The sequence below is a fragment of the Nicotiana tomentosiformis genome, chromosome 2 (genome assembly GCF_000390325.3).
Source record: "Nicotiana tomentosiformis chromosome 2, ASM39032v3, whole genome shotgun sequence".
Classification (NCBI taxonomy): Eukaryota; Viridiplantae; Streptophyta; class Magnoliopsida; order Solanales; family Solanaceae; genus Nicotiana; species Nicotiana tomentosiformis.
The window spans coordinates 98,818,012-98,962,190 of record NC_090813.1 but is presented as its reverse complement, the minus strand read 5'-3'; the positions used below and the strand labels follow the sequence as shown (position 1 = coordinate 98,962,190).

General features: G+C 39.0%; 6 protein-coding genes and 2 pseudogenes across 9 annotated transcripts; 3 read left to right on the top strand and 5 right to left on the bottom strand.

Annotated features, from left to right (window-relative positions):
• Positions 1–14,578: 14,578 nt before the first annotated feature.
• On the bottom strand, positions 14,579–15,340 carry LOC138905309 (uncharacterized). Its single transcript, XM_070193820.1, has one exon. It carries the CDS (start codon positions 15,338–15,340, stop codon positions 14,579–14,581), a length of 762 nt encoding a protein of 253 aa, XP_070049921.1.
• Positions 15,341–56,081: 40,741 nt separating this feature from the next.
• On the top strand, positions 56,082–56,573 carry LOC138905308 (uncharacterized). The gene has a single exon (XM_070193819.1). It carries the CDS (start codon positions 56,082–56,084, stop codon positions 56,571–56,573), a length of 492 nt encoding a protein of 163 aa, XP_070049920.1.
• A 24,287-nt stretch (positions 56,574–80,860) lies between these two features.
• Positions 80,861–100,471, top strand: LOC104113550 (uncharacterized; annotated as a pseudogene).
• On the bottom strand, positions 100,372–105,268 carry LOC138891358 (uncharacterized; annotated as a pseudogene).
• An 11,182-nt stretch (positions 105,269–116,450) lies between these two features.
• On the bottom strand, positions 116,451–116,816 carry LOC138905307 (secreted RxLR effector protein 161-like). Its single transcript, XM_070193818.1, has one exon. The coding sequence runs from the start codon at positions 116,814–116,816 to the stop codon at positions 116,451–116,453; it is 366 nt and encodes a 121-aa protein (XP_070049919.1).
• Positions 116,817–120,369: 3,553 nt separating this feature from the next.
• On the bottom strand, positions 120,370–120,744 carry LOC138905306 (uncharacterized). Its single transcript, XM_070193817.1, has one exon. The coding sequence runs from the start codon at positions 120,742–120,744 to the stop codon at positions 120,370–120,372; it is 375 nt and encodes a 124-aa protein (XP_070049918.1).
• Positions 120,745–124,424: 3,680 nt separating this feature from the next.
• LOC104118384 (transcription factor GTE8-like) lies at positions 124,425–135,272 on the top strand. Of its 3 annotated transcripts, none has more exons than XM_009629611.4 (11): positions 124,425–124,608; positions 130,333–131,621; positions 131,727–131,775; positions 131,875–132,006; positions 133,143–133,210; positions 133,328–133,391; positions 134,020–134,100; positions 134,185–134,297; positions 134,389–134,455; positions 134,548–134,678; positions 134,776–135,272. In XM_009629611.4, exons 2-11 carry the CDS (start codon positions 130,425–130,427, stop codon positions 135,049–135,051), a joined length of 2,178 nt encoding a protein of 725 aa, XP_009627906.1. In that variant the 5' UTR covers positions 124,425–124,608; positions 130,333–130,424; the 3' UTR covers positions 135,052–135,272. The 3 variants fall into 3 exon arrangements, with proteins under 3 accessions (XP_009627906.1, XP_018633843.1, XP_009627907.1); XM_009629612.4 differs by having other exon boundaries at positions 124,474–124,608; positions 130,370–131,621; XM_018778327.3 differs by lacking the exon at positions 134,020–134,100.
• Positions 135,273–136,415: 1,143 nt separating this feature from the next.
• Positions 136,416–140,125, bottom strand: LOC104118385 (lysine histidine transporter 1-like). Of its 2 annotated transcripts, none has more exons than XM_009629615.4 (8): positions 139,927–140,125; positions 139,212–139,369; positions 138,700–139,086; positions 137,615–138,008; positions 137,300–137,405; positions 137,102–137,193; positions 136,817–136,885; positions 136,416–136,721 (listed from the first exon to the last, which is right to left on the bottom strand). In XM_009629615.4, exons 1-8 carry the CDS (start codon positions 139,948–139,950, stop codon positions 136,623–136,625), a joined length of 1,329 nt encoding a protein of 442 aa, XP_009627910.1. In that variant the 5' UTR covers positions 139,951–140,125; the 3' UTR covers positions 136,416–136,622. The 2 variants fall into 2 exon arrangements, with proteins under 2 accessions (XP_009627910.1, XP_009627908.1); XM_009629613.4 differs by having other exon boundaries at positions 139,924–140,122.
• Positions 140,126–144,179: the final 4,054 nt, after the last annotated feature.

Genomic DNA, 144,179 nt, shown 5'->3' with positions numbered 1-144,179 from the left:
GTAATTTAACAATAAAAATATATTAATATCTTAGTAAAAATGTTACAAATCAATAGACGCAAAAATAATGAATAACACTTACCCATCACCCTCAGGGACTAAGATGATCCTGCCATATCGATCATAATGCACTACCTCGTCATCACCATCCGAAGCATGTGTATCAGAGGCATGTGAAGACGGTGTAGGCGGGTCAGAGCTACTGCCTCGCAGGCGAAGGTCTGCAATAGATAGAGTTGATGATGAAGATGGTTGCGATCCCTGTGAGTGCGACATAGCTGGATGCGACCCAAGTGGATGTGATACCGATGGCTGTGACCCGAGTGGCTGTGACATGGATGGATGCGATCCATGTGGCTGTGATATGTAGGGATGTGATCCATGTGGATGTGATGTAGATGGTTGTGAGGCAGCTGGATTGTATGTCAGACGTATAGTCCTATGGCCCTGTGATGGAAGACTGGGTGTCTGAATGAAGGTATACAGCTCGTGATGCTGTGGCAGCTCAGTATAGCCGTGTGGTGGAGGATAAGACATAGGCATCTCTGAAAAGGGTGGACAAGAGGGAGTATTATTTTTTACCCTCTTCTTTCCCTTCTTACCCTTTTCTCGACCCTGAGAACTAGTAGGGTCATTGTTACCTTGACCCTTGCCTACCATCTGCATAATATAATACACATTTAGATTGAAACATATAAGAAACTAGCTATAAAACGAGAGTGCTTTAAAAAACTAACTTTTTAATCCTCATCGACGTATTGTTCCTCGTCCGAGAATTCTTCGTCCTCACTTGTTTGAGCTTCATCAGTTGATTCTTCGTCCTCATTTTCTATAATTGTTACTTCTTTTATATCAACTTCTTCCAATATGCGTTCAGTATGTTCCAAATCATTTTCTAACTGATCGTCCACTATTTGGTGAACATTGGAGATATCATTTTGATATGCAACATCTAACACATTCTCGACTTCCACCCTACCTACAGGCTTAGTTTTTATTACAACCCGCCAATCGAACTTATTCCGCCGCAATGGATAAGGAGCATAATACACTTGCCTAACGTTATGTGCAATTATGAAAGGATCATAGCGATCATACTCCCTCGTATGATTAACCTCAATTATGTTGTATTGGTTGTGTACTCTTGTACCTCTTGTTGGATTTGGGTCAAACCACTTGCATCTAAAGAGTATTAATTTCTTATATGGCCAACCTGTATATTCTAGTTGTAATATTTCTTTGACCATACCATAATAATCGATATCTCCAACTTGGTTGCCATCACCACCTTGAACCCACACCCCGCTGTTGTTGCTATTTTTATTTTTAGAGCAATCCTCTGTATGAAACTTATAACCATTCACTACGTACTTAGAGGTGGAGAATCATATTCCACTTTATTCATTTTGAATGCATTTTTCATCCTTCTAAACTCATGATCATCAGGCAAGAATTGACGGTGACAATCAAACCATGATTGCTTTCGGCCATGTTTCAAAGTGAACGCTTTACTATTTTCCATGCAGTAAGGATAAGCTAGCTTCCCAGCAGTCATCTACCCAGACAACATTCCATACGCAGGAAAATCATTAATAGTCCACATTAAATTAGCACGTAAATTGAAATTCTGCTTGGTTGATATGTCATATGTTTCAACACCATCATACCATAATTATTTTAGCTCATCAATCAAAGGTTGCAAATATACATCAATCAAACTTTTCGGATTATGTGGACTGGGGATAATACAATTTAAGAATATATATGGACTAGTCATACACAACTCAGGTGGTAGATTATAAGGTGTAAGAAAGACAGGCCAACATGAATATGGTGTCGCAGATATAGAAAAAGGCGTGAAGCCATCCTCACACAGACCTAACCGAATGTTCCTTGGTTCACTAGCAAAATCTGGATATGTCCTGTCAAAGTGCTTCCAAGCTTCTCCATCTGAAAGATGACACATAACACCAGGTGGTCTTCTATTTTTAAAGTGCCATCTCATATGAGGAGCAGAACTCATCGACGCATATAACCTCTTTAACCTAGGTATAAGAGGTTAATAATTCATCGCCTTGACAACGACCATATTCCCACTGGAAAGCCTCTTGAAACGAGGCTTTTCGCAAAATTTACAACTGTCTAAAGTTGCATCATCTTTATAATATAACATGAAACCATTTTCACAACAATCAATTCTCATTGACGAAAGTCCTAACTTAGAAACCAATCTCTTTGCCTTATAGAAATCACCAGGTAAGTTGATATTAGGATCAACTAGTTCACTCATAAGGTCAATGAAAGAGTCCATAGCTGCTTGAAAAATATTCCAATTAGATTTGATACTTAGTAATCTAACTGCAACAGACAGCTCAGAGTGCGGACTTCCTTCACGTAGTGGACAACTAGCTTCCTCTAACTGTTCATAAAAATATTTTGCGTCATCATTAGGAGTTTGTTCAACATTTTCATTGGGCTCACCCCCGAAGTGCATCCCAAAAGCATCCGCAACCATATCCTGAATTCTAGAATCAAGATTTGTATTCTCCACCGACCTACTACTTTTACCAACAACCATGTTATAAAATATCCCATGGCTATCATCGATCTCTCCATGATTAGTCCACACAAAGTAATTCTCTATAAACCCCTTCCTATAAAGATGAAGCTTAACTTTCTCCGATTTTTTAAACTTCATACAATCGCACCTGGCACAAGGGCACCTAATTACTCCTTCACTTTGGTATGGTGGAAGTGACATTGCATGTCTAATAAAGTCATCAACCCCTTCTACAAAATTCTCCCGCAATCCCCGCCGATTAGGATAATTTCTATTGTACATCCAAGTACGATGTTCCATCTATACAAATAAAATAAGAACAAATTAATTTATTCTATAATTATAAATTAATTATATCTTTTTAGTTAATTCAAGATAATTATTTTTTTCTAATTACACCAATTTATATCCTAAAAGTTCAATTCATATCCAAAAGGTCCAATTCATATCCTAAAAGTTCAATTCACAAGAACAAATCCTAAAAACTAAAATTTCAATTCATATCCTACGAGTTTAAACATAAACTAACTAAACTAAAGAAATTCAACCCATACCCTAAAAGTTCGATTCACAAGAACAAATTAATTTATTCTATAATTATAAATTAATTATATCTTTTTTAGTTAATTCAAGATAATTATTTTTTCCTAATTACACCAATTTATATCCTAAAAGTTCAATTCATATCCAAAAGGTCCAATTCATATCTTAAAAGTTCAATTCATATCCTAAAAGTTCAATTCACAAGAACAAATCCTAAAAACTAAAATTTCAATTCATATCCTATGAGTTTAAACATAAACTAACTAAACTAAAGAAATTCAACCCATACCCTAAAAGTTTGATTCACAAGAACAAATTAATTTATTCTACAATTATAAATTAATTATATCTTTTTAGTTAATTCAAGATAATTATTTTTTTCTAATTACACCAATTTATATCCTAAAAGTTCAATTCATATCCAAAAGGTCCAATTCATATCTTAAAAGTTCAATTCATATCCTAAAAGTTCAATTCACAAGAACAAATCCTAAAAACTAAAATTTCAATTCATATCCTACGAGTTTAAACATAAACTAACTAAACTAAAGAAATTCAACTCATACCCTAAAAGTTTGATTCATAACTAATTGACTAATTAACAAAACTAATTAGTTAATAAAACTAATTAACAAAACTAAAAACAAGACCTAAACCCTAATCCTCAATAAAATACAATGTTCAAATAATTGAAACACTAATCAATTGAAACTAATTCATAACTAATTAACAAAACCTAGAAATAATAAATAAATGGGTTGTAATTCAAACCTAGAATTTTTAGGAGATGGAGAAGGAGAGGGGCGGCAGTGGCAGTGGCAGCGGCGACGGCGACGGCGACGGCGACGGCGAGGGCTGGGCGGTAGCAACGCGGGGTGGGGAATGAGATTTATGTGAGGGAAATAGAGAAGGAGAGGGGAAGGTTTTGAGTGAGGAAAATAGAGAAGAGAGGGAAAAATAAGAGAGAAATGGGGGTTTTTCCCGTTTTTCAATTCTCTGATTTCAGAATTACCGACCAAAGTTGGTCGGTAATTTTGGTCGGTACATTAAGTGTTGACCGTTTGACCAAAAACCGACCAACTTTGGTCGGTTTTGTTTTTTTTAAAAATTAAATTCTTTTTTTTGTGTGTTTTTTTCTTAAAATATTATAAACTATAAAAAAAATATTATAAACTACAAGCATTTATTTTATTTAACTATACAATTATTATAAATAATTATAAACTATAAGCATAATCTTTATAAATAATTATATTAACTATTTAATTTTAATAAATTATAATAGCATCTATCTAAGTAAATTTTCTAAGTTATAATTAAGTATGTGAGTAATTTCTCTCACACACACATACACTATATTGTAATTGATGCTAATAACTTCTTTTTTTATTTGTTCATCACTAATAATGCATGACATAGATTAATCGATATATAGGTCGAGACGTTTTGATGAATCATCGATTAATATTCATCGATACATCTAAGTAAGTTATAAGTCGATGAATCAATTTACAAATAGATATATTTGATGATAAAGTATATATACTAATTAGTATCTTCCCAAGTCTATCCCTAAAAGAACCCGACCCTGTGGTCCTAGCGCTTCGTGTTCTTATATATATATACACACACACAAACACACTTCACTGTAATACTTTAACTATATATATAGCTTGTTATAGTATATGTTAGTGTGTATATATATAGCTTGTTAAAGTTTGACCATGTTTGACCTATTAATTTAACTCGTTTACTTAATACTAATAGCTTCTTTCGTTTATTTAATTTGTGATCCATATATATATATATATATATATATATATATATATATATATATATATATATATATATATATATATATATATATATATATGTCAAAGATGTTTAGTATTAATTCTTTTATTTTTCATTCATTCATCACTAATAATGCATGGCATAGCTAGATTGATCGATATAAGTCGAGACGTTTTGTTTTTACTATTAGTCGATATAGGTCAAACGTTTTATTTTTAATATTCATCGATGCATCTAAGTAAGTTATAAGTCGATGAATCAATTTACAAATAGCATGTTATATATAGTATATGTTAGTGTATTCATTATTTGTATTACAAAAGTGTTAACGAATTACATTTATATTATTTAGATTTAGATAGTAAATATTAAAGTAATTCGAAAGTTTGATCAATGTTGACGTAATAACCGACCAACTTTGGTCGGTTATTTTACAGAAAATAACAATTACCGACCAAAGTTAGTCGGTAAATGCTTCCCCTACATTAACCGACCAACGTTGGTCGGTAATTTTAAATATAAATTCTTAAATATTATAAAATATTTTAAATAATAAAATAATTATTAAAATTTAAAAAACTGAATTCAGATTACCGACCAACGTTGGTCGGTAATCCAATTTTTTTTTGTCTAACCAGCTGGGTCAATTCGTTGACCAATTTACCGACCAACGTTGGTCGGTATTTAGTTTAAAAAAAATGTAAATTTTTTTTTCCCTATTTTTCGTCCAACCTGGACGGTTTTTAGACTGACTAACGTTGGTCGGAAATAATTGATCGATTTTTAGCAGATTTTTAGCAGTGATTAATCTCTTCTTAGGACTTTGCACTTACTCTAAAGAGGAAATTTCCTATTTACTGTGGAAATGTAAGCTGCACAGCTCCTTTCTCGAAAAGAATGGGCATTATTCTCCAACTTGCCTTGTAGTTTGTTCAAAAACCATCTTGCTAACGTTTTGGTAAAAGAAAACCAGCGAGTAAAGCACATCCATGATATTATTGAATAATTATATATCACATGGAAAACATTGATTTCTAGACTATTGAATAGAGTATCATTTTTTCTGCATTTAATTTGTTTCTCCCTTACCCTTTATGTCTAAGGATAACAGTTAACTTATTCATTTTAATTAGTGGAGCTAGGATTGAAATAATTGGACAAGCTAGCTAGATGGCAACTAAAAATAGATTATATTTGCTGACTGATCTGTTGTAATTTTTCAAAGTCCATGTTTAACTAGAGACTATAACATTGCTATACTGACTTATAGCGTGTTTGGCCAAGCTTCAAAAATTAGTTTATTTTGAAAAAGTTTTTTTCAAAAGCGTTTTTCTCAAAAGTACTTTTGATGAAAAGCAGTTTGTGTTTGACTAATTAATTTGAAAAGCACTTCTGAACAATAATTAGTGTTTGACCAAGCTTTTAAAAACTTCTTCTAAGTGTATTTTTCTCAAAAGTATTTTTCAAAAATTGCTTTTGAAGAGAAACTATTTTTTTCTGCTTTTCCAAAAACTGCATCTGCTTTCCCCTCAAAAACACTTTTTTTTCTTTCAAAAACTTGGCCAAACACTTCAACTTTTTTTAAAAAATATTTTTTTTGAAGAAAAAAAAATAGTTATAGGATTGTAGAAGCTTGACCAAACAGGCTATTAGACACCTAGAACCTGCGTAAGAGGAGCTAATAAAGTGAGCTTTGTCTATATAAGCGTTTGTACCTCATTATTTTCAGAACTTAACTCATTCTTACGCTAAAGTTGCGAACTATTTTTTGTCATATTAATGTTATCTTACTTTAACAGTAAAGTTATACAATTTTTATCGTATAACAGTAATTGTACTTCACCTATTACTTACTTTTTTGTCTTGACGACATGAATTTAGTGTTATAATAAATAAAGTTTGTGATGTTATTGTTATAGGTGGTAAAATTTTATTACTTGCTGTTATAATAGATAAAATTATGTGTCTTTACTGTTTTCGGGAATAAAGTTCAATTATGAAATATGAATTAGCATAAAATGTTTTACCGAAGAAGTTTTTCATTCCTAATGGGTATGCCTCTTATCCTGACATCAGTGTTTCGTTATACTATAGTACTACGGATAAGAACAGATAACACATTCAGCAGATTTCATGAATCTTATAAGTAGATCTTCTTTTGCTTGATAAGCTTAAACAATGATAGTGTTTGTCCAATAAATATAGATCTTTGATTAAATTAAAAAAAATCATATAACGAGAGGTTAAACCTAGTTAATGATAATAACTTCAGATCTATAATCGATTAATATGAATAACGTAGAGCAACATTGAAAGGAGATTAAATGCAACATGTATTTAATGTTTCAAAATCATTAATGAAGAAGAATATCAAATAATAAATAACAATAAATGACATTAAAGTAAATATGGAACACGATTCACCCAATATTGAATGAGGTGGATGATTCCTTCTTATGACAATGATGAATGATAGACAAATACTAGATTATTGGGGCCCTTCTCGGATCTGATGAAAAAAGTGTGGAATAATAGACAATCGAATCTTTTTGGAAAGATAGTATTTGTATTCTATCCAGAGAGAAAGTCTGCTTTTCAAATAATATTCTTATCAGAGAATATTACTCCATCCGTCTCAAATTAGATGAGGTACTTTCCTTTTTAGTCTGTTCCAAAATAAATAACACATTTCTAAATTTGGAAATAACTCAACTTTAAACCCTTCATTTTTACCCACTTTACTCTTAATGAGAAGCATTTATAACCACACAAATATCATGACCCCATAAAGCTTTTACCCCTTAAACTTTTAAGACTACAAATTTCAAAAATCTTCTTTATTTTCTTATACTCCGTGCCGAGTCAAACTACCTCATCTAAATTGAAACGAAAGGAGTACATGCCTTCCACCTTATCCCACTTTCTATTTATAGGGACATGCCCCCAATTAACCCTAAAAGTACAAGTATAGAGAATATCCAACGGAATATTCTCTTTAAGATCATGCTACTAAACTAGCCGTTACTGCCTCCTTTGGTACTCGACCTCGGCCATGATTGGCTGCTCGACGGTGAGTCTAATTATTTACTAGTCGACCTCGGCCAAATTACTTTTGGTAATACCACTTCGTGTCGAATATCCTTAGGCAGATTTTGACCCATAGAGTTAGTCCCTCCACTTATCGAGGCCGTCTTTCAGACGACCTCGATGAGCGGACTTCGCTAGTCGTAGTTCAGAGATTTAGGCGAGCAGGTCGAGTAGTAACGCTCTTGGCGAGATGGTAATGTGGCGCTTCGTGAGCCATAACCTACCGTTACGTCAATTCAGAATGACGTCATGACATCATGCGTCATTATTACACGTTTTCCTGATGTATTGCGTCGTTTCCCATGCCTCTGCCGTTTCAATATTCGTGCTAGGCATCGAAAATTTGTATTCTCGATTATGCCTGATCCTTTGTTTTCAAATATTGAATCTCTATCTCTTTCTTTCTTTCTTTCTTTCTTTTTCTTTTAGTGTTCTTGCTTTCGTTACCTTCACCTTTGCATCCCTGTTTTCTCCGATTTTGATAACTTCTGTTACTCATACCTCCTTTATGCTTGCATCTTCTTCATATATAAACGACTAAAGATGGTTAATACATCTTCTAATTCTGGGGGGATATCTGACCCAGCTCCATTGGCAGTGAGCATGCCTTCTCATGACGATGGGGCTGCCATTGTTGCAAAAGACGAAAGCTTCCCTACGGTAGAGGAAATAATTCCTCGCAACGAGAAGGCTAGGTCGGGCTTCTCAAAGCGGCTCGAGGAGGACCCTAAGGCCGTGAAATCTGAGATGGATGCGGTTGCCCTTGCTGACTTCAGGGCTAAGTTCAAAATTCCGGTCCATATCGACCTGGTCCCGGCCGATCGTGATGTGGTGCAGATTCACCGCCGTGGATATTGCGCATTCTACGCATATCCGTTCTACGTGGGCTATATTTTTTCTCTTCCCTCATTGGCGGAGGAATTCTTCCGCTATTACGGCATCTGCCTGACCCATCTTTCTCCTTACATCTACAAACTCATCCTTATGCTGACAAAGTACGCGGAATTGGCCGGCCGCGGAATTTCTATTCGCCACCTGATGCATCTCTTTGCGCCCAGTTTTCATAGGGGGACGATGTTACACCTTCGTCACCGTAGAAGTAAGAGCCTGGTAGTGAAGATGAATGTTAAAGCAAATCGTCGGTTCTGGCTAAATTTCATCTACGTCAAGACCGAGGACGTAGTGACAAATGCCAATGGATTTCCTAAGGCATGAAATTATGCTCGTAAGTATCTATACTAAGTTTTTATTTTGCTTATTTTGGCTGTAGCGTAATCTTTCCATTTTTTCTTTATTCAGCTGAGGCCGAGGCCCCTCAATTGGTTGCAGATATTCATGACTGGGTTTTCCAGGTCTTGCCCCATACGGTGGGGATCCGTGAATGGTCGGCCTTCCACAAGAAGTTTAGGCCCAAGCCCCCAACGATCGGTGAGTTGTTTGCTTTAAGTTTTTATTGCTGCGGCCTTCTGCTTCTTATCGTATTGTGGGGGTTGACTTCTTAACCTTCTTTTTGTTGTTAGGCCGGAGAGCTTCGAGGAGGTCGAGGGCTCTTACTCCTACGTTCCGCCAAATAAGTACTACGACGGGATCTGCCCTTACTGCGACTGCGGACAAGCCTACCCAGCCGACCACTTTTGCTCGACCTCCAGTATTAACTAGATCTAGCCGATCGTCGGCGGCCTCAGCAGTAGAGACTTCGGTCTTTCTCGTGCTGCACTTAATAGATGAATCATCGCCGAGTGAGGGAGATCTGATTCCTCGCAAAAGGAGGTCGGTAGATATGGGTGATGGAACCATCCGAGCAGTGGATTCTTCGAGGGATGATCATGAGCCGACCACTGCCATGTTGGAAAACGATGTTGTCCCTCCGTCTGAAGTCCCGCTATCACCGGTGGCCGTGGAAGGCGTGACTTTGCCTGAGGCTGGGGTCGGAGTTGGCGGGTCATCGACGGAAGTCTCGGGCACTGTATTGAGAGAGGAGCCATCGTCTTCGAGGCCAGTCGACATTCCCACCATGTCTACTCATGAGAGAGGCGAAGGAGCTACTGAGGGCCGCTATGAGACAGGGTCCGATCTAGATCCTGACGAGGTCCGGATGCTGAGCGAGGGGTTTACTCGCATTGAGGTTAGGTTAGTTGGGTCTTCGAGGACCATCTTGGTTCCTATGGATCGGGACTTACTGGTAAATACAGAAGATGTAGTCCCCTCCTTAAGTCCCTTTTGCTCTGAAATGGAGGGCAGGACCCTTGAGACGTTGGACGATGCCGCCATGTCATCGGGCATAGCCGGCCTCGCCCTTGGTATAAGTTTTCCGACCTTTCTAATTTCCGTGCCTTACATTCTACTCTTTGACTTTAACTGATTTTCTTCTTTTCCTTCTTTCTTTTCAGATCATTATTTTGGAGATTGAGAGTGCTCTCCAAGAAGAGAGGCGCAAGACCATTTTTAATAAGACGAAGAGGAAGTACCTTGAATACCGCACCAAGTACCGCGACATCTGTAAGCTGTTCGGTGAGAACCGAAACTTCCAAGCCATCAGGGACGAGCTAAAGCAGAAAGATGACGAGCTGATGAGGGTCATCGGCAAGTGCAGCGTCCTCGAAGCGGCGTTGAGGGACAAATAGAGGAGCTCGAAGTGAGCAAGGGAATTGAGGCACAATGTGCGGACCTTCAGGCCCAAGTGGTGTCTCTGCGTGCTGAACTCGAGCAATGTTTGGTCAGCGCCGATGCTTTGAATAGCGAGGTTGCCGAGAAGACGACGAATTTGGAGAAGGCCGAGTTGGCGGCTTCGACAAAAGTGGAGGCTTTGGAGGATGCAATCCGTGTCCTCCGATCTAAGCGGGCAAACGATTTGGAGATGGCCAGACTCAGAGAAGAGCGAATATGGGGGTTAGAGAAAGAGGTCTCGATCCTTGGTGACCAAATCGTCGCTCTCGAGGCCGAGAAGACGCAATTGTTGTCCCAACCGTCCTCTCACACTTATGCTTATCCTGATGTTTCGCGGGATTTATATGAGAAGTGGATCTATGCCGAGGCCCAACTAGATATATTCAGAGATTTGATGACGGCGGGGAGAGTTCCTGAGGCTGATTTTGAGAATGCCCGTACTAAGGCACGTGCAGCTCGGATCGCCTGCGGCTATGACCCTGCTACACTGGGGCCCGGCAATGGCGAGGAAGACTTGGATGGGATTGAGCAGGACGCCTGGTACGAGGATGAATATCCTAATGGCGATGGCGCTGCTGGATCTGGTGGCAAGTAATTATTCGTTTGCTTTGTAACTTTTGTGCATACTTTTGTGGGCGCCTGTTTAGCCCTTGTAAAGAATATTTTTGAAGTATGAAATGCTATTTTCGCTGCTCGTTTATGATTCTTTTCTCTGTTTGGTCTTGTATGCTTCTTTTCTTTGTTTTATCATTTGGTCGGCTTAATCATAAGAATTTTGGTTTTGGTCATGGCCGAGGCCGGTAGGTGTTGATTTGAACAAGGTCGAATGTGAGTCAATTCGAGCGAGTTCGAATATTAGTTAATCCGAACGAGGTCGAATATGTTAATTCGAGCGAGGTCGAATATTAGTTAATTCGAGCGAGGTCGAATGTGAGTTAATTCGAGCGAGGTCGAATGTCACTTTAGTTAATTCGAATGAGGTTGAATGTGAGTTAATTCGAGCGAGGTCGAATGTCACTTTAGTTAATTCGAGCTAGGTCAAATGTGAGTTAATTAGAGCGAGGTCGAATGTTATTTATTCGACTGTGGTCGTGGGCCGAGTGGATACTGAGGCAATGATGTTCTGGAAACATAAGCGAACCTACATTTGTGCTTTGCTCATACTTGGAGAAATTTTCATATTTTTTAGGCTGGCATTCCAGTCCCGATCTATCTAGTCCCTTCATTGGGCAACCTAGAGATATGTCGAGAGGTTGGGCGATGAATTGACTGTCCCGTGCCTTTTCCATCTGTACTTCGGCTTGGAGTGTCCCCCTTATCGCCTCGTCAAAAAACCTCCTTGAGAAAACCCAATTGGGATAAAACTCAAGCGAGGGAAAATGAGTATGACTTGGAGGACGCTTGTTCTTAAAAGTTGAAGTACTTAAGGTGGGCGACGTTCCAGTTGTTCGGTAGCAGTTTTCTTTCCATTGTTTCTAGTTGAAATGACCCTTTGTTTTCTGCTGTTGTGATTTTGTATGGGCCGTCCCAATTCGTTCCCAGTTTGCCCTCTCGCGGGTCTTTGCTTGCTTGTGTTTTGGCCTTGAGCACGTAATCCCCGACTTTGAGTGGTCTGACCTTGACCTTTTTTCATAGTAAGCCAGTAGTAACCTGCCCGTATAAGGTATCTGACCAGCATTCGGTTGCCGGAATGAGCCCCGCAATGGCTTTCGTGGACTTCCTCTAGGACGCGCCGCGTTTGATTTGGGCCCAAGCATTTCGCTAGGGGCCGCCGTACATCCTTTTGTATAGATCATTGTGAATGATGTTGTACCTGGCCGCTTGCATCCAAAGTTTCTTGGCTTCCTTTTTATCATATGGGAGTACGCCATCCTGCAAGTATGTAATGATACGGTTGCTCCAGTCCCAAGTTAGATTTATAGTCCTTACCTCAATTTGATCTATCGACGAGTGGAGTAGGGTAACCACGTTTCCTTTGCCGGTTATACTTTTGGTGGCTGCCGTTAATTTGGCGAGGCCATCGGCTTCAGTGTTTTGTGCCCGAGGGATTTGGTCGAGCTTGCATTCATCAAACTCGGGTAGTAATTTGCAAATTTCGGCTTGGTATTTTTGCAACCTTTGCTCTTTGATCTGGAAAGTCCTTGTGACTTAGTTGACGACGAGCTGCGAGTCGCAGCATAGGATGACCCGCCTCGCTCTGTACTTGAGTGCTAGCCTTAATCCTGCAATCACGGCCTCATACTCGGCCTCATTGTTAGTCATATACAGGCACCTTATGGACTGGCAAATTACTTCGCCTATCAGGACCTCGAGCACGAGTCCCAGTCCGGACCCTGACGCATTGGAAGCGCCGTCGGTATACAAAATCTATTGATCTTGTGTTTGCGGAGAAGCATGGGCGGCTTCTTTTTCGACTTCAGGCATTATTTTTGTGCTGAAGTCGGCGAGGACTTGTGATTTTATTGCCATCCGTGGTTGATACGTTATATCATGCTCCTTAATTCTATGGCCCACTTAGATAACCTTCCCGATAGCTAGGGCTTATGCAAAATACTTCTCAAGGGGAAAGTCGTGACTACCAAGATGGGGTGACCTTGGAAGTAGGGTCTAAGCTTTCGTGAAGCTACAACCAAGGCTAGTGCCTGTTTTTCAAGGTGAGGGTACCGCGTCTCGGCGTAGATTAAGGTTTTGCTAATGTAATAGATGGGAGATTGCGTACCTTTGTCTTCTTGGACCAGGATTGCACTCACCGCTACTTCGGATACGGCGAGGTAGACGAGGGGACGTTCCCCAAGATCTGCTTTGGCAAGCAATGGTGGTGATGATAGATAAGCCTTTAACTCCTTCAGGGCTTGAACGTACTCGAAAGTCCATAGGAGACCGTTGTCCTTTTTGAGTACGCCGAAAAACTTATGACACCTGTCAGACGATCGCGAGATGAATCTCGACTAGGCGATGCGACCGGTCAACTTCTGAACCTATTTTTACGCTGAACGCACACTTTTCGGGGTTTAGTTTTATCCCATATCGCCTGAGTATGTCGAAGGCCTCTTTCAGGTGGTCGATGTGATCTTCTTTCTTCTGGACTTGACCAACATATCCTCTATGTAGACCTCCATGGTTTTTCCGAGTTGGTCTTTGAACATTCTTTTCTCTAACCGTTGGTCCCCACAATTTTCAGTCTGAAAGGCATCACACTGTAGCAATACGTTCCTTGGTGGGTGATGATGGTGGTCTTCTCCTGCTCCTCCTCTTCCAAGAGGATCTGGTTATAGCCCAAGTATGCATCTAAGAAGCTCAGCAGTTCATGCCCGGCTGTTGCGTCAATGAGCTGGTCGATATGGGGTAGCGGGAATGAGTCTTTTGGGCATGCTTTGTTCAAATTTGTAAAGTCTATGCACATCCGCCATTTTCTGTTCTTCTTTTTTACCATGACCACGTTGGCAACCCATTAGGGGTATTTTGATTCCTTGATGGAGTCGTTTTCCAGTAATTTTTCAACCTCCTCGCGGACTGCATCGTTTATTACGGAATTGAACTTCCGCCTAACTTTCCTTATCAGGGGTAGAATGGGTCGACATTCAACTTGTGTGTCGCGACCTCTTTCGGGACACCTGGCATGTCTGTATGGGAAAAGGCAAACAAGTCTGCGTTATTAGTTAAGAAATGATGAAATTTACCTGGTTCCTGAAGCTTGTGGCCGATGTAGGGTCTCTTGCTGTGGTCGTTATCATCAAGTTGGACGGGGTTGAGGTCTTCTACGGTTGATCCTGTGGCCTCTATTATTTTGGGGTCTTTGATGACGTCCTCTCTTTCATTACTGCTCGACCTCGACCCTGTTAATTGCTATGCCTCTTTTGCTTTGCCCTTCAATTTTTGGGTATATGTGCAATCCTGGGCGATGCGATAGCATTCTCGGGATGGGCGTTATTCTCCTCGTATGCTGAACACTTCCCATGGGGTGGGAAATTTGATAACTTGGTACAAGCTGGAGGGGATGGCCTTCATGGCGTGTATCCAGGGTCGGCCTATTATAGCGTTATATGCCGTGTCCTGGTCCATGATGTGGAATGTGGTTTCCAAAGTGACGCCGCCGTCGAGGACGGGGAGTGTGATTTCTCCGGATGTTCGTTCAACTGCATTGTTAAAACCGGTTAGCGTGATGCAGCGTGGCACTATCTTATCCTCGAGTTTCATTTGTGCAAGTACTCGAGGGTGGATAATGCACGCGCCGCTCCCATCGTCCACCATAATGCGCTTTACATCTGTATCTAATATTCGTAAAGTGATAACAAGAGCTTCATAGTGAGGGAAAACCAAACCGTGGGTATCTGACTTATTGAAGATGATACTTTCTTCGAATTCATCGTACCGTTCATGAGTGATCGACCGTTTGAGTTTGTGGGTCATGGTGAACTTTACGCTGTTGATCGATGCGTCATCGCTGCCTCCGATGATCATTTGGATGGTGTGAGATGGTGAAGGTGGTTTTGGCGGCCCCTGGTGTTGTTCACGTCCTCGGGAAAAGTTGGCCCTTCCTCGGTCGCTCAACTGCTCTTTCAAGTACCCTTGGTAAAGCATGTTCACGACCTCCTGCCTTAGAGCGATGCAGTCCTCGGTTTTATGACCTCGCTCTTGGTGGGATTCGTAGAGGGCATTTGACTTCCTGGTGCTTGGGTCGGACCTCATCGTTTTTGGACACTTCACTTTTGGGCCGAGTTTCTCCAATGTGTAGATTATTTCTCAAGGTGAGACACAAAAATTGTGAGCAGATAGTAAATGGGGCATACCTCTCTTGCTCCGGTGAGTCCCTGTCCTTGGACTAGATGGACCTTCTTCGTGACGGGAGGGGGGGAATGACGGCACCCCTAATATATGGTTGATGCCTTTCTCGGTTGGGTTGTGGAGCTGCTAGATCTCTTTTGGCATAGTTTCTTCGGTCTTTCCTGGATTCGACCTGTACTGAGGTCAACCGTTGGGTTGGCCCATTCAAGTCGTCTTCGTCAGCACGGACTTCGGCACAATAGGCATTGTGTATTACATCCCAAGTGGTTGGGGGATATGTCATAAGCTGACTCAATAACTTCTTGGTCACCCTCAAACCGTTTCTGTTCAGCCCATTTTGGAAAGCTGCTACAGCCATGCCTTCTGATACATTTGGTAAGGTCATCCTTACCCGGTTGAATCGAGCGAGAAAGTCCCTCAGTACCTCTCCGGGTGCTTGTTTGATGGCAAATATGCCGTTCACTCTTGCCTTCGGCCTTTTAGCTCCAGCATGGGCCGCTACAAACTTGTCGGCTATCTCTTCGAATGTTTCAATGGAGCGCGCGGGCAGCTGCGAATACTAAGCTAATGCGCATCCGGTGAGGGTTTCGCCAAACCTTTTCAACAAGATGGAGGATACTTTTTCTTTGGCGAGATCATTGCCCTTTACCGCAGTGACGTAGTGAGTCACATGATCTTCAGGGTTGATCGTACATCATATATTTTTAGATAAGGAGGCATTTTGAAGGTTTTGGGTATGGCATACGGGGCAACTTCATCACTGTAGGATTGTTCCACGAACCTACCAACATCTCTTTTTGGTAAGAGTTTTGGGGCACCCGGTATTTTGTCTACCCTTTCTTGATGCTCTTTCATTTAGTATTGAAGTATTTTGTTTTTATTTTCCATTTCTTCCATCTTTCTCAGAATGGCTGTGAGGGTGTTGTCACCTGCATTACTAATATTGTGAGTGATACCTGTTATTGGAGGGAGAGGGCCGTACTGCTCGGGCATTATTGGTGCAACGCAAGTCCTCGCATTTTCTCTGATTGCTTTTTGGGCGGGCTTGTCGAGGATGTTGGTCAGCGTGTTTGTCAGCCAAGCCTCAAGTAGTTTCTTCACTGCTGGTGGCGCCTCTTCCGTTATGGATGTGGAAACCCCTTTACCGTGGGACGTTGTGATACTACCATGAGGGAGGGGTGAGCCACTTCGTCTGGGAGAGGCATTTGGCGTTACATCTTCACCCTCCGTTTCAGAAACCTCGTTGATGGTGTTTAAGAGGTTGGTGGTGAGATCGGCTACTACCGTCATCCTTTCTTCTCTGTTACCTGCCATGTTAGATCTGTGTATACAAGAGAGTAGGGGTTTTTGCGTTTTTGTGTGTGTGCTAGTTATAGATCTAGAAGAAACTAAAATTTTAACTAGGAAATCCCCACAGACGGCGCCAAATTGTTTGCCCAAAAAATATAGATCTTTGATTAAACTAAAGAAATTTATATAATGAGAGGTTAAACCTAGTTAATGATAATAACTTCAGATCTATAATTAATTAATATGAATAACGTAGAGCAACGTTGAAAGGAGATTAAATACAACGCGTATTTAATGTTTCAAGATCATTAATGAAGGGGGATATCAAGCAATAAATAATAATAAATGACATTAAAGTAAATATGGAGAACGATTCACCCAATATTGAACGAGGTGGATGATTCCTCCTTCTGACAATGATGAATGATAGACAAATACTAGATTATTGAGGCCCTTCTCGGATCTGATGGAAAATGTGTGGAATAATAGACAATCGAATCTTTTTAGAAAGGTAGTGTTTGTATTCTATCTAGAGAGAAAGTCTGATTTTCAAAGAATGTTTTTATCAGAGAATATTACATGCCTTTCACCTTCTCCCACTTTTTATTTATAGGAACATGCCCGCAATTAAATTTAAAAGTACAAGTACAAAGAATATCCAACGAATTATTCTCTTAAAGATCTTGCTACTAAACTAGTCGTTACTGCCTCCTCTGATACTCGACCTCGATCATGATTGGCTGCTCGATGGTAAGTCCTATTGGTTACTAGTCAACCTCGACCAAATTACTTTTGATAATACCATTTCCTGTCGAATATCCTTAGGCAGAGTTTGACCCATACAAGTAGGCTGAATCATTCTGCACTCCAGAAAAGAGTAGCTAGCATTGGTTGATAAGACAAGGCTTAACTTTAAGACATATAGTCTACTGTATATACAGATTGAAATGCAACATCTAGAATCTTCTCCTCGTGGATTTCTTCATATCCATTGTTTCTTTCATTTTGTTTTCCTTAATTTTATATTCATAGTTCCTCTCATTTTCTTTTCCGTAATAATAGAATAAGTGTGAGTAGATGTGAATTGACAGATGAATAAGTGGTTTTAGTTTCTTGTGGTGATTTTCCTTTCGCTTGTAAATCTGGTTAGTCAAAATAAGCTGCAAATTCGGGCTGTGGGGGAATTAAAATCATAGTCTCTCCGCCAAGCTACATATTTTATGTATGTATTTTCTAAAATTAGTTTAATATTATCTGTTGGCCTCTCGAGGCCTTGATTGCGCCGCCTGATGGAGACTTGGAGTTGAAAAGAAGTTTTTTTTTTTTTTTTTTTCGTTTTGTTTATTTGCTTAAAGAAAAGAAGTTTCTTAACATAAAACTATATTAGGACTTTTCTTCTTTTGGATATTCCAGAAAGGAGAAAAAAAGAAGAAGAAAGAGTAACTCAAACTTATTGCTTCTAATGTGAGGATAATAGATAAATATTTATACACCTATTATAATAGAAATGATTAAAACCAAAATTGCAATCCACTTTAATTTATTACCTGATAATATTTTAATTTTCATTGAACATGAAAAGACACATGAAATTCGTAGAAGTTTATTGTCTAAGATCCAAACTCAAAACTCCTCCAGCCTAAATAAAATTATTGATCCTGAGTGTGAGGGGTTAAGCATTTAATTTTGTGTGCGAACTCGTACATTGATTTTCTAATTTTTGTGAATGAAAATGTAAAGTACTTAAATCGGAAAATGATTAAGAAACCGTGCATTGCTAAATTACTAATCTATGTCTAATCGAGAATTAGAGAAGAGATGGATTCATGCCCCGATATTGTCATTTAGAACTATGAGTTATGCTCAGAAATACTTGCCCTCACTGCTACTTCCACCTTCCATCTCTATTTTGCTCCAGTAATTCTGGAATCAAATGAATTTACTTTAGTGTCTAACTAGTACGTAGTAAATGTATTAACCTTTTCTATAGATTCACAAGAGCTTTGATATCTTCTTGTAGTACTATCTTTTATTTAAGACTAGGTTACAAAACGGGAACTAATATTATGTCTAAATTAAATCTCCTTAGCTCTTTATTCTTTTTTCTCTCTCTCTTATATATATATATATATATATATATATATATATATATATATATATATATATATATATATATATATTAAAAGCACGAATGCCCTTAACGAAATGCCGTTCGCATTTTTTACCCTTTAAACATCAACCTCACATTAGACAAAATAGTCATTTTATTTTCCTAATATTTAGGATTACGAAATCAACTAAATCTTATAATAAATCTTTCCTTATTTTAACTATGTAATATAATAAAAAAAAAGTATACCCCAATATTAATAGTACACGAAAATCACACATTTTCCATAAACAATTCTTATTGATCGAGCACTTTCCCTTTCTTTTAGGTTTAGGAGTCCCTTTTTACTTTCTCTTATTTTTACATAATTATATGTAGTTATACAAAATATTAGAAAGAAATTTAAAGATAAACATTATCTACAACTACTTGTCAAGAAAATAAGTTCTCAAAACTCGGTGACGTGCGGATTTCATATTCAATACTGGAAAGTATTCAAATTAACACAGCTAATCAATCTTTCGTAACCGCACTTATGTTGGATTTGTAATAACAATTAATATTTAAAATTTTATTATTTTCTTTTATTTATTTTTTAACTTTATTATGTGACACGAATTTTGGTGTTTATTATAAATACACCACTTTGACTTTTCTAGATCTTTGCACCTAAATAAAAAAAACCATACTCTAATATTTAGGACTAAACTTATATTTTAGAATTTCAATATAACTACAATTCCTTCAAACCCGCGTATGAAGGAAACTCTCTATTATATGTAATAATATATCAAAAACTTTGCTGCTTATCAAACAGAAAAAGAAAATAAAAAAGGAAACTTTGAACAATTTTCTCTTCTTTCCTACAATCAAACGGTAGAATATAAGTCCTAGGCTTCTAATTTTAGAAGCCTAAGCGGACTTGTATTCTACCGTTTGATTGTAGAAAAGAAAAGGAAAATGTTATATAAGGTTCCTTTATTAAGCATTCATCATTTTAGAAACTTATCTACACTATATTAAAAGTACGAAGGCCCTTAGCGAAATGTCGTTTGCCTTTTTTACCCTTTAAACATCAACCTCACATTAGACAAAATAGTCATTTTATTTTTCTAATATTTAAAATTTCGAAATCAACTAAATCTTATATTAAATCTTTTCTTATTTTAACTATGTAATATAATAAAAACAATATACCCCAATATTAATAGTACACGAAAATCACACATTTTCCATAAACAATTCTTATTGATCGAGCACTTTCCCTTTCTTTTAGGTTTAGGAGTCCTTTTTTTCTTTCTCTTATTTTTACATAATTATATGTAGTTATACAAAATATTAGAAGAAATTTAAAGATAAACATTAGCTACAACTACTTGTCAAGAAAATAAGTTCTCAGAACTCGGTGACGCGCAGATTTCATATTCAATACTGGAAAGTATTCAAATTAACATAGCTAATCAACCATTAACCTTTCGTAACCACACTTATGTTGGATTTGTAATAACAATTAATCTTTAAAATTTTATTATTCTCTTTTATTTATTTTTTAACTTTATTATGTGACGCGAGTTTTGGTGTTTATTATAAATACACCACTTTGACTTTTCTAGATCTTTGCACCTAAATAAAAAAACCATACTCTAATATTTAGGACTAAACTTATATTTTAAAATTTTAATATAACTACAATTCCTTCAAACCCGCGTATGAAGGAAACTGTCTAATATATGTAATAATATATCAAAAACTTTGTTGCTTATCAAACAGAAAAAGACAAAAAAAGGAAACTTTGAACAATTTTCTCTTCTTTCCCCCACACCCACAATCAAACGGTAGAATATAAGTCCTAGGCTTCTAATTTTAGAAGCTTAAATGGACTTGTATTCTACCGTTTGATTGTAGGAAAGAAAAGGAAAATGTTACATAAGGTTCCTTTATTAAGCATTTATCATTTTAGAAACTTATAATTTTAAAAACATGAAGGTGCTTAGTGAAATATTGTTCGCCTTTTTTACCCTTTAAAAATAGATTTTATACTAGATAAAATAATTATTTAATTATTTTTCTAATATTTAGGAGTTCAAAATCAACTAAATTTTTTTTTTTTTTAAAAATTCTTATTTAAACTACATAGAAGGTCCTAATATTTGGGAATTCAAATTCAATTAAAATTTACTTTACTTCAGTTCTTTTCTTAAATCAACATTATATCCTGCGGACTTTAAACATGCTTTTGGAGTTTAATGCGTATCCTTAGCCGCTGATGTATATAATTCTTAGTATCTTTTTCTTTTACAAATACTTTCAATAATTGATTACCTAAAAGACATCACCAATGCATGTTATTTTTTTTCCTTTTATTTTTAAAAAGTTTTGATTTAACTTTAGGTATAAATTTCTAGAAGTCAGAATTATTGTTAATGTTAATAATTTTAAAAATAAATTAATCTACATACATACTATGTAAAATTATAACTATAACTGATATTTAAACTTTAAATAAATTAATATACTTGGAACTTTTAAATAACTATAAATTTGAAAAATTATTTTAATGAACATGATTTTAAAATTGCAAAATTGTCAATGGCAGAGTTTATTCAGAATGAGATTAAGGTAATATTAACTTTTATTTGGTCTTTGATGAATATGTATAGAAGGAATTTAGATTTAGATCAATACGAATTCTAGCCAATATTTTTACATAAGAGGTTCACTATTGTATATATAATTTTGATGACCTTTAAACGAACAAATAAGAGTTTTATGTACTTAAGATACAAAGAACAAATTTCACATTCCAAAAACATACATATAAATATTTAAATTAAAAATAATTAATGCTAGACTAAACCCAAGAAAGGAAAAAAAGAAAAGAGCAAAACACTTTTTTAAACTTTTAATATCTTTTGTTATAAAGTAACTTAACCTCATTTTTCTACATAAAATATTTATATTAGAACTTGATAAATTAAATTTAGATTTTATTTTTGTATTGTCCAATAAAATAGAAAATTAATTTATTCCTTACACGATGATTATCATAAAGTTTTTATACTTTATTTATACCAACTGAAAGACTGTGTGCTTAGTTGCGTTGAAAAAACTTGTTTGTCTAAAATTAATAATTAATTAAGTAATAATTAGTTTATTATTTTATTGTATTATGATATTATGAATATAACATTAATAAAAGAGATGTTGCGTGAGATATAACAACATAACATATATCAATATAATAATTAATACAATCCCAAAACTCCAAATACCATATAACTAATTCAACTAAATTCATCATCTTTGTATATTTTGAAGATATTGAATTTAATTATTGTATTAATGTAATAACATTTATTGTAATCACTTGAACAAATATCGCATTTATTGTAACATCAATTGCTATTTTTCAATAATTTATTCTTTTTTACACATTTTATACTAATTGACGCGATGTATATATATTAAAAGTATGAAGGCCATTAGCGAAATGTCGTTCGTCTTTTTTACCCTTTAAGAATTAATTTTGCAGTAGACAAAATAGTCATTTAAATTATTTTTCTAATATTTTTGGGCTTGAAAATTAATTACTATATTTTATGTATTAAATCCTTCCTTATTTAAACTAGGTAAAAAAATCCTAATATTTAGGACTTTAAAATCAATTAAACTTTTACCTTATATCAATCACTTAAAAAAAAAACCCACCAACGTACCATACTTTTACCACGTTTTCTCCCCTATCCTTTCATTAACAAGAGATACATTACCTATTGTATATTTTTTTAATTCTAAGTACCAATAAAATACTACTACCAATGAATTAATATTTTCCTAGAATAGAACATTGGAACTTAAAACTAACGGTTTTTTGTCTCATTTATAAATAAACAAAAACTGCAGTCCTTGGAATATGTGTCAAGTACTATAAGAAATAATTTGTTGAATAGTCAATTAATTATTTTTTGATATTTAAAAGTTTAAATGAATTAAAATTTTACGCATTAAAATCTTCTCATTTGAATTATGAGAAAGTCCTACCATTTAAAATTTTAAAAATGTTAAGAGTTTACTTTATACAAATCTATGTTTAGGAGTTTAAAATTAATTAAAATTTACTTATTAATTTTTTTTCTTATTTAAATTATGTAGAAAGTCCAAAACCTTTAAAAATATTAAGAGTTTATTGTATGTAAATCTTACATTTAAAAATTTATACTATATTAAAAGTATAAAGGCACTTAGCGAACTGCGTTCGTCTTTTTTATCCTTTTAAAATTAGAGCTCATACTAGACAAAAAGTTATTTAATTATGTCCCTAAGATTTAGGATATTTAAATTAACTAAATTGTGTAAGAATTTAAAATCAACCATTATACGTTGATTTAATTGTCCAACAAAAATACATCCAAGTACCATATTCTATTTATCTATGCCATATAACCATATTCTATTTACCAACGCCATATCTTTTAAGACAAGATAATTGCTTTTGTTGCCTTTTAATTTTGATACAAAGTTGGAAAGGTTGTGAGTCTATATGAACGAATGTTATGTTATGTACCTTGGTTACAAAAAATAAATTTTATCACCATGTAAAAAATAGACATATAAATATCATAATAGACTTATCTAAGGAATCTTCGCTCGAATGGTTGCTGCATATCCCTTCATGGACTTCTCGCATAACATAGTTAGCTTCGGAAGCCCCCAAGCACCAGGCTAGTAGGCCTTGGAGAGATTTTCCGTACAATTGGCCTTTCTTGAAGCTATATCGCGCTGCTTTGGCGCGTAGCGCCCGTGACACTTTGGAGTCTTTGGGCAGCTTCCCGTGCTCGAGGTAATCGATGATTTCATTCCTCCAGCCTCAAACCAAATTAGTCGTATTTACCTCATAGTAGCTATTTGCATCCAGGACCGAGTTTATCAGCTGTACTACAGTCCTTCCGATACTTTTATTTCCGTTGAAGAACCGAGGTTAGCCAATGCGTCTGCTTCTGTATTTTCTTCCCTCGGGATATGAGTAATCGACAACTCCGAAATCGAGCCAACGGAGCCTGGACCTTTACCACCAGCCGTGAGTCATATTTGATTTCTATGACCTCGAAACCGAGTCCCCAAGCCAGTTCGAGCCCTGATAAAATCCCGATAGTTATTACCTCGGGCTACTTTTATCCAATTCGGGAGCGGGCGCCGGTTCCTATAATTGCTATACTACATGTTCCTTCCTTTTACTACTGGAGATCGAAATTGCATTCACCTCCTTTGCCGCCGGTTAGTCACCCCTTATCAATTTAACTCCTTCGGGTGTTGGAAACTTCAGCAATTGATGATATGTTGATGGTACAACTTTAATCTCGTGCAACCATGGTCTTCCCAGAATAATGTTATATTCCATGTCACCATCTACTACTTCAAAAAGAGTTGTTTCCATCACTCCATTGGCTTTCGTGGGTAATAAAATCTCTTCTAGGGTTGTCACGCTCGCAAGGTTGAATCCCTGCGAGGAGTTTTGTTGCTGGAATGATGCTTCCGGTGAGTTTAGCTTGCTCCAATACTCTCCATTGTATGACATTGGCCGAACTTCCTGGATCCACTAGAACATATTTAATTTTAAAATCTAGCACATTTAAAGAAATTATTAGTGCATCATTGTATGGTAGCAACAATCCATCTGCGTCCTCCTCCGTAAAAGTGATATCGTCTTTGGCGACTTCCCGGAGCCTTTTGCTATGGGCTATTGATACTTTCGTCTTTTTTGTTGCCGAACAGGTGACCCCATTGATCTCAATCCCCCACCTAAGATCATGTTGATCATCGGGGGGAGGGGGGATCTTCCCCTTCTTTCGAGGGTTCCGTGTTGTCCCGGTTGTGACCATAATTGTTCTTAGCCTAGTCACTCAAGAATACTCTAAGATGACTATTCTTTAACAATGTCGCCACTTCTTCTCGGAGATGTCGGCAGTCCCCAGTCCGGTATCCATTCGTCTCGTGGTATTCACACCACAAGTTTGGATCCTTTTGGCTGGGATAAAATCTCATCAACTCTGGAAACCGTACTTCTTTGATGTTTCTCATAGTTGATACAAATTCTACTACGTAGACATTAAAATTATATACTGATAGCCTGGGGTAGGAAGGATCCCGCATATCTGGCGCTTCCTTATGCTGCAACGATCTATTTTTCCGGCCGCGATCAGATTTTCTGTCGGTAGTGAATTTATCCGCTGACCGAAAACCTCTATTGCGGCCTTCTGTTCGTTCATAGGGCAAAAACCGACCCCTTGAAGATCATCTGTTTGTGTCAAAGTCGTCTTTTGATTTTTCTTTATTCTTTTTCCGTCCCTTTGCCGACGATGGGAAACTGACCTGATCGTCTTCGATTCGTATCTTTGACTCGTACCGATTGTGTACATCCACCCAAGTGGTTGCTTGGAACTCAAGCAAACTTTCCTTTAGTTTCCGGGAAGTATCTGAACTTCTTGGATCCAATCCCTTGGTGAATTCTTCAACCGCCCATTCGTTTGGAACAACCGGGAGTTACATCATTTCCTTCTTGAACCAGATAACGAATTCCCGCAGCAACTCGGATTCTCCTTGTGCAATTCAGAATATATCGGCCTTTCGGGCCTGCACCTTTTTGGCCCCGATATGAGCCTTAATAAAAGAATCTGCGAGCATCTCAAAGGAATCTATGGAATGCTTGGGTAACTGTGAGTACCATGTCAGGGCTTCCCTCGTGAGAGTCTCCAATTTTCTTCAGCAAAACAGATTCAATCTCGTGAGGAGCTAGATCATTCCCTTTTACCGCCATCGTATAGGTGGTAATATGCTCCTTAGGGTCTGAAGTTCCATCATACTTTGGCACGTCGGACATTTTAAACCGCTTCGGGATTAATTCTTATGCGGCGTGACTATCACGCACAAAGCACACCTCAAGACAAGGTATGAAACGGTCAATTGCAATTATAGTAACCCAACAAAGTGTTGGGGTCGAATCCACAGGGAGCTAAGATGGGGGTTAGGAGTATATATTCTAGTACGCGAATTTGAACTATCTCAATTTGCACTTTCAAAAAATAGTGTTGTTGCTATTTCTATTTTAAAACTAAAGATTGTAAAATAAAGAAGTAAGGCTAGAATAATTATTTTTGTTGTTTTTCAAGTTTGTAAAAAGCCTAGGGCTATGACCATTACCTAGGTGTTTGCCTAATGGGATAAAAACCTTAATGCTTGTTTTGTTGATTGGGGTGTATTATAGCTATCAACTCTCAATTACTCACTCAATACCTCTCGGCCAGAGAGTGGTTTTGCCCAATTTGGCTTTCTCAAACCCAAATGGGTATCACACAAAACGGTTGATAAAATCTCAAGTCGGGTTATTACTATCTCTAGGTTGAACCCTTTAATTGGGTTAATCAATCTCTCGATTGATCCAATTTCTTATTAACCAAGTTTTCCTAGACTAAGTCTCTCATTCTCAAGTAGAGATTAAGTCAAATAGGCATGAACTAATGTTTGCAACCATTAATTTCACAAATTAAAATATGAACAAGGCTAAATAATAAATACCCAATCATAAACAAGCACTAAATTAGATACCCATAAGGTTTACACATTAGGATTGGGTCACAACCCTAGTAAAAATCTAGCTACCCATGCTTGAAATTGAAGAAATAGAAGAAAAAAAACTAATTAAACTCATGTTGTAAAGTTAAAATGATAAAATCTATAGTAAAATACTCCAAAATATAGAAAACTTCCAAAATAGGCAAAGAAAAACGGCTACAGGACTTGCTGATGTCAAAACTTGCCTTTCAGAAGGTTCTGCGGCCGCACAATTCCATGTGCAGTCCGCAGGTTTCTTCATCTTGTCAGGAACGGGAAGTCTGCGGCCGCACAATTCTGAACTGCGGCCACAAGGCACTAATTCTGCGGTCCGCAGATTTTGTACTGCGGCCACAAGGCATTCTTTTGCGGCCGCAAAATTCTTATGCGGTCTATAATTCTCAGAGGCTCTGGACTTGGTCTTTTTGCACACTCTCTGATCTTCAACTTCTAGCTCATCTTTGCGGCCATACAATTCACGTGCGGTCCGCAATTTGTAGAATTCTCTGCTAAAGTATTCTTCTTGTCTTGCGGTTGTAGATGGTATTCTGTGGTCCGCAATTTCTTCTTCAGCTGCAGAATATCATCTGCGGACCACACTTTTATGTTTCTGTGCCTTTCACTGCCTTGTGCTTTGAAAACTCCTTTTTGAGTTGAATTTCATCTCGGGAGCTCAACTTCCATCATTCGTGTAATTTCACACAATTTGATTAGTATCAGGAATATAATTCCATGCTTTTAGACTAAAATGGAAGCTAGAAGGCGTTAATAAGCAGTCAAAATCCCCACTTTTCACCGCACTCGATTTGTATGGAAAGTGAGTATACTTCTTTGAGTCCGGTTCAGCACTGGTAGTGAGCCCGGGATTTGGTCCATGCGGGCGTTTACCTCTCTCATTGTTACACCCCATGTTTTCATACGTAAGAGTACGTCGTAAGTCAATTGATTTAAGCTCAGAAATGAGATCATCTTTGAAAAGTTGATAAAGTATGTTAATAATGTTACCGTGGAGTTTATAAATATTTAAGATCACGAATGCCATGTACCAAGAAGGTTGGAAGGCTTAGAAGTTAAACGAATTGAAGAAAACAAGTTTCGTCGAAAGTCGACAAGTTGGGAATGTTATAACATTTACTTTTGGGGTGAGACTAGGGTGCTTAACATTATAAGGAGATTATGTTATGAGTTATTTTAGTCGTATGATATTCGTGTGTTATGTTTTGAAGTCAAGCGAGTTGTGGAACAAAAGTTGGAAAAGGTCATCACAAGTTACATTCCTAAATGTGCTAAAACTTAGGTCAAATGTAGATATGCTTTTATCCCAATATACTTAGAATTATGGGGTGATATACCTACCAAATTGAATATCTACGATTATTGTTTCTAAATCATTTAACCATTCATTGATACAACATCGGAGTAGAGAGATATTCACATTTTTGCGAGACTGCGCAAGCAGCTCCCATGGGACCCACAAAGTCGGTATAAAACTCCAGCTTGTATTTAAGTCAATTCTAAATCGCTTTAACTCATTTTTCTCGTCCAAAACATTTCTTAAACCCTCCTAAATTCTCTCCAAGGGTTCCTCCATGATTCTAAGGTGAAAACCTAAGATAAAAACATGAATCTAATGCTAGAAACCCCGTGGTGCTTGCTAGATCGTAGTTCTTCATCTTGTGGCTGTTTTGGATGGTTCTTCAAAGTGAAGTAACCTCAGGTTTCATGTTGTTCTTTTTGATTAAGGTAATAATCATTCCCTCCTTCATATATATTAGATTTTTAAGTAGAACTACAAGTGTTTACACACCAACTTGAACACTAAAAGTTGATTTAAGAAGAGAATACAACACCTATAGTGTTGTGATGTCATTGAAGATAATTGTGGGCTGTGTTTGGCTGAAATTTAAGTTGTTGCTACAGTCTAAGTTGTGTATAAATGCCTACTATTTGTGCCTAATCTTGCTTTTATGTTGGTTAAGTTGTTAGAATGATAAACTATAAGATAATACTTGGATTAACTTGAGTTGTTGTTGTTATTCTTGATGGATTGATTTGAAAGTTGATCTTATGAACTTTAAGTGGCTGAAAATTATGGAAAATAAGTTGGCTATGATATTGTTAGTATGATTATGTTGGTTTACATGTTAATCTTGTTGAGAAAATTAGTAACTTGAAAAGAAAATGGCTATAAAGCACTTGGAAGTTGTCGACAATGATATTATCTTGTGTTGGTTCGGGTAACTTTAAAATTGATTACAAGGTCTGAAATCCTTTAAAGGGTATTAGTTATTATAATGAATATATTACTAAGTTCAATAATGATTGATAATGGGGTTGAAGGGTGCTAAAGGGATTCAATCCGAGGTTGCCGCTTGTCGTGATATGTTGATGACTTGTTAATGAAATAATTTGTACACTATTGTTGATGTTGTTCTTATTGTATTTCTCTGGTTCTTGTTGTTGGTATATGGTATTGGAGGAGGCCCTTGTTACGGGGAGATGCTGCCCAAATTTACATAAACGAGCTACTAGCTTAAGTTACGAACTTAGCCTTTACTCAGCACTGATTTTGAATCTCCTTATGCTATGGTAGACTGAGTTGCATTGTTTGAAGATTTGTTTGGAAGCTATTAAGGACTCAACGAGGTTTAGGTATATGAAGGCTAAACCTTTCCTTAATTTTGGCTTGATCCCGTAACTACATGTGTTTGATAACGAGATATAAAGATAAGTTCATATTCCTTGATTTATGTACATTGTCCTAGTCTAATAAGTTACAGCATTCTCCCTTACCAGGACTTTATATTCAGTTTAGTATTGTCTTCTTTCATCCAAGAGAGCAGAGAGTCTATATATATACAGTATTATAGTATTTTCACCAGTATCGAGCTATACTCGGTGGGAAGGTCCCTATTGGGCAACCTCTGATCAGATGGTAAGTTATATACTGAGCCTACTAGGGCCGAGTGCCTATGAGTGAGCCCAGAATGGCCGAGACACAGAGCCTAGTATGGCCGAGCGCATATGAGCGAGCCTACTATGGCAGAGCAGTTATACGTACCGAGCCTTATAGGGCCGGACATCTACGTTACTTACTATATTGAGAGAGTTGTGTCTATATCAGCAGGTAAGCATATCTTCAGATCATCTTTGACTCCTAGTTACTTTCAGTTATTATATTATCAATTCAGTTTCAGCTTTCAGTTATTCTATTGCCTTACATACTCGATACATTATTTCGTATTGACGTCCCCTTTGCTGGGGACACTGCATTTCATGCCTTCAGGTCCTGATAGTTAGCTAGATAGACCTTCCCAGTATACTGAGTCAAACATTAGCTTGGTTGGTAAGCTCCACTTCCTCAGAGTTACCAGGTCTAGACCTTGGAGTCAATTTTCTTATACAGGTTTGATGGGTAGGTCGAGGCCCTGTCCCGACCATGATATAGTTTTGTTATCTCTAGAGGCTCGTAGACGAGTCATGTATATTTTGTATTTTTGTATTGTGGCCTTGCTAGCCCTGTGTGCATGTTTAGTTTGGTATTGTTGGCTGTAGACGTCCATGGAGGCCTCGTCGGCCTGCACTAGTTATGTATATGAGCTTTTAGGTATGTTTACCCCTCAAATGAGAGAGTTTTTATTTTTAGATTATATAGAATATGACCTCATCAGCCTTGATTGGTATTGTCTGTTTGAAGGTAGGCCTCATCCGCCTAAGTTGAGGGTTACTCCTCCAAAGTTCACAGTTACAGAGTAGTACGCTTGGGGCGAGTATGGCACCGGGTGCCGGCCACGCCTCCCTAGGTTTGGGGCATGACAAACTTGGTATCAGAGCAGTTCTATCCTAAGGAGTCTACAAGCCATGTCTAGTAGAGCCTTGTTTATAGATGTGTTGTGCACCACATTATATAAACAGGAAGCTACAAGGCATTTAGGAGTCTGTTACCCTTCTTTCAAATCCAAATCGTGCTATAGAGTTGAGTCATAAGAGTTTGAGACAACACTTATGTTTGCTAATTATAGAGATGCTTGCAATTAGAAAATTTATAGCTAGCCAAAGGGCTAATACAGCAACAGGTAAGGGCACTAATAGAGAGAGAGTTATTGACGACGTGGCCCTATTAGATCGTGCATACTAGATGGTTCACTCTAGAATAGTACAGTCGGATATGAATACTAGAATGTTTAGAAAGTTGAGAAGATATGCACTGGCATCCTAGAAGGGATAACTATTTACCTTAGTATGGCTCATATCCCTAGTAAAGAGAGAATGTCACGCAACCCGATGAGCAAGTGGGATGGAGCAAGGGAGCTAAAAGTGAAAGAATATTTTGTTGAAATTTTAAGAATAAGGTAATAAACATATATATTAGTAGGAGAATAAGAAGAGAGTAAATGAAGCATTACGAGTAAGATGTGATAAAAGGCTGATAACGGCAAATCATAATATGATAGGATAACAAAGTCTATAGTCAAGTAAAGAAAAAGACAAGAGGTGACAGGTCTTGAGACTATAAAAGAGTATATGACATAAAGTTATATCTTTATTTTGAGAAATGAGTTGGCGACTCCAATGTAATTACCAGAAGGCTAAGTTAGACTCCCCCGAGTAATAAAAATCAGCATATGCTAGTAAACGCGATAAATCAAACATGAATTAGGGACCGAGGATTTGATAATAGTCAACATAATGAGAATTTTAGAGATCGTGTTCTGACAATAATAGAATGGACAACAAAACAATAACCTTTAAAGGTCATTCAGGAAGGCGCTTCCCTAAAACAAGCACTGTGAACATGGTTAAGCTTAAGGGGCTAAGTGTGCCAGTTCCACTAGGTGTCGCCCTCGTGTATAAGAAATTCAGTTATCCTTGGTACAAAAGGGTTACCGCACAAAGAGTAAGAGTCAGTAAAGACGTGAAAAGACGTTGAAGATGAAGAGGTAAAATATTTTTAGGTAAATCTTCATATCATTAAATGTTAGTACTCCCCTAAAGGGGGAAGATAGTGTGATATGATATTAAGTCAGAGTGGTTCAGGTAACTATGAAATAGTTAAGGAAGAATGCGGTAAAAAGGCGAAAGGAATGAGATTGCATTTATTCAGATCCTACACATTTGTTATGACTCCAGAACATTATGCAAGCACGATGCCGGGGAGAGGCAGTAAGGGTTCCTAGACAGGATGTTATTGATAAATAAGTGTGAATGGACCCTTGATACATAAGGAGCGAGGGGTAAGTTAAGTCAAAGGATAGAACCCAAGAGAAGTTACGCAGAATATAAATATGAGCATGGACTGGCGAGTACTTAGTAGTTGATTCAGGAAGAGCCTAGTTATGGCTAGACAAGAGGTCTCAGATAAACCAGTAGATCGTGCAAGATAAACGTAGTGAAACCCTGCACAGGAAATTCAGTCTCACATATATGACATCGTAATCCTTGAGAAACATTCAGACATGAGTTGGGTTAGTTAAAGGTACCGTATAAATGTTATAAAAATAAAAGAAAGTGCCACTGAAGAGCATTAAAAATTTAAGTTTAGAAGAAACCCTACGAGTACAAAGGCGCGGAGGTAAGTAAGGGCGCGGAGGTAAGTAACTAAGGATAATTATAGGCGATTAAGAACATCAAAAATTCCTTTGGGTTTATGATGTAATAAGATCACAACTTTACAAGAATCAATGGGTCCCCCCTAAGTACTACAACGAAAGACTAGCTGAGGAAATAAGGAAGAAGGCTTCAACCTAAGCATAATGACCTGAAGAAGAAATAATCTTGTAACAACAATCTCTCTACAACATTATATGCACTCCATAAGAAAGTGGCACCTATCGTGACAATGAACGGGAAGTAAAATCAAAAGTAGCATTAGAGATCATATGAGTTGCACGAAATTCTAATATATGTGGGCACTAAGGTAAGCCAAGTATTCATGCAACAAGTGGCAGAACGACTAGGAAAGGTAATTGCTTACTTTTAAAGAAAACTGAGAAGGCACGAAAGGAATTATTCGATCAATGAACCAGAGTTAGTTATGTCATAAACGCACTTAAGATTTCGGAGTGTTATCCATGCAGCATATATATTGACATTCCTATAGCTATGGGAGACTCCAGTATAAGTTAAAAGAAATAATTGAGTATACCTCACAGACAAAGACGGTAATTGTTAGAAGATTATATTATGGATGTTCCATACGGTCCATGAAAGGCGAAAGTAATGACTAATACCCTGAGCCGCAGATCGGAAGATAGCTTAAGCCTACTTAAAGGCTGAGAGAGAAGAGGAAACTAAAGAGTTACATCAGCTAAGTGAATCGGGAGTTTTATTGTTAGACCTAGACAATTATAGAAATCGTGATTCAAAACACTGCAGAATCTCTTAATATCAGAGGTACAAGAGAGATAGTACAACATCCATATTCTATAACGGCTCTACGATAAAGCCAGTTAGAAAAGTACCAGCCTCATAAGGAGTAAGTACGAAGCTCCCACCGGATTGTGTATGCACTAGAGGTGCAAGTATTATAGTAGAGCTTCAAGTTGTGGACGTGAATTCCACCTATGTGGAAGGGTGGTTATGAAAGAGATAGAGATATGATGTGAGATTTAATGGTAAGTAAGGTAAAAGTGAAGAAGATACGAGATACTCAAGTGCAGAAGGTTGTGAATAGTCCATACTTCAGGTAGAGTGCTAGAAGCACTGTGATTCAATATCCAAAAATGATACTGGTGTCATCAGTAGCATATCTTCCAGCCTATGATTTCAAGGTACAGAGAGGTGTAGTTAAGAGAGTAAAGAAGAGTTAGAGACGATGTGATGTCTCGCTTGAGGTTCCAGAATAACATAAGGAAATTTATGGTGCTAGCAAGTTAAAGGAAGGTTGCGAGTAGTATAAATAGATATGTGTAGTTTGCAAGATAAATTATGGTAGAGAGACAAGGTTTTAGGTAGATAGGAGTAAGAATAAGAAAAAGTGAGTGAGGAGATGACGAGAATATGTAAGTCCTCAGGATTAACCCATCAAACAAGAGAGTGGATGGTTTCCGTAAGTGATAAAAAGCTCAGTATAGCCTAAATGAACTCAGAGGAGTTTGAGACTAGGAGCATTTAGAAGAGATGAAATGTTGCCCTAGTGGTAGAATAAGGGTGTGATTGCAATAGATAAGAGGATAACGTTCAGGCCTTTGATTGGGTTATGATTCAAATAAAAGGATTTTATAAATTGTACAGGATTAAAATACCCCCATAAGGTGAATCACATTGGGATGCTATGAAATACGGTTATTTAAGTGTAGTATTTCCATAAGTGGATCAGGCAAATAACTCCAGATGTTTCCCGATGAAACATGAGCCCTAGTGATAATATATTACATAAGAGGTTTCAAGTTATCAGTGGTAGATTATAGATCAACATTAAGGAGAATCAACAATAGATGGATAAAAGTTCCAAAGTATGAGATGAGATTAGGCTGTAATTCTTAAGATGAACAGTAAGGAGGAAGTATTAAGGGACTTAGATTTATACATATAAGATAAGCAGCGGGAGAGTAACCTGGAGTTAGGTAGCATGCCTTGGTAATAATAAATAAAAGTAAGTGTTATGGTATAGTATAAGATACCGAGATATAGTAAAGCCATAAACATATCTAATTGAGGCTATAAAATAAGATATAGCAATAGTCGTAAATTCGACAAGTGCCGAGCGAAGAACTTTATTACACCTATAGATGCCTAGAAGGACATATTGTCATAGTTTTGTATATGTTCACAAAGTGAGGCCTAGAGATTGGCTAAAAGCCGGAGGAAAAAGGAGAGAAGAGTCACATAGGTGCACATATAAGTTCAGAGTCGTACAGGCTACATGGCATAAGGTAGAAACAGTTACGATATTGGAAGAATTCCAACCACAAGTTGTGGTGTGAGAGAGAGGCCTAGAGGAGGGGGGGGGGGAAGGGGGAATGCACTGACCTTTGGATTTATTCACAAAATAGTTGCCTAGATAGAAAGGACAGCAGTAAAGTATTTGTAAAAGCTATAGGTTATGAGACTGATTAGTTCATCAGTCAACATTCGAGGATGAATGTTCTAAAAGGGGGAATGATGTTACACCCCATGTTTTCGTACATAAGAGTCGTCGTAAGTCAATTGATGTAAGCTCAGAAATGAAATCATCTTTGAAAATTTTATAAAGTATGTTAATCATGTTACCGTGGAGGTTACAAATATTTAAGATCACGAATGCCATGTACCAAGAGGGTTGGAAGGCTTAGAAGCTAAACGAATTGAAGAAAATAAGTTTCGTCAAAAGTCGACATGTTGGGAATGTTATAACATGTACTTCTGGGGTGAGACTAGGCTGCTTAACATTATAAGGAGATTATGTTATGAGTTATTTTAGTCGTATGATAGTCGTGTGTTATGTTTTGAAGTCAAGCGAGTTGTGGAACAAAAGTTGGAAAAGGTCATCACAAGTTACATTCCTAAATGTGCTAAAACTTAGGTCAAATGTAGATATGCTTTTATCCCAATATACTTAGAATTATGGGATTATCTACCTACAAAATTAAAGATCTACGATTCTTGTTTCTAACTCATTTAACCGTTCGTTGATACAACATAGGAGTAGAGAGATATTCGCATTTTTGCGAGACTGCGCAAGCAGCTCCCATGGGACCCACAAAAGTCAATTCTAAATCGTTTTAACTCATTTTTCTCGTCCAAAATAGTTCCTAAACCCTTCCAAAAATCTCTCCAAGGGTTCCTCCATGATTCTAAGGTTAAAACCTAAGATAAAAATGCTAGAAACCTCGTGGTGCTTGCTAGATCGTAGTTCTTCATTTTGTGGCTGTTTCAGATGGTTCTTCAAAGTGAAGTAACCTCAGGTTTCGTGTTGTTCTTGTTTATTAAGGTAATAATCAGTCTCTCTTTCATATATATTATATTTTTAAGGCGAACTACAAGTGTTTACACATCAACTTGAACACCAAAAGTTGATTCAAGAACATAATACAACACCTATAGTATTGTGGTGTCATTGAAGATAATTGTGGGCTGTGTTTGGCTAAAATTTCAAATTGTTGCTACTGTCTAAGATGATTATAACAGCCTACTAATTGTGCTTAAGCTTGCTTTTATGTTGGTTAAGTTGTTAGGATGATAGACTACAAGATAATACTTGGATTAGCTTGAGATGTTGTTGTTCTTGATGGATTGATTTGAAAGTTGCTCTTATGAACTTTAAGTGGCTAGAAATTATGGAAAATAGGTTGGCTATGATATTGTTAGTATGATTATGTTGGTTTACATGTCAATCTTGTTGAGGAAATTGGTAACAAGAAAAAGAAATGGCTATAAAGCACTTGGAAGTTGTCGACGATGATATTATCTTGTGTTGGGCTATTTCGGGTAATTTTAAAATTGAGTACAAGGTTTGAAATCCTTTAAAGGGTATTTGTTATTATACTAAATATATTACTAAGTTCAAGAATGAATGATAATGGGGTTGAAGGGTGCTAAATGGATTCAATCCGAGCTTGTCGCTCGTCGTGATATGTTGATGACTTGTTAATGAAATTTTTATACCCTATTATTGATGTTCTTCTTATTATAGGTATATGTTATTAGAGGAGGTCCTTGTTACAGGGGAGATGCTGCCCAAATTTACATAAATGAGATACTAGCTTAAGTTACGAACTTAGCCTTTACTCAGCACTGATTTTGAATCTCCTTATGTTATGGTAGACTGAGTTGAGTTGTTTGAAGATTTGTTTGGAAGCATTTTTTCATTTTGGCATGATTCCGTAACTACATGTGTTTGATAACGAGACATAAAGAGAAGTTCATATTCTTTAATTTATGTACATTGTCCTAGTCTAATAAGTTACAGCATTCTCCCTTATCGGGACTTTATATTCAGTTTAGTATTGTCTTCTTTCAGCCAAGAGAGCAGAAAGTCTATATGTATATAGTATTACAGTGTTTTCACCACCATCGAGCTATAATCGGTGGGCAGGACCCTATTGGGCAATCTCTGATCAGATGGTAAGTTATATATCGATCCTACTATGACCAAGCGCCTATGAGCAAACCTAGAATGGCCAAGATACAGAGCCTAGTATGGCCGAGTGCCTATAAGCGAGCCTATTATAGTAGAGTAGTTATACTTACCGAGCCTTATAGGGCTGGACATCTACATTACTTACTATATTGAGAGAGTTGAGCCAGTATCAGATGGTAAGCGTATCTTCAGATCATCTTTGACTCCTAGTTACTTTCAGTTATTATTATCAGTTCAATTTCAGCTTTCAGTTATTCTGTTGCCTTACATACTCAGTACATTATTTTGTACTGACGTCCCTTTTACTAGGGATGATGCATGTTATGCTTGTAGGTCCTGATAGACAGCTGAATAGACCTTCCGAGTAGACAGAGTCAAATATCAGCTTGGTTGGTAACCTCCACTTCCTCGGAGTTACCAGGTCTAGACCTTGGAGTCCATTTTCTTATACAAGTTTTATAGGTAGGTCGAGACCCTGTCCCGACCATGATATAGTTTTTTTATCCCTAGAGGCTTGTAGACGAGTCCTGTATATTTTGTATGTTTATATTGTGGCCTTGCTAGCCCTGTGTACATGTTCAGTTTGGTATTTCTGGTTGTAGACGTTCATGACGGCCTCGTCGGCCTGCACAGTTATGTATATGAGCTTTTGGGTATGTTTACCCCTCAAATGAGAGAGTTGTTATTTTCAGATTATACAAAATGTGGCCTCATCGGCCTTAATTGGTATTGTCAGTTTGAAGGTAGGCCTAATCGGCCTAAGTTAAGGATTACCCCTCAAGAGTTCACAGTTACAGAGTGGTACGCTCAGGCCGAGTATGGCCCTGGTGCCAGCCACGCCTCCCTAGGTTTGGGGTGTGACACACGTAAACCATAAAAGTTCATTTTTGAAGGGTCGTTTTCGTTGTTGGGGCCGGATCCACTCCCCCAAGCTCTATCGGAACCAATCTCCCCCCTCGGGTTGTTGTTATTGACCCTCTCCGTTGTTTGATTTACGGGAGCGCCAGGAAGAACTAGATCTCGTCTATTCACGTTATTGGAATCCCCAGATAACGCCTGCTTTAACTCTGTCATAACCTTATCGTGCCGCGTGAGGTGGCCTAAAATAATCACTTGTTGCTCTTATAGGACCCTTACCGCATCAACAACATGTTCCTCTTCAGCATCATCGGGAGTTGTCTCCCGAACATGTTGAGGATATCGTCTGTCGTACACCAGTGTGGCATCGTTCCCCTCATTGAGGGTGTCACTGATTAAATACTCAAAATGAGGCTGGTCTCCTCAAACCTCGGGATTGTATGTGTTGTTAACACCTTTTTCTGCCATTTCTTATGATTTTTTGCTAAGATGAATAACCAAAAACATTAGTAAAAAAGGCAAGGATCAACTTAACTATACGGTTATCTAGGCCCCATAGTGGGTGCCAAGCTGTTTACCCGTAAAATGGTACAGTTGAATTTATGATTTCTAGACAAGTGAATTAATTTGATCCTGAAATAATAAGATAATTGAAGAAATATATAATACTTAGCCTTGATGCGAGACGAAATGACAGAAATAAAGATTCCGGTAGTGAAGCCTCCAGGCGCAACAGTAATAAGAACAATAATAAGAACAAAAAATAAAAAGATAAAATTGTGTAGAGCTTTGAATAGATTGTAGTATTAGTTTGCCAGAAAATTCATGTCCTTACAATGATAACAGAGTTCGCTATTTATAGCTACATCTAGGAAACGAGGTCCTAAGATTGTGCCCTTCTTTAATGTCAATTATAAGGGCCATTGATGAAGATGTAACGGTGAGCATAAATGCCAAATTCCTTGTAACGGGCAACGTACTTAATGTTGTGGAATATTCTTCATTAATGCCACCGGGCGGAGGGTATTTATTGCTTCTTTATGAATGTCATTCCTTCCGATATCGGATGAAATAATTGTCTTCGGTTCCATGTGTCATTCTTCCAAACGGCCACCTGGCATGACATATTTTACTCTATACAAGGCTCATGATGTAGTCTAGTACTCCTTCCGTTTCATTTAGTGTGTTTTAGTTTAATTGACCATATAAAGTTTAAGAATATAAGAAAAACTTTTAAATATTTTTCGGAAAATATTTTTCAATTTTTCCATGTTTGGTTGGCTTAAATGTTTTGGAAAATATTTTCCTCATGAACTTATTTTTCTTCAATTGGAGAAAAATATTTTTCTTATTAAAAGAAGGAAAAATATTTTCCAAAACTCTTTGTCAACTTTCCCTATTCCCATCCCCACCAACTCCCATCAACCCACCCCCACAATCCCCACCCACCCTACCCACCCCACACCCATACCCTATCTCGCGACCCCTTACTTTCCTTCTAAATAAAAATATTACTAAAAGTACTTTCTTTTCATGTTGTAAATAGAGTACTTTTTTTTCCATTTCAACAATGAGTATTTTCTTTTCATGATATAAAAAAGTATTATATTTTTGTTATCGAGCTCAAATTTCAATGTTGTTCTTGCGTGAAAAAGTAAAGTAGCACATTAGTTTCTTTAGGTTTGTATGAATTTTAAAAAGAATAATTAAATTTTTTAAGAAAATAGAGTCCAGAAGGGGGGAGGAGCAGAGGAAACATGAGGATTTTGGGGAAGGTGAGTTGAGGAGAGTAGCACAAAAAATTATTTTCCTAAAAAAAAATTAGGGTTTAGGGTTTAGGGTTTAGGCAATTTTTTTTACTAACCAACCAAACAAGGGAAAATAAGTTAATAAAGTCACTCATTTTCCATGAAAATATTTTCATGGAAAACAAAGTAAAGTAGCACATTAGATCCTTTGGGTTTGTGTGAATTTTAAAAAGAATAATTAAATTCTTGAAGAAAATAGAGTCTCGGATGGGGGAGGGGGGAGCAGAGGAAATATGAGGATTTTGAGGAATGTGAGTTGAGGAGAGTAGCACAAAAAATTATTTTCCTAAAAAAGTTTTATACTCTCTAACCAAACAATAAAAAATATTTTCCGAAATTTTTTTTTCCACTCACCAACAAAACAAGGGAAAATAAGTTGATAAAATCATTCATTTTTTGTGAAAATATTTTCCTTCGAACCAAACACGCCCTAAAAGAAGTCGAACATGTAGGAGAAGGAAACAGCACCATCTTTATTTTAGTTAAAACCAGAAGGAGAGAGAAATACAAATTTTCACCTGTGCGGTGCATCCATTCCACTATAGTAGACAGCTCTGTGAAACAAAACCAAAAGCATCGGAAATTTCTGAAGTCAGTAACATATGTTTGCAACATAAATTCAAACCGAAAATCCAACATCACTACTTTATATTTAAAACTCAAATTTTAAAGACGCATTAATGTTTCTTGAGTACTTTGAAAGAAAAATTGTGAGATAATAGAAAGAACTTACAAGTAACTGAAAAGCAATACTATACATATATACATTATATAAATTTTATTACTAAATGTTTAATTTATTTAATTAATTAGATGATCCATTCACATAGGAGATTTGATGATCAAAATGTTATAATTCGAATAATAGTGTTACAATTTAAGGAAAATGGAGACTGTATGAGTATGTTTTTTTTTTTTTTTGGTCATTATGGTAGGGTCAATCAGGTAACATTCCTCGTGATATTGGCATTACACGAGCCTAATTGGCCTAAGGCACGATCAAATCCAAGACATGCACGATTGTGTTCGTAAGGAGCATTTTTTCAGCAGATAGACTACTCAATGAATACCCAATTACTTATTATAGTAAAATATGTTCATATTTAATGATCGCATGAGAAAACGACACGTGGTACCGAATACATGAGATAGCCAAACCCTAAGGCAATGATTCCACTTGTCATCGGAGAGAATGATACTCATAAAGATAAAATAAATGTCGTCATCCGGTAGCATTCAATGAAGAATATTCTACAGCATTAAGTGCATGATCTGTTACAAAGAATATGACATTCACTGCCCACCGTTACACATCCTTCAATAGCCCTCATAATTGTCATTAAAGAGGAGTTTAATCCTAGGACCTTGTTCCCTAGGTGTAGCTATAAATAGTGAGCTCTATTATCGTTGTAATGAGACGAATTTTCTGACAAGCATATACTATACTTCATCAAAATCTCAAATAACATTTTACTTTCTTGCTTATTTGCACTGTTCTTATTGCTCCTGTTAGCTCTGCGCCCGGAACCAAGATATTTGTCGTTTATTCCAATTTTAAGGCTAAGTCTTATATTTCTGTCTTATTCATCTGTTATTTTGGAATCAAATTAATTCACTTGTCTATAAATCACGTATAAATTCAATTGTACCGTTTTAAGGGTAAATAGTTTGGCGCCCACCGTGGGGCATAGACAGTTGTGTAATTGAATTGATCCATGCATCTATTACTAACTTGATTGATTCTTTGTCCTTAGCAAAAGTTATTAAAAATGGCAGATAATGGTGTTAACAACACACACAATGTTGAGACCTAAGGAAATCAGCCTCAGCATGAAAATTCTATTAGTAAAACCCGCAAAGAAAAGGACGAGGCCATGCCGGTCCATGGCAGCCGATATCCGCGATATGTTCGGGACGCGACTCCTGATGATGCTGAAGAAGAGCACGTCGTCGAAGCAATCAGGGTCTTGCAGGAGAAACAGGAGGCCATTATAGGCCATCTCATAGGACAGGAGAAAGTCATACGGAGCTGAAGCAGGTGTTGTCGGGCACTTCCAACAACGTGAATGGACGAGGTCCAATTCTTCCTGGTACTCCCGCAAATCAAACAACGCAGAGGTTCGACAACAACGCCCCGAGGGGCAAGATCGGCTGTGATGGGGCGGGGGAGCGAATTCGGAAACAACAACAAGAGTGATCCCTTTAAAATCGAGCTCATGTGATTTATGAGGGAAGTAAATGCCGAATGGATCAAATCTCGGGCGCACCACCAGTGCTAAAAGGGTCGGACTCAAAGAAGTATACATAATTGCCGTACAAACTAAGCGCGGCACCAGAATTGATCCTGAAGTGGTTTAAAATGTCAGACGTCCCAAAGTATGATGTAACTTCAGATCCTCAAAAGCATATCAACACCTATACAATGGCGGTGAAAGGGAACGATTTAGCTCCCCACGAGATTGAGTCAGTTTTGCTGAAGAAATTCGGGGAGACTCTTGCGAAGGGAGCCCTGACATGTATTCGCTTTTGCCCGAGTATTCCATAGACTCCTTTAAGATGCTCGTGGATCTCTTCATCTAGTTTTTGTCCCAATTGGGTTTTTCTGGTAAGGTTTTTAACGAGACAGCAACAGAAAGCATACTACGAAGGAAGTTTCAGCAATAAGACCTTCAAATGACAAGGCACACAAGCAAAGTACCACTACTGTAATGACCCGATCAGTCGTTTTACTTTCTAGATCCATGTTCCCCTAAATAAGACTCTCCATATGTACTTTTACTATTTTATGACTTGCAGGGATGGTTAGTTCGGGATTTGGAAGGGTACCGGTTAAAATCGGAACACCTAGTTTCTTAAGGTTGGCAAAAAGGACTAAGTTTGAATTTGGTCAATATTTTGAGTAAACGACCTAGGAATCAGAATTTGACGGTTTCAATAGGTTCGTATGGTAATTTCGGACTTGGGCGTATGTTCGGATCAGGTTTTGGGTGACCCGGGAGCGTTTCAGCGCTTAATATCGAAAGTTGGCACATTGAAGGTTTTAAAGTTCTTTAAATTTGGTTTGAAGTAGGATTTGGTGTTATCAAGATCCAATTGGGATTCCGAGCCTGGAAATAGCTCTGTATGGTGACTTAAGACTTGCACATAAAATTTGGTATCATTCCGAGTAGTCTAAGTATGTTTCGGCGCATTCGGAGTAAATTGGAAGAACTTGAAGTTCATAAGTTGATTCGAATTGGTTTGGGGTGTGATTCTTAGTTTTGATATTGTTTTACGCATTCCAAGGGTTCGAGCGAGTTCGTTTTATGATTTCAAACTTGTTGGTATATTTGGGAAGGGCCCCGAGGGGGCTCGGGTGTTAATCAGACTAGGCATGAACCAAGTTTGGACTTAGGAGAAGCAGCTAAACCATCCAGCTTCTAGTGGAATCGCATATGCGGAGGGCCAGCCGCAGGTGCGAGCTCGCAGAAACCGCAGAAGAGGCGCAGTAGGAGCAGCCCAGGAACCGCAGATGCGGGTGAGTATGCGCACCTGCGAACGCGCAGGTGCGATAAAGGAAACCGCAGAAGTGGCCTAAGCCGCAGGTGCGGCACGAGCGTCGCAGGGGCAGACCCGCAGAAGCGGGCCAGTGGTCTGCAGAAGCAAATGTAGGCCAACTGGGCAAGGTCCGCATCTGCGATGACTTTTCCGCAGATGTGGAGCCGCAGAAGCGGCAACCCTCATCAGGTGCGAAAATCACTGAAGGCAGAATGGTCCATTTAATGCGGGACTTAGGCTATTTTGGCGCATTTTTATTCATCTCTTGGGCGATTTTAGAGCTCTTCATAGGGGGTTTTCATCTAGCACTTTGAGGTAAGTAATTTCTATACAATATGAGTTTAAACATAGATTATGGGTAGATGTTAAGATGTAAAATGGTGAAAATCATGGGTTTAGATGAAAAACCTAGATTTTGATAAAAATGAGATTTAACCACGAAAATGGTTATGGAATTGAGTGAAAATTATATATTTGAGTTCGTGAGTTTATGGGTAAAACCTTTCTTCAAATATTTCGGGAATCTGGGCACGTGGGCCCGGGGATAAATTTTAGGAATCCTTCAATTGGGGTTGGGTAACCACTCTAATAGTTAGAATATAAACTTTTGAACATGTATTAATTATTTTATATAACATTTGACTAGTTTCGAGTCGTTTGGCGCCGAGTTGAGGATTTAAAGCATATTTGTGGATTGGAAGTGGACTTAAGAATGAGGTAAGTCTCTTACCTAACCTTGTAAGAGGAAACTCATCCCCTTAGGTGTGTTTTGTTGTAAATTTCTTGTATGGGGAACTACGTACGCACTAGGTGACGAGAGTCCGTGCATAGCTATATTTCATGTGATGTCCGAGTAGTCTTAGGTTTACATCATGCTTTGTTGACACCGTTATTTGATTATGCATATTAATTGTCTTGAGGAGGTCATGGGCCATATGCTACTGTTCATGGATACTATGACTCAGGCTGGTTTATTTCCAGCTGACCCAGCCACATCTGAGGCGGGAGGGGCATCACAGACCCCTACTGCTCAGGCTCCTGGGCATGCAGCTGTGGTATATCAGACCCCGAGCGCACTACCCATGGGCGGGGCACAGCAAGTGGCATCAGCTATATCTGAGCCCAGACCAACTGCGACCGACGAGCCATAGAAGCTATTGGACAGATGGACTAGGCTACACCCCCCAGTCTTCGAAGGTGAGAGACATGAGGACCCCCAGGACTTCATTGATCAGTGCAAGGACATACTGCACAACATGAGTATATTAGAGTCCCACAGGGTGGAATTCACCATTTTCCAGCTGTAGGGCAGGGCCTGTAGATGGTAGAAGTCTTATCTTCTCTGCATACCAACAGGTTCTCCTCCCATGACTTGGGATAAGTTTACACGCCTTTTCTTGGATAGGTATATTCCATAGCCCGAGAGGTTGAGATGGGGACTTCTTACGAGCTAGTTGTAGAGATAGCTCGGACGATCGAGGGTGTCCATCATGGAGCCGAGAGCAGATGTCGCGGGACTAGCGGTTCCGTTATTCTAAAGGGTCCAGTGATGCTCCGTTTGGGCATAGAGGTTAGTTTGGGAGAGGTCAGCCTAGCAGGCCCATATATCCAGCATTGCTGCCTCCTCGGAGTGCTCCAAGGGGTTGTTACGAGTGTGGGGACCCTGTCCATATAAAAAAGTTTTTTCCCAGACTTCAGGGCAAGGCAGTACAACAGAGTTCTCAGCCTATGATTACAGCACCAGCAGCCAGACCAGCCATCCGGCCGCCCAGAGGCGAAGGGCAGGTGGGTAAGGGTCGACCTAGAGATGGAGGCCAGGCAGGTGGAGTCCAGCCAGGTGGTGCTCCAGCTAAATTCTATGCTTTTCTGGCCAGACCATATGCAGTGGCTTCAAATACCGTGATCACATATATTATTTCTGTCTGCGGTAGGGATGCTTCAGTATTATTTGATCCAGGGTCTACATATTTATATGTGTCATCTCTGTTTGCTCATTTCCCTAATGTTCCTCATGAGTCCTTGGGTACTTTTGTTTATATGTCCACTCAAGTGGGCAATTCTGTTGTTGTGGATTGGGCCTATCGGTTCTGCATTGTCATATTCTGTGGTTATGAGACTAGAGTGGATCTTATGCTGCTTGATATGACAGACGTTAAGGTCATCTTGGGCATGGACTAGTTGTTTTCATATCATGACATCCTTGATTACCATGCTAAGACTGTTACCTTGGCGATGCCAGAGTTGCCTAGATTGGAGTAGAAGGGTTCTCTATCAGCACACCTAGTCGGATCATCTCTTTTATGAAGGCTCGACATATAGTCGAGAAGGGTTATCTGGCTTATCTAACTTATGTTCGGGATACTACCGCAAAGACTCCGACGATTGATTCAGTACCCCTAGTCTGGGAGTTCTCCGATGTGTTTCCTTCTGATCTTCCAGGCATGCCACCGGATCATGATATCGATTTCTGCATTGATTTGGCTCCAGACACCCTGGCTATATATATCCCACCGTATTGTATGGCTCCGAAAGAGTTGAAGGAATAACTTGAGGAGTTGCTAGCAAAGGGGTTCATCAGGACGAATGTATTGCCTTGGGGTGCACCAGTGTTATTTGTGAAGAAGAAAGATGGGATTATGCGGATGTGCATTGATTACCGCCAGTTGAACAAAGTTACCATTAAGAACAAGTACCCGTTTCCGTGTATTGATGATTTGTTTGACCAGTTGCAGTGTGCCAGGGTGTTCTCTAAGATCGACTTGAGATCAGGGTACCATCAGTTGAAGATTCGGGATTTGGATGTTCCGAAGATTGCTTTCCAGACTAGATATGGCCATTATTAGTTTCTAGTGATGTACTTTGATTTGACTAACGCCCCAGCGGTGTTTATGCATTTGATGAACAGGGTGTTCATGCCATATATTTATTAGTTTGTCAGTGTCTTCATTGATGACATTTTGATCTACTCACGCCGCATGGAGGAGCACGAGCAGCATTTGAGAGTGGTGCTTCAGACCTTACGGGAACAAAAGTTATATGTTAAGTTCTCCAAGTGTGAGTTTTGGTTAGATTCTGTGGCATTCTTGGGAAATGTTGTATAAAGCGAGGTTATTAAGGTTGATCCCAAAACGATCGAGGCAGTTCAGAGTTGGCCTCGTCCCACCACAGTGACCGAGATCAGGAGCTTCTTGGGGTGAGCAGGTTATTATCGTTGGTTTGTGGAGGGCTTCTCATCTATTGCAGCACCTCTGACTAGATTGACCTAGAAGGGTGCTCCGCTCCGATGGTCCGACGATTGTGAGGCAAGTTTTTAAAGCTCAAGACCGCATTGACTTCAGCACCGGTGTTAGTGTTGCCTTCCGGTTTGGGAATGTATATTGTGTATTATGACGCTTCACGCGTTGGTTTGGGTTGTGTATTAATGCAGGAGGGGTGAGTTATTGCATATGCTTCACGTCAGCTGAAGCCCCACGAGAAGAATTACCTTGTACACGATTTGAAGTTGGCCGTGATTGGTCATGCTCTTAAGATCTAGAGGCATTATCTTTATGGGGTGTCCTGTGAGGTTTACACTGATCATCACAGCTTGCAGCATTTGTTCAAGCAAATGGATCTTAATTTGAGGCAGCGCAAGTGTCTTGAGTTACTAAAGGACTATAATATTACCATTCTTTATCATTCGGGCAAGGCGAATGTAGTTGTGGATGCCTTGAGCAGAAACGCAGAGAGTAAGGGTAGCTTGGAATTCATTTCAGCAGAGGAGAGGCCATTGGCTTTGGACATTCAGTCCTTGGCCAACAGACTTGTGAGGTTGTATATTTCAGAGCCCAGCCGAGTTCTTGCATGCGTCGTTGCCCAGTCTTCATTATTGTAGCATATCAAGTGTCGTCAGTTTGATGATCCGCACTTGTTAGTTCTTAGAGAGATGGTACTGCAGGGTGGTGCCAAAGAGGTTACTATCGGCGAGGATAGTGTTCTACGACTCCAGGGTCGTCTATGTGTTCCTAATGTTGATTGGCTGAGGGAAAAGATTCTAGAAGAGGCACACAGTTCTCGGTATTTTATTCATCTAGGTGCTACGAAGATGTATCGCGACCTAAGGCAACATTATTGGTGGCGGCGGATGAAGAAGGACATAGTTGAGTATGTCTCGGGGTGTCTAAATTGCCAACAGGTTAAGTATGAGCACCAGAGGCCAGGTGGTCTACTCCAGCATATGACTATACCTGAGTGAAAATGGGAGCGCATTACTATGGACTTCGTAGTTGGGTTGTCGCGGACCTTGCGGAAGTTTGATGCAGTTTAGGTCATTGTCGAGAGGTTGACCAAGTCATCACACTTCATTCCAGTTGTGACCACGTATACTTTAGAGAGGTTGGCCCAGAGTTATAATCAGGAGATAGTTCGGTTGCATGGTGTGCCTGTTTCCATCATATCAGATAGAGGCCCTCAGTTTACTTCGCATTTCTAGAGAGCAGTACGAAGTGAGTTGGGGACCAGGGTAGAGCTCAGCACAGCTTTTCATCCACAGACCAATGTGCAGTTAGAGCGGACCATTCAGATCTTGGAGGACATGCTCAAAGCATGTGTTATTGACTTTGGAGGGCAGTGGGATCGATTCTTGCTTTTGGCCGAGTTTTCTTACAACAATAGTTATCAGTCCAGCATCGAGATGGCTCCATTTGAGGCTTTATATGGTCGGCGATGTCGTTCACCCATCGGATGGTTTGAGCCCGGCGAGGCTAAGTTATATGGTACTAATTTGGTGAAGGATGCCTTGGAAAAGGTAAAGTTGATTTAGGAGCGACTTAGCACAGCACAGTCCAGACAGAAGAGTTACACAGATCAGAAGGCGCGTGATCTATCATTTATGGTGGGCGAGATAGTTCTCTTGAAAGTCTCACCGATGAAGTGGATCATGAGAATCGGGAAGAAGGGCAAGTTGAGCCTAAGGTTTATAGGCCCATTTGAGGTGTTGAGACAAGTTAGGGAGGTTGCTTATGAGCTTGCCCTGCCACCCAGTCTATCGGGGATTCATCCGATTTTCCACGTATCTATGCTCTGGAGGTATCATGACGAATGGTTGCATGTGTTATACTTCAGCACGGTTCAGCTAGATGAGAGCCTAGGTTATGAGGAGGAGCCAGTTGTCATTGTTAACAGGCAGGTTCGCCAGTTGAGGTCCAAGAAGATTTCTGCAATAAAGGTTCAGTGGAGGGACTAACCAGTCAAGGAGGCGACTTGGGAGGCCGAGGAGGACATGCGGAGCAGATATCCACACTTATTCAGCACTCCAAGTATGATTGTAGACCCATTCGAGGACGAACGTTTGTTTAAGAGGTGGAGAATATAACAACCCGACCGGTCGTTTTGCTTTCTAGATCCTCTTTCCCCTAAATAAGACTCCTCGTATGTGCTTTTACTGTTTTATGACTAGCGGGGATGGTTAGTTTAAGATTTGGAAGGGTTCGGGTTAAAATTGGAACACTTGGTTCCTTAAGGTAGGCAAAAAGGGCTAAGTTTGACTTTGATCAGCATTTTGAGTAAACGACCTCAGAATCGGGATTTCACGGTTCCAATAGGTTCGTATGGTGGTTTCAGACTTGGGCGTATGTTCATATCGGGGTTTGGATGAACCGGGAGCGTTTCGGTGCTTAATATCGAAAGTTGGCACATTGAAGGTTTTAAAGTTCTTTAAATTTGGTTTGAAATAGGATTTGGTGTTATCGAGGTCCAATTAGGATTCTGAGCCTGGGAATAGCTCCGTATGGCGATTTAAGACTTGCACACAAACTTTGGTGTCACTCTGAGTAGTTTAAGTATGTTTCGGCGCATTTAAAGTAAATTGGAAGAACTTGAAGTTCATAAGTTGATGCGAATTGGTTTGGGGTGAGATTCTTAGTTTTGATGTTTTTTTACACATTCCGAGGGTTCGAGCGAGTTTGTTTTATGATTTCAAACTTGTTGGTATGTTTGGGCGGTGCCTCGGGTGTTAATCGAACTAGGCACGGACCAAGTTTGGACTTAGGAGCAGCAGCTGAACCATCCAGTGGTCCGCAGAAGCGGATGTAGGACAACTGGGCAAGGGCCGCATCTACGATGACTTTTCCGCAGAAGCGGCTAACCCTCCGCAGGTGCGAAAATCGTTGAAGGCAGAATGGTCCATTTAATGCGGGACTTAGGCTATTTTGACTCATTTTCATTCATCCTTTGGGCGATTTTGGAGCTCTTGGAAGGGGGTTTTCACCTAGTCATTTGAGGTAAGTAATTTCTATACAATATGAGTTTAAAACATAGATTTTGGGTAGATGTTAACATGTAAAATGGTGAAAATCATGGGTTTATATGAAAAACCTAGGTTTTGATAAAATGGGATTTAACCACGAAAATGGTTATGGAATTAAGTGAAAATTATATATTTGGGTTCGTGAGTTTATGGGTAACAACTTTCTTCGAATATTTTCGGAATCCGGACACGTGGACCCGGGGATGAATTTTAGGAATCCTCTAATTGGGGTTGGGTAACCACTCTAATAGTTAGAATATGAACTTTTGAACATGTATTAATTACTTTATATAACATTTGACTAGTTTCGAGTAGTGTGGCATCGAGTTGAGGATTTAAAGCATATTTGTGGATCGGAAGTGGACTTGAGAACAAGGTAAGTCTCTTGCCTAACCTTGTAAGCGGGTAGTCTTAGGTTTACATCATGTTTTTTTGACACCGTTATTTGATTGTGCATATTAATTATCTTGAATAGAGCTGAGATTAAGGATTTTAAGATTTAAAGTTTTCAGTTGAGACTTCTTATTTTTTGGAAAGAATTGAAGAATTTTATAATAACTTTGAGAAATCTATGTTCACTCGCGTCGCAAGCATTTTCGTGAGCGAGGCAAATTTCACTATTCTCATGAGAGCGGGTTGTTCGCCTTGGCAGGTTAATAGATGCATCTATGATTCGTGTCATTCGACCCTCGGCAGTGCACACAGTTTATGTATATGTATTTTGGATCGGGTCGTACGACCTCGTCATAATTCGTGCGTAATAATACTTGAAGCCCAATTATTCTTGATATCGTTTTATTGGCTTGAGAGGTTAAATTGTTAAATGATGGAAATTGATTTGGGATATACTATCAGTGAAAGAATTGTTTATTTATTGCTTGTTATTGAGTTTTCATTATCATTTATATAGCCCATGCCTGTTTAGAATTTCGGTATTTTATTGTTAGCCCACAGTAAGTGTGGAAGTCGACCCCTCGTTACTAATTTTTTGAGGTTAGACTAGATACTTACTGGTACATGTAGTTTATGTACTCACGCTACACTTCTGCATTAACCGTGCAGGATCTGAGGCAGGTGCATCTGGTTATCATCCCGACATGCACTGCTGATACTTCGAGCCTTTGCTGTGAGCTGCCTTCCGAGCCCGTTCTGCAGCAACCGAAGTCTTTCTTTTGCTTTTACTTTCTGTCTACTTTATTTCACATAGTATTTTAGTATTTTTGTATATTCTACTAGTAGCGCATATACTTGTGACACCAGGTCTTGAAAATTATGCTAGTAAACACTTGATGATTTTTGATTATTTACTTCATCTCATTTGCTTTTAAAACTGTCTATTTCTCATGTTATTTAATTTTTCATTTTTTATTTATTCAATAACTAAAAATCAACTATTTATAAACTGTAAAAGAAACAATCACATGGTTAGTTCACTGTTGGCTTGCCTAACGATAACGTTGGGTGCCATCACGGCCTATAGGAGTGATTGGGTCATGACAACATGGTATTCGAGCATTAGGTTCACGTAGGTCTCACAAGTTATGAGCAGGCCTAATAGAGTCTTTCAGATCGGTGCAGAGATGTTCGTGCCTATCTTCGAGAGGCTATACGGTATTAGGAAACTACTCTTTCTTCATCTCCTATCATGCAGTTGATGTTATACTAAGAATCTTTCTCTTATTCTCTCACAGATGGTGAGAACGCACACAGCGGATATTCCAGACTAGGGAGGAGCTGCTCCCCCTATTGCTAGAGGCCGATGCAGAGGCCGAGGGAGGGCTCCCTCCCGTGGTAGAGGACGAGGACATCCCAGGGTTGCTCCAGCTATGCCACCAGCGGATCCAGTAGAGGATCCCATTATTGAGGAGCAAGGTGAGGTGCCTGCAGCAGAGCCAGCCCCGGTGGATTTTATGTCCGCACCGGGATTTCAAAAGGTCATGGGCCGTATGCTATGGTTCATGGATACTATGACTCAGGCTTGTTAATTTCCAGCAGACCCAGGCACATATCAGGCGGGAGGGGGAGCACAGACCCCTACTGCTCAGGCTCTTGGGCATGCAATTGTGGTATATCAGACCCCGGGCGCACTACCCGTGGGCGGGGCCCAGCCAGTAGCAGCAGCTATTCCTGAGCCCAAACCAGCTGCGTCCAGCGAGCCGCATAAGTGATGGTAGACTATAATTTCGTGTTTTAGTCGCTTATTAAACTCTAATTTACTACACTTTAATTGAGTTTGAGCTTTAATCGTTAGTATTTTGCACTGATTATGTGTTTTATGCCTTGTAGGAGTGATTCCGAGTGATGTAAATGTTACGGAATAAATTTGAGTTATTTTGAGCTTTAAAGTCTGAGTAAAATCCCAAGGGATTAAGCCGGGATCGTGTTCGGGGATCAAGGACCAAGTCAAGATGTCAAAATCAAAGCAAAATCCGTACTCTAAGAAATTTGCACTAATGCGACGCACTGTGCGATGCGCTAGTGCAAATTTTGGCTGCCCGTCAGAATTAGCTCTCTAAAGTTTCCCACTAACGCCCCGCCTGGTGCGTTTCCCCATGCAGCACGCCTGTACAAATTTTATAGAGTAATTGTCCTATTTCGCATAGGAAAAGGTATTTTCGTTTGGGCACGACCCTACTTATTATATATACATGAAAAAATATTATTTTTGGGACTTTGGACACATCTAAGACCTAAGAAAGCTAAGGAGGTGGGGGAGAAGCAAAAGCACAAAGATTTCATCATTCAATCCTCACTCAAGAAACGAGTTCGGATCATTTTATTTTTGCCACAACTTAAAGTGTGTGGTGGGGGATATTTGTATGTTGTATGTATGTTAATTCTAGTTTTTGTTTTTGTTAGTTGTAGTAGTAGAGAATTGTTTTTTGGAAAAAACATAAAAATTTGAAAATTTTTTGACTTTTCCCGACGATGGATATCATTCGACGGGTTTCTTGAGGGATTTAAGTCGAAGGAAAAAGACAAAAAGATTTTATTTTGTTAGGTAGTGTAACAATTCCCACTTGATTTTTCTTTGTGCCACGGTTCTTTTTCAAGGGTTTTGTTTGAACCGGGTGCAGTTAGTTTTTATTTTTGTTAGGTGTAGAAAACCTTGTGCTATAATTTGAATTGGAAGCAATATCTCTTAACTTTATTGTACCTTGAGAATAGTGAGTGCTTTAGCTGTGACGCTTAGGCTCAGTTTTTGACTCTTGTATAAGTACCTTAAACTTTATAATCTTGACTTTGCTTAACTGCTTTGACTAGAGTATCTTGATAGTCCGATCCTGAGTGAGTTATGTGCCATGTGTGTGTGAGGTTTAGTGTTATTCTGTGCATTGCGTTTGATGTCTAGAACTTGCCCCGTGTGTTTGCAAAGCGAAATAATAGTTGTATTCGGTCTTGGATATAATATAAGCGTTTCTTTGTTGAGCCAGTTATATGCTTTTACCCACCTAATTGAATATATCTTGGTTAACTACTTTGAGCATGTAATCCTGTTTTTTACCAACCATATTACAAGCCTTACCCATTTATTTGAATTGACCATCTTTTGAACCTTGTACCTCTTATGAGCACTTGAAATTATTATGAACTTTGTAAAAGTTGAAGTATGGGGTGGTTGGTTTGTCTTTTGAGTGGAACTAAGGAAATAAGGACAAAGGTGCACTGTATTGAAAAAAAAAAGTAAGAGCCACTTGAATTGAAAAAGAAAAAAAAAATAGTTGTACTGTTGTGAAAAATATTCTTTGACAAGTGGTAACCTTTGATGTAATTATACTTAAAGAAATAGGAGTTGATGTATATTGATGTGAAGGTCGAGTTATGATTTGACATAAGTGTGGGGTCTTGAATGTTAAATTATATGTATTAAGAGTGCTTAGGGTGGTGTAGTCACTCTTATATCTAAATGTATCCTACCTGTCCCGCAGCCTACATTACAACCAGTTAAAGTCCTACTTGATCCTTGACTGAATGAGCTCAGATTAGTAAAGTAGTACACTAGGGGCAAGTCTATGGTGCATCTTTTGTGGCATATGAATATTATTTTTAAGAGTGAGTGAATTCTTTCTATCTTGAGTTCCTAATTGTTCCTAACTTTTATTGTGTGTGGAACTACTATATATTGTTGTGTGAGGGCACTTGATTCACGAAGGAAAGGTAATGTCGTTGACCTCTGCATTAGAGTAAGTGAGCAGATTATAAAAAATACGTGGTCCTTGTGAGTCAAATCTTGAGGCAATGATGTTACACTATTGTGCTTAGTCTATTTTAAATATTCTTGGTGTAATGAGTTAGGAGAGTTGTTTAAAAAGGTCATGCCTTTATAAAGTATAGTTTGATTGCTCGAGGACGAGTAATGGTTTAAGTGTGGGGTGTTGATGGTATACTACAATCTTGTGTTTTAGTCGCTTATTTCACTCCAATTTACTGCACTTTAATTGAGTCTAAGCTTTAATCGCTAGTATTTTACACTAATTATGTATTTTATGCCTTATAGGAGTGATGAATTACTCCATATCTATGGAGTAGTTCTCTTAAGTGTTTGATGGATTTGGTGTTTTGATACTTGTTTGTGGATTATAACTCTAGTTTTATGTATTGAATCATTTTGGATGTTTTAATTGTTGCATCTATATTCATTAGTTCATGTAATCGAGAGAGGCATAACTTGTGATATTTTTGCATTCTATGTTGTTGGTTGAATTCATTAATTCTTCCAAGTAATCGGAAGAGGCTAGTTGAATTGTTGATTAAACCTAGATAGAGGGATATTCGAGAGAGGTTCTCCTAAAGACAAATCAACTACGAATTCTTGCATATCTTCACGTACTTAAAATTGGTTCATCTTGTGAGGTTGAGACTTAATCGAGAGAGGAGTTTCTACTAAACAATTGAACTAATAACCAAGTGAATTCGAGAGACTCACTTGAATATTAGAAGTGAATTATCTAGAGTTAATCCCCAAACATTTGTCTTGCACCTATCCTATCAACCCTATCTTCTCCCATTGATAACCTTATTTTCTCATTACTTGTGTCAATTGTCATTAGTCCATAGTTTAGACTCTTAGTTAATTTTAGTTTAATCACATAAATCTCAACTGTTGATCATCTTGGATAGGAATCAAGCTAGAAACTCCAAGAATGATGTTTAAATCCAATCCTTGTGGATACGATATTATATTACTATATTCGACTAGCGAGCATATTTAAGTGTGTGTGTTGTGCTCGTCAAATTTTGGCGCCGTTGCTGGGGATTGACAATCAATAGTGTTTGAAATAGTTTATAGTGCTAATTCAGGAATTTTTTTATTTTATTTTTCTCTTTTTACGTTTGGGTGTTCTTTGATTGTGCGCAGGCTACAGGTTTAGAGTGGTGCATGACTCGATCTTCCGGGAAGGAATTGCTACCATACGAACCAGAAATCGAGAAACAACTGGGACAGTTGAGGAAGGAAAGAAATCTCCCCGAGAATATAGGGAAGGTTGGGCAATCCTCAACCAAAGAAATTATGGTCGGAAATGATGATAATGTTGATTTGGCTGCAAGAGAGGTAGCCTAGCAAAGAGAAAACGTTGCACAGGATGCGGAGGAAGCAGCTATTAGAGATGCACATATTGCATATGAAGAAGAGAGGGCTCGGAGAATTGCTAAGAATCAGCCTTTGGTTCCAGACCAGTTCAGAAACATAGCTCCCGGTGCTGGGAGACCACTTGGCTATTATGCTAGATCGGTCTACAACCAAGGCTTATCAAGTGTGAGACGACCTCCAGTTGCAGCCAATAATTTCGAGTTAAAGAAAGGGTTACCCCAAACCCTCCAAAACAGTTGTGTCTTCCGAGGAAAGATGAACGAAGATCCAAACAATCATCCGATGGACTTCGAGGAGATTATGAACACCTTTCAATACAATGGTGTGTCATAAGATGCAGTTTATCTAAGGGTATTCCCCTTCACACTCAAAGATGATGCAAAGCACTGGCTTCGAAGTTTGCCCTAGGGATAAATTAGAACATGGGAGGAGACGACCAGAAAATTTCTTGCTAAATATTTCTCCTCAGCTAAGACTGGAAAGTTTAGAAGAGAAATCCATAACTTCTGCCAGAATGAGACTGAAACTGTGTTTGAAGCTTGGGAGAGGTTTAAGGAGATAGTGTGAATGTGTCAACATAGCGGAATTGAACTCTGGATGCAACTCCAGGACTTTTGGGATGGATTGACACCAGCCTCACGGAAAATATTGAGTAATGCAGCTGGAGGCCCGATAATGAAGAAGACACCAGAGGAGATAGTCACTATTCTTGATGAGTTATCTAAAGATGCAAATCAGTGGTCCTCTGAGAGTGCTGAAAGAAGAAGATCAACTGGTGTTCACCAAGTTGATGCTAGCACATCTGTACAGGTACAACTTGATGCCATGGCCAAAGAAATAAGGAAGCTGACCATAGCTTCGTTACAAAGTAAGCTTCATGCAGCATATGACATATGTGGAAGAGGACACCCTACTCATGAGTGTCAAGCCTCAATTGAGGAAGTTAATGTTGTGGGTAATTATAACTTCAATGCAATGGGTCAGAAGCACCCCGATTTTTCGTGGAGTTCACCTGGGGGTACAGCAAATGCATGGCAACAAAATAACTCCAGATTTCAAGGATAGGGAGCCCCAAGCTTCCAAAATCAACAGAGGTCGCAGTTTCAGCCTCAACAGCCAATTCAATCTGGGTTAGAGGATCTGATGAAGTCATTCATTGTCAAAACGGATGAGAGGCAAGATACTCATGGTGCAGCTATCAAAGAACTTGGGACAAGTTTGCGTTACTTAGAGAGACAAGTCGGACAAATTACAACTATATTGTCTGAGAGAATCCCAGGTACTCTGCCAGATAAGACTGAAAAGAATCCCAAAGAAACGGTAAATGGTGTGACCTTGAGAAGCGGACAAGTGTTGAAAGATCCCACTCCAATCCAACAAGAGGTGATACCTGAAAAAGAAGAAGAAGAAGAAGAAGAAAGGCAAGAAGGGAGTATAGAAAAGGAAGAGGGAGGAAACTTCGAGAAGGGAGGAATCTAATGAAGAGAGCAAGCACATGTATACTCTACCTTTTCCCCAAAAGCTCTATAGAGAAAAGCTGGACAAGCAGTTTGAGAAATTTCTAGATATGGTGAGACAGGTTAATGTAAATCTGCCATTCATAGAAGTTCTCTCCCAAATGCCAGCTTATGCCAAGTTCTTGAAGGAGATCCTTACAAAAAATAGGAAGATAGAGGAAACCTCAGTGGTCAAGCTCACAGAGCATTGCAGTGCAATATTGCAAAATAAACTCCCACAAAAGTATGGAGATTCAGGGAGTTTTACGATACCTTACTCTTTAGGCACTCTTAACTTTGATAAATCTGTATGTGATTATGCTGCCTCAATTAATCTAATGTTATTGTCTGTTTATAGAAAACTGGAGAATGAGATCAGAGAGATAAGGTGTGCACCAATATCCTTGCAGCTGGCAGATCAAACAACTATAATACCCGAAGGGATAGTGGAATATGTCTTAATTTGGGTGGATAAGTTGTATTTCCTGTAGATTTTATAGTGGTGAAGATGGAGGAGAATAAGGAGGCCACCTTAATCCTAGGAATACCATTCTTAGCAATGGGTAGAGCAATATTAGACATACATGATAGAAAACTCATGCTTAGAGTGGGTGATGAGACCATAACTTTCGAGATGAATGTAGAAACGGGGTTGAAAAAAGAGAAGTTAGATGCAAGTTTTGAGTGGAAAGTGCAGGGCATGAAAGAAAAGGTTGTTGTTAGTGAAAAAGATAAGTGTAGGGTGTACCCCAAGAAGGCTGAGAAGAAGTTGTCTGCGTGGATGTGTTCACTAGTTCGGGTGCGTGGAATGGAGCCGACTTTGATTCAGACCCCGACTAGAGATTCAAGGAAGTTTCCTCTACCTTATGCTTTTTAATTGTGTGTCATGGTAACATGCCACAACTTAAAGTGTGTGGTGGGGGATATTTGTATGTTGTATGTATGTTAATTCTAGTTTTTGTTTTTGTTAGTTGTAGTAGTAGAGAATTGTTTTTTTGGAAAAAACATAAAAATTTGAAAAAATTTCGACTTTTCCCGACGATGGATATCATTCGACGGGTTTATTGAGGGATTTAAGTTGAAGGAAAAAGACAAAGATTTTCTTTTGTTAGGTAGTGTAATAATTCTCCCTTGGTTTTTCTTTGTACTGCAATTCTTTTCCAAGGGTTTTGTTTGAACCGGGTGCAGTTAGTTTTTATTTTTGTTAGGTGTAGAAAATCTTGTGCTATGATTTAAATTGGAAGCAATATCTCTTAACTTTATTGTACCTTGAGAATAGTGAGTGCTTTAGATGTGATGCTTAGGCTCAATTTTTGACTCTTGTATAAGTACCTTAAACTATATAATCTTGACTTTGCTTAACTGTTTTGACTAGAGTGTCTTGATAGTCTGATCCTGAGTGAGTTATGTGCCATGTGTGTGAGAGGTTTAGTGTTATTCTGTGCATTGCATTTGATGTCTAGAACTTGCCCCGTGTGTTTGCAAAGCGAAATAATAGTTGTATTCGGTCTTGGAAGTAATATAGGCATTTCTTTATTGAGCCAGTTATATGCTTTTACCTACCTAATTGAATATATCTTGGTTAATTCCTTTGAGTCTGTAATCCTGTTTCTTTACCAACCACATTACAAGCCTTACCCATTTATTTGAATTGACCATCTTTTGAACCTTGTACCCCTTATGAGCACTTGAAATTATTATAAACTTTGTAAAAGTTGAAGTATGGTGTGGTTGGTTTGTCTTTTGAGTGGAACTAAGAAAATAAGGACAAAGGTGCACTGTATTGAAAAAAAAAGTAAGAGCCACTTGAATTGAAAAAGAAAAGAAAAAAAATAGTTGTACTGTTGTGAAAAATATTCTTTGATAAGTGGTAACCTTTGATGTAATTATGCTTAAAGAAATAAAAGTTGATATATATTGATGTGAAGGTCGAGTTATGATTTGACATAAGTGTGGGGTCTTGAATGTTAAATTATATGTATTAAGAGTGCTTAGGGTGGTGTAGTCACTCTTATATCTAAATGTATCCTACCTGTCCCGCAGCCTACATTACAACCAGTTAAAGTCCTACTTGATCCTTGACTGAATGAGCTCAGATTAGTAGAGTAGTACACTAGGGGCAAGTCTATGGTGCATCTTTTGTGGCATATGAATGTTGTTTCTAAGAGTGAGTAAATTCTTTCTATCTTGAGTTCCTAATTGTTCCTAACTTTTATTGTATATGGAACTACTCTATTTTGTTGTGTGAGGGCACTTGATTCACGAAGGAAAGGTAATGTCGTTGACCTCTGCGTTAGAGTAAGTGAGCGGATTATAAAAAATATGTGGTCCTTGTGAGTCAAATCTTGAGGCAAGGATGTTACACTATTGTGCTTAGTCTATTTTAAATATTCTTGGTGTAATGAGTTAGGAGAGTTGTTTAAAAAGGTCGTGTCTCTATAAAGTATAGTTTGATTGCTCGAGGACGAGCAATGGTTTAAGTGTGGGGTATTGATGGTAGACTACAATCTCGTATTTTAGTCGCTTATTGCACTCCAATTTACTGCACTTTAATTGAGTTTGAGCTTTAATCGCTAGTATTTTGCACTAATTATATATTTTATGCCTTATAGGAGTGATGAATTACTCCATATCTATGGAGTAGTTCTCTTAAGGGTTTGATGGATTTGGTGTTTTGATACTTGTTTGTGGATTATAACTCTAGTTTTATGTATTGAATCGTTTTGGATGTTTTAATCGTTGCATCTATATTCATTAGTTCATGTAATCGAGAGAGACATAACTTGTGAGATTTTTGCATTCTATGTTGTTGGTTGAATTCATTAATTCTTCTTAGTAATCGGAAGAGGCTAATTGAATTGATGATTAAACCTAGATAGGAGGATAATCGAGTGTCATGACCCAAACCGATGGGCCGCGACGGGCACCCGGTACCTTACTCAACCGAGTACCAACATAACATATCTTTCTTATTACATCATCATATACACGTGACATACGGGCCTAATAGGCCAACATGATCATTTATAAACTCAAAACATAGGCTGACAAGGCCGTACAATATTTCACGTACACGACATATGTCTACAAGCCTCTAAGAGTACATAAATATTATAAAGGTCGGGACAGAGCCCCGCCATACCAAATCATACACATCTAAATCATACTGGCCAAACAAGCAACTCCGGAGCAAATGGAGTGCACCAATATCTTCTGCTAAGCTAATCGCCTACTTGGAGGATTCTCAACCTGTCTATCGAGACCTGCGGACATGAAACGCAGCGTCCCCAGGCAAAAGGGACGTCAGTACAAATAATGTACCGAGTATGTAAGGAATGAGAATCAGTAAATAATAGACATGAGAGAAACATGGGGTAAAAGACTCGACATGTACGTCTGCATAGCTCTGTGAATCATTTCATCTATATAATGTCATGCATATGCGTATAAATGTCATAGCATGCATAGGTATATGTGTCCATAACATCATCAAGCCTCTTAGGGCTTCCCATCATATCATTTCGGCCACTGTGGGCAAATCATCAACATATACCAGCTGATCAGGTGGTGGTACATATATAACGCCATAACCTTTTCCCATATCATATATATATATATATATATATATATATATATATATATATATATATATATATATATATATATATATATATATATATATATATATATATATATATACCCATCATATCATTTCGGCCATTGTGGGCAAATCATCAACATATACCAGCTGATCAGGTGGTGGTACATATATAACGCCATAACCTTTTCCCATATGTGTGTGTATATATATATATATATATATATATATATGCATAAGAAATATATTAATTATATTTTCTCGGAATGTCATAAAAATAATATGCCTTAAGAAATACTTTAATAAGATTTTCTCGGAATGTCATAAAAATAATATGCTTGTCGGATAAATTTTATCAAATACGTATTTTTCTGAAACCCATGAACAGAAGATATAATAATAATTCACATGGGGAATCAAGAATATAGACACCCCTAATATTTCTATGAATAGAGTCGTTTATGGAAACTGTGCGTTTGCTCGTTTCTTTCAGTATCATTTGGGTCATGCCAAAAAGAAAGAAGGGATAGCCTTAACATACCTTTAAGGCCAACTTTCTACTTGTATCCATGAACAATCTCTTCCACGCCTCAATCATAATCACATAGCATGCCGGCTATTTTGGTAAAGCGTTGTAACAAAAGTTATTTAGAGGCTTTAGAGCATAGTGCTAGAACATTTTCAAAGGTGGTTAATATTATTTTGCTTTTTATGATGTAAGGTTATTGATAATTGAATGAATTATACTAATATTCTGGTAGTAGTATAGAAAATGAGATAGTTTTACTTGTTTTCAATTTCCATGATTACGTGTAACTCTTGTTGACACGTGTTATAATTTAGATCCATTATGTTGTCAAGCATCCACGTCCACCTATTTGTCAAGACCAATGAGTCACAATGACTTAACTCTTTACTGCCATGTTCTTGGCTTAATAATCTTATCCAATAGCATTCAAGACTTGCTTAGTCATTATTTAATCCTTACTTGCTGCCACGTTTTTGCCTCTTAGGCTTATCCAATCCAAGATCCTAATTAAGTATTCACTAATTATTAATCTCCCACTAAAATTAATAATTATCTGATTATCCATATAATTAAGAATTATCTCAAATTACATAAAATACTACTCACTTTTAATACACTTTATACACCTTACTATCATAGCCATATGGTACCTTGTATGGTACTAGTCCATAAATATCGGGTATTATCGCTCGGCCCGTATTTGATCCCAAATCGACAACCTTTAATGAAACTCATTTTCTTCTATTTGCTTACCTTCTCTCCTTTACGAATTTACTCACCATATGTTTGAAATAGCATAATACTTATAATCTCAAAAAAATCTCATCCCCGAACTTACGTCGATTAACTTACGATGAAACTTTGACACACGAAAATGCGGGATGTAATATCTCATTTTTGAGCTTCCATCAATTTACTTATGGCGTACTTTCACGTACGAAAATATGGGGTGTAACATCGAGAGAGGTTCTCCTAAAGACAAATCCACTACGAATTCATATATATCTTTACGTACTTAAAATTGGTTCATCTTGTGAGGTTGAGACTTAATCGAGAGAGGAGTTTCTACTAAACAATTGAACTAATAACCAAGATTCGATAGACTCACTTGAATATTAGAAGTGAATTATCTAGAGTTAAATCCCAAACATATGTCTTGCACCTATCCTCTAAACCCTATCTTCTCTTATTGATAACCTTCTTTGCTCATTACTTGTGTCAATTATCATTAGTCAATAGTTTAGACTCATAGTTAATTTTAGTTTAATCACATAAATCTCAACTGTTGATCATCTTGGATAACAATCAAGCTATAAACTACAAGAATGCTGTTTAAATCTATTCCTTGTGGATACAATATTATATTATACTATATTCGACTAGCGAGCATATTTAAGTGCGTGTTTTGCGCTCGTCAAGAAGCTATTGGACAGATGGACTAGGCTACACCCCCTAGTCTTCGGAGGTGAGCAAAATGAGGACCCACAGGACTTTATTGATCGGTACAGGGACAGACTGCACAACATGAGTATATTAGAGTCCCACAGGGTGGAATTCATTGCTTTCCAGCTGTAGGGCAGGGCCCGTAGATGGTAGAAGTCCTATATTCTCAGCAGACCAGCAGGTTCTCCTCCCATGACTTGGGATTAGTTTACATGCCTTTTATTGGATAGGTATATTCTACCATCTCAGAGGGAAGAGTTATGGTTTATGTTTGAGCAGCTCCACCAGGGTCAGATATTAGTGACCGACTATGAGGCGATATTCTCTGAATTGTCTCGCCATGCACTTATGATACTTCTTACTGATGAAGAGAGAGAGTGTGGAGGTTTTTTGCATGGTTGCACTCTAGTATCCATGCCGCCATGGCCCGAGAGGTTGAGATGGGGACTTCTTACGAGCTAGTTGTTGTAAGGCCCCGTAAAAGTTTTCTTATGATTTAAGATTTAAAATTGCGCCAACGGTATTTGGGAATAACGTATTTGAGTATTAAAGGAGACCTATGGGATATATCCACATCATGTTGAATTGATAATGTATGTTTAAGGTGTGTTGGAATATACTAAGGAGTTTTGGAATTGGCAAGAACTTATGTGGAACAAGTTGGACATATTAAGTGGAAAGGATGTTTCAATTAGCACAAGACCCAACTTCAAATGAATAGAATTCCCTCAATATAATGACTTAGGTGGTGATATACCTATCAAATTAAAACCATTTGAGTATAGTTTCCAACGCATCAAACTGTTCGTCATTTGGATATTGCTACAGAACGTTATGACCATTTTACTGGACCTGTATCATATGCACGCCAGATGCGCGTCCGCGCATATTTGAGAGTTTCTGCCTCAGGTGCGCGGCCACTTGCCCAGGTGCACGGCCTCGCACGTAGGAGCTCATTTAATACCCCCAAGGCCGGGTAAAGAGAAGGGTTAATTTATTTTTGAGCTAAAACCTGATATTTTTAGAGAGAAGTGAGAGTGTTCTAGAGAGAGAAAGAAGCTCAAGTGTCTTGCTCATCAAATCTTGCTCAAGCCTTGAACTCCAACAAGAAATCTCTCATGTTCTCCATCTAAGAGGTAAGGTTTCATACCCTAGTTTTCAATTTCGGATTTGGGTAGAAGATGATTGATTAGGAGTATAATTCTTGGGTGTAAGAGTATTATTTATATATGCTTGTACCAATAAGGTTTGTGGGAAGATTGTTGAGCTCAAATAAGTAAGGATTGGGTTGTGGAGTGAAAGAAATCTTGTAGAAGAACCTTGTAGTTAAATTTGCACACCTAGTGTTTGATAAAATGCTCAAATGAGCTGAGACCATGAATATATTCCTAACTATGGTTCAATTTTGTTATGTCTCAAAATAGATTGGGATTGCTAGAATTTTCGAAATGTTGTAGTAATTTAATGAAAGCTCAAAGCGAGGTATATTGGCTAAACTTCTTTCCTAGAATTGAATTCCATGATGCTCTTGTAAGTCCCGAGTTATTCTTTATAAATCAACTATTCCGAATAAGCTTTGTGTTGAAAGGTATATGTTCAAAATGTATTCCGAATACTCTTATTATATGATATTATCCTTCGAGAATGTGTTCAAAGCATGAGTTGGGTATAAAAATGTTATGACTCCAAGTAGTGTTTCAAGTGAAGGTTATTATGCCAAATTGTGTAAGAAGTCTCAATGTGCATAAGACTCTTAATTGCTCAAATGTGTACCTAAAGTGTTTATTGGAAATATCATATTGTTGATAACCTATGAAGATGGTTGGAAGTGAAATAAGTGAATTGGGGATATAAAGTGTGGCCAATGGTGCCAATGAAATGAGATGATGTGAGAAAGATAATGAAATGAGTTTCGATTCAACTATTCTAAAATTGACTTTGAAAATAGAATTACCTAAAAGCTTATGAACTCAAGTGATGCCCATATGTGGTTGTTTTAGATAATGCTATGTTTAGTGAGTATTTTCAATGTGTTTTGCATTCTTACATATTCGTGAATGGAAATTGTGTATTGTCCTTTTTGGGAAAAAGTATTTCAAGAATAAATGATGTGCTACTTGTTTATGATTTTAACTTGTGCTTCGATTGCCAATCATTTTACTCCATTTCCTCGAAAGAAATCCATAGTATTTAAAGTCTTCATTACTAATGAACCTAAAGTTGTGATTTCCGGAATGTTGTATATGTTGATATTTATGATGATGATCCATGAAAGGAAAGATATGAAAGTGTGAAATATGAAATACGGTCATTGTGCCATGAAATAAGAATCATATGATTGGCCAAGAGAGCCAATGAAATAATGATATTGTAAGTAGTTGACAGTAATTGTGAAGTGATAGTATGAACACGAAATGTGGTCGTTGCCTAAATGAGAATTATAAGGTGTTGTATGTCCCAATGGTTTCAACTATAGTTGTATGCTTCTGAATTAATGTGTGTAAATGACTTTGATTGTTAAGTCCCCAAGAGTCATGAATCTAGCTAATGGCCTCAAGATGTCAAGTGAGTGAATAATGAGATGAAAGCGAGATGTCTGATGCTAAATGATGATGAACCTTAAGGAAAGAAATTGGGCTCATGTGCCATTGAAATTGACTTATTGATTTACCATGCATGTGCTAATATAATGATCTGCGTTTCTCCATGATGAGCATGAGCATGAAGTATTCCAATGATATGAGAAATTACGACCTTAAATGTAATGACAAACTATGTCGCTTTGAGTTTATATATGGTATTGTGATTAGGATTACACCTCCACCCGCATATATTGGGGTGAGGCGGTAGGGCCTCTGTCACGACCCAACTGGAGGGTCATGACTAGCACCCGGGCCATACTTGCCGAGCACCAACGTACATTTTATCTAACCTTCCTTATTATCTTTAAGGGCTGACAAAATCAATATAAATAGTAGAGATGGATCATGAACATCCAACAATGAAAGATAATGTCATGAACATACATAACATGGGACGACAAGACTGTTAAGAAACTATATATAAGGTACGAGCTATCATGATGCCATGAAAGACTATACAACAAAAATCAGCCGAAAAGGCATTCTAAACCATACATAAGTCGACACCTGTCTATGAGCCTCTAAAGAAACATAAGTGCTACAACATTGCCGGAATAGGGCCCCGACATACCCATAATGTCTATAACAAAAATGCATACCAAGACCACGGCAAGTCCGGAGAAGGGATCTCGCCAATAACCGCTGAACTGGACAGCCTACTGTGGTGGGGGAGCTACGTCTACCTGTCTATCAGGACCTGCAGCACGACATGCAGCGTCCACAAATAAAAAGGACGTCAGTACGAATAAAGTACTGAGTATGTGAGGCAAGAAAGCATAAGTAAGAACAGTAATGTAAACAGGGATAGAGAATATACAACCTGTGACATCTGGGTACCTCTGAGGGCTACTGACATGAAATACATGATACATACATATATATACATAAACTTTTAAAACATACGCCTTTGTGGGCATCACCATCATCATATCGTACCCGGCCATAATAGGCTCGGTAAAATGTACCCGGCCATCATAGGGCTCGGTAGAATCGTACCCGGCCACGTGGAGCTCGGTAAAACCCAACTGATCAGTGGTTGCACAATAGGTGCCATACCCGGCCGACTATAGCGCGGCTCGGTAGAGTAAAATAGATACATATATATGATGCATGCTGGACTCATTGGAATCACATTTTGAACCTTTCGGAGTGACGTAAGGTCGGTATCCTTCGTACACGTTATTAGGATTAACTCTTCATCAAGAATCTTATAAGAATCAGGAACTACCAACAACATTGATAATATAAGAATAAGAGAAGTAACATCAATATCAATCGTTTCATAAGAAGGGCAGCAATGTAAGTACTGCTAGCTTCTAAGAGTAGAGTATCTTTGGGAGCTCGTTCATTACATTATGTACAATCGGAGTCATGCAAAAGAATGAAGGGGATAGCCTCACATACCTTGTATATACTGCCCAACCTCAAGCTATGCAAATGTCACGACTCCTTAGTCTACAATAAGACAAATGACACTATCATTATCGTTTAAGCGTCGTAACTATTATGTATCGACCACAACCTATTTTACGATGAAACGGACAGCACCTCCCCTATTTATATGACTTCCCACAAGTCAATACAATCACCAAACAGCCCAAACAACATCATTAATAATCATATTGAGCCTCCAAAACAGTCCACCAACCAACAACATTACTACCAAGCCTTTCGATATATATTTCACAAGTTCTAGCTTCAACGACTTAGCTGCAACTTGGATAATCTTAAATATATATAGAGTAAGAGGTTCCTTACCTTTAAACAGAAAGAACAACTCCAATTTGACCTTAATTTTCCACGAAATATCCCTTCAATTCTGCCACAAGAACAAGGAAGCGAAACTAGCAATTAATTCGGGTTTTTCGGCACTAGAATTACTTTAGAAGACTTGAAATCACCTAGGGTTGATATTAAAAACTTGAAGGTGTATTTACAGGACATAAAACACTTAAAACAACCTCCCACACGAGCTGGAACAACACAAAAATCAGCAACAACAAGAAGAACAAGAAACTTACTAGCGCCACGGGATTCCCGACATTTGATTTGTGTTGTTTGCCCTTTGTTTGGGTCTTGGATCATGAGAGAACCTTGAGAGACTGTTTTTAGGGTTATAAGGTCTGAATATACTGAAAAATAATGACTTAAAACGGGGTTGAGGTATCTTATATATGTCCATATGTCTTAAACCGCCTTTGTGGGCCCCATAGAGAGCAGCTTGGCGCACTCTCGCGAAAATGCGAATATCTCTCTATTCCGAGATCCTATCGACGAATGGTTTAATGCGTTGGAAACTAGACTCATAGATATTTAATTTGATAGGTAGATCACCCCATAATTCCAAGCACATTGGGAGAAAAATGCAGTAACATTTGACCTAAAGTTTAAGTAAAATTATAAACCTAAGTTGCGACAACTTTTATCGACTTTTGTTTCATAACTCGCTTGACTTCAAGACTTATGATGCGGATATTATATGATTCAAATACATTAAAACAAGACCTCTTGGGACAATTAATCACCTCTAGTGTTACCCGAAAATATGGGTTACAACATCCTTGATTCATTTAACTTCAAATACTTGTTAACCACTCTTATACACCCTTGTATCGTTTAAGACCAATAGGATTAACTTCTTATCATCTCAAAGATAATCTCTTCTTGGATTTACGTCGACTAACTTACGGCGTGATCTATGGTATGCGAATATGGGTTGTAACACCCTCTCCCCCTTAGGAACATTCGTCCTCGAATGTAAGGGTTTATGGGGTGTCTAACTCATTGTGGATTCCGACGGAGATTTACGGCTGAGTTTCCCCTATAAAATGGACACTAGCCAAACTTGCAAGCAGTTAAACCTAACCTATGGCCTTACAAGACTATACAAAGCATTATGGATATGTACATTATCTGCATATTACCATTTTGTATTTAAAAAAAGAGTATTCACAAGCTATTGCTTACCTCATAGAGCCGTTTCACCTTATAATGCGTCCTTCTTTCCCTCGGCATCCTCGTTATCTTCACTCTGGAATAGGTAAGGGTATTTAGACTTCATCTCCTCTTCTGCTTCCCATGTCATTTCTTCTATATTCTTGTTCCTCCATAATACTTTCACGGAAGCTACATCCTTTGTTCTCAGCTTGCGGACTTGTCGATCTAATATAGCCACTGGCACTTCATCATATGATAGATCCTTTGTAACTTGTACATCTTTGATAGGGACGACCCGAGAAGGGTCTCCAATACATTTCCTCAACATAGATACATGGAATACCGGGTGGACAAATTCCAATTCAGATGGCAATTCTAACTCGTAAGCAACCTGTCCAATTCGTCGAAGAATTTTGTACGGCCCAATATACCGCGGACTCAACTTACCCTTCTTCCCAAAACGCATAACACCCTTCATCGGCGAGATCTTCAGGAAAACCCAATCACCAACCTCAAATTCCAGATCACGACGTCGGACGTCGGAATAAGACTTTTGCCTGCTTTGTGCCGTCCTCAGTCGCTCTTGTATCACTTTCACCTTCTCAATGGCTTGGTGAATCAAATCTGGCCCATATAATTCTGTCTCACCGACTTCGAACCATCCAACTGGTGATCTACATCTCCTCCCGTACAGTGCCTCATACGGGGCCATTTTAATACTGGAATGGTAGCTATTATTGTAGGCAAATTCTATAAGTGCCAGATGGTCATCCCAATTCCCCTTGAAATCTAGAACACATGCTCGTAGCATATCTTCAAGCATCTGGATGGTACGTTCAGCTTGTCCGTCAGTCTGCGGATGGAATGCAGTGCTGAGATTTACTTGTGTGCCTAAACCCTTCTGAAAAGACCTCCAAAAGTTAGCCGTAAATTGAGCTCCTCGGTCTGATATAATAGATACCGGCACACCATGAAGCCTAACAATCTCCTTGATATACAACTTCGCATAATCTTCAGCCGTGTAAGTTGTCTTAACTGGCAGAAAATGGGCAAATTTTGTAAGTCGATCAACTATCACCCAGATGGAGTCAAACTTATGATAAGAGCGAGGTAATCCAATAATGAAGTCCATATTAATCACCTCCCATTTCCAGGTCGGAATCTCTATATTCTGAATCAATCCACTAGGTTTCTGATGCTCGATCTTTACTTGTTGACAATTAGGACACTGGGCTACAAATTCTGCAATAGACTTCTTCATGTTATCCCACCAATACTGCTCCTTAACGTCATGATACATCTTTGTCGAGCCAGGATGGATAGAATATCGGGACTGGTGAATCTCAATCATAATCTTCTCTCGCAACCCTGCCACACTAGGTACACATAATCGGCCCTGGTATCTCAGTGTCCCATCTCCTCCGATCTTGAAAGCTGTAATCTTACACTGCTGAATTCCCTCTCTCAATCTTACTAAGGTAGGATCTTCATATTGCCGTGCTTTTACCTCGGCTACCAAAGATGATTCTGTTGTATTCTGTACAGTAACACCTCCGTCATCAGAGTCCAACAATCTGATTCTCATATTGGCCAGCTGGTGAAGCTCTTTGGTCAACCCTTGTCTACCTGCCTCAATATGTATTAAGCTTCCCATTGACTTACGGCTGAGAGCGTCTGCCACAACATTAGCTTTACCGGGATGGTACAATATCTCGACATCGTAGTCTTTCAGTAATTCAAGCCACCTACGCTGCCTCAAATTCAACTCCTTCTGCTTGAAGATGTATTGTAAACTCTTGTGATCTGTGTAGATGTCAACATGGACGCCATATAAGTAGTGCCGCCATATCTTCAAAGCATATATTACTGCAGCCAATTCCAAATCATGAGTCGGGTAATTCTTTTCATGCTTCTTCAATTGTCTTGATGCATAAGCAATCACCTTCCCATGTTGCATCAATACGCACCCCAAACCTATACCTGAGGCATCACAATATACCACATAACCTTCTGTTCCTTCTGGAAGAGTGAGCACTGGCGCGGATGTCAATCGATTCTTTAGCTCCTGAAAACTATATTCACAAGTATCAGACCACTGGAACTTGGTAGCTTTCTGTGTTAACTTAGTCAATGGTGCTGATATAGAGGAAAACCCTTCTACAAACCGCCTATAATATCCTGCTAGCCCCAGGAAGCTGCGGACTTCTGACGGTGTTGTAGGTCTCGGCCAATTCTTCACTGCATCGATCTTCTGAGTGTCGACACTAATACCCTCATCAGATATCACATGGCCAAGGAATGCTACTGAGTTCAGCCAGAATTCACATTTAGAGAGCTTAGCATATAACTTATGATCCTGAAGGGTCTGTAATACTATCCGCAAGTGGCCCGCATGTTCCGCCTCCGAACGAGAATACACCAGAATGTCATCAATGAATACGATCACGAACACATCAAGATAGGGCCTGAATACACTATTCATGAGATCCATAAAAGCTGCTGGGGCATTTGTTAGCCCGAACGACATCACCAAGAACTCAAAATGCCCATATCTTGTCCGGAAGGCCGTCTTTGGAATATCCTTCTCCTTAACCCTCACCTGATGATACCCTGAACACAAGTCAATCTTGGAGAAATACTTGGCACCCTGGAGTTGGTCAAACAGGTCATCAATTCTTGGAAGTGGATACTTGTTCTTTATTGTAAACTTATTCAACTGTCGATAATCGATACACATCCTTAATGACCCATCTTTCTTCCGCACGAACAAGACTGGCGCACCCCAAGGTGAAGTGCTAGGCCTAATGAAACCCTTATCCAGCAAGTCCTTCAACTGTGCCTTCAACTCTCGCAACTCTGCCGGGGCCATCCTGTATGGAGGGATAGAGATCGGTTGAGTGTCAGGCAATGCATCAATGCTAAACTCAATCTCCCTTTCAGGAGGAAGGCCTGGGAGTTCATCTGGGAAAACATCTGGAAATTCATTGACCACGGGGATTAATTGTAGAGTAGGCGGCTTCGCCTCTCGCATCCCTAACGCGAACAAGATGATAAATGTAACCTTTTGAGATCATCTTCCTTGCCTTAAGATAGGAAATAAACCTACCTTTCGGCGTAGCAATGTTCCCCTTCCATTCAATGGCGGGTTCACAAGGAAATTGAAACCTAACCATCTTCGTACGACAGTCAACATTTGCATAGCGTGAGGCCAACCAGTCCATTCCCATTATCATATCGAAATCAACCATTTCTAACTCAAATAAATTTGCCGAGGTTTGACGACTACAAATCATCACAGTGCAACCTTTATATACCCTTCTAGCAATCACAGAATCTCCTATCGGAGTGGATACCGCAAGTGGTTTACTTATCAATTCAGGTTCAATGCCAAACTTATTAGCCACAAAGGGTGTAACATATGATAAGGTAGATCCTGGATCAATTAGCGCATATACATCATAAGAAAACACAGACAATATACCTGTAACAACATCCGGAGATGACTCGAGATCTTGTCGACCTATTAGAGCATAGGTTCGATTTTGAGCACCACTCAAACTCAGCACTGAACCTCTACCTCTACCACGACCTGTCGACTGTTGAAAACCTTGTGCTGGAGGTCGAACTGATGAGGAAGAACCAGACACAGATCCAGTCGGTTGAGCCATACCACCACCTCCTCTGTTAGGACAATCCCGCATCATATGGCCACGCTGTCCGCAAGAATAGCACACATCGGAACCTCGACGGCACAGTCCAAAGTGGGCCTTGCCGCACTGATCACAACGAGGTGTTGGGGGTCTCGTCTGACTAGTATCTCTATGAAATTGTGAGCCTGATGCCCTCAAACTCTGACCTGAACCAGAATAGGTAAATTGATCATACCGAGGCCTCTGAAACTTTGGAGGAGCACTAGCTACAGGTGGCGCCGAACTCCTCGAAGATTGGGGCCTGATACTGCCTCTGAACTCATCAGAATACCCTGCAAATCTCGCCCTCTTATGCTGGCCCCTATCCTGCTCCCTATCTGCCCTTTGCTGGCGCTTACGATCCTCTAGGGTCTGGGCATAAGCCTGAATACGGGAAATATCCATGCCCTCTACCAAGGAGGCTGTTGTGCACTCATTTATCAGATGTGGTCCCAACCCGTTCACGAACAGATGCACCCTATCACTCATCTCGGCCACCATATGGGGAGCATACCTTGCTAAAGAATCAAACTGTATACTATACTCTCGTACACTCATATTACCCTGTCGAAGGTTCAAGAACTTATCAGCTCTAGCTCGTCGTATCTCAACTGGCAAGTAGTGACGAAGAAAGGCCTCAGAAAATTCCTTCCACACGGCTGGAGGAGCGTTCGGACCCCTAGATCTCTCCCAACTATCATACCAGAAAACCGCTAAATCCTGTAACCGATAAGAAGCCAACTCTACTGCCTCCGTATCACTAGCATGCATAACCCGCAATGTACGATGAATCTGATCAATAAATGTTTGTGGGTCCTCCTTGGGGTCTGATCCGGTAAACACTGGAGGGTCTAGATTAATAAAATCACGAACTCTCGCACTAACCGGTTTATCAGCAGCACCGGTATTCTGCCTCTGAGCCTGAGCAGCTACCAAGCTAGTCAACAATTGCACCGCACTGCGCATATCGTGGTCTGTAGTGCTAGACGGAGGAACTGGATGTACTGGGTGCCTCCTAATATCCTCTGGAGGAGACGGAGAGGTATGAGACGGCATCTCACTCTGAGCCTCACTTTGGCCTGCTCTGGCTGGAGGCACCTGAATGTTACCCTCTCCCACAGCTGTATCAAGCCGTTTACTAATTGCTTGCTTCCTAGTCGAAGGCATCGCTGAAAGAAAACAAGGTGAATATTAGATATGAACACTTACTACTCAACTCTACGCACGATCTAGATTCAGGAAGAAGGTAACAACCCTAGATGTCACGTAGCCTCCTGATTATAAATGTGGCGCGCTACACATCCATAATCAAAACTCTACTAGACACGGCTCATAGACATCCCCTAGGACAGACTTGCTCTGATACCAAGTTTGTCACGACCCAACTGGAGGGTCATGACTAGCACCCGGGCCATACTTGCCGAGCACCAACGTACATTTTATCTAACCTTCCTTATTATCTTTAAGGGCCGACAAGATCAATATAAATAGTAGACATGGATCATGAACATCCAACAATGAAAGATAATGTCATGAACATACATAACATGGGACGACAAGACTGTCAAGAAACTATATATAAGGTACGAGCTATCATGATGCCATGAAAGACTATACAACAAAAATCAGCCGAAAAGGCATTCTAAACCATACATAAGTCGACACCTGTCTATGAGCCTCTAAAGGAACATAAGTGCTACAACATTGCCGGAACAGGGCCCCGACATACCCATAATGTCTATAACAAAAATGCATACCAAGACCACGGCAAGTCCGGAGAAGGGATCTCGCCAATAACCGCTGAACTGGACAGCCTACTGTGGTGGGGGAGCTACGTCTACCTGTCTATCAGGACCTGCAGCACGACATGCAGCGTCCACAAATAAAAAGGACGTCAGTACGAATAAAGTACTGAGTATGTGAGGCAAGAAAGCATAAGTAAGAACAGTAATGTAAACAGGGATAGAGAATATACAACCTGTGACATCTGGGTACCTCTGAGGGCTACTGACATGAAATACATGATACATACATATATATATACATAAACTTTTAAAACATACGCCTTTGTGGGCATCACCATCATCATATCGTACCCGGCCATAATAGGCTCGATAAAACGTACCCGGCAATCATAGGGCTCGGTAAAATCGTACCCGGCCACGTGGAGCTCGGTAAAACCCAACTGATCAGTGGTTGCATAATAGGTGCCATACCCGGCCGACTATAGCGCGGCTCGGTAGAGTAAAATAGATACATATATATGATGCATGCTGGACTCATTGGAATCACATTTTGAACCTTTCGGAGTGACATAAGGTTGGTATCCTTTGTACACGTTATTAGGATTAACTCTTCATCAAGAATCTTATAAGAATCAGGAACTACCAACAACATTGATAATATAAGAATAAGAGAAGTAACATCAATATCAATCGTTTCATAAGAAGGGCAGCAATGTAAGTACTGCTAGCTTCTAAGAGTAGAGTATCTTTGGGAGCTCGTTCATTACATTATGTACAATCGGAGTCATGCAAAAGAATGAAGGGGATAGCCTCACATACCTTGTATATACTGCCCAACCTCAAGCTATGCAAATGTCACGACTCCTTAGTCTACAATAAGACAAATGACACTATCATTATCGTTTAAGCGTCGTAACTATTATGTATCGACCACAACCTATTTTACGATGAAACGGACAGCACCTCCCCTATTTATATGACTTCCCACAAGTCAATACAATCACCAAACAGCCCAAACAACATCATTAATAATCATATTGAGCCTCCAAAATAGTCCACCAACCAACAACATTACTACCAAGCCTTTCGATATATATTTCACAAGTTCTAGCTTCAACGACTTAGCTGCAACTTGGATAATCTTAAATATATATAGAGTAAGAGGTTCCTTACCTTTAAACAGAAAGAACAACTCCAATTTGACCTTAATTTTCCACGAAATATCCCTTCAATTCTGCCACAAGAACAAGGAAGCGAAACTAGCAATTAATTCGGGTTTTTCGGTACTAGAATTACTTTAGAAGACTTGAAATCACCTAGGGTTGATATTAAAAACTTGAAGGTGTATTTACAGGACATAAAACACTTAAAACAACCTCCCACACAAGCTGGAACAACACAAAAATCAGCAACAACAAGAAGAACAAGAAACTTACTAGCGCCACGGGATTCCCGACATTTGATTTGTGTTGTTTGCCCTTTGTTTGGGTCTTGGATCATGAGAGAACCCTGAGAGACTGTTTTTAGGGTTATAAGGTCTGAATATACTGAAAAATAATGATTTAAAAGGGGGTTGAGGTATCTTATATATGTCCATATGTCTTAAACCGCCTTTGTGGGCCCCATAGAGAGCAGCTTGGCGCACTCTCGCAAAAATGCAAATAGCTCTCTATTCCGAGATCGTATCGATGAACGGTTTAATGCGTTGGAAACTAGACTCATAGATATTCAATTTGATAGGTAGATCACCCCATAATTCCAAGCACATTGGGAGAAAAATGCAGTAACATTTGACCTAAAGTTTAAGTAAAATTATAAACCTAAGTTGCGACAACTTTTATCGACTTTTGTTTCATAACTCGCTTGACTTCAAGACTTATGATGCGGATATTATATGATTCAAATACATTAAAACAAGACCTCTTGGGACAATTAATCACCTCTAGTGTTACCCGAAAATATGGGTTACAACATCCTTGATTCGTTTAACTTCAAATACTTGTTAACCACTCTTATACACCCTTGTATCGTTTAAGACCAATAGGATTAACTTCTTATCATCTCAAAGATAATCTCTTCTTGGATTTACGTCGACTAACTTACGGCGTAATCTATGGTATGCGAATTTGGGTTGTAACAGCCTCTTTGTGTTGGGATTGTGGTATTGTGATACACCTCCACCCGCATATATTTGGGTTAGGCGGTAGGGCCATTTTGTGTAGGAATTGTGGTATTGTGATACACCTCCACCCGCATATATTGGGGTGAGGCGGTAGGGCCACTTTGTGTTGGGATTGTGGTATTGTGATACATCTCTACCCGCATATATTGGGGTGAGGCGGTAGGGCCATTTTATGTTGGAATTGTGGTATTGTGATACACCTTCACCCGCATATATTAAGGTGAGGCGGTAGGGCCGCTTTGTGTAGGGATTGTGGTATTGTGATACACCTCCACCCGCGCATATATTGGGGTGAGGCGGTAGGGCCGCTTTGTGTCGGGATTGTGGTATCGTGATACACCTCCACCCGCATTTATTGGGGTGGGGAGGAAGGCCGCTTTGTGTGAAGGTGGTTATAGAGGATCCCCGAATTAATATCTATAAATGATTAATGGAAGCTCTTAGTAAATTGGCTCGACGTTGACGGTTATCTAAGCTCTTTTACTGTTACCATGATTCATCATAGTCATGTTGAATTTCAAGCCCTTGAATTGGTGTATTTGTATTGTGTAAGTAAACACTATGAACGGTCTATGAGACGCATAGGTGTATAATATGATATGTGAACACTAAGAACGGTCTATGAAATGTATATGTGTAAAATAAGGGAGGAAGGTGCCACTGTCATTGGCCTTATTTGTACATGTTGTTACAATTACATTATATTATGTATTCCACGTATAGTTCATATAGCTCAGTTTATCCTAAAAGAAGTTTAGAATGATGCAAGTATAATAAGACTTGAAATGTGATTCTATGGGATGTTTCATAGTTACTGGATGTACTTTATTTGCCTCTATTTTGAGTGCATATTTTCATATGTTGTTTTGTATACCTTACATACGAGTACTATTCCACATGTGCTCATGTCCCTTTTGTCGGGGACGCTGCATCTTTTAATGGATGCATGTATACTTCTACACGATGATATGGATCTTTGATAGGGATCTTCTTCACTACTCAGCTTATGGTGAGCCCGCTACAGTTCTAGTGGGTGTTTGGGTCTAGTTCATTTTATGTATTTAGGTATCTATTGTCATAGAAGCTCCATGTACACTGTGGGTCATGTAATTAAAGATTTGAGTTTTGTCATGTATTTATGATCACAGTATTTACAGTTATTTATAGAGTTGTGTAACCACCACGAGAAAGAAAATATAGGCCATTGAGCCAAGCGTATTTAATATGAAAGTCAAGATCTTATTATGTTATGGTAAATCATGCATGAGTAATGATGAGAGGTTAATGTAAATTAGGCTTGCTCGACTTGGTTTACTCGATTAAGCGCCGACCGCGCTCTTCGATTTTGGGGCGTGACAAACTTGGTATCAGAGCATGGTTTAGGAGTCCTAAGGTGTCATGGAGCTGTGTCAGTAGAGTCCCTCTTATCGGTATGTTGCTGGCCACACTTATAATAGGGAGGCTACAACGACATTTAGGAAATGTTTCTCTTCTTCTATCCCCGATCGTGCGTTAAGGTTCCGAGTTAGTCTCAGAGTTCCCTTGTTAATATCAAGGAATATTTGCATATATGGCTATGAAATGAGAAAGGCCTAAGTATTAAAGGAATGATGCACATAATAGGCATAATGTGTGAGGTGCCCAATTGTCCTCGTAATGGAGGAAGGAAAATTCAAGGATACGACCAAGGTAAGCAAGGTCATATAGTTGGTCTCGAGAGTCATGGTGGTTGTTTTCATGTATATGGAGAAATGTGGTGTTATCTATATGTTGTTTAGGATTGATTTTTGAGAGTCTTTAGTAGGTGGATAGGCCCCAATTACAGGGGAGACTCTGGCAAAATTTCTGAAACTTTGGGGAGTTTGCCAAATTATGGAGCTTTTGGTATGTAGATAAAGATTTAAGTCACATTAGGTGTCTATGGTATACTCTAACCCTCATTAGAGGACGAATGATCTTAAGTGGGGGAGAATGTAAGGCCCTGTAAAAAATTTCTAATGATTTAAGATTTTAAAGTGCGCCAACGGTATTTGGGAATAACGTATTTGAGTATTAAAGGAGACCTATGGGATAGAGCCACATCATGTTGAATTGATAGTGTATGTTTAAGGTGTGTTAGAACATACTAAGGAGTTTTGGAATTGTCAAGAACTTGTGTGGAACAAGTTGGACACATTAAGTAGAAAGGATGTTTCAATTGGCACAAGACCCGATTTCACATGAATAGAACTCCATCAATATAATGACTTAGGTGGTTATCTACTATCCAATTAAAGCACTTTGAGTCTAGTTTTCAACGCATTAAACCGTTTGTCATTTGGATATTGCTACAGAAAGTTATGACCATTTTACTGGACATGTGTCATATGCGCACCTAGATGTGCAGCCGCGCATATTTGAGAGTTTCTGCCTCAGGTGCGTGGCCACTTGCCCAAGTGCGCGGCCACACACGTAGGAACTCATTTAATACCCCCAAGGCTGGGTAAAGAGAAGGGTTAAGTTATTTTTGAGCTAAAACCTGATATTTTTAGAGAGAAGTGAAAGTGTTCTAGAGAGAGGAAGAATCTCAAGTGTCTTGTTCATCAAATCTTTCTCAAGCTTTGAAATCCAACAAGAAATCTCTCAAGTTCTCCATCTAAGAGGTAAGGTTTCATACCCTAGTTTTCAATTTCGGATTTTCGTAGAAGATGGTTGATTAGGAGTATGATTCTTAGATGTAAGAGTATTATTTATTTATGCCTGTACTATTAAGGTTTGTGGGAAGATTGTTTAGCTCAAATAAGTAAGGATTGGGTTGTGGAGTGAAAGAAATCTTGTAGAAGAACCTTGTAGTTAAATTTGCACGCATAGTGTTTGATAAAATGCTCGAATGAGCTGAGACCATGAATATATTTCTAATTATGGTTCAATTTTGTTATGTCTCAAAATAGATTGGGATTGCTAGAATTTTCGGAATACTGTAGTAATTTAATGAAAGCTCAAAGCGAGGTATGTTGGCTAAACTTCTTTCCTAGAATTGAATTTCATATTGTTCTTGTAAGTCCCGAGTTATTCTTTATAAATCAACTATTTCGAATAAGCTTTGTGTTGAAAGGTATATGTTCAAAATGTGTTCCGGATGTTCTTATCATATGATGTTATCCTTCGGGAATGTGTTCAAAGCATGAGTTGGGTATAAAAATATTATGACTCCAAGTAGTGTTTCAAGTGAAGGCTATTATGCAAAATTGTGTAAGAAGTCTCAATGTGCATAAGACTCTTAATTGCTCAAATGTATACCTAAAGTGTTGATTGAAAATGTCTTATTGTTGATAACCTATGAAGATAGTTGGAAGTGAAATAAGTGAATTGAGGATATAAAGTGTGGCCAATGGTACCAATGAAATGAGATGATGTGAGAAAGATTATGAAATGAGCTTTGATTCAACTATTCTAAAATTGACTTTGAAAATAGAATTGCCTAAAAGCTTATGAACTCAAGTGATTCCCATATGTGGTTGTTTTAGCTAATGCTATATTTAGTGAGTATTTTCAATGTGTTTTGCATTCTTACATATTCGTGAGTGAAAATTGTGTATTGTCCTTTTTGGAAAAAAGTATTTCAAGAATAAATGATGTGCTACTTGTTTATGATTTTAACTTGTGCTTCGATTGCCAATCATTTTACTCCATTTCCTCGAAAGAAATCCATTGTATTTAAAGTCTTCATTACTAATGAACCTAAAGTTGTGATTTCTGGAATGTTGTATATGTTGATATTTATGATGATGATCCATGAAAGGAAAGATATGAAAGTGTGGAATATGAAATACGGTCATTGTGCCATGAAATAAGAATCATATGAATGGCCAAGAGAGCCAATGAAATAATGATGTTGTAAGTAGTTGAAAGTAATTGTGAAGTGATAGTATGAACATGAAATGTGGTCGTTGCCTAAATGAGAATTATGAGGTGTTGTATGTCCCAATGGTTTCAACTATAGGTGTATACTTCTGAAATGATGTGTGTAAATGACTTCAATTGTTAAGTCCCCAAGAGTCATGAATATAGATAATGGCCTCAAGATGTCAAGTGAGTGAATAATGAGATGAAAGGAAGATGCCCGATGCTAAATGATGATGAACCTTAAGGAAATAAATTGGGCTCATGTGCCATTGAAATCGACTTATTGATTTACTATGCATGTGCTAATGTAATGAGCTGCATTTCTCTATGATGAGCATGAGCATGAGCATGAAGCATTCCAATGATATGAGAAATTACTACCTTAAATGTAATGACAAACTATGTCGCTTTGAGTTTATATATGGTATTGTGATTGGGATTACACCTTCACCCGCATATATTGGGGTGAGGTGGTAGGGTCGCTTTGTGTTGGGATTATGGTATTGTGATACACCTCCACCCACATATATTGGGGTGAGGCGGTAGGGCCGCTTTGTGTAGGGAATGTGGTATTGTGATACACCTCCACCCGCATATATTGGGGTGAGGCGGTAGGGCCTCTTTATATTGGGATTGTGGTATTGTGATATACCTCCGCCCGCATATATTGGGGTGAGGCGGTAGGTCCGCTTTGTGCTGGAATTGTGATATTGTGATACACCTCCACCCGCATATATTGGGGTGAGGCGGTAGGGCCGCTTTGTGTAGGGATTGTGGTATTGTGATACACCTCCACCCGCGCATATATTGGGGTGAGGCAGTAGGGCCGCTTTGTGTTGGGATTGTAGTATTGTGATACACCTCCACCCGTATATATTAGGGTAAGGCGGTAGGGCCGCTTTGTGTAGGGATTGTGATATTGTTATACATCTCCACCCGCATATATATTGGGGTGAGGTGGTAGGGCCGCTTTGTGTAGGGATTGTGGTATTGTGACATACCTCAACCCGTATATATTGGGTTGAGGCGGTAGGGCCGCTTGGTGTTGGAATTATGGTATCGTGATACACCTCCACCCGCATTTATTGGGGTAAGGCGGAGGGCCGCTTTGAGTGAAGGTAGTTATAGAAGATCCTGAATTAATATCTATAAATGATTAATAGAAGCTCGACGTTGACGGTTATCTAAGTCCTTTTATTGTTACCATAATTCATCATATTCATATTGAATTTCAAGCCCTTGAATAGGTGTATTTGTATTGTGTAAGTAAACACTATGAACGGTTTATGATACGCATAGGTGCATAATATGATATGTGAACGCTAAGGACGGTCTATGAAATGTATATGTGTAAAATAAGGGAGTAAGGTGCCACTGTCATTGGCCTTGTTTGTACATGTTGTTACAATTACATTATATTATGTATTCCATGTATAGTTCATATGGCTCAGTTGATCCTAAAAGAAGTTTAGAATGATGCAAGTATAATAAGACTTGAAATGTGATTCTATGGGGTGTTTCGTAGTTACTAGATGTACTTTATTTGCCTCTCTTTTGAGTTACCGTATTTTCATATGTTATTTTGACTGCCTTACATACGAGTACTATTCCACATGTACTCACGTTCCTTTTGCCGGGGACGCTGCATCTTGTAATGGATGCATGTATATTTCTACAGGATGATATGGATCTTTGATAAGGATCTTCTTCACTACTCAGCTTATGGTGAGCCCGCTACAGTTCTAGTGGGTGTTTGGGTCTAGTTCATTTTATGTATTTAGGTATCTATTGTTATGGAAGCTCCATGTACACTGTGGATCATGTAATTAAAGATTTGAGTTTTGTCATGTATTTATGATCACAGTATTTACAATTGTTTATAGAGCTGTGTAACCACCACGAGAAAGAAAATATGGGCCATTAAGCCAAACGTATTTAATATGAAAGTCAAGATCTTATTATGTTATGGTAAATCATGTATGAGTAATGATGAGAGGTTAATGTAAATTAGGCTTGCTCGACTAGGTTTACTCAATTGAGCACCGGTCGCACTCCTCGATTTCGGGGCGTGACAGTTGTAGAGATAGCTCAGAGGATCGAGGATGTCCATCAGCGGAGCCGAGAGCAGATGTCGCGGGACAAGCGGTTCCGTTATTCCGAAGGGTTCAATGGTGCTCCGTCTGAGGGCAGAGGTTAGTTTGGGAGTGGTCAGCCTAGCAAACCCACATATCCAGCACCTTTGCCTCCTCGGGCTGCTCAAGTGCTGCCTTATTTCAGCGCTATGCCAGAGAGTTCCTACCGCCCACCAGCTATTGAGGGTTCTCCCGGTGGGTATTTAGGCCATCACGGTCAGACTTCAGGTTAGCAGCCCACCGCTCAGAGGGGTTGTTACGAGTGTGGGGACCCTGGCCACATGAAGAGGTTTTGTCCCAGACTTCGGGGCAAGGCAGTACAGCAGAGTTCTCAGCCTATGATTACAGCACCAGCAGCCGCACCACCAGCAGTCGCACCAGTCGTCCGGCCCCAGAGGCGGAGGGCAGGTGGGTAGGGGTCGTCCTAGAGTGAGGCCAAGCAGGTGGAGGCCAGGCAGGTAGCGCTCCAGGTAGATTTTATGCTTTTCCGACCAGACCAGATATAGTGGCCTTAGATGCCGTGATCACAGGTATTATTTTTATCTGCGGTAGGGATGTTTCGGTATTATTTGATCTAGGGTCTACATATTCATATGTGTCATCTCTGTTTGCTCATTTTCTGGATGTTCCTCGCGAGTACTTGGGTACTCATGTTTATGTGTCCACTACAGTGGGTGATTCTGTTATTGTGGATCGGATCTATCGGTCCTGCATTGTCACATTCTGTGGTTACGAGACTAGCGCGGGTGGTTACGAGACTAGGATCTTCTGCTTGATATGACCAACTTTGAGGCCATCTTGGGCACGAGAGGTGTGACATAGTTTTAGAACTCCGGTCTAAACTCAATCGCTTAGTTTGGACCGTTCCTCCCGGTTTTGGTGCTCGCCGCCTTTGGTTGGCCTTTACTGCTCTTTCAGCATTCTCTGTTGGTAGGAAACTTTGGTTTAATTTCCAGGGCGGATTCGGGTCAGGTGTCGGTGGATGAATTTGGATCTTCTTCAGCGGTTTGGGGTCCGGTTCCCGGTGAAGGGAACAATGATTCCATCACCAGGTATGTTTTAAATTTGATAGTATCATTTTTCATATAACAGATACATATGCATGTTTTTATTTCTAGGGCTTCGATCCTTAATTGCGGTTGCATTTACTGATTCATTGATACTTTGAATTTTGTATGCTGTTGCTTGTAAGTGTAGGTGGATTCAACCAGTAGAATTTTTAGGGGAATGGTAGGACATTAGTTGGTAGGCACTGCAATGGATAAACTGGAAAGATTAAATGAAAAATCATTTCGAATATAGAGTTAAATTTGGGGATCGATTACATTACACTGTGGTCTATGATGGTCGTTGAAGAAGGACAAAACGGCTAAGATGAAGTTTCTTAACATTGCCTTTGAGCTGATCTTAGCTGATTGCAGTGCTTTCAACGCCTTATCATCATCTTGTACATAGTGTACTAATCATGGCATACCTTTTATGTGACAGTAAATACTAGTACTAGCTTTTATAGATGTTGCTCAAACAATTTTTCAATGTCGTATGATGCTTGATATCCATTTATGCCATGTGGATCTGCATTTCATCTTTTTAAAGCATATGTTTAAAAGTTTGTACGAACTCTGACTAATTAATGTTGATTTGACTTGAGTTGACCATGAGATACAAGTCTGGAATTTCCATTACATTTTGCTTTTGGATATATAGGTAAAAGCATTAGCTAGCTCAGAAGGACTATTGAAAATTGAAGATAAGGACATACATTAATCAGAAGTAGTTCAAACTTCTGGTGAAGTGGTTGTGCTATGCAAACACTATCATTACACTCATCTCTGAGTTTCTAGATCTTAGCAACTCTTTTGCCTGCTCCAAGTGCAAACATCTTCTATTACTCCTGTATGATGCCCAGTACTGACAAATATGATTCCGTCAATAATGATCTTTTTCTTGTCAATCTCTCTGCCTTATCTCTCTCCCTGAATATCCGTAGTCTGACGTTTCTCTTATTCACCAGATACTAAGTCCAAGGAACCAGTACCTTCATTGGATGACTTAGTTTTGATCTGTGCTATCGTCCTTCCGGATTTAACGCATACCTGCTTCTCCACATATACCTTACTAAGGTTGAGAATACATCTCATGAAGAAGTTCTGTGTTGGAGACTGATTGTACACAAATTTTTCCCAACATAGTTACGGAAAAAAAAATAGAAATAATGTGTCGCTGCCAGGGCTTTGGTCCAGGGGAAAGACAACGCTTTATGTGTTGGTAGGGGGCATGTCACAAGTTTTCACCCTGCCACCAAATGAAGCTTGGTATTTAAGTGGGAGCTGGGTAGAGGTGCGTGCCCATACTTCTTCCCAAAGTTTCAAACTTGAGGAACAATTGAGGTTGGGGCAGCTAACTTGCAGTACAAATAGATAACATTTTCTGTTTGTAGCATATGTAGCTTTTCTTCATTGTATGATGCAATAAGTAATTTGGAATTATATTCATATGGGAATAAATTGTGATCAGCAACTGACACTATTCAATTTTTGCCATACATGGAACCGTTCACTTCACCTGTAGTTCAGTATAACATTCGTGGTACATTAATTACCATCTCTTCTTTTCCAATTAGGTACCATCTTCATGTGCAAATCATGGTTCTCAAGTATTCGCAAAGAATAAAAAGTTTCTCTTTCTGCATTGAATAACTTATCTACAGTATTTAACCAGGTAGGAGAGTAGTTGTGTAAAAGTCATGTAAGGCTATAGGAGGATTACTAGGCTGGCACAAATTAATGAGAATGCTATAAAAACTAATTAACGGACTCCTAGTAATATGTGTTCCTAATGAGTGTTGAATGAAAATTTCAACTCCGCAGTACTTTCTTTCTGGCACAAATTATCATCACCCTTTTAGATGATTTTGGTCCCTTTATTTGGTAAGACATTAAAGCATCTACTTCGTTCCTGCAGGCATATTACTGGAACCTCGAAAAATGAGGACATTGTGACAGAGAAAGATCTGGAGCATTTTCTGCATCTTCTAGATGGTAAAGATGGAGAGATGGCATGGCAAACCATGATGGACCGCTCTACTTCAAACTTCACATATCAAGCTTGGCGGCATGAACCTGAGGTAATGTTTACCTAACTTGTGATATGGTTTTCTCCAACATTTCTGATTTCTAGAACCATTTTCTTGAGAATTGCTTGACCCCATTTTTTACTTATATTACGAAACTTAATAAGCTATAAGTCTAAGACCGCAAGTGCGTGGCACATACCTGCAGGAGAAGCATTATGTTTCCTCAGAAACTATTATCTCCTTTTTGACATGTGATGCGGCTGGTATATGAGAGCATTTAGTCCAGCTTCTAGATAGTTACAGTTTAAACATTTCCATAGCACAATCAATGTTATCAAAGGAGAAAAGCGCAAAATGGCTCTAAGGTCCGTTGGGGCTTTAAGCGCAAAGCGCAATTAAAAAGTGGACTTTAATGAAAAAAGGCACAACTGGAGAAAAGTAAAAATATGTATATGTAATCCAAGACTAATAATTATAAGCATGAATAACAAATATATAGACAAAGAAATTGAAAATAATTACGATAAAGTGAAATATCAATTGTTTAGTATCGCTTTTTCAGGATTATACTTACTGGCAAGGAAAAGTATGCCTTAGAGCCTTAATGTGACACTGAAGCGCCCACAAAGCGAGGCAAAGCGCTCAACATATTTTGAGCCTCGCTTCAGGGCTTTAGCGCGCCTTTGACGTCAGTGAGCACAACATAATCTTCCTTGAGCTATTTATATGTTTAGTACTTTAGTATGACTCATGTCTAAGCTATGTTCTTTTGTCAGCTCAATTTTCATTTGATGTGTTGATGTTTCAAATTATCCTAAACTTTTTCCAATTCAAGGATCAGGTTATTTTTTCTATTAAGGGTCAGGTTACATAGGTAGGGGTTCTTGTTTCTGGGGCAAACTGAAGATGTCGTCTGATAAATGACTTTATATCAGTTTTCCTTCTTCCTGCAACTTTTAGATGCATGAATTAGTAACATAATTTCCCGTATTTCATATAATTGGACGGTCTCTTGTAATAGAGTCGCTGCTCTTAAGCAATGAGTCTTCTTGCTGACGCAGTTTAGATGCTCATTTTAGCAACCTCGGAATATATTATCATCTTTGCTTTCATTTGGATACATCTTAGGTACTGTTTCCTAAATAAAAACAGGGGGAAGATCTTTTAGGTTAACTTCTTTCATCTTTGATTTATAATATGTTCTTTCTTCCTCCTTGGAAATGGGGAGCACCTGTTTGTGTTCTATTTCTACTCTATCCATATTATTATTTTGATATGGGAAAATAACATCAGGGACCTAGCTTGAGGATACGTGCCTGCTTTTTGCTCCTTTTTCTATTTATGTTTTTGTAGGTGTATCACTGCATGATCTTTATGGCTTTTATGATAGATTAATTCCTTTTGCTACTTTCAAATCATCATATTAATTTGAGATATTACAGTTATGTTACTGGGAAATTATGAAAAGTACAAAAAATGTTTTTTTAGCTCTTTTAATCCTCCATTAACCAAGACTGTTTCTATGCTCTTCATCTAAATACTAATATCCAATATTGTGTCGCTGGAGTAAGTATAAACTATTCTTTTTTAAAATTTTGATCTGTATTTCCCAAGCCATAATTGCTTGTTTTGCTGCATGATTTGCTTGGTGGCTTTGTCTATGACCATGTATTTTTCTATCCGTACAGTTAATTTGGATTTTCTTTTAAGCTTCTCTGTTCTCTCTTAGTGATTCTAACAGAACCAGTCTATTTGTCAGATGGGACCAACAATCTACCGAACCAAAACTGTTTTCGAGGATGCAACTCCGGAGTTAGTCAGAGATTTCTTCTGGGATGATGAGTTCAAGCCAAAATGGGATCCTACGCTTGCTTATTTCAAGATATTGCAGGAATCCCCACATACAGGATCTATGATTATCCACTGGATTAAAAAGGTTTGTAGGTGCTTTGTAGGTGTATTGTTCAATTGTTGTTATTCATGGTAATATTCACAGTTGTTACCAAAAAAAAAAAGGTTTGTTAATCATCAAAGTGTGTTAGTATTGCTATGAGAACTCCTTATGGTTCATTTCTTCCATCGCTTCTGCACTCACAAAAATTGTTTTTGCTGCTACAGTTCCCGTTCTTCTGCAGTGATCGTGAATATATCATCGGTAGAAGAATATGGGAATCTGGCAAAAAATACTACTGTGTGACAAAGGTAAGCGCTACAGCACCACGTGTAAATTTGGTTGTTCTGGATGCTTCAAATACAAGTTTTAAGTGATTGATCTGTGCATACAGTGATTCTTTTTATTACTGCTTCCACCTAGCATATTTCAGGCCTTCTTGGAGTTGCGAGGCTTCCGTGTCTAAAACCCTTTAATAGTTTCCATGAAGTTCATATATTTATTTATCTGCACTTGGACAAAGTTCTCCAATATTACACTTTCTCATGGTGGCTTGTTTAGTTGGTTTGTTAACAACTCTATTTTTCAGAAACCATGTAATTACACATTATGCTCATATTTTTAACATGATCTTCCACAGAGTGTTCCATACCCAGCTCTGCAAAGACGTGACAAGCCAAGGCGTGTGGACCTGTACTTCTCAAGTTGGATTGTTAAGCCGAGTAGGTAAGTAACGCCATTAACACTGGGTCTGGGTGTTCAACAAGGATTAACTTTGCAAAATTTCCAATTGCCTGTTACTTAAGTTGATTTTTACTCAAGTTTACACTGCTAAAATGGAAGAGGAAATCAATAACGAATAGAATGCAAAGAATACTTCGTAGGAAACAAGAAGTAAACCTCACCATGGTTCTTGGCCTCCCATCTGCCTTTTGCCAAATCACGCCAAGCGCGCTCGACGTAAGAGGAGGTCGAGGCTAACTTCCAAACCCAGTCCTCGAGGTCGGGCACCGCTTGTGGCATCCAAGGGGCAGCTGAACATCAGGGAAGGACATAAGAAAAAATCGGAAAAGCACCTGAAAAGTGAACAAAAATCACTTACGGTCAAAATTCCATTCTTCAGGGAACGACATCTTCTCTTCCGCAATGAGATCACGGGTCCTCACTCGGATATAACGACCCATCCAACCTCGATTCTTGTCTTCATCGATGCTCGACATCAATGCCTTCGATGCCCGACGATGAAGTCTGATTAGTCCTCGAAAGATCTGAGGCCGATACAGTCGAATGAAGTGGTTCAGAGAAAAATCCAACCCTCCGGCTTTGATAGAGAAGAAGCGCAATAAGATCACTATACGCTATAAAGAGGGATGGATTTGGCCAAGGGTGACTTGATACCTTTTGCAGAAATCAATAATCACCGGGTCGACGGGTCCCAGTGTGAAGGGATAAGTGTAAACACTTAAAAACCCCTCCATGTAAGTGGTAACATCCTCATCGGAAGACGGAATTTGCAGCACGACCTTGGAACCCCAGTTGCAGTCTTTTCGGATGGCCTCGAGGTGATCCTCCGTTATAGAGCATGTATACATCGATACATGTTCACATCGACCCGAAACAGAGGAAGGGTTCTCCACCGTAAAATCGGTTTTCAAAATGCACGGGCCAAGAACGTAGTCATGAACTAACGGCTCCACCGGCGCCTTATCATCAGATGGCCGTGAGGAAGAGGTTTTTTCCTTCTGAGGTACAGTTTTGGAAGTTTTCGCCATTGATATGAAAGGAAAGAGTGCAAAGGAAGAAATAGACAGCACCAAGATTCTGGTATGAACAGCCCCGTAGCAGCAAAGTAGAGAGGATAAATAGGAAAGTCTGGAAGAAGAGAAGGCGTAAAAATGGTAAAAGTTGTGTGAAAAGATTATTTATAGACTAAGGCCTGATGATTCGGTATCAGCGGTGGCCGACCACCGTCTGACATACATTAAATGCCTCGGTAAAACCGAGTCGATGGGACAACCATCACATACGTCGAGATCGGGTTCGATAGAAACGTCGGCATAAATTTGATCGAGCCGCAGGGAAATCATATCATTCCTCGCCACATCCTCTTCGAGAAATGAGGGGACTATCTGTGTACGGTCAAAACCGATTCTCAGTCATAAAGATCGGTCGAGACAATGACGTTTCAATCGAAGGGTATCCGCATGGCGAGCTCGGATGAATTCCGAAGTAGAGAAGTCGAGCTTCGAGCTATAAGACCAATCAATCGCAAAACTCGATATCATCATCGAGCCCGCGTCCGAATCGGACTACGGGGTAACGACGACCGACACAGGCCCCGAATATCAATGCTCCAAGGCAAAACCGAGCTCGAACTAAGACTGGGGATTCGATCTAGCACCAAGCTCGAGTCAGTGCCAAGCTCGCAGACAAGAGCCGTTACAACCGCACCAAGGGAGAGAATCTTGGCGAGAATCAAGGGAGAGACAAACCATCATGGGTTCTCTACTATATGTATTATTTTATGTTGTTACAAATAAAGTAGTGATCCTCTACTATAAAAAGAGAGATAGACTGCAATAGGGGGAGGAAGATTTCATTGTACTTGTTCTTCTAATATTTTTCAGTCTTCCCGTCCATCATTTTTCCATTTCAAAGCAAAAAATACCTGTATCGTCATTTTGTATCAAAGAAATTTGCATACCCTTAGAACCATATCTAAATCTAACGTTATCCGATTTTTCGGGTAAACAATATTCACTAGCAAGACACAAGGTATTGTAACGATTATGAGTAGCAAACTGATATTGGGTATATTTTCATATGTTTTGATAATATTTACTCTATATTTTTACCCTTTTTTGATTGTATTTTATACTATATATGCCCAACTAAGTTAAGAATTTAATTATACACTAATTGAGTGTTGATGTAATATTTTTAGGAATAAAGAATGTCAAAATTCGAGACAAAAGGAAAGTTGAAAATTCTAGGTGTTGTTGGGCGAGACGTAAGCAACTTTGATGTTGAAGTTGATGCATATGGCGTTAAGGAAGAAACAAGCATCTGACAAGGCAACTTTGACTCCTAACTTAATTGTTTTGTCCCAAGCATTATGTACTTAGTATAAAAGAACAAGTTAATTTCTTAGAAGAGGAGGCGGCAGACCCACTGGATTCAGCGCCAGGGCCAACGCGGGCTTTGGATGCTGCGGTTGCATCCTACCTTAATTATTTGATTGCTTGATCACCAATTGAATACTATCTATGAATCTAGGATTGAACTCGAGAGAGGGAATTCTAGATTGCATATAAGATTGAATAGAGCGAGATCTTGAACTCGAGCATCGGGAACAAATTCGCAGTTAGGATAGGAATATACCTAATCGCTGCTTGGTTACTATACAGGAATTATAAACTCGTTCTTGTTAATTCTAATTCCATAGGAATATAGGCGTTAGGTTAGCTTGAATAGACGAGTAGTACTTCGGGAGAAGGCTACGAGTAATATTAACCCTGCCAATCAATAAACTAGATAAATTAATTAGACAATTTAAGTAAAAAACTCAACGAGATTGTTAGCCAACCCATAGCTCTAGAATATCGTCTCTAATATTCGCCAGATTGTTTCCTTTAATCTCTTAGTTTGTTACTCTAGATTAGTTGTAGTTAAATAATCACACTTTAGAAAATCGCTTGAATAGATTAATTGTCTTAGTTTGATTTAGTTGATAGTTTATCACAAGTCCTTGTGGGTACGATATCTGAATTTACAATACTATATTACTTGTCGACTGCGTATACTTGCGTGTGCGTTTGGGAGCAACACCAACTACAATGTATTGAATATATTTTTCTTTCGTATGATTTGATTTATCTTTTTGAATGTTTTATCTTTTATAGACTTTATTCTTGAAATCCAACTTGGTTAATATCTTTTCACTCGTGTGATTTATATATTTTTTGTATTTGCTTAGTTTATTTTACGCTGGTGTAGTATAGTTGATGGATCTATACTCTAGCCATCTTTCATATTTTCTTAATTCACCTTTTAAACTGTAAAAGTACACTAAAGAGTTTTGCTAAGTCTTATAAAAGTATGTATGTTATTGCATTCTACTTCTACTTAGTGACTTTTGCATGACATTTAAAAAAATTACCGAAAATTAACCAAACTGTACCGATCCGAAGAAAAACTGACATAATTGAGACGGTTTCGAAAAGTCTAATTTTAGTTATATATAATAAAATAATCAAAAAATTGATATGGTACAAATTTTATAAAATAACCGGCCGAACCGAACTATTGACACCCCTACTAGCTACCACTCCTCACCATGCATTTCTGCCTCTCCGAGCAATCCTTTCCCTGCTCCAAATAACACCGCTTTTCCTATCATTCCGTTACGAAGGCCGTAGACTACAGCAACTGTTGCTCCAATAGCTACCCATTTCCAATCTATCCCACCATCTCCTCTCTGGCCTTGGATTTCCACAACTCTACCTTCTTCAGCAGAAACTCGCTCCAACGCATCAACGCCTTCATCAAGAGAGATTTTTGTAGTGATTCGTGCCATCATTGCACACCTAGAAACTGCTGCTTCTGATTTTCTTGCATTCTGGTATGCTCTGAAGCCGTTGTGCAATTTCTTGACAGTTCCCCACATTCCATGTCGAACTCCCAATTTAGGGATGCCCATATCTTCATAGTGAGTAAGCGTGACCTCGCATGCAGATAACTGTCCATCTCCCTTCTTCGATTCCACTACAGTGCAGGTGTAACCAGGGATGCCGCTTTTAGGCCTTCGAGCGGCGAGGAAAGAAACAAGTCCCTGGTCCCTAAACAGGGGGAAGATAAGAAGCGAAAAGCTTCCTCTCGGTTAGAGGACCCAAAGCCCAAAACTCGCACGGTGAAGAGAAAAATAATTGCCCTTTCGATTGACTCGGTCCAACGACTGAGAGAAGAAGAAGAAGAAGAAAATAGCTCCTCGGCTTTGGTAGTTCGGTCTATAAAGGCCATCGAGGTTGCCAGAGCTCCCGAGCCGATGGCGGTTGTACATGTCGGGGTTGTTCCCGAAGACCAGAATCTAGACCGGAGTACTCCGAGCGATTTGCTCGGGGCTATGACAATGGGTGATTCACCTTCTCTTCCATCTTTTTTTAGGAGGCGCTGAAGGAAGCTCGAGAATTGAAGACTCCCGATATCAGCGCAGGCTCTGGTGTAGGGGATCCTTTCAGGGATTGTTTTACTGGAGTCGACGATGGTTCCGATATCGGTGATGCTTCTCTTTTATTAGAGGAGGCTCAGCGTTTCATTACTCGGGTAATGATTCTTCCATACTTCGTTTATTTGTTTTTTTCCATACTTGACTCGTATTTCTTACTATGCATGCCATTAGTAGGTTTCGAGTCGATCTTAGCCAGTGTGAGGCCGAGCTCCGGAAGGTCTCAGGTGAGAGAGATGCCCTACGGCTTCTTTGCAGCCAAAAGAACGAGGCTATAAAGGACCTCCAAGCGGATTTGGCTAAGGTCTGTGAAGAAGGGGTCGAGGTCGATAAGCAGGTGAGCCTCGTTCTGTTAAAGTATGGGTCTGATTAACCCGTGGAAGTTAACCCTTCGTTGTCTCAGTTGCAGCAGAAGATAGAAAAGATCGGGTTACTTCGAGAAGAAGTCGATCAAATCCGAGTTGAATGCAATCGGTGGAAGGAGACCCTCGACCGCCTGGCAGCGGAAAAAGAGACCATTTTGACAAAATTATTATCGGCCGACGTTCAACTTCAAAGTGTCAAGCAAAAGGGGTCGGTTCAAACTAAGAAGATTGAGGAGCTTGAAATACGACTTGCTGAGGCTAAGGCGGAGGTCGAGTCATCGAAAGTCTTGGCGGATAAGTCCATTGTTGGATATTAGGCTGATGCAGAGGCTGCTCAGATAGAGGCATGTGTAGCGTCGAAGGTCGCCGATACTCGAGCTCATTGGGTTGCCGAACTTTCTAAGTGTATGTCTCGGAGGGAGACCCTCGAGGAGATACACGCTCGAGGTTTTGACCTTACCGAAGAGGTGAAAAAGGCAAAAAAGCTCGAAGTGGAAGCTGAAGCCTTGGCTTATGATGACGATGATGATGATGGTAGCGAAAGCGGATCCGAGGATGCGGAAGAGCTCGACCAGGAAGCTTAGTTTCGAATTCTTCATGTTTGTACATTAATCTTGTAGGCAATTTTCTTATATATATGTATAATCAGGTCGACTTGTTTTTGTTCTGTGAAGACTTTTAATTGAATGTTGACCTTGTAGTCTCTCTGATCGATCAGGTTTGTAGCCCCTGAGTTCGCTTGTTGAGTCGATGATTCACACTTTGAAGGAACATAATCCGTAGATGTAAAAAGTAGCTTATTAGCCGTCGAGTGAATGTTTGGAACTTGAAATATTGTAGCCCGTAGGCGTAATGGTCGAGTACGTGCTTGCTCGAACTTAGAATAATAGTAGCCCGTAGGCTTAATAGTCGAGTGAATGTTTCGAACTCGAAATTTAAGTGGCCCGTAGGCTTAAATGGTAGAGTGAGTGCTTTGCTCGAACTCAGAATAACAGTAGCCCGTAGGCTTAACAATCGAGTGAATGTTTCGAACTCGAAATTTAAGTGGCCCGTAGGCTTAAATGGTAGAGTGAGTGCTTCGCTCAAACTCAGAATAACAGTAGCCCGTAGGCTTACTAGTCGAGTGAATGTTTCGAACTCGAAATGTAAGTAGCCCATAGGCTTAAATGGTAGAGTGAGTGCTTTGCTCGAACTCAGAATAATAGTAGCCCATAGGCTTAATAGTCGAGTGAATCTTAATTCTAGTTCCACAATAAATCTCAAGTCATTGCACATGTGTTTATGTTTGGGCCGATCTACATGAGCATGGTTCATTTTGACCATTTGGCTCTTACAATTTTTCCTGTTGGAACCTTGTTGTGAGATGACTATCTTGCATCTGAACTCGATGTATTTGAGGGCCCTGATGCTCCCCCGGTATTCGAGGTCTATCGAAAAGAGGCCTCGGATATTGTTAAAAGTGCAGCACGATCGATGGTTGCCTCATTAAAAACCTTGCCGAAAAACCCATTTGGGAAAAAACCGGTCTAAGGAAAAAAGAGTGCAACGCGTGCTCTTGATCGGAAGATCTTCTTCAGCTCTTGTTCGGACTTCTGCATGGGTTAGTTAGATGAGTATGGAAAGGTCGTGCCTTAGCAGTAGTACCGTTTTAGATGTGATACATTCCAACTGCTTGATAGTTGTTTGCCGTTTATGATGCCGAGCCTATATGATCCTTTTCCAACGTTCTCGAGCACCTGGTATGGTCCTTCCCAATTTGGTCCCAATTTTCCTTCGTTTAGATTCCGAGTATTGATGGTGACCTTTCTTAACACTAAGTCCCCCGGGCTTGAAATGGCGGAGTTTAGTTCTTTGATTATAGTACCTTTCGATTCATTGCTTTTGGGCGGCCAGTCAGATGAGGGCAGTTTCTCGTCCTTCGTTCGATAATTCAAGGCTGGTGTTCATGGCCTCGTTATTTGATTCTTCTGTCATGAATCAAAATCTGGGACTAGGTTCACCGACTTCGACTGGTATCAATGCTTCGGAACCATATACTAAGGAGAACGGGGTCGCCCCCGTACTGGATTTTGACGTTGTTCGGTATGCCCAAAGGACTTCGAGCAGGATTTCTCTCCATTTTCCTTTCGCGTCGTTCAATCTCTTCTTCAGGTTTTGAAGAATAGTCTTGTTCATTGATTCGGCTTGACCGTTCCCACTGGGGTGGTATGGTGTTGATAATATCCTTCTTATTTTGTGATCTTCGAGGAATTTTGTGATTTTGCTGCCAACGAATTGCTTCCCATTGTCGCATACTATTTCGGCGGGTATCCCGAATCGGCATATGATATGATCCCAAATAAAGTCTATGACTTCTTTCTCTCTTATTTTCTCGAACGCCTGCGCTTCAACCCACTTAGAAAAATAGTCAGTAATAAATAAAATAAATTTGGCTTTACTTGGGGTCGACGGCAGAGGGCCGACGATGTCCATCCCCCATTTCATAAATGGCCACGGGGATAGGACCGAGTGAAGTTGCTCCCCGGCTTGATGGATCATTGGCACAAACCTCTGACATTTATCACATTTACGAACAAATTCTTTCGCATCTTTGCCCATATTGATCCAATAATACCCCGCTCTGATCACTTTTCGGACTAATGTGTCGGCGCCGGAGTGATTGCCACAAGTGCCCTTGTGTACTTACCGGAGGATATAATTGGTATCTCCCGGACCCACACATACCGCCATCGTTCCATCGAATGTTCTTCGATATAGTGTTCCGTCCGCAGCTAACGTAAATCGAGCAGCTTTAGGGCCCTGGAATCTTTAGGGTCTGAAGGGAGCTTTACGTTTTTTAAGTACTCAATATACTTGTTTCTCCAATCCCAGGTTAAGCTAGTAGAATTCATTTCGGTGTGCCCTTCTTCGATTACTGATCTTGAAAGTTGGACGACAGTCCTCGAGCTCAAATCACCTACCTCGACCGACGATCCCAAATTTGCTAGAGCATCGGCCTCATTATTCCGTTCTCGTGGGACATGCCGTAGGGTCCATTTTTTGAAATGGTGTAAGGTGATAAGCAGTTTGTCCAGATAGCTTTGCATCCTACCTTCTCGGACTTCGAAGGTTTTGTTTACTTGACTCACCACCAGGAAAGAGTCACAGTGCACCTCAATGACTTCTGCTCCTAAGTTTCTAGCTAGTTCGAGACCTGCAATCATGGCTTCATACTCGGCCTCGTTGTTAGTTAACCTGATAGTTTGAATAGCTTGCCTAATAATGTTACCCGTGGGGGGTTTTAAAACTATGCCTAACCCGGACCCCTTTATATTCGAAGCACCGTCCGTAAAAAGGATCCATACCCCGGTCGATATACCTGATTTCAAAAGGAGTTCCCTTTCGACTTCGGGTATGAGGGTTGGCATGAAGTCGGCCACGAAATCTGCCAAAATTTGAGACTTGATGGTCGTGGGGGGTTGATATTCGATATCGTACCCACTAAGTTCGATGGCCCATTTGGCCAATCGGCCTGATAGTTCGGGCCTATGTAAAATATTTCGGAGTGGGCAGGTGGTTAATACGCTTATGGGGTGACATTGGAAATACGGCCTTAACTTTCTAGATGCGCTTACCAAGGCAAGTGCCAATTTTTCTAAGTGCAGATACCTAGTTTCCGCTTCTCCTAAGGTCCGACTCATGTAATAAACGGGAAATTGCGTACCTTGCTCTTCTCGAACTAGGACGATGCTTACGGTGAATTCCGATACCGCCAAGTACAGGTAGAGCTGCTCGTCCGCTTTCGGAGTATGAAGCAGTGGCGGGCTCGAGAGATATCGTTTCAATTCATGTAACGCTTGTTGGCATTCCGGCATCCAGGCGAAATCGCTCTTCTTTTTGAGTAGGGAGAAAAATTTGTGACTTCGATCCGATGATCTTGAAATGAACCGGCCTAAGGCTGCAATTCTTCCCTTTAACCTTTGTATAGCTTTCACATTGTCCACGATGGTGATGTCTTCGATGGCCTTGATTTTGTCGGGGTTGATCTCAATTCCTTGATTTGAGATCATGAAGCCGAGGAACTTGCCCGATCCGACCCCGAAAGCATATTTTTCGGGGTTGAGTTTCATGTTGAATTTCCTTAGAATCTTGAACGTTTCCTGCAAATGGGCCAAATGGTCCTCTGCGCACAGGGACTTAACTAGCATGTCATCAATATAGACTTCCATCGTTTTACCTATTTGTTCTTCGAACATTCTGTTTACTAGGCGTTGATAAGTAGCTCCTGCATTTTTTAGCCCGAAGGGCATTACGTTATAACAATATGTTCCATATCGGGTCATAAATGAAGTCTTTTCCCGATCGTCCGGGTTCATCTAAATTTGATTATACCCGGAATAGACGTCGAGAAAGGTGAGAATCTCGTGGCCGGTCGTGGCATCGATCATACGATCGATGTTGGGCAGTGGAAAGGAATCTTTGGGGCATGCTTTGTTCAAATCCTTATAGTCCACACACATTCTAAGTTTGTTTCCTTTTTTAGGTTGAACAACCACATTGGCTAACCATTCTGGGTATTTTACTTCCCGAATGGACCCTATCTTGAGAAGTTTGGTTACCTCGTCCTTTATGAATGCATGCTTTTCCTCCGACTGGGGCCTTCTTTTTTGCTTCACCGGTCTCAACATAGGGTTCAAGCTTAATTGGTTCACCGTTATGTCCGGCGAGATCCCTGTTATATCTAGATGGGACCAGGAAAAATAATCGATGTTATTGATAAGAAATTGAATGAGTTTCTTCATGAGTTCGGGGCTCAAACCCGTTCCCAGGTATACCTTTTGTTCGGGCCAGTGTTCGATCAGTACGATTTGCTCCCGTTCCTCAATTGTTGATTTGGTGGTATTGAAATCATCGGGGGATACGAAGGATCGAGGGATCCATCGATCATCATCGTCCTCTTCAACGTTTTGCTTACCTGGCCGGGTCGAAGCCGATGTCTGTGATTGCTATTTGGCGCTCTGCTTTGAACTTGATCCTTTTATTGGTAAAGGTGAGGATATTGATTTTGCTTCTTCGACGGAGAACATTTCCTTTGCGGCCGGTTGTTCCCCGTACACTATTTTGACACCTCCCGATGTTGGGAATTTGAGGACATGGTGTAGGGTCGAGGGTACGGCTCTCATTCTGTGGATCCACGGCCTTCCGAAGAGGGCGTTATATCTCATATCACCTTCGATCACATGAAACTTTGTTTGATGGATGGTTCCGGCCACGTTTATCGGTAGGGTAATCTCACCTTTAGTGGTTTCACATGCCATATTAAATCCGTTTAGAACCAAAGTTGCAGGTACGACCTGATCCTGCAGGCCGAGCTGTTCTACAACCCTCGATCTGATGATATTGGCCGAGCTACCTGGATCAATTAACACACGCTTAATCTTAGTTTTATTCATGAGTACGGATATTACCAGCGCGTTGTTATAGGGTTGGATGATTCCCTCTGTATCTTCATCACTGAAGGATAAAGTCCCTGTGGGTGTATGATCTTGAGTTCGAGATCGCTTCACAATCGACGTTTTAGCGTGTTTAAGCATCGATCCCTGGGGGGCATCGACGCCGCCGACGATCATGTGAATGACGTGTTGCGGTTCTTCTGGCTCGTTTCACTTACCGAATTCCTTGTCTCTAAAATGGTTCTTCGCCCTATCGCTCAGAAATTCCCGAAGGTGCCCTTTGTTAAATAAGCGGGCCACTTCCTCTCTTAGTTGCCTGCAATCTTCCGTCTTGTGACCATGGGTGCCATGATATTCGCACATTTGATTGGGATTCCTTTGGGCAGGATCGGTTTGCATGGGTCGAGGCCATCTGGTATCTTTGATGCGTCCGATGGCCGATACGATGGTGGATGTACCAATGTTGAAGTTATACTCCGATAGTCGAGGGATTTCTATAGGATCTATATATTTATCAAAGCCGCTCTTGATCATAAGTCCCCAAGAATTTTGCCCCCGATCAATCCTTCGGTTGTTCCGAACTGTGTCACGTGCTGAACCGTTGTTCATCCGATCTGTGTCGTACGGTTGGTATCGATCTCTGTTCGACCTTCGTTCTCTGTTGGTTTCCCTTTGATTTTTAGTGGTTGTGTGGTTCTGACATACGGTCCCATACAGAGCTCCCAATTGATCATCTTCGACCCTGATTTTTGATTGGTACCGGTTGTGTACATCTGCCCAAGTTATTGTTGGGTACTCGATCAAATTTTGTTTCAGTCGATGTGATGCTGTCGAGCTTAGCCCGTGCAGTCCTTGGGTGAAAGCTTGTACGGCCCAATCGTCTATGATCTGTGGCAAGTCCATACGCTCTATTTGAAATCGGGATACGAATTCCCTCAGCATCTCGTTACCCCTTTGCTTTACTTTGAAGAGATCTGATTTCCTTGTTACAACCTTTATGGCACCAGCATGTGCTTTTACGAACGAGTCTGCTAACATGGCGAAAGAATCAATGGAATTCGGTGGTAAGTTGTGATACCATATCATCGCTCATTTTGCGAGGGTCTCTCCGAACTTTTTCAACAACACGGATTCGATTTCATCATCCTCCAAATCGTTGCCTTTGATGGCGCATGTGTAGGAGGTGACGTGTTCATTAGGATCGGTCGTATAGTTATATTTGGGAATTTTGGGCATACAGAATTTTTTGGGAATTGGTTTTGGGGCCGCGCTCGAGGGAAAAGGCTTTTGTATGAATTTTTTCGAATCGAGCCCTTTTATCATTGGCGGAGCCCCCGGAATTTGATCGACCCTAGCGTTATACGTTTCCACTTTTTTGTCGTTGGCTTCGACTCGCTTTGTGAGTTCCTGGAGCAATTTAGCAATTTCAGGAGCAGTCCCCGATTCCTGCTCGTTTGATTTCACTACGGCGGATTCCGTTCTAGGGTGACTTCTCGAAGAAGCGGATTGGAGTTCGGTCCGCTTTGCATATGAGTTTGGCTCTGCAACTGAGCTATCGCTGCTTGTTGGGCTTGCAACATTTCGAAAATCATACGCAAGATGACCCCGATTTCCCCCGTGCTGTAGGTGTCTCGGGCTATGGATCGAGCACCGCCCTGAACGCTCATCTCCGGTTCAGAACGATGATTCGCTTCTAGAGCTATTTGCGAATTGATATCCAGTGGTACTTCGGCTCGAATTTCGGGCTCTTCGATTCGAGCCTCGTTGCCGTTGTCAGGTAGCCTTCCGGCCCCGGGCACCAAGTTGTTGGTTTCATCTTGAAGGCCGGCTTCGAAGTCGATAGGTAGAGCCATTGGTGATTCGAAGTTGTAAGATGGAGTGTACTGTAGATTTATATCAAACAATCACCGTTACCCTTAGCCCCACGGTGGGCGCCAAATTGTTTACCCGAAAAATCGGATAACGTTAAATTTAGATATGGTTCTAAGGGTATGCAAATTTCTTTGATACAAAATGACGATACAGGTATTTTTTGCTATGAAATGGGAAAATGATAGACGGGAAGACTAAAAAATATTAGAAGAACAAGTACAATAAAATCTTCCTCCCCCTATTGCAGTCTATCTCCCTTTTTATAGTAGGGGTCACTACTTTATTTGTAATAACATAAAATAATGCATATAGTGGAGAACCCATGATGGTTTGTCTCTCCCTTGATTCTCGCCAAGATTCTCTCCCTTGGTGCGGTTGTAACGGCTCTTGTCTGCGAGCTTGACACTGACTCGAGCTTGGTGCTAGATCGAATCCCCAGTCTTAGTTCGAGCTTGGTTCTGCCTTGGAGCTAGCATCGATATTCGGGGCCTGTGTCGGTCGTCGTTACCCCGTAGTCCGATTCGGACGCGGGCTCGATGATGATATCGAGTTTTGCGGTTGATTGGTCTTATAGCTCGAAGCTCGACGTCTCTACTTCGGAATTCATCAGAACTCGCTATGCGGATACCCTTCGATTGAAACGTCATTGTCTCGACCGGTCTTTATGACTGAGAATCGGTTTTGACCGTACACAAATATGCTGAAAATAATTTAGTTTGAATAGAAGTAGCATAATAGGTTTGGGAATTAGGATTTTGGGTTAATTATTTGTTGGCTTGTAATTGTTTCATAATTCCAAGGCCTAAGAAAAAAAGTTGATGTTTTATTATTTTTAAACTTAATATATAAATATATTTTTCACATTGTAAATTTATTCGGTACGGTTCGATATTTTTTCGATTTATTTTCATAAAATAAAAGGCATACCCTAATTATCGGTATGGTTATAGATTATGTAAAAAACCTATGATTTTATTACAAGTAACTTAAAAATCGATTCGGTACGGCACGGTTCAGTTGATTTAGTTGATTTTTAAATATTCATTAACACCCCTAGTAGCCAGCAACTATTTGTAGCAATACGACCTTGTTATTATGCTATTATTCTTTATTGTTTTACACTAAAGCTTTCGTGCACACAACCAGGCATTGTGAAATTACTTTCAACTCTTGGCATAAATATTTTATTTTATGTCAGTATGAATATGACTGATTGAATCAAATCTTACATAAAGTCTGAAAATCGTTCAAACCTTGATCTTTTATTTTTCTTTAATATTAAATTCTAATTAATAGTATCCTCCTTTTCCCGATCTATCTCCCTGTAGAAGCACAATATTCATGGCGAAGGACTCCGCAATCTCCCTCTTCATATCTCACATCTCCTCAGGCGTCAGCTCAGTAGATGAATTAAATTACGGATCCAGCCTCTAACACAAGGGAAGCAAGAAACAATAAATGGAAATTGCCACGACCATCCATTTTCAGTTCCTTTATCAATTTCCATTCACTGTGACAAACATGACCAATCAGTCAATCAACTCCAGCAGGTGCTCTCTCTCTCTTTCTGTGTGTGTGTGTGTGTGTGTGTGAGAGAGAGAGAGAGAGAGAGAGAGAGAGAGAGAGAGAGAGAGAGAGATTTTAAGCTTTTAGCATCAACACAGAAGTAGTTTATAGAAAACATATAAACAAATCATGGAACAACAATTAAACATGCCATAGATCCACACCATAAAAGAAACGAAAATTTTAAAGTATAGTTTGTTCCAACTTGGTTTTTCGTCTGCCAATCTAACTGAATCTTTCAAAATGCATTCCTTCCATTGAGAAGCAGTCCTTCACTTCTACTCGGGAAAAGATGGCTGTGTGCTGAAGAAGAGAGATACTCGTCACCATATTTATGTAGTTTGCATTCAAGGTGAATAACAGGAAGAAACATGAGGGAGCAAAATCACACCTACCGGACTCCGGACCTAATTGCTCCAAACAAAACTGATTCCTTGAGCTTTACGAAATTCATCAGAGAATTTAGCATCCAATAAACAACGCGCAGGTTCAAGTATTTGATTCACTCCCTCATGCTATCATTGTCAGCTTCCTCTTCACTTAAATCAAGATCAGCCAACAATTCCTCCAATGCGACAGTAGGGGCATCATCCCCATCAGCCACAGATGCCATTTCTGATGGCTGATACTCCCTGTTGCGATAAAGAGATATGTTGAATCTCAAATCAGGATTCTCCTCTAAATCTCTTAAGAATTGTTCATACTCAGAGCTCATCTTCTCTTCATGGTCTCTACCCTTTACATTGTCATCAATCTCCATATTTAGAGATTTCAGTTTCCATGAACGAGGCTTCCCACACTTCTTCTGCCATTTCTCTTCATAGCTTTTCTTAACAAGTATCACATCTGGGAGAACAAAACCTTTATACTTGTCCAGCTCATTATCATTACTATTAGCAGCATATAAGTCATACCCAAGTGCATAATCCCCAGGATTTAGAAGATGCCCCAGATGTGTTCGTACATTGAAAATTGTATCATTCTTGCCAAAATCAGATACACGAGCTACTTGGGCATCTGCCAAAGCGTACTTAGATCCACCAATATTGACCTCAGAAGAAACACTCTCAACATCTAGAACTATATATTCCACAAGCTGCCTACTCGAAAGTAGGGACTTAAAAGACGCCCTCCAATACTGTTCCGCGTCCAGAAAACAGTTCCTGAGAGTAAATGGGTCAAGTAAAGCAATGTTATTACTCACCTTGGTGCAGATCACAAGTGGCCCTAGATTCCCCAAACCATCTTTAACTTTTGGCGGAAGACAAATCAAGTCCTCACGGCAAACTGGGCAAATTTCAACTGAAAAAGTATACTTGTAGTTGTAAATGCTGCTCTTGGTATCATGAGACACCAGTTGTTTGTCATTACGGCTCCGAATTGGAACCACTTTCCCTATAAACTCCACAAATTTCACAGCATGACTACGATTAGAGAAGAAAATATCAATTCCTTGATCCATTTGCTTAATCCTTATAGCACGAGCAGCGGCATCATGCTTAAGAATAAGCTGTTCCAAATAGAAGAACGTCCGCCTGTGAGAAACATGCTGTCGCAGTTGCACTGCAGCCACCCACTGGTCGGGATTAGCCTGAACCCTCGTACAAGATTCACACATTTGGTCTTGGATAACATATTCAACAGTATAGGCCTGCTCAAGGATAGCTCCGTGAAGAACCTCTTTCTGAACCTTCAGCTTGACTTTGATTCTCTTGGAATGAGGCTCGGTCCAAATAAACTCTGCATGTACTAAACGAACTTTATTCAAATTCTTCAACCTCTTCACACAGAATGTCAGTAGCTCCTTTGATTCTAATTGGGCTTTAAGCCAAGTCCTCGGAGGCTGCAAATAGCCATCACATTCAGGGCAATGACATATGATAACATGCTTCTGGAGACCTTCTGTTATGTCAACTTCAGACCTCAAGCAGTTGGCACACATATTGGCAGCATTTGGTTGCATAGAAATACCACATTTGCAGCATAAAACACTTCCAATTGTTCGATGCACTGTAAACATGCCTGTGTCTTGTGCCATGGCTGGAAAGAGATACACAAGACAGCAGTAAGCATAATAAGGACCAAAACATTATGAAATATGCATCAACAATTTTAAGTTACCAAATCAACCTAACAAGTATGTGATATATTGCAACACCAAAGTCTAATGTCATATCTGGTTGGTAAGAGATTCCTTTTATGTACTGCGGCTCCAAATTACCATAGAAGCTGCAAGGCGCCAAGGACAAGCTACTGGAAATTTAATTCCAGTAATCTCAATGCTATGGCTTAAAAAATAAGTGAAAAGGAAATATAAAGGTGGCCATGATCAAGAGTTCTTTTATTTTCAGGTAACCTTTAGGCTTTAGTCCAAGGATAGAAGAAGCACAAATAAGTGCACTTCTTGAACAGATTTAAATTAAAACCAGATAAAACTTCAAACATCACCTACATTTTAGATTCCCCATTAATTAATATCATCTATCTTTCCTTAGACAACAGCTTAAGATAAAAAGGAGAAAACCGTGATTATGGCTGTAAAAAAGGATCTAACTTTATGTTTCCTTTTCACTTTGTTTTAGAAAAAAAAGAAAACCTTCATCAGAAAATTGTACGTAGATAGAACCAAATATCTTTCCTTTTTAGTTCAACCATTCATTTCGAAATTGAGGCCACGTAAATATACAAACACATGTAAGTGCATTCTTTTAGAAAAAACAAACAAATAATAGCATTTCTTGTTCTGAAAGCTCCAGCAACACACATAGGTCGACGTCTTTGTTCTAGTACCTCAAAAGCCAAAAAGAAAAAGTGCCACCTTCAGTACTTTATCCAAATGCTAAATGAAATTCCAGTATCACCCAAATTATACAGCAATGGTTTGGGCTGATCCTAAATATAACCACCAGCTGCATAGATTTCGATATCATACCTAAAATGGGTTTCAGGGGACAAAAAATAGCCACAAGGCTTTGGTCCAACAGAAAAGGTAATACAATGTGATATGTATAGTACTCGCACATTGCAACTTTAAATCATGACGGGTATTTACGTGGAGAGGATAAAGGGACACGCTCATTATCCACAGTGTTCTGAAACTAGAAACCATGGATTTCTCAGTTATCAAACAACAACACTACATCTTGTCACACCTTTTTCCCGAAGAATAGAGAGTTTTTCCAATCAAAGTGACATCTGAAATGGGGATATTTATTTAATTAGAGTCGTCACTTGGAATAATTATATGGTGTCCCAAGTCACCGGTTTATTTTAAATCCCAAATCGAGGAAATTTGACTCTGTTTTAAAGTCCGCGAAAACCAAAAGATCAGGTAAGGAATTCTGTTAAACCGGGAGAAGGTGTTGGGCATTCCCGGGTTCCGTGATTTTAGCATGGTCGCTTAATCATACCTGGCTTAATTAATTTGTTTAATTATGTGTTTTAAAACCTGTGTGTTTTTTTACCTTTTATCGCTTTTAATTATGGCGTTTATGAATTTATCTTTGAAACGGATCACGTGTGTAAATCCGTTTTATTTGGGGCGCTAAAATCATGTCACGCGTATGTGTACACAATTAATCACGCTTTATTAATTATTAAGATTGTTTCGCTCAAAGTTGCGTGAATGCATACTTTGATCTTAATTTTGTAACCCGTAATTATGTCACGTGAACGTATACATGATCACGATAATTTGATTAATTAAAAAAAAAGCGTACCTAAAGCATTCTAACGCATTCATGGATTATTTTTTTCTACTTTGAGATTATTGTGAGGCCATGACTTATGGATCAAATATTATTGTGGAGAAAGATGTATGATTGTCGATAATTTTGACAAACTTGTGTATTTGGTTGACTACATGCTAGCGTTTGATACTTATCTGTTAGGATGAAAGGAGCATGGTCCAACTCACTCATGTCAGGCCAAATAAATGGCCAGATTACCTCCAGATTTCAACTAAACTCCGCGGCCCATTAATAATCAAACTTAACACATTCCAATTAGCTCTATCCAGCACCCACAATCCAATAACGTTACAATCAACTTATACCCCACAACCTTTTAATTTCTAACAAGCAAACACATGGCCCATTATTACTAATCCCCTCATTATTCAATTAATCTTTGCAATTTCCATGATTAACGAGAAGATGCAGTAACAAACATGAGACAACACCAAGCGAAAATGACGAACCAAACATAAGGCACTCAGAAATAATGAAGCTGAACGCAGATAAAATACACAAAGCTAAAAGGAAAATATCTACAAGAAACTAAACAGAAAAACAAATCAAGCATTTAATTAAAGCGATACCAACTAAAGCAAACATAATACCATTGAAACAGTAGATAAAGAAACAGACCTTTGTAAGTGCCTCAAACTAAACTTTACTTAACAGAAAACTTCCGAGCAAAGTTTGGTACAGAAACGATGACTGTTCAGCTAGCAACGACCAAAGCCGACAACAATTCCGGAGCCAAAAATGCTAACCGCAGTTCGACTAACAGAAGCGCAGCGGCTCCGGGACCTCGAATGCGACCTCCAAATCACAATAGTGTTTTGTGGGTTGAGATGAAGCTGTTTTGCTGCGTTTGTTTCAGCTGAGTATTGCAGTAGTTTCAGGTGTTTTAGAAAAGGTTTGTGGGTGCTTCCATTGAGGAAAATGGGTGGTGAACATTAGGCTAAACTAAGGTGAAGAAGAAGGAATTTTTGGGGCTTCTGCCGGTAAATTTTAAGACCTCTAGCTCTAAGGTTTCTTTGCCTTTTTCCCTATGTTTTTTCAGCCTTTTTTCCCTTTTCCGTTCTCTGTTATTTTTTTTTTCTTTTTCGTGTGTGCGTGTGTTGAGGAAGAAGAGAAGGCTCCTAGGGTTCTTTGGGTGTGAGGGGAATTTTGTTCTTGAGAGAGTGAAAGAGGAGGAGGAGGAGGAGGCTAGGGTTTAGTCAAGGGGGTATCCGTTTCTGTCTAGGTTTTGGGGAATCTGGGATGTTTTAACGAAGAAGGGGGATCCGGTTGGGCCAGACGGGTCGGGCAGGTGGGTTTTTGGGCTGCCGGAATTGGGCCAATTTAGAACAAGAAGCAAAAGACCTTGTTCCTCTTTTATTTGATCTTTCAAAAGTAGCCACATTACTACTAATTGAATTTGTTTTGCCAAAACGACCTAATTAGCATTTTAACTAATTAATTAAACTAATTGATCAAAGCTAATGTATATATTTTTTTTGTGATTTTTGTTTTACTCATCCTTTTAACCTATGATTAATTCTCAAATGCAATTAATACACTAAATGAAAGATAAAAATTATTTTTGATGATTTTTTTATAATTTCAAACATTCCTAAATATGCATGAACAATGCAAATAAATGCAAAACAAATTAAAGAAAAGTTTCTAAAATTCTATAAAATCAATTAAAAATATTTTGGACTATTTTTAGGAGTACATTCATATGTGGGGCAAAAATTAAGTGCTCACACATCTCAATTTCAAGCTATTTGGGGTCACCTATATGAACTCTCACTATTCATGTTGCTCCATTTAGAATGGTCGCAATCCAATATTCAATAATTTCTCTAATCAAGAGACTCCTAAAAGATATTGGACCTAAAGTAGCTAAAATAAAGTATTAATAATTAAAAAATTAAATAATAAATTATCAAGGTCGATGGATAAGAGAAATATTTACAACAATAGACAAATTTTCATTAAAATCGATTATTTTATGTTAGAATATGGGTGAAAATCATTTTGATCCCCTAACTTCGTCTTAAAAATCAAACTCCTCTTCCAATATTAAACAATAGACATTTTGCTCCTTCAAATTCAATTATATTTTTAAAATATCTATATATTTTTTTGTTTACTTCTTTAGTATCACAATATTTTTCTTAATCTATGTTATATATTTATCTATAGTGAAAGTAATTTTTAAAAAGAGATTATCATATATTAATAATAAGTAAACAGAGTTGTGATTGTTAGGGGGTACTGGTTTTCCCCACATAAATTATTCCGAACTATCACTATTATAATCCAAAATAGTTCTAGGTACTACAGTTCCTAGGATGTCTGCCCAAAAGGTTTCATTTGCAAACACCGGAGGAACTTTCAGCATTGTTGTTCTTCTCAAAAAATTAGTTTTTGCTCATTCCATTGCTAGCATGTGAGCCACCTTATTATGTTCCATGTAACTGTGTTTCATTATCATGCATGACATACAAGTTGCATGATATTTTCAACTGAATCTAACATAAACATGAAAGATTTGAGTTGGAGCAAAAAGGAACATCAGCTAATAAGCAAAAAGAAAAACCAGCTAATAAAAAGCCACATCCGTTTTAGAGGATTTTCCTGTTAGATAAAATTTATGAAAACGTTTAATTGGATTCTTGGGTTCCAAGCAAAGAGGATGTTTGTAAGGAGCCACCGCATTAGGTGACTCTTGGGCTTCTTTAATGGTCACAAGAAGAATAAACATGTCTTCCTTGATTCTTTTTGAGATCTGGAACACAATTAATATGAGCAACATTATTATAAGAGGTGCAATCAAGTAGATCGACCCCACAATTTTGATTGCGGATACTTCCTGTATCAAAAAAGAAGAAGATAAATACATGATATTTAAATCAATGTATAAATAACTAAGAGTAAAGCCTATACGGACAAAGAAAAAAAAGAACCTAAGAGAAGACAAGACGGCGAAGAAGCTGGAAACAAAAAAGACGAAGAAAACGAATGCAAAAGTCACTTACATGGATTCTTAGAATACTACTGGGTTTAGGGTATGTTGTATATTGTTATAGAATACTACTGGCAAAAGAAAAGAAATATTATTGTTTTATTAGGAGATATATATGATAAATTGGTTATATAAAAAAATATTTACAGATTGTCATATTAAAGCTGAAATGCTAGCTCTAAAAATTGGTTAAAATTAACAATCTTTAGCTCACTGCTGGTAAATTCGTAAGTTGGTAAGATACATACGACTTCAAAACTATTGTAATATACATATATATGGCTTGCATAAAAATTACTGGTATCATAGCCATATATATATATATATATATACACAACAGAGGAGTATTTATAGTTAAATCTGTATATGGGAACTAGAACAATTCTCTCAAATAACTGAAGCTGTGGCCATGGAAACACATAAGTAATTTTAGTGAGAAATTTATAAAACATGAATGACCTTCTATGGAATCAACTCTAAAACATGAATGACCTTCTATGGAAATAAATACAAAACAAATAAAAGAAAAGTTCCTAAAATGCTATAAAAGCAATTAAAAATATTCTGGACTATTTTTAGGAGTAAATTCCTATGTGGGGCAAAAATTAGATGCTCACACATCTCAACTCCAAGTTATTTGGGGTCAGCTATATGAACTCTCACTACCCATGTTGCTCCATTTAGAATGGTCGCAGTCCAATATTCAATAATTTCTCTAATCAAGAGACTCCTAACAGATATTGGACCTAAAGTAGCTAAAATAAAGTATTGTGTCTTAAGGAGCATAATGAAAAATAGAGAGAACACATACAAAACAAAACAACAAGGCGAGTTTTCAGTTATGTAGAGCATACATCAATCAACTACGGCTTAATCCAAAACTTGTTTTGCTCCGCTAAATGAATCCTTTATATATATTCAATGTTTCTTAATAAAATGAACATTATCAAAGAAACTCATGAATTAACTGTGAAAGTAACACTAAAATTAACTCAAAATGAAGGAAAATCAAATAGAGAAAATTACATGTGAAAGTAGAGTCGTAAGCGGCGGAAGAGAGACGGAGAGAGGCTAAGAGAGTAGAACCGAGAAAGAAACCTAAGTCATGGGTTTGGGAGATTTTAGTAAAATAGGTGAATACCTTTATTCACTTTTTTATTTTTGTAAAATCAGGATAATTAAAAAATTAAATAATAAATTATCAAGGTCGATGGATAAGAGAGATGTTTACGACAATAGACAAATTTTCATTAAAATCGATTATTTTATGTTAGAATATGGATGAAAATTATTTTGATCCCTAACTTCGTCTTAAAAATCAAACTCATCTTCCAACATTAAACAATAGACATTCTACTCCTTCGAACTCAATTATATTTTTAAAATACATAATTTACCCTCGATCTTATCAGTCTTGGTCTAGATTTTTTTTGTTTACTTTTTTAGTATCATAATTTTTTTCTTAATCTATGTTATATATTTATCTATAGTGAAAGTATTTTTTTAAAAAAAATAAAAAAGTAAAAAATGATAATCAATCATATATAATGTTAAAATTAAATAATAAATAAATAGGCATTAAATACAAGAATAAAATATCTTATTAATATCAATCAAATAAAAATTAGTGCAATAATATAAAATATAAGTAATTAATTATAGAGATAGATTTTATAATAAATTTCTAAAACATTAAATATTTACCGACTTACGAATTTACCTTTTCATTTTTTGTAGTATATATTAAATTACTGGTATCAGAGCCGGTACCGGTAATTTTTATGCAAGTTATATATATACATAGCAAATTCTTTTGAAGGTAATCAAGTTCTTCAGCTGTTTTGGACCAACGGTTGAAAATTTTATGGAAAAGAGACAGAAAGGGTTTCTAATCTGTTTCATAAGAATCAAGTGTCTAGGAGGAAAAACATGAATACCCATAGAATGAGGTTAGAAAAAGAATACTTGCAGATAAAAATAAATTAAATTTGAAAAAAGGTTAAAAGTGAGCATGGGATCCGCACCTCAGAATCATATTGAGGGAAATTGGAGGATTTGGTTGAAAGACCAAAACGCCCATGAAAGTCCTTATTTTAATTAGGTAACAAGTCGATAATTGCAAAAGTATTTTAATAGAATATTTATATAATTCCTTAAAAATATTACTCATTGAGACCGATTACATGCGCAACATGCGTACTCGTTTGGACCCATAGTGGTCGTTTCTTACTGTCATCTCACTGATTTCATTGATATTTCGTACTCAGTCATATTCTTGCTTTCATATCATATCTCGGTCTGAGTTATTTATCGATACATCATGTCATTATTGTCGGGCTAGTTTCATGACACTGTGAGTCCGTGAGTGAGATTGGAGAGATTGATGACTCAGTGAGGTCAGGGGCCTGTTTGTGAGGATGTTGTCACTATAGCACGTGAGTTGTCAGTGCGATTCCAGATGTTGATATTATAGCACGTGAGTTATCCGTGCGGCATGCGAATTGTCCGTGCGATTCCATATATTGATATTATGGGACGCGAGTTGTCCGTGTAGCACGTGAGTTGTCCATACAGATTATAGCGCTTGGGCTGAAAGGAGTGAGTGCAATCGACTATAAATAGGGATCGGGCTGCACGCAGCAACATGTATGATACAGCGTTGTATGATTGAGTGTGCTGAGCATAATAAGAGAGAATGTGAGACAGTGAGATTGAGTACTCTGGGAGTGTGAATACATGAGCCCATCATCGAGATGCATTGCATTTGACATGCGTACTTGAGATACATGCATAGAGGTGCATTTTCTTCTACTACCCAGTTTTGGGGACATTTGTATCTTGACATGTAGGCACTTTCCTCATGCTATCTAAAAATGAAACATCTTACTATTTGTTGAAATAATTTTTGAAAAAAATTATAGTTTTCAAACTTACTCGTATTTTGGCTTTTTCGGTAAAAGATTTTAATTTTCACGGAGATACTTGAAAAGAAATGCCTATTTTCTGGAACTGTGAACGGACTGAGCCTTTTAAATTCCGAGATACTCTTTTGTTACGTGTTTTATACTGTTATGAACTGTTGTGGGATATTGGTGTTGGACCCGATTTTTCTGTTAGCTCGTCACTACTTTCAACCTAAGGTTAGGTTTGTTACTTATTGAGTACATGGGGTCGGTTATACTCATACTACACTTTTGCACCTTGCGTGCAGATGTTGGCCGTTGATGTTGTTGTATTCGATGGTAGCTGGATTTGAAGATGTACCTGCGTCTCGGTTGTAGCTGCCTCTTGTTCATGGTAGCCTTAGATCTATAAAACTCTGTTTATGTACTTTTCAAACAAACGATGTATTTATTTCATTTCTGCTTTGTAAACTCTATTCTTAGAAGCTCATAATTTGTACTACCAATTCTTGGGAAATGTAAAGATTCAGATAATTTCGTTGTTTAATTGTCTTATTAATATTATTGAAATTGAATCATTATTAGTTGGCTTAACTAGCATGATTGATTAAGTGTCATCACGACCGGTGGATTTTGGGTCGTGACACTTCCGCATGCTTTCGGTGGAAGTTTTTTTCGCATGTGTCAAATTTGTGGATAATTTTCAAATACCGACACGAACATAGCTTATCCGTGCAAATCACCAGAGCGCCTCTTTTTGTTTCCTTTTTTATCTCCTTTTCTCTTAAAAATCCATTTTTGTTTACATAATCTCAGCAACTCTCTTTATTAATCCTTCAACAATGGAATCAATTAGCATCACCAAGGCCTTTGTACTCGTCAGCATTCTCGCGCAAGAGCCTAGTCTTATCACTGCCTGGCGTTGGAGCAGCAAAACGAAGGCCTTGAATTTTTAATTATTTTCTTGAATTGGCAGTGGCATTTATTTGTTATGTTGCTCGGATAGTGCGTGTGGATTTGATGGTTGAAATTTGAAACCATTTTCGCTTAATTTGTTTTTGTTTTTTTGTAAATGTGATTGTGTAAATTGGCGACATAATATAACTATTTGATCTTCTCTTTTTCTAGAAAAGAGAAAAAGTGTAATATTGAGATCATCTTTATCCTTAAAAAAAAGAATATATTGGACAAAATTATAACTATAATTAATGTTTTTTTTACCTTAAGAATTTTTATGCATTATGAATACATTAGCACTTGTAAAACGTAACGAACACGAGATTGAAGAGGTATATTTATAAGATGAAATAAAACAATAAAGAAAAGGAGAATATTGCAAGGAAAAGAGAGAGGTAATTCTTATTGAATCGGATGATTTACGATGGAGTAAATCCCCTCTATTTATAGAGGAATAATGACTTAGCCACAAAGTAACAAATTTTTTAAAAAATAGAAACTCACTCTAAGTACAATTCTATTCATAACACTCCCCTTGAATGTCTACTCAATAGATAATGTGCCTCGTTAAAATCTTAACTAAAATAAAACTCAGTGGGACAAAATCTTGTAAGGGAAAAAGAGTACAACGTGTATTAACTCTCCTTGATGAGAACATCAATTCACATCCTTGAGCCTTTGCATCTCAATCTTGTAAACCAATTTCTTGAAGGTTGACGTCGGTATAGATTTGGTGAACAAATCAACCATATTATCACTTTAACGAATCTGTTGCACATTGATATCATCATTCTTCTGAAGCTCGTGTGTGAAAAATAACTTCGGTGAAATGTGCTTTGTACTATCTCCTTTTATGAATCCTCCCTTCAATTGGGTTATGCATGTTGCACTGTCTTCATACAAAATCGTGGGTAGTTTGTCATATTTCAAAAAATATTTGTCTCGAATAAGGTGTATTATAGACCTCAACCACACACATTCTCAACTTGCTTCGTGAATAACAATTATCTCAGCATGATTAGATGAAATAGCCATGATTGATTGTTTAGTCGATTACCAAGATACGACAGTGCCTCCACAAGTAAACACATAGTCTGTTTGAGATCGAGCCTTGTGTGGGTCCATCAAACTATGTAGAGAACCAGGTTCGCTATTAGTTCCCACATAACACACGCACACTGCAGTAAGTAAATGACGTAAAGAAGTTTTACGTGAAAAACTCCCAGCTCATGGAATTAAAAACCATGACCTACCCTTGTAGGATTTCAACTTTACTACTAAGCAAACTTTAGATTACAATCTATTGTAACCTATGAATTAATCTCTTAATCTCTCACTAACTTGTAACACTTCTATTACAAGCCACTTTATAATAACTCTATTACAAAAACTTACAACACGACTAAACCAAGCCAAGACACAAACACAAGGGTTTATGATTTTCAAAGGTTTCCTACACAATGCTTCTAACTAAGTTAAGTATGAATTACAAGTAAAGAACTTTAACAAATATGCAACACAACTAAGGACATGTAATAACTCAATACAGAGAACTGGTCCGTTGTTATGTTGTTCTTTGTTCTTGATGCTCTTGAGAATCGCTTGCCAGATTGATTAATCACTGCCGAGGGTGCTTGATAGATTCTTCAAAAGTTCAGTAATGTTTTGTCTTTGGCTTAATGTTAATATAACATTGGTGACAACACTTGAATCATGCAAGCATGTTTGGTACATGAGCATTCCCAATGAAGTTGACTGATGCACTGTGTTATACTGTTGCATGTGCAGACAACAACTTTACAGCTGTTGGGAAGTTGACTAGTATGGTGACCAAGGGAACAGATGTCCATCTATTCCCCCTGCTATTTCTCTAACTCTGAAGAGTTGAATGATAACCCGACTTTGAGACTTGTTGATCTTAAGTACTTGAGAATGTGTAATAGGTTCCTTATCTGGTTCTTAGCATTAAGTTTGTTAGATCATCAAAATATAACATGGATACATATAACAATAGGGATACATAGAACTTATCAATTTCCCCATTTTTGATGATGACAAACTCATAATTGAAATTTCTTCTGAGAACCAGAATGACATACGCATAACCTGTATTCCCCCTAAATATGTTCCCTATCTTGTTCCCTTCAGTTTATTATTCCCACTTTTGGCATCATAGAAAGATTAGCATCAAGCAATAAGCAAAAAGAAGTCCATCTTGGTTAACTCATGCCACATATGTGCACACAATCATGACTAAAGACAGAACATAAGAGCAAGGCATACATAACAAAATTAGGAAGCTTTCATTAACATTTGGATATTAAGCAGGGAGCAGTTCCATTGTACTAACACATCCACAAAGTAAAAACAGTAAAAACACAAGTATCAGTCATAGACATCATCATAACTAAAACAAGGGACATACACTAAGACTTGACACTGGAAAGGGAATACTTTTTAGGGAGCACTGGAAGGGGAAGGCTTATATGTAGATGCAAGGGTTTTAAGAATGATGCCCATTCGAGCATTGGCTGACATCTGCTCATTGAGCAGTTTCTCCTTCAGGTCCTCAACCTGTTTCCTGAGGTCGATATTTTCCTTGATCAGACGGGCAACCTCTGTGCTTTGAGAACTGCTGGAACCCGGTGTTTCCTGAAGCTGACTTAGCTGACCCTCAAGAATGGCATTCTTTGCCTTCAGTTTCCTTATCTCATCAGTGGCATTGTTTTGGGCGCTGATCAATTGGGAGATAGTAGAAGTGCTGCCAATCCCTCTAACCTTATCAATGCACTCACATTCCTCGAGGGTGGTCTTGGAGAAGGTTTGCTTACGAGTACTTACTTTAGTTTTCCCAAAGGGACTTTGAAGAACTCAAAAATCTTAGTAAGGAGAAATCCGTAAGGTTACCCATGATTACCATCCTTGAACCCTGCCACCTTCTGCGTGTGTTCTATCATAATGCCAGGAAGGTTGATAGTTGTGTAGCCATCTAGTGCTTCCATGAGAACCAGGTCTGCTCGATATGTAATGGACCTTCTCTCTGCACGAGGGAGCAAAACCTTGTTCACCAATTCAAACAGCAATTGATACATAGGAAGGAGGGCCTTCTTGTGTACCCGTTCCCCTTGTTGAACAACCTTATCCTTCAAGATAGCATTTCTAAAGTTTGAAAAGCAGATTCCCTGAACAGAAGACAAACCCTTAGCAGGCACTCCCAAAATAGTTCCCAGCATAACAAAGTCCATCATAAAATTAACATCATTTATCATCATACAAATATGATCATCATCAACTGTAAAGAAATCGGCATAAAAACTGTGCATTTCTTCCTCATAAACTTTGGGATTATCATCTGTGAACAGGTGTGTCCACTGTTGGAATTCACAGATCTCTACCAATTGGCGCATGCCAGCCAAATCCAGAATATCAGGGCAAATGTACGTCCCCACAACACCTTTTGATTTTTTAATTTTTCCTTATCAGCATCCTGGGTATCATCAACCTTGGCCTTTTTGGAGGAACCAGGTTCCTCACTGGCATCACCCTTCCTTTTCAATGATTTGCGAGCACTCTTTCCTTTCTCAACAGATTTCCCAAACATCCTCTTCTTAGACACTTTTTCAACTGATTCTTCTGTCACTTTTTCTCCAGATTCCCCAACTACCTTTTTACCAGAGTTGTCACCTTCAACTTTGAAAAACTCTTCGTACTCATAGAGGACCCCCTTTTTTGACTTGGGGACAACGTGCTTCTGTGAGAACTTGTGAGTTTAGGAACCAGGTTCCTTATCCACTTCATCATCAACATTGACAACAATCACTACTTTCTCACTCACAACCTTCCCATCCTTCACCAATCTTCTCCTTTTTCGTTGTTATTGGCTTTTCTTAATAACAGACTCAAGGGCCTCCTTCTTTTGCAACCTAGTGGTAGGTCTCTTAAGAGTTGGCACTTGAGTAGTAGCATATCTACTCCTAGCCTTGATAAAGCTAGCAATAGCCACATTATCATAATCATCTTCATTATCCTCATTTTTCTTCTTGAGATAAAGATCTTATTTCAGGAACAATCATGGACAAGGGCTCAACGTAAAAGTGAGGAAAGGGAGCAGGGTCAGTACTAACCTGGGTTGTCTGCGAGGAACCAAGGGTTGGCTCATCTTGGCTAGAGGGATCAGGTCCCTCAGTTGGTGCCCCAATAGTACTGGCCGGTGCTGATGATTCAACAGGCACAAGTTCCCTATTCTCCACTAGTGTACTATTTTCTTCCCCCTAAGACTCAGACACACCTTTGCCATCCTCAATAACACATCCCTCAGCAGCTATTGACAATATATTTTCTATGGCCTCTTGTTTTTGTAACCCTATGGTAAACCCAAAAGTAGGAGGAGTATTACATGTAGACTCAAGGCCAGGGGCTGTCATTATCGATTCATCATGGATATGACCAACATCTTGATCTTTGCCAGAGCTTTCTTCCATTGGTGGATTGGAAATTTCTTGATTCTTTTCTTCTTCTACTATATCTTCTTCAACCATTTTTTTCGGCGAGGCAGAAGGAGAGGTCACAACCACAAACTTCTTGGGAGTCGAAATTTTGCGACTCTGATGAGAACCAGTACTCGATTGGGTTAGAGAGGAAGCAGAGGGTGGTTGTGACTCTATCTTAGGGTGTGGACTGGTCGAAGTTGAGTGTGTGGGTTCTATCACTGGCGTTTCAACAGGTGAGGACTCAGTGGGGATGACACTAGGAACATCTTGTGTTTCCTGGTGTTCAGACATGGTAGAGTCCAGTGAGTTGAAGAGGAGAGATTTTGGTTTGAAGAAAGAAAAAAGGAAATTTTAGATTTTTTGATGTAAACAGTGATGAAAATGATTGTAAAAGGGTGCATTTAAGAGGGGTGAGGGACCGGTTAGGAATAGGTGGCAATTTAGGTAGTTGGGTCGCTTCATAACAGGTGAGACGTTTGGGTTCACAAATCGGGAAAGAAAAGAAACTGACAGCGTAATGACGTGGCACCGTTTCAACTGTTTTAAAAAATTATGCATGAGAGTGCATAGAAACTACTAACCTGTGTCGAGGGAACCAGGTTCCATGAAAAAAAAGTTCAAAATATAATCTTCATCCTTTGATCAACGTGCAATGCATTAGCTACTTGTTTGCTCTGTAATCATCATGCGTGTCTACCTATAACGGTATAGAGATGAGTTAGACTTTGCCAGAAAATACTTTTTAGCTAATTTACCTATAAATTTCTTTCATAGCCAATCATCGAGGGATCAGGTCCTCGGCTTGGTTTTATCAACCCTAGCTCTAAGCGATTCTTTCAAAGTGTTCTCTGCTCAGTGCTTTGGTGAATATGTCTGCAATTTGATCTCCTGTGCTGCAAAATTTTAAACAGATGAGCCCTTTTTCAACATTGTCTCTGAGAAAATGGTGTCGCACATCGATGTGCTTTATTCTCTTATGTTGAACTGGATTCTTGGCCATGTTGAGTGCACTGGTATTGTCACACAGTAAGGGTACGCAATCAGAGAACACTCCAAAGTCTTCTAGCTGTTACTTAATCCACAGTAGTTGAGTACAACAAGAGGTAGCAACCACGTATTTAGCTTCTACAGTTGAGAGGTAGCAGCCAGAAGTGCTTTTCCTATCCACCAGATACCCTGCATAGTCAGCATCAACATACCCGACTAAATCAAAATTATCTCCCGAGGGATAATGGAGAACTAGGCCCTGTGTTCCTTTGAGATATCTGAGGATTCTTTTGGCTGCCTTCAGATGAGATTCCTTTGGATTCGATTGGAACCTGGCACAAAGACCCATATTAAAGACAATATCTGGTATGCTTGCTGTGAGATACAAGAGTGAACCTATGATAGCTCTATACATGGTCTCATTCATAGAGGAACCAGGTTCATCCATGTCCAGTCGAGTGGTTATGGCAATGGGAGTATCAATAATTTTTTATGCTTCCATGTCAAATCTCTTCAGCCGCTCCTTAATGTACTTCTGTTGGCTTATCATTTTCCCCTTGTGAATTTGCTTCACTTGTAATCCTAGGAAGAAATTCAATTCCCCTATCATGCTTATTTCAAACTCACTTCCCATGAGTTTTGCAAATTCCTCACACACAGAGTTGATTGTTGCTCCAAAAATGATGTCATCAACATAGACTTGCATAATGAGTAGGTTCCTCCCTTGTTTCTTTAGAAAAAGTGTGTTGTCAATTTTTCCTCTTGTAAAGCCATTTTCTAGAAGAAATTTTGATAACCTTTCATACTAAGCTCGATGAGCTTACTTTAGCCCATATAAAGCCTTGTCAAGTTTAAAGACGTGCTCAGGATGCTCATGATTTTCAAATCCAGGTGGTTGCTTGGCGAAGACTTCTTCTTTTAGATAACCATTCAGAAATGCACTTTTGACATCCATTTGGAATAATTTGAATTCCATATATGATGCAAAGGCAATAAGAATTCTGATTGCCTCCATTCGAACAACTGTAGCAAAAGTTTCGTCATAGTTAATCTCTTCTTCGTGATTGTAGCCTTGAACTACTAGCCTTGCCTTGTTCCTAGTTGTGTTTCCAAACTCATCAAGTTTGTTCCTGAATACCCATCTGGTTCCTATAACAGTGTGATCCACAGGTCGTGGAACCAGGTGCCATACCTTGTTTCTCTCAAATTGATGGAGCTCTTCTTGCATAGCTGTAATCCAGTCTGCATCTTTTAATGCTTCTTTGATATTTTTGGGATCTATTTGAGAGAGAAAGGCTGAGAAGGCAAGTGAGTTTCTAGCCTTTGATCTGGTTTGAATTCCTGAATCAAGAGGAGTGATTGTGTTTTCAAGAGGGTGTGAACCTTTGTGCTTCCAATTTGACACATGGATCTCATTGATAGATGATCCAGGTATTTCTGACTGTGGTCCTTGGCTGCTTCTCATCTCAGCATGTGGGGTGCCTCGAACAACATCGACAACTTTGTTCTCAGCTTCAGTTGTTGTAATTGCGGGACCAGGTTCCTCTCCATCAGTTGGAGATATAGTTGCGCCATCCTCATTAGACTCCTTGACGTGACTCATCATGTCAGTCTTTCTATTTGCCATGTCAATGACTTCACCAAGGACAATTGAATGTTCTCCGTCTTGATTATTCCTATCATGCAAGTCCTTTTCACATGAGTGGTGAGATTCATCAAAGATCACGTGTATGCTTTCCTCAACACATTGAGTTCTTTTGTTGTATACTTTGTAGGCTTTGCTTTGTGATGAATATCCCAGAAAGATTCCTTCATCTCTTTTGGTATCAAATTTCCCAAGCGCTTCCTTGCCATTGTTGAGAACAAAACATTTACACCCAAAAGTCCTCAAATTTGTCAGCTTGGGCTTCCTTCCGTTCAACAGTTCATATGGTGTTTTGTTCAGAAGGGACCTGATCATGCACCCGTTTATCAAGTAGCATGCAATGTTGACCGTTTCTGCCCATAAAATTTTTGCAATCTCACTATCAATCAACATTGTCCTTGCCATGTATTCAAGAGTCCTATTCTCCCTCTCCACAACACCATTTTGTTGAGGTGTTCTTGGAGCTGAAAAATTGTGAGTGATGCCATTTTCAACACATAATTCGTCGAATTTGGCATTATCAAATTCTGTCCCATGGCCAGACCTGATACATACTGCATTATTACTCATCTTCACCTGGATCTTCTTGACAAATGCAACAAACACTTGGAAGGTTTCATTCTTGGTTTTGAGAAACAGAGTCCAGGTGAATCTGGAATAGTCGTCCACTATAACGAAGATGTACCTCTTTCCTCATCTACTTGGCACCCTCATAGGTCCACATAGATCCATGTGGAGAAGATGAAGTGGCCTTGAGGTACTCACTTCCTTTTTAGGCTTGAAAGAAGATCTAACATGCTTTCCTTTTGCACATGCATCACACACCTTGTGATCCTTGAAGCTTGACTTGGGCAGACCACGAACCAGGTCATTCTTGACTAATTTGTTCAGCAACGTAAAACTTGCATGACCCAGCCTTCTATGCCATAATTCATCATCATCATCAATAATACTTAGACATCTGAGATCACCACTCTACAAGGATTCAAAATCAGCAACATAGATATTTTTATATCTTTTCGCTACTAACACCACTTTACCAGTCACAAGATTAGTGACTGTGCATATCTTTGACACAAATTCCACTTTATTTTCCTTGTCACATATTTGGGAAATACTCAGCAAGCTGTACTTGAATCCCTTAACATAGTACACATTTTCAATAGAGTGAGAAAAAGACTTCCCAATCCTTCCAACTCCCATAATGTATCCCTTCTTGCCATTTCCAAAGGATACACTCCCTCCTTGCAGGGCCTTCAGTTAAAGGAAATCGTTTGTCCTTCCAGTTATGTGCTTTGAGCAACCACTATCCATGTACCATTGTTGGTTGCTCCTCTTCACTGCTCCCTGTATAAGAAAATTAATTGTTAGACTTAGAAACCCAAACAAGTTTGGGTCCCTTGTAATGAGGAAAGGGATGAATGAGGGTTCTTTTGGTCCAAGCATGCATTATGCGTCTTTTATACGAGGGACCAGATTCTCTAGCAGTAGTTACCTTTTTAGCAAAAACTTTATTTTTCTGTTGAGATTGAAACTTGGCCTTACATGTTTCCTTAAAGTGCCCAGTATTACTACAGTGAGTGCAGAGCCAGTTGTCAAGTACAGTAACGTACTTGTTATGAGGGTTGTAAGGAGTTTTTTCCCTTTGGAACCCGATTCCCTGCCTATGTTCCCCCATTGTTCCTGTACATGGCAGTGATAGCATCAGAGGACCCGGTCCACTTGAGTGATTTTTCAAGATCACTCTTGACTCTACCTAGTTCTTCCTGAAGTTATTTATTTTTCTCGAATTCGGGACACAAACTAGATTTCACTGATTTTATCTTATCTTCAAGCCTAAGATGTGTTTCATTCGCAACTTTATTTCCTTTTTGAAGAATCTCAAGCCTACCTTCTCCTTTTAGTTCCTCAATTGTATCCTTCAGATCTACAACTACTACTAATAGGTCATCTCTCTCAAGCTCTATGTTAGCAATCTTTTCGGTTAAGACTTCTTTTTCTCTTTCAACATATTCAATGGTCTCTTTTAAATCGACCATAACAACTACTAGATCATCTCTCTCATGTTCTATGTTTGCAATTTTTTCAGTTAAGGCATATTTTTCTTTCTTCAAACTCTTAATGATTTACTTTAAATCTACCACAACGACTACTAGGTCGTCTCTCGATTGTTCTGCTTCACCTAGTTCCACAATTAATGCATCTTTATCATATATAAGACTGTGATAGGCATCAATTAAAACATTTGCAAATGACATACGTTTTTTAGGAGAATACGACTTCATATTTCTTTGAATATCTAGAAAGTTTACCTCATCATCATCGTCGTTATCTTCATCATCATCAGACTGTGCCATCAAGGCGAAGATAGAACATACTCAGCTGCTTCACTTTCCACTGCCATCATGGAGCTATCACCTTGATCATCATCATCTTCGAATTCGCTGGAGGAGTCTCCCCATGCAGCAAGAGCTTGTTTCACAATATTACCAGCGATATTTTTCCTCTTGAAACGTTTGTCAAGAACCAGGTTCCTCTTCGTTGCTTTGTCTGTGTTATGTTTGTATTGATCTTGCTTGAGGAGGAGGAGAGGACAATCCTTGATGAAATGTCCTAGCTTACCACACTTGTGACATAGGTCATAACCTTTTGGCTTGCTGGAGCTGGCCTTCTTTGGAAAACCTCCATTTCTGCGAACCATTTTCTGGAATCTTTTTGTCAGGTATGCCATATCAGCATCCTTACCACCTGAATCATTGTTGTCCGTCTTGAGGACCAGGTTCTTCTACCTTTTGGGCTCTCTTCTCTCATTATCCTTCTTCTTCTTCTTCATTTCATAAGTTTTCAGATAACCAATAAGTTCATCAATGGTTAGCTTCTGCAAATCCTTTGCCTCCGTGATAACATTCACTTTGCTTTCTCAGGAACTGGGTAAAATACTAAGTATTTTCCTGAGAAGTTTGTTTCTTGGAATGATTTCTCCCAGAGAATGAAGCTCATTGATGATGAAGGTGAACCGATTATGCATGTCCTAGATAGACTCATCGTCTTTCATCTTGAAAAACTCATATTCTGTGGTAAGCATGTCAATCTTTGATTGCTTAACCTGGGTTGTCCCTTCATGAGCTGTTTGGAGAGCTTCCCAGATTTTCTTAGCAAATTGGCATGCCGAGATCCTGTTGTATTCATCAGGACCAATACCACAGACAAGAATTTTCTTTGCTCGAAAGTTTTTCTCTATGGCCTTACGATCAACATCATTGAATTTTTTTCTTATTTTGGGAACTGTTACTGCTTAGTCACCACTGGCTTTTGTAGGGATGAAGGTTCCATCGCAGATGACGTCCCAGAGCTCTGAGTCTTCAGCCATTATGAAGTGGTGCATTCTTATCTTCCACCATCCATAGTATTGGCCATTAAATCTTGGTGGCCTGTAGGTAGATTGACCTTCTTCAAAGTTTGGTGGAACAGCTATGAGGATCCTTTCTAGGTGTTAGCCTGATAGAAAGAACCCGCACTGATACTAATTGATAGAGTTTAAGGGTCCACCAAACTATATAGAGAACCAGGTTCGTATTAGTTCCCACAGAACACACGCACACTTCAGTAAGTAAATGACGCAAAGAAGTTTTACGTGAAAAACTCCCAGCTCACGGGATTAAAAACCACGACCTACCCTTGTAGGATTTCAACTTCACTACTGAGCAAACTTTAGATTACAACCTATTGTAATCCAGGAATTAATCTCTTAATCCCTCACTAACTTGTAACACTTCTGTTACAAGCCACTTTGTAATAACTCTATTACAAAGACTTATAACTCGACTAAACCTAGCCAAGACACAAATACAAGGGTTTATAATTTTTAAAGGTTTCCTACACAATGCTTCTAACTAAGCTAAGTAGGAATTACAAGTAAAGAACTTTAACAAAAATGCAATACAACTAAGGACATGTAATAACTCAATACATAAAACTGGTCCGTTGTTATGTTGTTCTTTGTTCTTGATGCTCTTGAGAATCACTTGCCAGATTGATTAATCATTGCCGAGAGTGCTTGATGGGTTCTTCAAAAGTTCAAGTAATATTTTGTCTTTGGCTTAATGTTAATATAATATTGGTGATAACACTTGAATGATGCAAGCATGTTTGGTATAAGAGCATTCCCAATGAAGTTGACTGATGCACTGTGTTGTACTGTTGCGTGTGCAGACAATAACTTTACAGCTGTTGGGAAGTTGACTAGTACGGTGACCAAGGGAACAGATGTCCATCTATTCCCCCTGCTTTTTCTCTGACTCTGAAGAGTTGAATGATAACCCCGACTTTGAGACTTGTTGATCTTAAGCACTTGAGAATGTGTAACAGGTTCCTTATCTGGTTCTTAGCATTAAGTTTGTTAGATCATCAAAATATAATATGGATACATATAACAACAGGGATACATAGAACTTACCACAAATATTTTTACAATTGAACTTTGATCCGAGTTTGCTTTGTGAGATATCCATATTTGCTTAATCTTCTCAAAGAGTTTCTTGAGACGGTAGAGTCTCGTGCTGATAACGTGGAATAAAACAATCAAGAAAAGGAGAATATTGCAAGGAAAAGAGAGAGGTAATTCTTATTGAATTTCAGATGATTTACAATGGGGTAAAGCCCCTCTATTTATAGGGGGAATAATGACTTAGCCACAAAATAACAAACTCTCTAAAAGATAGACATTCACTCTAAGTACAATTCTATTCATAACATATGAATCATTTTTACCTTAATTTATACACTTGCTAGTTAAGATCAACTAACTAATAACTACACACAACTATCCATAATAATAAGTAAAACTAGTAAACATGGTAAATTATACTGTCCTTTTTAATACAATTCGTGCATTTAATTGAAAATAAAAACAACTAAGTTGTACTTAGTAAATTATATGCATACAAGTTAAACTGAAAAAAAGACCAAATAACCTGTAAGGTATAACGTAAATACTAGTTGGTGCTATGCTTATGCACTCAAGTTAATTGAACCCACATATGTTGTTCGATGTTTCCGCATCTTTCGAAGGAAAGCTCTACTGGAGACTGGAGTTGTAGTGAGAAGAATAGACCTATTTAAAATGAAAGATACACGAAAAATTTACATTTTACTAAAGTTTTTCCTAACAAACATCAGAATGATTAGAGAGAGAATTAAACGAAACTAGACTATTTTAATTAAAAAGAAGGTTTTAAAGTAACTTATTGAATTTACAGAGTTAGTTCATGTAACTTTCCAACTAGCTAGTGGAAAGATATTTTAAGTTACTATAGAATATAAAAGGTTGGACAACGTTGCCAGGTGATTTTCTACTCTTACGTCATACTTTGCACCTTCGAAAGAGTTGATTCCAAGTGTTTAATTAGGAAGCCAAAGCTTGCCAACATGTTAAAAGTCAAAAGTGTGGGAGTTTTTTTCTCAAATCGATAAGGAAATGTGCGAAGATACTTGGATCAAATGCCGGAGAGAAATGTTGTGTTTGGAATGCAATATTGTCAGGGTGCGCTCAAAAATAATGATGGGTCTATTATAAGGTTTGTTTATAATGAGATGGTGAATTGTGGGATTCACCATGATGAAACTACATGAGTTACTGTCATCTCTGCTTGGTGATGCTAGCCTTGCCGAAGCCCTTGTCAAGATGATAAATGAGAAGGATGATCGCTTAAATTGTTTTGCCAAGACTGCGCTTCTTGACATGTATGCCAAACGTGGGAACCTAACTATGGCTAGGAAAATCTTTGATGAATTAGGTACATATAAGAACTTAGTTACGTACATGAAAAGCTAAGATTCAGGTACAATGCTCCGATTTTCATAAATTCCAAGTGCGTAAGTATGAGAGATGCTGAGAAAGTAGTTCAATCAATGAAAACTAGAGATATAGTTTCCTATAACACATTGATTACCGCAAAAAAGTATTTTTGCGGGGGTGGGGGTAGCAAGGTGGGTGGTGACGGAAAATAAACTAAAATTTGAAAAAAAAGTCTTTTTGGAGAGAAGGGTGGGTAGGTGGGGGGTGGGATTGGGTGGGTGGGTGGGGGGTGAGTTGGTGAGGGTGTGGAAGGTTGAAAAGGAATTTTGAAAAATATTTTTCCTTTTCTTGATAAGAAAAATATTTTCCATGACATTTTCAAAACATTTAAGTCAAACGGAAAAATTGGAAAACATTTTTAGCTTCGTACCAAACACACCCTAAGCTCAGGTGGTTTTCACCCGTCAGATCAAGATATGTACAGAAGCCCTATAGATGATATCATCCGTTGGATTAGCCGCACGCAAGATCCAACGGTTGAGATTTGACTTAGGTCGGTAGGAAAGTCAACAATTCTCGTCTATTTAAAGGCGTTAACGGTACGACAAACCCGCTTGGGTACTTTGCCCACGTTTCTCACTCTTAACAGAAATAAAAGAGCGAGAGAAAAAGAAAAAAGGAAAAGAAAAAAAAGTTATCTGCTTTCTAGTATTGAAGAAGAGCTGGTGCTTCGTGCTTTCAGCTTCGCTTGTGATCCGCAGCGGCTTGCCCTATAATTTGCTCAATTTTCATTCTAAGGTTCGTAAAAATTCAACTCCTCGCGTAATTTCATTCTTCTTGCATGTGCTAGAGATCAAATTGGGGCTTAGGTTAACAATTCTAGGGTTTCCTGTTTGATTTTGCTTTATTTCATCGAATCATATAATCTTGGTGGAATTGGGCTTTGCCTCTGGTGATCAACTGGTGATTAAGCAAAAGGTAATTAATATTAGCGAGTGAGTCTTGATAACTACTCCTAATTGTCCTGTTGTATTCCTTTTTCGTGGAATAACAAGTTCGGTCAAATTGAAGCTGTAAAATTAGTGAGCACTCTGTAATTAGCTTGTTCTGTAGATTGATTAGGTATCTACTCAATTTTTGGAATATCTATTATGTTAATTTTACATGATAAAGTTCTTCCCATGATCGAGTTAGGTTTCATTTACCATGAAATTAATGGGAAAAGCTTGCCCCTTTGAGTTTTCTGCGGTGTTTACCATATATGTAAGAATTTGTAACTACAGCTGAAAGATCAATCATAATATAAAAGATAGACTGATATTTGAAAACATAGCAGAAGTAACCAAGAGAATAAGGAAAGATTTAGAAAAAGTAAAAAGACATATGCTCAAATCACACCCAAAGTGATAGTGGCTGTGGCAATATCCATCGGTAATGTGTGGAAGAGAGTAAGATTTCTATGTAGATAGGATCTCGAGAGAAGGACATGAGAGTAAGATTCGTATGTAGATAGGATCTCGAGAGAAGGACATGAAGTTTCTCCAACGAATGTGCAGTATGTGAGATCTCGAGGACCCGAGCTCCTCGCTCCATCCTATCTCCTTCTAGATCAAGGCTAGGCATGACCCTGAAAATAGCAACACCTTGAATGAGGGGTTGCCAGCTATGTTGCTCGAACTCTTCAAATTTTCTGCCGCACCTGTGACGACACGACATGGGTGTGTCCATATCGTATTTGAGGGCATTTAAGGAAATTAGAAAGTGTGTACAGTGCTAATATACTACCTTCATGTAGTATGTCAGCAAGACCCTATGTATGTAGGTCTTACCTAAGTTACTCGGACTCGGGTAGGAGTATCCGACGCGGGTACGGATCCAAAGGTCGGATCCTTCATGATCTAAATTTAGGATTCGAGGATATGGATCTAGGTACGGGTACGGGTGCGGGGATTCGGCGAAAAATAAATTAAAAATCTAGAAATATAGCTATAAATTGGATGAAGAAAAAAATTTGATTTTTTTTAGCTTTGGTCACAGAAAGTCGTGATGAAGCAGAGAGAGAATGGCTTCTTTGTCCATTTTCTTGGTCTTTTGGAGGGAAAGTAGATAGAGAAAAGATAGGAAGGATGTATTTTGCTGTCAAGAAAGGTCACTCTGTACCCCACTTTTTAGACAATAAAGTTCACTACCACACTTTTTTGACAAGAAAGTTCACTATATACCCTACTTTTTGGACAAGAAAATCACTTTTCATGGGATAGTACAATAAAAAATATAAAGAGATTTGTACCACTTCCTTTACTTACAGAAATTTTCCTTAAAATTTTGGTCAGCACACCCGATCTCGTCTGACCGGATCCGACACAGATCCCACAACCTTACCCATGTCAGTGTCGTGTCGACACGGGTACAGTGCCCAAATTGCCGAGTCCGAGTAACTTAGGGTCTTACAAACATACTACATGAAGGTAGTATTTTAGCTTTGTACCCTTTTTTAAATGGCCCAAAATACCCATGCCAATACATTAAAACAACACAATGAGATGGACTATTTTATCTTTTCACCAAAAGTTAAACCCACCTTTTAGTTCTTCTCCTCTACTCTCTATTCTTTCCCTTCCCATCGTCCATGGCGAACCAAAGGAATAAAGAAAAAACTGATAAAGCTTGAATCAAACACAATAAGTTTTTTAAACAACATTCTAGCCGACAATGTAGCATGGGAGTTTTGGAGATGGTGATCAATTTAGATCAATTTAGCATGAGATTCTAGCCGACAATGTAGAAATAGATGACATCCAATTCTGTTGGTTCTATGGTGAGGAAATTTCATACCAACTCTCTGTCTCTTTTTCTCCTAGTAAATATCCACTCTTTTGTTATGGCGGGAAGGAGAAAGGTGGTTGTGAAAAATAGAGAGTGACGGTGGACACTAGCCGTCCCCTGAGTAGAAATGGCAAAATAAAGAAAATTGATTCGCCATCGAGAGATTACAAATGCGTACTTGGCTAGTCGCCTGATTTGGGGAATGTAACACATCTCATTATGTTGTTTTTAATGTGCCCTATACAGATACACACATATGTGTGTGTAGTTATAAAGTATGAGAATGCTTTGCTATTACTTGAGATATCTTATGAATAAAATATAAGCGGATCGTCTAGTTCAAAACCAGGATATCTAGATTATAACCAGGATTTAAACCTAGGTAACTTATCCCACCTCTATATGGGATAAGTTATACCGAGATTTTGGTATTAAAAAAATACTTATTTTAACTATACCTCCAACTAAACCTGGGATAAATTTAATCTCAAAATTTATATCGAGATAACCTACCTAATCCCTTGAACCAAATGACCCTTAGGTATGTATAAAGAATTACATTTTGTTAGTTTTAATTCTATAACCTTAATAGTCGAAATATATACTTTATATGTTGTAATATACATTTATTGGCTGTATCACAACACTCATATCCGCACTCTAATCATAACCTCGAATCCTAAAATTTATGTGACAGAGAATTCGACCTCTAGATCCGCATCTGTATCGGATACCTCACCGTAGTCAACATAGGTCACCAGGAAACAATGATAATAGGTCACCATCGCTAAATTCTTAGGAGGACTTTGACGAATGTATGAGACTGCTGGACCAATTAGTCTCGCTATTCTTCTTAGAACCAATGCCTTCTTTTTATGGAGTTTCTTTCTTGAAAGTTGGTGAAAAATAGGCTTGCCCTTCTACGCCTCTCCACATAAAAATTAGTCTTGGTTCACTAAACAAGATCCGAACTCGCGACATGCGCCTATCATATATTTTGCAGTATTGTTAAACTAAACTCCCAGGTGCTGTTAAACCAAAGCCCTAAACTTTGGGCCGCACTGATTCCACGGGAAAGCTTGCAATGAGGTAGTAAAATAAAAGGAAAATTTTAAATGGGACTAAACGACAAAATTTGGAAGTTCGGAAATTAAGCTTCATTCTTAACTGCCACAATGGGTACATGCTATCCTTCGAGCTCTTCGTTGGATCCTTCATTTTGCTTTCCCTCCTCCCTCGGTTGTACCTTTTCCGAAAGGTTTGAAATCCGGGAATGGGGGGATAAAAAGTTGAAATCCTCCAATTTAGCTATCTCTTGTAACCAAAACTTCATTGTTGCAGCATATTCCTTGGTGACCAATCTCGATTGAGTACGTCTATGGGTTTCACTTATGGTTGTCCATTACGAGTGCACACTGTTAGCTCCCTTATTAAAAAGGAAGTGCTCACTAGTAGCTCGACTGAAGCAACGATGTGATCTTCAATCTCTTTTTTAAGTTGTGACGCGTGAAAGACCATATGTCCCTCGTTTTTTCGCCAGTAGTACTTTGGTATAGCTTAAGGGTCCTTCTAATAGCCATGGTTGTTTGCCCTTTCGATTGTAATATAAAGGGAAATCCAATCACCCACTTCAGCTTCTTCCTCAGGAACTCCTTTGGTCAGCTTGAAGTTTCATTCCATTTTGGGTTTTAGTGAGGTCGTTCGGTAGGACTTGGCAGTCAATTGCCTACTAAATCTGTAAAGCTTGTAATGGTCTGAAATGGTGTCATCCCTGGAGCTGAGGGGTTATTTCTTATTCTACAAATATTATGTGTAGGACATCCAACCGGATTTGTGGCTATTCACACATTTCAGTAGGTCTTTAGGAAGCTGTCGAGTTGCTTGGGCATTCCATCTATTTGTGGAGGGTTGACTAAGCTAAGTTGTAATTTGACCTGTATTCTTGAAAAAAGTTCCATCTGAAAAAAGGTTTTAGAAGATCTCGTTGGTAGAGAATCTGCTTGTAAGTAGTCCATGCTGTTTATTATCTGAGAATATTCTAGCCACTTGGACAACGGAGAAGAGTATGTTAATGAGAAAATATTAACATATATGCTATAACAATCTACAATCACAGAGATCCTCTTACTTGGCCGCCCCATTATAAAATTCATAACTGCATATTCAAGTGCTCTCTCAAGAATAGGCAGGGTTTTGTAGTAACATAGATATGCCACATTCTCTACTTTACACTTTTGGCAAGTATCACGCACTTATAACCTGCTTTCTGCCGTCCTCGAATAATGAAGGCCAATAAATGCTGCTCTGTCTCTTATGAATGGCTAGGAGACATGGATCCCTTCTAATGAGTCATGTGTTGAATAACTTACTGTTGTACCAAACTAACCTATTCTGGAAAGAGGTCTCAGGTATAGCTCCCTCACGTGATGCTTTAATCAGATTCTTGAGACTTTCACCCCCTTTATAGCTAGTGTTATCAAAAGCGAATCAACTTAGAAAAGCAACAAGTGTTTGTTGGGGTTTTATTGCAAAGGCACAATTAAAGCACGAGTTTTAGTGAGGATTGCATATATTTGATGCAAATTTCTAATTCAGCATGGGACCGATCTTCTTATACTAAATTTCTAATTTTTATTCCTAAACATCATCATTCGAGAAGCAAGTGATATCATATTCCTAATGAGCATCATACTTATCCATTAAGTATTTACTGTCTTTTTAACCATTAATGTATTCATAAAGGAGATTACTTCTTAACCTTGAATAAGTTGTACCTTGATCCACAAGAGCTCCTTCGTAAGGAGAAAGCTGAAAGTGGTAAGTAGGCTATATTTCCTTGTTCTCTCCCCCTTTTGCACATTTTGAAGCAGTGGGAAGACCATCTTCTATATCTAGGTGTGATCTTTGGAGTTGGTGGTAGAGAATCGGCCTTGTATTTCCACCCACAAGGATTGTTGCTTATATGTCATCGGAGTTCCTTGAATAACTATTATCAGAGCAGGATGAGAGTTTTCAGCAAGCCCATTAGTGTCTATCCAAATAAGCATAGTCTCCATCCTGCAATAACTCTCTTCTCTCTTCCGATTGATTCCAAATTGTCCTTAACCAGCACAGCAGAAAGAGAGGACTGGCAACAAAATGAGAGTGAGCAGTTCACAGCAGCTTGAACCTTTTGTCGCTCTCGATCACAAAAGCTTGAAATTCTGATTTAAGCCTTGTAACTCCATCAATTCCTTTGAATTCCTAGTTGTCCGCCCTGGTTTATATTCAGAAGCTCCAGAACGATGCTGGTGCGAGCTGAAAGATCAAATAAAATACAAGAGAAAAAATGAAATTTGGAAACAGAATTGAAGAAACTGAGAAGAGAAGGGAGAAAATAATACGAAAACGTGCTCAATTCATTCATTCATGTAACACATTGCAAAAAAAAAGTATTAAAGGCGATGGAGCTTGTAACTACCTCGCAGCATACTGATTTCAGATGGGACAGCTAGCTACAAGGTTATAAGAGAAAAGAGGAAATTTATTAACTGACTTAAATAGTTAAATGTAAAGTTGAAAATGTCTAATTAAACTTTATTCTGAACTGTTGTAACAGCTATATTCTACACTTAGAGCTCTTTGTATCATGCTTCTGTTATATAATCTAGGACTTTCTGCCAATGTAACTCTTTTGGTTTTTATGGATGGTTTCAGGATTGACTTTCTGAGAACATCTCTTCCTTTGTGATAGGTTGGGGAAAATCTTTTTTTAGCTAAGGTCAAATAGTACCTGTTCTACAGTCTGAATGGCAAAGAAAGATAAGTTGCGTGGAGGTGGTTCTGTTGCATTTGCCACTAATTACGAATCAGAAGGCTCTGGCAGTTCATGTAGATTCGATGCTGGAATTGCTGTTTCAGGACATTCTTTTGCTCCTCAGCAGAGATGGATAAATACAAATTCTTCTTCACATGATGGTTTTGCTGTGCCAATCCAAGTTATCTCGTTATCCAAGCTGTCACCATCTGAGAGGAAAAACTTGGTTCTGCAGTTGAGATCTGATCTTGACCAAATAAGAATTCTGCAGAAGAAAGTTGAGTTTTATAGGACAAGTGCAGTTGCAGTTTCATCTTCTAGCGATATTGTTAGCTGTAGCAATGCACACAAAGGGCCTCCTTTAGCAAGCAAGAAGAAATCTGCAGGAACTGGGCCCGGGAAAAAGTCAAACCTTCTTGGTCAGAAGGCGTCGGCCCTGAACAGGGAGACCTCTGGCAGGTTTAAATCTGCTTCAGCACCATCCACTTCAAAAGCAACATTGATGAAACAGTGTGAGAACTTGTTGAAAAAGTTGATGTCGCATCAGCATGGTCCCGTGTTTAATGAGCCTGTTGACATAGTTAAGTTAAAAATACCCGACTATTTCACTGTGATTAAACATCCAATGGATTTGGGGACAATAAAGAAGAGGCTTACTTCAGGTGCGTACTTGAGTCCACTGGAATTTCTTGCTGATGTGAGACTGACATTCTCCAATGCAATGATCTATAACCCCCCTGGTAATATTGTCCATATCATGGCTGATACAATGAGCAAGTTTTTTGAACTAAGATGGAAAACTATTGAGAAAAAGTTACCTGTTAACCATGCTGAATCAGTGGAAGAAAAATCCGGTTTGCATGAAGAAAATGAAACTGCTTCAAAGAAGAGGAGACTTTCTCCAATGCAGCATGTAATTATGCCAGAACCTCCTAAATGCAAGATGACTGATGAAGAGAAACATAAACTAAGCAGTGAACTAGAAGCTTCACTTGGTGATCTACCAGACAACATCATTGAGTTTTTGAAGGAACAAAGTTCAAATGGAACAGCAGCTGGAGATGATGAGATTGAGATTGACATTGATGTTCTTCCCCATGATACTTTGTTCACGTTACGGGAGCTTCTAGATAAGTTTTTGCAAGAGAAACAAAAAGGCAATGCAAAAGCTGAACCTTGTGAGATAGAGGTAGTTTAGAATCAAAGAATACATCTTCAAATACAAAGTAGAATTAGGCTGTCCCCGGGTGGTTGATGTTAATGAATTATTGTGCCCTCTTATTTGTTTTTTCAGCTGCCAAATGAATTGGGGCTTAGTAATTCATCCATGCACGTAGACGGAGGTTCTTATTCTTTCTGTTTGATTTCATGCACGCTGTATATGGTTTGGTGTTAGATTTCAAACTTCAATGATTTTCCTTCTAAGTACTGGAAATGTACAGGTAATGACCATGTCGATGAGGAGGTTGATATTGGTGGAAATGAGCCTCCTGTCTCTAGTTATCCTTCAGTTGAGATTGAAAAAGATACAGATCTGAAAAGAGATGAATGTATAAATACAGGGGGTCCCAATGGTAATTCAGATTAGTCATCTATACTCTTCATCTTATTTGTGCTGGTTCGTTCTTATAGTGCATCCTACATGTTCAATCATCTCAAATCTTCCCCGTCTTATCTTCTAGGGCCAGCAAGATGAAATTAAAAGCCTTTTGGTCATAAGACTAGTTTTACCATCTTGTGGGATGTGCTTTTTCTTTTTTCCTTAAATTTTTATTACCTGGAAATCTTTAACACTCTGAATTGTTTTTGCTTGATGAATATTTTATATTCTGAATGTTATTTTTAATAACTTAAAATGTTTTATAGGAGTATTAGATCTTCTATTGTTTGATCTTATATCCTCTTTACAGGTTCTTCACTGTACTACATAGTGAGGATTATCATTAAGTTGCTGTATTGTTAATACTTTTGGAGAAATCTTTTAAGTCAAGCTTGTCATAGTCATATCATAACCTTCTCAGTTCTCCCTTGCGGTACTCCTCTCAATGATAGTCAATCAAAACACCGATTACTTGCTGTTTTATCCCTCTTTTGGGTACTCATCAATTTCCAGTCAAGTGTTTTGCCATATAAGTGATGATCCTGGCTGGTAATGTTGCATAATTGCTAAAAAAATGGGGTGCTTGTGGCCCCACATTTACTTCATTCAAGAAATTCATAGATTTTGCTTTACGTTTGAGCTTGAAGTTACCTTAATTTTATGTTCCTCTATGTTGTAGGCTTTACTTATTTCTTTTTTGAAGTTTGTGCTATGCTACTATTTTGTTTTGTACTTCTCTTGCCCAGTGGTTCTTTTTTATCAAGACTTGATCATTGTTTGCTTGTGTCGCTTGAATTGAGTTTCTTCTTCTTCTTTTATTTCATTCATATTCAAGCTTCTTTGACAATGCAACTTTTTTGGAAAAAATGAAAATTCATTCCAGCATCATTTGCGCGCATGTTTGTCTTCTACAGACCTCCATATTTGCTGGAAAAGAAACTTAAATACTTAATTGGTGTTACAAATTCATGTTCATCCATAGAAGTGTACTTTAGCGTTATTTCTCCATATAAAAGCAACTTGTATCTGCTGATTTAGTAGGAAAAGCTTTCGTTGTAAGAATTCCCAATGCTTTCTTAACTCTAGTTCCTGCATCTCCCTTCCATCCAGATTCAGATTCTAGTAGCTCTTCTGATGATGAGTCTGAAGCTCAAAGAACATCTGATCATGCTGAGCAGGTGAAGAGAGCTCATTGTAGTTTCTACTTGAACCCTCATGATGATTATTGTCATCGGACCTGCTTTTAGAGTAATTGGAAACCTAATACGTCTTTTTGCTCTGGTGTTTGACCACAGAATCACAGTTCGCCAGCAAAGGTAGATGGGAAGGAAGCTGGCAATAGTTTAGCTGATGGAGATCGTGAGTTTCTTTCTGATTTTTTTTTTGGATAAGTAGTTCTTTTCTGTTTTATATAGCAGAGGATCTTGTTGATGGTTATCCAGTAGTTGAAACTGAAATCTAGTAAGTGGATACATCTGCAGAATACCTACAAGGTTTGGAATGTGTGGCGGCTGGCGACTAATAGTTTTTGTTGGTTAATCCTGTATTTGAAACTGAGCACTTATCTGATATTTAGGAAGTGGATATATCTGCAGAATACCTACAAGGTTTATGAAGGGCGGCGACTAGTAGTTTTGTGGAATGGGTTTAAGGGATCTTTATTGTCTCCTAAAGCTTTGTGCTTCGCTGTTGTTAGGAGTGTCCTGAATAGAGCATGTATAGAATTGAAAGGGAGTGTGCTAAGAGATCAAACCTCAGGAATGAGGAGGAATTTTTTTTTTTTTTTTTTTTGGGGGGGGGTGGGAGGAGGGGGGAGCTCTGTAGGTTTTGATTTTCACTGGTGCAAGAGGGTATATTGAGGTTATGTTATTAAATTATTTTAGCTCTGTCATGTGGTCAGAGTTCCTGTAGTCAGGTTATTGTCTTATGTTTTTCTATCCCTTGACTTGGTAGATGTTGCTATTTCAATCCGTGTTTTAATCTCCAGAGTCTATCAGTGGCATGGACCAGCTGGAACAAAGTTCTCAGCAAATGCCAATATCTGTTGAGTCAGAAGCATATCAAGACGGTTAGTTTGAGAAGTGAAAAGTTGGTCTAATTCCTTTGCCTTTTTTGTTTTGTGGGTTCATCCGTTGTGCTATTAACATTTTAGGGGAGAGTGTGCCGGACAGGAGGGTCTCCCCTGAAAAGCTCTATAGAGCTGCTCTCCTGAAGAACAGATTTGCAGATACAATTTTAAAAGCTCGAGAGAAGACACTTGTTGAGGTGAGTATATCTGCTTGTTATAGGACTTGCTACTGCTTTAGCCTTAATATTTTGACCAGCTTGTCATTCCATCCTGTAATTTGCTATAAAGGTCGAGAAGGGCGATCCAGAGAAACTTCGTCGTGAAAGGGAGGAACTTGAGATGCGGAGGAGGAAAGGTAGCCCCCCTCACACTCCCAATATCTAAAAAGATGGAGGAAATTCTTTGCATGTGAATTGGTAGCCTTATAAAGTTAATTTCCATGATCAGAGAAAGCTAAGTTGCAAGCAGAAGCCAAAGCTGCTGAAGAAGCTCAAAGACGTGCAGAAGCAGAAGCTGCAGCTGAGGCTAAGAGGAGGAGAGAGCTCGATAGAGAAGCAGCAAGACAGGCATTGCTCCAGGTGAGTAGAAACTATCCCATGTTGTAGAAGGTCTCGTGCTTAACGTTGGACGCACTTCAGCTAAAGAATCACATGAAACTTCCATTGCTTCGTGCAGATGGAAAAGACTGTAGAGATTAATGAGAATTCAAAGTTTCTTGAGGATTTGGAGATGCTGACTGCTGTCCCACCCGAGCAATTACCTAGCTCGGTAGATGAGACCAGTCCAGATCATTCCCAGGATGGGCTAGGTGGCTTCAAATTTGGAGGCAGTAATGCTCTGGAGCAACTTGGGTTGTACATGAAGATGGATGATGATGAGGAAGAATGTGAGCCCGCTACTGTCCCAAGTGATCCTAAGGATGTTGAGCCCGAGGAAGGTGAAATTGATTAAGCTGCCCTCTATAGCTGTATCATAGTGTTTTAGAGATCACTAATAGGTTAATGACATAAATCCTATTCCATATTGAAAGCCGAAAAAAGAAGAAAACAGAAAAGAAAAAAGAAAAAAATAACATATAAGAAAAAAATTTGGAAAACATTGACTTGGCATTCAGTTTGTTATTGGATGTGGAAAAGAATTGTGTGGAAGTGCTCTGCAGTTGCCTTTTCTGATCTTTCAGCTTCGCATTTATATTTATATTTTAAATCTTTTTATCCATGATTTTAGTTATGATGATTCAATTTTTGAGGAGACTTCAAAATTTGACAGGAGGACCCAAAATAGATTATGTAAAAATTAGAACTGAATAAAGTCGCCAAAAGGTTAACACAGTTTTGTTGTTGGAATATCGCTGGAGTGGTTGGAGAAAAGGGCAAGGGATGTTTTCTTCATGTTTTTTATGGGTGATTATAGGCTGTAAACCATTTTAAGGTCAAGATCTTGTTCATCTTTTGATATGAGAAAATTTCAGTTTGGACTCGGCCTAGATAGGACTCTTTTCCAACTTCTAACTTCAAATTCGGCCTTTTCAAATTTCAACCAAATCATATGTTTCAATAAATCTATGAAGGAGAACTTTACGTGGAGGACACTTAATATGTTTCAATTTGGGGGTTCAAATCAGTGGCGGAGCACCTTATTCAAGGGGGTGCCAATATTGTAGCTACAATATGTTGATACCCCGATGAAGGAAAATCAATTGTGTATATACGTCTACTTTGACTACTCTTAGCGAAAATCCTTGTTCCATCACTAGTTCAAATATACAATTTTCTTCTGGGTCAAATCAGCAGATGAAGTTAAAAAAATGACACGTATGGGACAGTGATCGAATTTTGATCTACTTAAACTTCTTTTTCCCCGAATGATTTTGTTTCAGTTTCAGAGATTAACGTTCTGAAAAGTGAGAAACTGCAAGCCGAACGGCTGACTTTTTGGTTATTTCTCAAGAATTGTAATAGTCTATTTCTTTCGACTCCTGTAACAGTCTTATTCATGAGCTTTTTTCACTTTTAGCCCGCGCCCCGAAAAAAAATATAAAATTTGTATAATTTACAATGTCATTTTTCCAAAATTCAGCTGAACGAGGCTATAGCAGCCTAATTAGTACCAATTCTTAGGCTTAAAAGACTTCGAATAAACATTTACTCTTTAAGCAATGAAGATTCCAAAGTCTTGAACCGTTGAACGCGTATGCATCAATTTCATGTTTGATTAGAAAGACAGAACTAAACGATGACGATCACAAAGTGTTGAGTGCGTTTGCATCTTTTTGAAGTTTGATTAGAGAGAGAAAACAAAGTGCTAAATGCCACTTTGAAAATGCTCCTGACAGTAATATAACATTAATTATAGTTACATGACACAAGAAGCAACACGAAAATGTATACTGAAACTAGTACAAGCCCAAAACACAGAGAAGTATCTTTGTGATGTAACACACATCTTCTATTTAATAGAAACATAAAATGAGACCTCCAATTATCACCCTTTTCTCCGAATGTGTGCCATACGAGAGATGCCTAAGAGAAAAATTTGTAATCCTTGGCTTGCATAATGATGGTTCTTAAGCCACCAATTGGCGCTAAAACAGTCAACATTACTCCCACTATTATGCAAATCTGTAATAATTTGTCCAATTAGTTTTGGTTTTTAGCTTATAAAAACAGAATCAGATAAAATGACTATCAAAAAAGCACAAGAAGTTGAACCATACCCAGTTAGTCGTCCAAGAGAGACCCCATCTCTTTGGTTTGTAGATCGAAAGCCACATGATGCAAGGGAGCTGAAAGAAGGGTAAATAGTACATTGTGTTAGTGCTGGCTATCATTTTCTCCTGTCGACGCTTAGTGGCGGAGCCAAAAATTCAATAAATACAAGAATGGTCACATCTAGAATTTAACCAGACCCCAAACTTATTTTTGAATCCCTTACGTCTACCTAGCTCTGCCTCTATTGGCACTACAAAGTCTACAAACCAAGAACAGACAAGGGAACTTACAAAATAGGTTGTTGGGGCAAAAGCAAATCCTCCAAAGAAACCAAGAAGCCCCCCAAAGAAAGGGAAGATGATTCCAACAAACATTGTGAAAGCTGCAATAAAAGCAAAGGCATTACAATGTACTCGAACTGAAAGCAACACCACTTTACCACTTCGAATTTTTATTACATAGGACAAAATGAAGGCAAGTTTACTTACCAACATAAAGGTTTCTGGTAATAAATCGCAAGTACCAAGTTGGCTTGAACCTAAGTTTCTTAACAAGGTAAGTCTCAAGCATGTCAAACACCGGAATTGCATACAACTACAATAACACAAAAATAAGCACATTTCGTTAGATAAAAATGTTACACTCCACTCATAACTAAACTGTTCTAATATATATGGGAACTCAATCAACAAGAATGTTTCGTCAAAAATGTCATCCTTCAAAAGTAGTATATTTTTGAAGGATCTGACACGAGTACGACATCATTTTTGGAGAGTCCGAGCAACATATGTTTCATGTCATACCTGATAGCTCCCAATAATGTGGATAACGACAAAGGCATTAGCCAAGACAATGAGCCAAGTAGGTTTCTCCAAAGAGATAAGAATGTTGTCTGATACTGAATTCCCAAATATCCAATAGCCAATAATAGCAACAGGGAAGTAACATAGAGCCACAATAATATAAGCAACAAGGACTCCTTTCCACATAGGTCCTTTAGAAGGTTTCTCAGGTGTTGAAGGGATTGTAGCTTGAATTTCTAACACAACATTATGACCTGCATATGCAAATGCCACTTCTCCCAATCCACTGAAAAAGTTGAAAACACCTTCCCCTGCGTTTTCAGCCCTGTATTCATATTCCACATCTGGTTGCACACCCTTGTCAATTGAAGCCCCCCAAGCAATGGTACAGTAACTGTTGAAAACATCATTAAGTAAATAAAATTGTCCTATTTCTAACAGTTTAAACTTTTAGATTAGATAGTATATGGTACTATAAGTGTAGGAAGAGATCCTCAATTCGAGTCTCACCATCGCCTAGAGGCGGATCAAGATTTAAATTCTACGGGTTCAATCTTTAAGGTTCTTGATATAAAATTAGTTATATATTTAAAGTTATGAGTTCATATTTACTATTTTTTTTTATAAATTTAGTAGATTTTTACACATAAATTTATACTTCGCGCTAAAAATATTGGGTTCAGTTGAACCCGGTAACATTATACTGGATCCGCCCCTGCCATCGCCCCATTATCAAAAAGAATTTCCATGTGTTTGACATATGAAAAAGAATGTGAGGGAGCGCATTGAAAACATACATAAGTAAATAAAAATGTGGCTTTTAAGCCAAAATAGCTTTTAAGTCATTTTGTAGTGTTTGAATAAAGTAAAAAAGTGCTTTTAAGCACTTGTTTTTAGGCTAAAATGACAAAAATAAGTCAAAAGACAAAAACTAGAATTCCTTACTTATGACTTTTGGCTTAAAAGTCACTTACAACAAGCCCATCCAAACAGGTATACATAAGTCAGAAAGTTAGGAGCGCGATGTCCTAAATATTAATGGAACAAGAACAATAACAATAAGCTAAAGGAAGTAATTTCTATACCTTAAGGACATGATAGCTGCTACCAAAGACACACCAGATATGGCATTGAAGTTGGGAAGATGAGAAAGCACAAAATGGACAGAAGCAAATATCATGATGTAATAGGTCAGTTTGATGTCTTTGCAATTGTCTTTGCAGACTAAATCATGGATTTTCTGGAACGATTTTCCTCCGGTCACCATATAAACAATGTCAAGGCCAACTTCAACAACCAATTGCTGAGGCACCACGATCCATAGGCCAAGCTTGTTACCAAAAACATGCTGCCCCAACTCATGATATCTATCGAAACGTTTCCCTGGAACCATTTCGTGCATCTCAACCATTTGCCATAGCGTGTATAAAGTTATAACCCATGATACCACCATCACAGTTACACCAGGTCCCCTGAGATTACGTCCAAACTCATTTCAATAACTAATTAAGAAATGAAATGTATTATAAGATAGAAATTAAAGTATATGAAAAGTTAGTATCGTCGAATACCCTAAGATATAGATAAATGTACGTACCATCCGAGCTCTGACATGGCATAAGGAAGACCGAGGACACCAGCTCCAACCATTGCAGTAACATTGTGAAATGCAGAATACCACCATTTTGCATTCCTAGAGGAAGTAATGGGAAGCCATTCGTCTATCGCCTTTTGTTCTTCAGTTCTTCCATCAGCCTTTCATTTGATTATATTCCCATTAAACAAGGAATTGAAACATTACGTTAATAACGATTCACACAATACAGTATCTATCCAAACTCTCAATCCATGCACAAGAATGTATCATAAGATCAATTCCCATTGCGGAGTGCTCAACTATTTTTAATCTGAAACTGGGTGCTCAATTAACATATTTGTATGAATTACTAATTTTTCTATACAAGTAATAGTGTGTGGCTGCAAAAGTAATGGGTGCTCAAGCACCCATAACTCAATCCATAGATCTGCCACTGCCATTAATAGTTGTCATGCCTTGCAACTGCTATTTGTATAAACGATAATCATAATAATTATTTTTCTAAAAATTGTTTCTTTGATTAGATGTAATCTCCTAAGAAAAATCCGCGAACCATGTATCCACATTCATTTTTCATGTAAATTACAAGAAATATGTACTTACTAACAAATTAATTGTTTTAAAATCACTATTTCCCTACAGAGACATGCATAAGTTTGAAAGCTAATACGTTTGTAATATAAAACATTATCTGAAATTAAGTGAAGAATACCACATTGTTGTCTGGTGAGGCTACCATATTGTTGTGTTACGAGGGCTTGAAAAATGAATAAGATTTACAGTTATTTGATGGAAGGTATGAAGATTGAAGCCAGATTTGAACCAGTTGTGATTATGAATACCCAAGTTGTAACCATAACACAGATTAATTTCTCAATAAATAACGTCTACATACAGTATTAGAAATTTTATTGAAGAAAAATTTTCTTTTGAAAAAGTCCGAATGTGACTCCCCTCCGTTAAACATACTCTTCATTTCCTCTATGCCACACATGCCCTATTTAAATTCCAAAGGTTCAGATTAAGATTAACTAAAGATAAGGAATGTATATTTTACATACACAGTTATTCCAATACCCGAATTCCCAAAAAAGAAACAATATCAGCTCATTTCTCGGAGATAATACACCTGTTTTTTTCCCTCTCTTATCATACGTTCTGTTACGCGGCGCCTTCCTGAAGTTCCTTGGAAGGGCGACGTAAGGCTAGGCAACCGATGTCAGTACGGTTGCTGTCCGCCAACTGAGGTCCCCTCCGTACGCTAGACTAGATTGTCAGTGCCGTACGGAAAAACCAATGTCATGAGCAATTGAAAGAGAGCAGAAAAGAGAATTGAGAATTAAAGAAAGCTTGATTGCATTGAATGAAAGCTATTACAGAAAACAAGACGGTGTCGGGGGAGAGACACCAGTACAGAGAATTGTTTGCTTGCTTGAAAGTTTTGATTGCTTGGTCCCCCTTAATAATGCTTAAAAAAAATAAACCAAAGTTACATGACTAGACCTATGAAAGCTGAAAAATCACACTTAAAGAAAATGCAGCAAAACTACTCTATATTTACAATGAAAAGGACTTAGTCTTCTACAAAGCAGCAGCAAGTCCGTTGGCAGCAACTTTGTCTTTAGCATCAGGGTCTGCGCGCGCGGCATTGTCTGCGCGCGCGGCGCTGTTGGCTTTTGCCTGTGGCTGGGCGCTGGCGATGGCTATCGGTGGGGCGACAGAGGCACATGCGCGCTTGTCACTTGGAGCTGCCGAGACCACGGGGCCGACCGTGGCGACGGGCGTTGGGAGGCTGGCCAGGACGCCACGGGGCGCGTCCAAGGGATCATGGGGCATGGCTGGAAAGCCGCCCATGACATTCTCCCCCACCTGAGTTGGCGACGTCCTCGGCGCCTTCCTTGCAAGGTAATCATCAATCAGGCTCTTGTAGGCTTTGAGGTTTGTTCCCCTCTCCCAAGTATTCTCCTCTGCATCACATCCCTGCCATTTCACCAAGAACTCCTGGTGATCTTTTCTTGAGGCGTGAATCACTCGATCATCAAGAATAGCTTCAGCACGCCTTTTCCCGGTTGAATTGGGGCCTCGAATACTTGGTATTGTGAGTTGGCTTCGTGAAGGATCCTCCATATCTTCCCGAAAAGGTTTCGGGAGACTGACATGGAAAACAGGATGGATTTTCCACCAAGCTGGGGTATCCACCCGGTATGCAACTTTCCCAATGCGCCTTTCAATGGACAAGGGTCCAATATATTTTTGCAATAGGCGAGGGTCATGGACCCCTGCAAACAAGTACCGCTTTGGGATTTTGACCATCACTTTGTCTCCCACCTGGTATTCCACAAAGCGGCGATTCTGATCAGCATGCCTCTTCATCCGCTTTTGGGCTTTGACAAGATAGCTCCGCACTATCTCCAAATTTTGCTTCCATTCTTTTGAGAAGCTGGCAGCCCGAGGAGATTTTGACATGTTTGGTGCGTTCACTGTGTGTGGGAGTAGCGGTTGCTGTCCGGTAACAATTTCAAAAGCGCTTTTGTTGGTACTTGAGCTCTTTTGTGAATTGAAACACAGTTGAGCAGCATCCAGAAGCTTCACCCAATTCTTCTGCGATCCGGTCACAAAGTGCCGGAGATATTCCTCTAGCATGCCATTGAATCGCTCCGTCTGGCCATCAGATTGCGGATGAAAACTTGAGCTATGACTCAATTTTGACCCGAGGCACTTAAAGAGTTGGGTCCAAAAATTGCTAGTGAAGCGTGAGTCGCGATCACTAACAATGTCTTTAGGTAAGCCCCAATACTTGACGACATGAGAGAAGAATAGTCGAGCTGTATCTTCTGCTGATATATATTGTGGGGCTGCTATAAAGGTAGCATACTTGGAAAACCGATCCACCACAACCAAGATAGTTGTGAGATCTCCGACCTTGGGCAATCCGGTGATGAAGTCCAGGGAAACGCTTTCCCAAGGTCTTTTTGGTACAGCTAGTGGTTTCAAGAGCCCTGCCTGCGTCAAGCGGTCTGACTTATCTTTCTGGCATACTAGACAAGTCTTCACATACTGAGCGACGTCATCGACCATTTGAGGCCAATAATATGCACGGCGAAGCAATGCCATGGTGCGTTCCTCGCCGGGATGACCGGCCCACAAAGTATCGTGGCATTCTGCAAGAAGAGTCCGTCGCAGATCTCCTCCTTTAGGAACATAAAGTCGGTTCCCTTTCACCTTCAGGAACCCATCTTCGGTGTAGAACTGGCGAGTCTTGCCCTGTCCTACCAAATCAACCAAATACTGTGCAGCAGGATCCTTGATGAGTAGATCCTGTATCTGGTCTTTTATGGTGGTGGTTACTTCGCTTCCCTTTAGGGCGGCGAGTACACACATCGATGCTAGATCAGCTCTCTGACTGAGTGCATCAGCAACATGATTGGTCTTTCCACTTCGGTACTCCAGGTTGAAGTGAAATTCTGCTAGGAGTTCCTGCCACCTAGCCTGTCGTCCATTCAGCTTTGGCTGGGTCATGAAATGGCTAACGGCTGTGTTGTCTGTCTTGACCACGAATGGGGCTCCCAGTAGATAATGCCTCCAAAGGCGTAAGCAATGAACGACAGCCAATAATTCTTTCTCATGGGCGGCATAGCGTCGCTCTGCATCCTTCAGTTTCCGGCTCTCGTACGCTACGGGATGCCCTTCTTGTAGCAATACTCCACCAAGTGCATAGTCGGAGGCATCCGTTTGCACTTCGAATGGCTTGGCCAAGTCAGGGAGGGCCAAGACTGGGCTACTAGACATAGCCATCTTCAATGCGTCGAAGGCCTCTGCCCGCTTGGGGCCCCAATCCCACGGGGTGGCCTTCTTGAGAAGTTCTGTCAGCGGCACTGCAATGAGGGAGTAACTTTTCACAAACCGCCGATAGAAGTTGCATAGGCCAAGGAACGACCTCAAGGCATGTATATCCTTAGGAGGCGGCCATTCTGTTATGGCCTGAATCTTCTGCTGGTCCATCTTGATCCTCCCTTCCTCGATGACATGTCCGAGGAAGTCAATTTGTTTCTGAGCAAAGGAGCACTTGGATAGCTTCGCATATAGTTCGTGCTCCCGCAATCGGGCTAGGACCTTCCGCAAATGCTCCAGGTGTTCTTCTAGTGTCTGGCTATATACCACAATGTCATCCAAATAAACCACGACGAATTCATCAATGTATTCTCGGAAGACTTGGTTCATCAAGGTGCAAAATGTGGCTGGCGCGTTAGTCAAGCCAAAGGGCATAACCAGGAAGTCGTACGACCCATATCTTGTCACACAGGTCATCTTGTGCTCATCACCATCGGCAATCCGAACTTGCCAATAACCTGTCCTCAGATCTATTTTGGTGAATACCGTCGCACCACCCAGTCTATCAAACAAGTCTGCCATTAGCGGAATAGGGTACTTGTTTTTCACGGTGATTTTGTTTAGAGCCCGGTAATCCACGCAGAGTCGCAAACTACCATCATGTTTCTTTTGGAATAACACGGGGGACCCGTATGGGGACTTAGAGGGCACAATGATCCCTGTGTCTAGCATTTCCGTCAATTGTCTCCGAAGCTCAGCGAGTTCGGGTTGTGACATTCTGTATGGCGCCCGGGCAGGTGGCTTCGCACCCGGCACCAACTCAATCTCATGGTCCACAGTTCGCCTAGGCGGAAGACGCTTTGGCATGTCTTGTGGCATGATGTCTTCAAATTCCAGAAGTAACTCCTTCACGGGTGCAGGAATGGGACCCGAGGAGCGTTCTATATCTTCCATGCAGAGGGTAGCCAGGAACGTGGGTTCATGTCTTTTTACCCCCTTCTTCAACTGCAAGGCCGAGATGTTCTCGGCTGCCATCTTCATGGGAATGCACGGAATAATGCAGGGCTTGGCCCCATTTGCCCCCATCATCAGTAGCATGTCTGCATATGGTGCGGGCATGGTATTGGTCTGTCTCAG

Bases quoted from the DNA above. Each gene is read 5' to 3' on its own strand.
- LOC138905309 (XM_070193820.1), bottom strand. From the start codon at position 15,340: ATGAGGTCCGACCCAAGCACCAGGAAGTCAAATGCCCTCTACGAATCC.
- LOC138905308 (XM_070193819.1), top strand. From the start codon at position 56,082: ATGTATACTCTACCTTTTCCCCAAAAGCTCTATAGAGAAAAGCTGGAC.
- LOC138905307 (XM_070193818.1), bottom strand. From the start codon at position 116,816: ATGGATGAACCTGGTTCCTCTATGAATGAGACCATGTATAGAGCTATC.
- LOC138905306 (XM_070193817.1), bottom strand. From the start codon at position 120,744: ATGGCATACCTGACAAAAAGATTCCAGAAAATGGTTCGCAGAAATGGA.
- LOC104118384 (XM_009629611.4), top strand. From the start codon at position 130,425: ATGGCAAAGAAAGATAAGTTGCGTGGAGGTGGTTCTGTTGCATTTGCC. The intron at 134,101-134,184 runs GTTAGTTTGAGA...TTAACATTTTAG, and splicing joins GTCAGAAGCATATCAAGACG to GGGAGAGTGTGCCGGACAGG. The intron at 134,456-134,547 runs GTAGCCCCCCTC...TTCCATGATCAG, and splicing joins TGAGATGCGGAGGAGGAAAG to AGAAAGCTAAGTTGCAAGCA.
- LOC104118385 (XM_009629613.4), bottom strand. From the start codon at position 139,950: ATGGTAGCCTCACCAGACAACAATGTG. The intron at 139,370-139,923 runs GTATTCTTCACT...ATCAAATGAAAG, and splicing joins CCTCACCAGACAACAATGTG to GCTGATGGAAGAACTGAAGA. The intron at 138,009-138,699 runs GTATAGAAATTA...TGTTTTCAACAG, and splicing joins GCAGCTATCATGTCCTTAAG to TTACTGTACCATTGCTTGGG.